The sequence below is a fragment of the Pezoporus flaviventris genome, unplaced genomic scaffold (genome assembly GCF_033815535.1).
Source record: "Pezoporus flaviventris isolate CSIRO_AGI_PZ_B2104156 unplaced genomic scaffold, CSIRO_AGI_Pfla_v1 ptg000005l, whole genome shotgun sequence".
NCBI classification, from domain to species: Eukaryota; Metazoa; Chordata; class Aves; order Psittaciformes; family Psittacidae; genus Pezoporus; species Pezoporus flaviventris.
The window spans coordinates 12,227,008-12,371,186 of NW_026892553.1; the positions used below are offsets into that span (position 1 = coordinate 12,227,008).

At 39.0% G+C, this 144,179-nt stretch overlaps 1 long non-coding RNA gene across 4 annotated transcripts; it reads left to right on the top strand.

Moving 5' to 3' along the window:
- The first annotated feature begins 34,631 nt into the window (after positions 1-34,631).
- Positions 34,632-112,519, top strand: LOC133265214 (uncharacterized). Of its 4 annotated transcripts, none has more exons than XR_009741891.1 (3): positions 34,632-34,807; positions 92,238-92,374; positions 112,081-112,519. It is a non-coding gene; the product is annotated as an uncharacterized LOC133265214 (long non-coding RNA). The 4 variants fall into 4 exon arrangements; XR_009741890.1 differs by lacking the exon at positions 112,081-112,519 and adding an exon at positions 103,461-105,294; XR_009741892.1 differs by lacking the exon at positions 112,081-112,519 and adding an exon at positions 98,209-98,345.
- Positions 112,520-144,179: the final 31,660 nt, after the last annotated feature.

Below are 144,179 nucleotides of genomic sequence, written 5' to 3' on the forward strand. Positions count from 1 at the left end.
GTAAATTTATGCACATACAAATGGCTAGCAAATCTAAGGACTCAGTTTTGCCTGTAACAGCAACAAAACCAATTACATTATTACATTTATCACAATACCAAAGAGAGGAAAAAGTCTATTAGTAGAAATTAGTTTTTCACTGTTTCTCACTACAGCATTCCAGATAGGTGGTGCATTAACATTAATGAGGTAGCTAATCACAGCTTTTCATTGATGGATCTATAATCATTAATCAGTGAAACTTGAGATTATTTCTGTAAATTGAGAGATAATAAGGGAACTGAGTAGTTCTATTTCACTTGAGAGAAGAGCTGTCGGTCCCTTGAATAATGGGCAGGCTATTCATGTTCTGTATATTTGAGAACAAAACATACAGGTATATTAAATATATATGTATCTGTAACTGAATAAGCAGAGTCTGACCCAACTGCAACAAAAGTGCAAAAAGAAACACCCCAGGTTGAATCAAATAAAGTGAGAGGAAGCACAACTTTGCTTCTGGGGCTTCTCTTTTCCTCCAGTGACTGTAACATGGTAAAGTAATTACTAATTGATGGGTTCTGAACCTTAATGTGGATACAAATTATATATGAAAGGATGGTTTACTGTACCTATGATAAAGCCATTCCTTTGAGTTTGCATTTATAAAATGTTTAATAGGATGCTTTTAATACATATGCACAAGGATTAAGATGAAAAAAAACCAACAACATGCTTTTTTTATTGCAACAAATATACAGCTTTCAGTGAAATGATGAAACTCTGGTCTAAATTGAGCCAAGGCAACATTCCCATTGCCTTCAAGTGGTCTGGAGTTTCAACTGCAGTAAGTTATTTATCAGCTAGAAATACTAGGTGAAACTGGTGCCACACCATATTGCGTGTTAGGAATCAGTCTGAAGAGGTGCTGTGTTAGTCTGGGCTTCAATTTTAGCTACTATTTGTATTAAAGATGTGTGAAAATTTCATGAGATCTGTGAAATTACAAGCTGCTTTATTTCAGTTCAGTAAAATAGGGTAGAAGTAAAAGAAGGAATTTAAGACAATTGCAGGAAGCCAAGGTTGCTTGGGATTTTGGTCAGAAAGCACGAGGCACATAATGTCTGATCGTAATTTGACAAACTTGATGGTTTCAGCTGAATTTCCTGTTCTAATCATTCATTAAATTCATTTAAACTCTTAAATATAACTGAGAAAGGACAGCTGTCAGCTGATGCTCAATGAAATTTTGCCTAAAAATTTTCAGGCCGATACATCTCTGTCCAGTGAGTCACATGCTGTTGTTACTATGCCTGCTTGTTAATAACAGTTTTTACTGTTTTGCTTTCTTTTTAGTAATAAAAGTAGTGACAAGATCAGGACTGACATTGTTTTGGAAGCTCATGAAAGCTTGTAGGTATGATACAACCATATGTGAGAGGCAGAAATGGGACATGGTAAGTAAATCACAAACCAGTATCTTCTATTCCTTGTAAGAAAAAGAGGAAATACATTTTAATCTTTAATTTAGGTCAAAGGATTAGTAATAAAGTAGAAGCTTGTAAGGAAGATGAGAAAATTAGTTGCAGCATATTAATCATAAACCTTTTAAAATTAAGATTACAGTTTGCTGTATCTTTGTGGTCTTGCTTCATAAGTTACTGGTCATGGTCATGGATTTCATATATTTTAAAAAGTACAAAGGCAACCATGCAGAGGCTGTAAGCCTTCAGAGCTGTGTTCTGGTGTATTAGCCATGGGAATTCCTCTTGTACAGGAGTTCTATTTCCAATGAACTAATTTCACTTTTTAAAAGTATTAGGTGCTTTTTGTGATTTATGTTTTCAGCTTCACGTATTGCAAAAGCAAAGAGCAGACTGTGATTATCCAGTCTAACCTCCTGTGTAACACAGGTTATGGTATTAATTTCTGTTTGCAGTAGAACATGTCTTCTAGAAAGTGCACGTATAAAGATATTAAATATCCTTTGGTGAACTGCTCCCAAGTTTGTTTATTCTCACTGTGAAAAATGCTTCTGGTCTGATTCTGTCCGGTCTCAGTTTCCAGCCATTAGAACCCATTCTGTCTTTACCTACCAGACTGAGGTGCCTCCTTAATCTCATTATTACCATAAACTTTACTGTAGAACAGAATGATTTTATTTTACTTTGAGTCTATGTGACGAAAAGTTTTTTTCTTAATTGCCTTGGAGAGACATTTGAGAAATAGAATACTGGCAGCTGGGAAGCTGACTGTCAATACATTTACTGACTCAGAAAGGCTGGCAAGCAGTGCTGCAGGTGTTTTCTCAGACCTTAAGCAAGTCAGCTTAATGACCTGCTTTACATATGCTTCTTGAATGGTAAAAAAAAAGCATTTTAAGATGGTCTTCAATTTCTTTTCCATATCTGTCCTTATCTATAGGTACTTGAATGCTCTTCTACCCTAGAACGGTGTTCCAGTGTGGTCTTCTCTTTCAGACTGTGCATAAAGGCTCTCAGAAAAATAATTTTCAATTCTTTTATGACAATTATTTGACAAGTGAGAGTCTGAGTTTCAATGGGAAGCTGCACACTTGATGAGGATGAAGGCAAATGCATTTGCACAGGCATGTTACATGTGAGCCTTGATAACTGTTTCTATCCTGGTTCTTGAGTGTGGGATCCACTGAAACCTTAGTACAAGCTGGAGCTCTTCAGACACTTGGTTGAAGTCTTCAGCAGGAATTTTTAGGCTCAGGTTCCTGCAGTGAAACAGATCACATCCATTCAGGGTAGCCAGGGCTGTGGCTGTTATGCAGGCCATGAATGAAGGTGACTAAAGTAATTGGTGCCTTCTGGGACTGAGACACGGAGTCCTTAGAGTATTTGAGCCATGGAACTTAGCAGTTTCAGTTACAGCTGTCAAAGTCCTAAGCAACATCTTGTGTTTCAGAATCAAGATATGATGGCATTTCCAAAATGAATTTCTCCTCTACCCTAAGATTTCCACTTGATAGGAATCCTCAAATACCAGAATTTTCTCTCAGTTGTTGCTTCTGTGTCCTGAAGAGTTTTGATCACTGTTGCTGCAGTTCTCTGTACCTCCTCTGGTCTTTGGTGCTTTCCAAAATGGGGAAATCAGATTTCATGTAGCAGCAGGCTCACTATGGCATTATAAAATGGCATAATGGTGTTTTCTCTGTCATTCTCTCTTCCTTTCTGATAATTCCTAACACTTTATTTGCCTTTTTAAGTGCTTCTGAGTACCAAGCTGATGTTTTCATGGTACTATCTACTGAACTCTGAGATAGCTTTCCTGAAAGTTAATAGCTAATTTAGACTCAGTCACTGAATATGCATAGTTAAGGTTACTTTTCCATGTGTGATACTTCACGTTTACTTACACTGAATTTTGTCTGTATGTTTATTGCCTAATCATTCTGTATCATGAAATCCCTATGCAAGTCTGCAGTTTGCTTGCCTTTTTACTACCCTGAATAATTTGTCACCAGTAGCAAATGTTGCTGTCCCTGCCACTCCTTTTTCAGATTATTTATGAAAATGCTAAATAGCACAAACCTCAGGGCAGAAGCTTCATTTGAAGTCTTACTATTTATTCCTACCTTAGTTTCCTATCTTTTCAATCTGTTATTAATCCATGAGAAGACATTCCTATGGCATTTTATGAACCTTTGGTTAAGAAATCCTGCCAAAAACCTTTAGAAAATTCATATCCAGCATATAAACTGGCTTGTCCTTGCCCTACAGAGAACAAGTTTCAATGGCATGACTTACCTGTATGAGGACTGTATTGACCCCTTTTTACTAGAACAGTTTTTTTTTCCTGTGTCTGCTGTTTCCTTTGCACATTATTCTGTGGTTTGGTTGGGTGCAGATACACTTGCTGTAATTCTCTAGATCCCTTAAACACTTATTTTAAAAACTGGGCACCCATTGGCTCATGTTTACCATCTTCCACTCACCTGATGCAAATGGCATTTTAAGTGATCAGTATGACATTTTAAGTGATCAGTAGCAGCACAGGAGTTTTATATTTAAGATTCATGATGCTACTCTATGTCCTATAATGTGTTACTATTCCTTTTACCAGATTTTTTTACGCCCCCTTCTCCTAACACATCAGCTGAAGATAAATCCTCTTGTATAACCGAAAAGGTTGTTAGGTCTAAGTGGCTGTGCATATCCTGGCTGCACTAATTTAATACCTTGTCTTCTCAGCTCTATCCTCCTTGAATGTTCCCTTTGTACTTCTGTCGTCACTTAGTCCTGCAGAGAGACTGGTAGCCTACACGTTTGGCTATGCTTTAAGAAGATGCTGTTAGTTTTAGCGCCTTCCTCAAGTTTCTCAGTAAAAGATCACAAGAACTTTATGTTTTCTTTTTTCATTTTTGTATATAGCTTGCTAGATGTTCTTTCCTGCTTTCCTTCTTGGACACATTTGAACTGTTTGAAGCGTGTCTTCTTGCTTCTGATGGCCTCTTATTGAACCATACTGTTTTTTAGAGCGATTAAAGCTTTTTTCATATGTTCTTTTAGCTGATGTTATTATATAATCTTCAACCTTCAAAAATACAAGGTTTTGGCTACTACTTCTTACGTATTTCCCTTTTTTAAGCTAAGCACAGGTACAAAAGATTTTTTGTTTCACTTATGAGATGTTATATCTGACGACACTATGGGACTTTTCCATAATACTGGGCCTTTGAAAGCAGTTTCCTGAATAAGGTCACACCACCAAGAGTCAGATTTTTTTTCTTTCTGTCCCCTAACAAGTTTCTTCAAAAAGCATTTGTTTATGTTATTGAAGAACTTTGTCTCAGTATCAGCTACATTGGCACCTACCCAGTTTATGTGTGTGCGGTTGAAACATTCTATTATTGTTATGGTTTTTGTCCTTTTCGATGCCCTTCGGAGTCATTGTCACATTACTGGAAAATCAGTAATATGCAGTTAGTGCTGTTCTTTTGTTACTGAGGACGGGAATTGCAACTCATAGTGATTCTGTTCCTCTGTGATATATTTTGTTTATTTGAGAAACTTCACTCTGAACTTTCTTTAGTAAACAGCCTGTATTTATTTGTTCTGGTTGCTCATTTTTAGGCTAAGACTTAGGAAGTTGTTACCACTTTTGTTTGATGCTTCCTACTTGCATTTTGTTTATTTTTCTCCTGTGCTTTGTTGGAGGATACTTTCAGCTTTTGTCCGGGGAGAATTGTTATCCTAAAGTGCATGGTCTACTCCTGTCAGCTTTCTGGATTTCTTTCTTTTTTTTGAATTAATTATTTTTGGCTCAGAAACAATCCCGTAGAACCATTTTAAGTCCCAGCACTGAAATAAATTTCCTTGAGAGTTAATGCCATATTCATCTCTGGATGTACTAGACAAACATCTGTCAGGAGTTGTATAGAGGCACTTGAATCCGCTTTGAGGCAAGGAGATGGACTTTGTGACCTCTAAGCATCCCTTCTAGCCCTATCATTTCTTTCAAATTGATATCTGCGTAAACCAGATGCAACTTCTGTAATCTTAACAAAGTTCCAGATCTGTATCTTTTTTTTTTTTTTCCCTGTAGTTTGGATTGGAGCTCCTCAGAGATAAAGGTATTGGATTTTCTATTGAAGTGCTAGAGAGATGTATGCTAAGTTTTTGTTACTATTAGGATTGAAGTAAAGAAAGGTCTTTTCTTCTCCTTAAATTCCTTATAATATTGCTAGCCATTAACTCCAGCAAAATAGGCAGTCAGTATTTGCTTTTAAGAAATACACTGTTTTGTTTTGTTTTGTTTTTTTTATTGGTGATGCCAGTACGTTCCCAGAGCTTTAAAATACCCTGTCTTTGGTTTAGTTATTTCCAATGACGTGATGCAATTAGGCGTAATTCTTTCAAACATATTAGTATGGTCAACTATCTTGAAAAATGCAGAAGCAAAAACTCACACACTAAAAATAGTGCAATGAAGAGCTGAAAACCAGATGTTTTTTTCCTATGTATTTGTTGGTAAAAATAAGCCCCACTGAACAGCATACTTCTAGTTAATGCAGTTGTTAGGTAACTGTGCAGCCTGGGTTAAGTAGAGTACTTACGAACCCTAATGTAATACCTTTCTGCCTAAACATCACTGTTTCTGCCTAAACATTTTCACTGTCTGTGAAAACACTTTGGCTTTCACCCTGTGTTTGACTAAAATAGCACAAGGGGCAGTCATGCCATACTTTATTCTACTTGCATTCAACATGATGCTTGCTAAGAATAGGTGGATATCATATTGTATAAAAAGTAGCATAATGACATGTGACTGTATTTTCAATGAGGGAGGCAGTATGTGACTGTACTGTCGATGAGGCTGCTGCCTCACACTTTGTTATGCAGTCCTGTTTCATGAAATCAAAATCTGGGTTGACTCATCTTATCCACTCAAATATTGTCATAGTGCATCTTCATTGCACAAAACAGTATTTAAGACTTCTAATCACATTACAAACAATCTTGATAATTCCACATGGTGCTGAGAGTGACTTCAGGGAATATTTTCAAAATATCCATTATTTAAAGACATAGACACTATATATATTGATGAAGTACACAAAATCACTGACCAGAAGCTGCAGAAAGAAGTAGATGAAAGCACTGACAGTGTTATTGAATTGTTCGATAGGAAAATTAACACAGTGAATTTGACTTTATGCCTTATTGCAGCCAATTGAAAATTTTCCTTGGTAACGTCAAACTGTTTTCACTACGATGATCTACTTTAGCATTGCTGGTAAAACTTGAAGGTGCAAGTCACAAATATATAGAGATAAGGTTATAGGCTTTTGAATGTGAAATACAGAAAAGATTTAGAGGGTATGTTCGAGATGTTAACCAAAAATGGGGGAGTGGGAGAAAGATGGAAATAATAACAGAAACACACTACTGCATGACAAAGAAAAATGATATAAAATTTAGTGTTTCAAAAATTAATGCATGTGGGAAACATAAACTGAGCTACAGATACACAGAAGGGGACTCTCAAACCTCTATTATTGTTCAGTGAAGAAATCTTGGAGACATTGTGGATATCTCTCTAAAGAATTAATCCATTTCTTAGCAATAAAATCGAATTTGAGGAATTATTAATAAAGGAAATGATAACAAAGCTGAGAACATTGCTTTACCACCATATATTCCCCATTTGGCCACTTGTTGAATGCACAGTTCTGTCCTCTCAGTGAAGATACACCCAGTGTTGGAAGTAGATGGAGAAGGGTTACGTGGGTGGTGAAGAATGCTCAGAAGCTCTGAAAGGTTTCTCCGAGAGTTTATACCAAATGGGCTGGGATTCATCCATCTAGAAAGGGAAATAATTGAGGAAAAATATGATAGGTATCTATAAAATCACAAAGAATGTGAAGGTGTCATTTACTTCTTCCTTCCTGGTCACAGCTGAGGACAGTTATATTTAAGACTAAACTAATGTTTGCTTAGACCTAGTACAGAAGTTCCAGTGTTCCCACCTGGAAAACTAGCATGCAATAACTGAGGATGGCTACAAGATTATTATGTGCTGTTGAGTAAGTCAGAATCCCCAGTGCTTATGGTTGTAAACCAGAAATTGTATGAGGTAGATAGAAAATCTGGTGTCTGGGAATTCTGAACCTCTCACTATCATGGCCATTTGTGTTCATTTTCAGCACACGGATATGAAATGGTTACACTATCTCTGGTCTTCCCATTTCTACCACTAATGTGCCCCATTCCTCTGGTTTTGTCTTGGATTGTAACCAATTTGGAGGAAAAAAAAAAAGGACAAACCTAAAAGAACAAAATATTCTCCTGTGAATATTGCCTGATTTTTGGCTGAAGCCTGAAGATGTCACCACAGTAAAATTATGTTGATTGATGTAAAGCACTGCTGAGAAAGGATTTCTTCCAATGGATTTGCACATAAGTTGAGCTCGCCTCCATCCCCTCCGGTTTGAGTGGGTTGGTGGCAGTGTGATTCTGCCTGGCTAGCTACACGCATGCAGCAATAGGCTGGGTCTTTATTTTAGTTATAACTTTTGATGAAATATGCTGAAATTTGGTTGTTTCAGTCCTTTAGCCTTCTGTTAAATTGGCTGAAATTGTTCAATAGGTTCAAAATGTGATTGAGAGAAAATAGCAAACTGACAGGTGGCCAAGCAACACAACCACATATGCCTCATTTCTTGAAGAACCAGGTTCAAAATACATCATTATAATAGACTTCAAGATGGAAGGCAAAGAGTGACAGGAAAACAGTAGGTTAGAAAGTCAAGAACTGGCTATTTGATATACACCTCTGTCTTTGCATGGTCTTCAGTATCAGCAGGAAGTGCCTCCTGTTTTTACATGCCTTTTGGATCTGCACGCTTTCATGAGCTGGTTGTTTCCATCCCTTTGTTCTGATGTGTCAAATCTGTCTGTCTGCCTCTGACAGACTATATAGCATGTTGGGCTTCATCCTTAGTAACTGCCACTAGGGAGTGGGTGAAATTAGAAGTTACTTGTAGTATACAGCCATAAGTAACTATGGTATATAGTGTTATAGTATATAGCTATTAGTTTTAGTTACAAATAGTGGTTTAAAGGTCTCCTTTTAAAAAGGTAAAAAGTGGGGCGTGAATTGTATATCGTTTAAATTCCCTTTTACAAAGCTGTTTTCTCTTACTGTTCTTGAAAATAAAATTAATTAATAGCATTGGTTATAGCAGTTTAACATTGGTGTTTTGAAGCTTACATTTGCAATCATGCCAACACTTTCTGGAGTCGACTTTTAAAAGCCTCCTTAGTGGAAATTCCTAGACTATTTTAAAAAAGGATTTCCTGATCATTCCCAAGGACTGACTTTGCTGCTGTAAGTGTTTTTTGAAATTAGTTTTCTGTAGCTGAGAATCACTTCTGGGTGTTCTAGAGATAGTCTGTGGGTAAACAGATTAAAATAATTTCACAGGGCTATTTTTCACTTTGAAGATGATTCCTGCCCACTCTGTGAAGTCAGCACATGAACACAGAGTGTCACATATTTTTCACTCTTCTGCTTCCCTTAATTCCCTTGTCCATCTTGATATGACCAAGTGTTTTCTCTTCCTCTGCTTTTCTCTGTTACACAGTGGCTACAGTTGTCACCATATTTTAGTTGAAGGAGAGAAACAGTCTAAATGTTTGTTTTGCTGCACTCGTTTTTTTTTGGTGAGACTGCGTGTTTGTGAAAAGCGGTCTGCTTATATTGGAGGATTGTAACTGTCCTTGCGTGGACAAAGAATATTTATTAAAAATGGAAATTGGGAAGAATTCTTCTGTTAACAGAAGAAAGGATTTTTTTCTGTAAGAAAATATTATTATCTTACACCCATTTAGAGATGTGGAATTAATATCCTTGGATTTTTAGTAACAGCAGGTTAATTAAAACAGTCACCCCTTCCTTTCTTATCTTAGGAAATTGCTTCATCCCATGAGATAAAGTATTAGGAAATGTTAACTACAGCACTTCGGTATGACAGCCTCCTGCACACAGTAGAAATAAGCAAGAGTTTTCTTGGTTCTCTGTCATTCACAGTATTGGTAAATAGATTGAGCAAAAGGAAAACTCTGCATCTGATGTTTTAATTATCCTATACTGTAAAAGTGCATAATATGTAGATCTAGTCCTTGTTTCCTCTAGTACAGGAGCACTCCATAACCAAGGAAGCTAATTACATGATAAGGGAATACATGGTAAGGTGTATACCTCGGTGTTTACTCTCACACATACAGAGTAATGTTGCTATATCACAAGATATTGCTGAAAAAATAAGGAAATGGGTTTCACTGAGTTTCCTGAAGTGACAAAATGTTGTTCTCTGGTGAAGTCTGCTAATGGAGATTGGCAGATGCTTAAAGATGAAAGTAAGGTAGGTCTAATTAAACATCTGTGTATTTAAACACAGTCCTTGAAGTTGACATTTAGTAAAATCATTGAAAAGATGCAATATTTTTATTTACTCTGTTAAATTTTTTAAAGTTGCTTTAGTACAAGATGTTTGGAAGAAATTTAGCTGAAAAGCAGCTTTAGAGCACTGGAAGATGGAATTGCAATCACAGTTCTTACTCAGGCTTGCCTCATAACTTACTGGGTTATGGTCAGTGTTATTCAGGCAGATCCTTCGTCCTCTATTCTTCTTCCAGTGAATCTGTCTGCCTGTTAGCTTCCAGTCCTCCTGCTCACCTCCAAGAGCTGACTGACTGGAGCTTTTACCTGTAATGCTGGAATCTGTTGCCATGTGACTGCTTACATATTATGGTTTAGATACTGTGTTTAGATTTGAATATAGGTGTTGTCTAATATTTTATTTAGCTGATAGATTTTTAGTTTTGTTCCTTTTATGATCTAAGATTTTAAGGATTCTGTTAAAAACAAACTCGCAAACACTTGGCAATACTGATGGATAAAAAATGTCTCTGGCAGTGATAGCCTTCCTCCTTTGGGGAGCTTTACCTTTTAGATGCTCAGATGGGTCAGTTATGTTTGCAGATGCTCCCACTGCACTTTATTTTAATGCATTTTTGAGTATCGTGTCCTGCTATCCTGATCACAATTTCTTTAGCTCTCACTACTTTTCTGTTAAAAGGTCTAAATGAATTCAGTTTGTGGTGTGACTCTAGTTAGGCTGCTAGTGATGCTGCCAACCCTAAATTGAGAGAATAATGAAGAATGTTCAGAAAAGGTTCATTCTTCTTTCAGGGCATTTTTCATGAGACATAATCTTTCACCCATGAATGTATTTCCTTTCTCAGTACTGAATATGCAAAGTTTGGTGTCCAAGTAGATTTTCATTTTGGCTCTCCATGAATTCTCTAAGGCACTAATTTCAAGATGTTGGATAAGACTTTTTCTTATGAATTAGGCAAGTGAACTTGTTACAGTATGAAAGTGTTGTAATAAAACATAAGCTTCTATTTTCAGAGTGGTTTCAGATGGGATTTGCAAGACATTTGCATATATGACATGGCTTTGCCTGTGTATTGCAAGATTATTCATGCATTTGTGATAATTTCTGCCAGATCTTCCTTGGACCTACCAGACAGTATTGCTATTTATAAAGCAACTGTGAAGTAAATCAGATGCTTATCTGATTTTTAATTGAAATACATTAATGTGTATAATACAAGGATAGCAAATCCAGTGTGTACCAGGTCATATATGTTAGTAAAACTCTACTGCAAGTCACCAAGAGAATAATAGTAGTTAAAGAGAATCAAAGGGTGTCTGTATGATTTTTCTTCCTCTTGATGTTTAATGAAAGCAACATTGATATCAAGCTTTATGCTGATGCTATTTAACTTCCAACTTAGCGAGTTCATATTTCTGTATTAATTACATAGTTTGATTCAAGGGGCAACTATTATGTACACTAATAACTTAGGCATCCACTTCACTTAGAGCTGAACATCAAAAAAATCTTGTATTGTAGGATTATACTCACTATCTACAGCCCTCTGATATCGTCAGCTTCTGAAAACAAAGGCTAGTCAGCCAGAACGACTCTTTTATTCCTCCCTGGGGAACTCAACAAAAAAGAGAATTAGGGCTGCTAGCATTTAGCCTGTGAAGCCTTTAATAAAATATTTTGAGTCCCTGAGAAATTTCAATCTGGCAATATGATTCAGATGGGGTTAATTGTCTAGAGGTGGAATTAATGCACTGCTGTGCTGTGTTAGCAACAGATAAGAATGCTACCATCGGGTGTGGAGTAGCTGTGGGTAATGGGGATAGTGCAGCAGGTCAGCAGATGCTGTAAAAGATACTGATTTATCAGTACTCAGAAGGGGAAATTAAACATTCTGTTAACCTCGGGAGGTTAGGAAGTTTTAGGGCACCATGCCTTGTCACACTTTATACACTGGATTGCAGTCAGGCCCAGTAGCAGTGCATTTCAGTTGTCTGTGCTGATTTCAGTGTGTGCCCTGCAATGGGTAAGCCTCAACTGATGACAAAAATGTTAACAAATGTGGATTTGACTGCTGGAGTCCTACAGGTTGGTGGTTCAGCAACCCACACGTGACTCTGAGGATGCTCAGAGAAAAAAATGGTAAAGAACAGAGGGGCATAGTAATAAAATACAGTATTTTGAACTTGTCTTTTAAGATTATTATACAGGTTGAAAGCAGACATACATATTTTTTGATTAGCAATCAATGCACGCTTAGTTAAGTCCCACTGCAATTTTTAGGCTCAGCTTAGAGCTTTTGGTACATGGCCAATAAAGTTTGTCAGAGCAAACAGGAAGTTGAAATATGTTTATGTGTTTGATTTATCTGTGGTTTTATTTTTTTTTAATTTATTTTTCTTCCTTTTCCCCCTTTTTTTTTTTTTGTTACCTCTTTACCAGTAAATAGATGCTTGACATGGTTTTGACAGGAGGCTGATTGTGGCTGAATTTGTTAAAGGTTTGGAGAAGCATTGCAAAAGGAACGACTAGAATTTTGGTGCAAGTGAAATCAGAAATGAACATAAAGAGGTATAAAATTCTGCTTTTGATTAATGATAGCATATCATACAAGCATTTATCTGTGGGCCAGATAAAGTTACCTGTATGTCTCATTGTATTCACGGGTGTTTGCCTTGTCACATTTATTAGGCTAGAGCTATATTCTTCCACTGCTCATTTTTTTTGACCATCAGGCAGAATGCTTGAAACACCTGTGTCATCTTTCTTTCCTTTTGCTTCAGGCTTTTTCATGGGTATTACAGATACCAAGAAAAAGAGCATATTTAGATACGGCACTTTGTATCAACCGGCTTGAGGGGAAACAAGCTGCTGGAGGCAGAAAGCAAGCTGTAGGTGAGAATGCTTTTAAAATAAGAATGAACACTATTGTCCTTTAATAGGTATTATGTAAGAGCTGAGCAGCTTTGCCAGAAAGATCTCTAGAACCACTTGCTAATCTTCTTTCACATCACTCAGAAGTACCAGGTTTTCTTTCCTAAATAGGTGCAATGTGGAAGTATAAATTTGTTCTTTGTAGGAAGAGACTTGGAGAGTTTATGTTAAGCTCAGAGTTCAGCCCCTGTGGTAATGTGGAGAAAACTCTTTGCTTTCTAAGTAAAATATCACCAAAGAGTTGAAATCCAGATTTCTGAGAAAATGAGAACACACTGAAAACACTGTGAAACCAATGGAATGGCACAAATATGACAGGGGAGAGAGTTTATAGATTCTCATCTTCCCAACAAGTTCATTATAATAATACTTTACTCAGTCTTGCTTTACTGGGTGAATACAAAGCACTAATTTGTGTATAATGGAAAGAGATTTTGCCCTCTCTAGTACATGATATCATTCATTTGGAATGACTGCTTGTATGGATCTGCATGTTGCACAACATTGGATTGTTTATTTGTTTTACAATAGCAACATATAAAAGAAAAAAATATTTTCTGGCTGATGTTTGCATAACCAGTTTCTTTCAGCCTCTTCAAAAGTCTCAGGCTCTTCTACCTGGGTATCACGGTTCTAACCAACAAACACGATGTGTGAAATTTGGGTTCCTGAAAAAGTATCCTCAGTTCCCTCCAGAGATTTAGCAACTGCAGAGCAAAGCATGCCCAATTTGCAAAATCTTCTGCTATTTTACAATCATGTATCCTTTGGGACAGCAGCATTTGATGAGGACACAGTTTCAGATTTGACTTTGTATTCCCTTGGTTTTGGTGTTCCTGTCACACTCCTATTGTTAATTGACTGTAGGAAGTAATTTAATTCCCTCCCTCAACCTAGGGCTGTCTGTTTAGTTTCTCAGTATTTAGCAGAAGCCCATTAATCCACGCTATTGACTCAGAAGTCCATCAGTGTAGCAGCAATAAAGACAACTTTCTTTGGTTTGGGTCTCTACAGAATTCTGCTTACCTGTGTAGGACTATTCATGTGGGAATCACAGATGTTGGCTCTTAGGGAGTTGAAACGTGAGTGAAATTTCCAAGTATTAGGGGGATTCCCTTGGTTATAAGTTTGCTGACTTTTCCACACAGCCACTGTGACTGGTCAAATATATTAAGACAAGATTTTGTTCTTATGTATGTGTTACTTTCAGTGTAGGTCTCTGTTAAGGACTGGTTGTAAGTCTGGTCTTCTGTCAATATTTAAGAAAGGTCTTAGACTTCAATCTAACATAGAATTCCCCAGTCAGTAGACCTCAGTAGCTCCCAAGTTTGTAAAGCACTTTCTTAGCAAAAAAAAAATATTCATTGTACAGGAAAAACTCAGCTGCTATTTAAGATGTGTAGAATTAACTTTTAAAGAAAATCTATTGGTGCAAATAAGAAACTTTTCACAAGTTTTTCACTTCATTGACCAGACATTTATTTGATGGGTGAATACAATAAAATGATTGTAGTTTTGGGAAAGCTTGGGATTTTGGATAACATTGCAGAACTTTGCAGCATCACCTAGTAACCCAGCCATGCTGCAGAATATCTGATGTCACTGTTTTCAGCATTGTACTCAGATTGGGCTTGGTTTACAAGGCTAGAAATGAAAATTGCTCAGAAGATCTTTGTTTCGGCAAAGCAGCAATTCTGTCTCTAATAAAAAATAGAGCTTTGCAATTGCAAATTTTCTCTTCAATGAGGTCTTTAAACTTCACACAGGAAAGTTTGTTTTAAAATGATGAAAAAGCAAATGAATCATCATAAAGTGAGTCATATTAGAAGAGTTTTGCAAAGCAGTTGTCACGAACTCATCTGAATCATTTGTACCAGTTTTTGTCAGGAGGCAAAGTTGTCAGTTCTCCCTAAACGAGAAGCAGAAGAGCAGCAGAGTGATTAGAAATCTTTTTAAATCATCAGAATAATCTGCCCTGTGATTTTTCAGATTTCAGACCACTGAATGGTCTGATATGAGCTTCAGCCAAAAGACAGCATTAAATGAAAAGGGCATTTCTAAAGTGGAAGGTTTGAGTTTTAGGTTATTCCTACATCCGAAGATGTGATCTTAATTTACAGTTTCTAATTACTCAGTTACATTATATTTTTCCACCTTGTGTGTTGCACAGTGAATAGAGAACAACTCATTTCTTCTGGCCTCCTTACTTAGAAAGCAGTGATAGGATTCATTTACTGACAATCAATCAAAATGGAGTTGGGTATGTGTTCTTTTTTCTGAAGATTTATGTGACTTTTGTGGGAAAAATCCCATTTTGAAAAGTGATTTAACACTTTCAAACCTTCTTATTGAGAGTTACAGAAGCTTTGCAGAGTGGAGCTATGCATAAATATGTCAAAGGCAAAAGCCTGTATTCCTGATAAAGATGAATTGCTCTTACAAGACCACTGTGATATTTGGAGGTATTACTGTCACTGGAAGGATGCAATATCACTCCAATGGGGAATGGCCAAAGTCTGAATCACTTTAGGTGGCCTTTCCTCTCAAATTCAGCTCTAGGCCATTTCTGGGAAATTTTGGCTCAAATAATTACACAAAGCTGTAGTCAGCTGTAAATAGGATTGTATAAGAGAAACACAGGTTCTGCCAGTGGCACTGCAGCCCACAAAGCACCTTGGTGAAAACTACACAGAGCACACTGCAGAGCTGCTGGCCATGAGCTTCTGCTCTGTGTCTGCACAGCCTCAGTCCTGGAGCCCACCCGCTCACAAGAGGAAACACACTTCTGGAGATCTTTGCCTGGGCACTGTGGTTTGCTGCGCTCTGTGATTCACAGAGAGTGAAACCCAATGAAGTTGCGTGTTGAGTTTGGGATTTCTCCTCTCCTCATTCTTGTGTTAGTGATGATTTTAACTAACAGAAAAAAAACCCCAACCACAAAAAGAGAAATCGAAGGTCATGGTTTTCTCTGGCAAAATACCTAAAATGAATCTATTGAATGTTCCTTTTGGCATGTGCTTTAACCCCATATCTCTTCAAAAGCTTACATCTACACTTGTTTCAGCATAATGACTTTCCACAATATATAGTAAAAAAAGTGTGTCTTTCCTTAATGTGTCAGACGCATGTTAGGATTTAAATTCTTTGATCCTGACAGCTGATGAGTTTTCACCTTCTTTCTCTAAATAATTATTTTTTCCATATGCTTCCACTATTTTTTCTTTTGCTCTAGGAGTAAACCCATCTCATAGATACTTGTAATTATTTCCTTTTGCTGACAGATCCTTCTGTAAATTTCTGTTCTTTTTTTTTAGCCAATAAGATCTGAATCTTATTTTCCTCTCTTCTTCCCATCCCTTCTATGGTTTTTCTTCCCTAGTTTTTCTTTTTCCCCTTTATCCTTGTAGATTGTTGCTGAGTCGTCTTCCCTCCCTGTTCTCACCAGTGCTCTGGAGCAGTAGCTGCACAAAAATTTCTGTTTCAGTGGTGCTATTTCTGGATGCTGCCATCTGCCAGGTTTTACTTCCATTTCAAACAAATTTTCAGTTCGGTTTCATCTTTCATTTGGAGGCACAGCTGCTCATGAATGCTTGGTAATCACTGGTGTGCAGCACACACCTGTAGCCAAATATATAAAGGAAATAGAAAGAAAGCTATATATTCCCAGCTTGTTAGCTATTAAGCAGGTTGGGCAGGAAATGGGGACTTTGTTATCTTTACTTGTGCAGATCTTTATTTTATAAACAATATTTTCTCAAAGGACTAATAAAGAAGAGCAAACACAAAAGAAGGATTACCAAGCTCCTCTTAGAGGGAACCTTTGCTAATAACAAGTTTATCAGGGCAGTGCATGTGCAGAGGGCTTGGCATAGTGTTAATTTGTCGCTACCACCAAATTAACTATGCTCTATTTTGTTTTCTTTCCAATTTTACATCCTTGATTACATATTCATAAAACTGTCCTTCCTTCCAAGCATAAATACAACTGCTTTGAAAATATAATTGCATATGTTTATCAAGCACCTAATTTGTTTTACTTGCCAGATACTAATTACATAGGAAATATAAATGAATTGCAGGTCATATATTCCATTTGAAGCACTAACAGAAAAACTTTCCAGATCACAAAATGGAATTCAAGTATTCAAGTTGGAGCACGGGACACCCAACATGCACTACTGTCTCCGTCAGAACTAGTCAGAGAAAGCAAACATTTGAGCTGATAGCATATTTAAATTTGTCAAAACATACCGAGCAATGCGTTCATTCTATTTAAAGTGAATTGGTTTTGGTAGTCTAGAGAGCTTTCTCTCTTTGGTTTCTACATAATCTGAGTCTATCACTGCTTAAAACTTGTTTATAGTACCACAGGGAAAATCAAATGCAAAACCAGAGTGAGAACAAGCTAGGATTTGGTTTTATCCACCATGTCGTTCATTTTATGTCTCATCCATTTTCTGAAAGAGATATGTAAATTCTGTCTTGCTTCTGAGTTGGATTATTGTACCAACTCAATCCATTCAATGTAATAAAATGAGATTTAATAGACTATGTTAGTTAATTGTTTAGGAAACATGGGGTTTTAATCACTGTGACAACCACAGATCTGGGAGTAGAGAGCAGAATGTCTTTTGCATATGCAACAACTCCTGCAGAAATTTAGCCAGCAAATTCCAAGTTTCACACCAGTTTTAAAATCACTGCTTAGAATTTATATCACACTGAACAAACATTTATTAATTAAGCTTAGTAACACATTTGTGGGGTAGGTCACTAAACATAGATACAATCCTGGATATTTGGAAATTCAGCATTGTGAAAGAAGAGCAGTGACATTTCAAAAGGAAGCTAACGCTAACAGGTCACATTATGAAGAAACACATTATCCAGCAGGAATAGAGTTGTAGTTTTAATTGTATCACACCTCCACAGCAGACATAGGGCTGAATTGATTGCATTATGTGCTTGTAAATGAGTTCTTCTATAGGTTATTTCAAACATAAATTACTAGAATATTTAGACAGGTATTTGGGAGACATGAAACCATGAATCATGAGATTTTCCCTTTAGTTTCCTGTAGCCTGATATTGATGTTCTTACTAGAGAAGTATATTTACTTCTTTCATATGAAAATTTAGGGAGTTAAGATTCCTGCCCCACAGCATATGATTTGGTTTCCAACACTTGGTTATTTTCATAATGGAAATACCAACTTGCAGAAGCACACCCTTCAGAGATGAGAGGCATGGACATACGGGTACCCTGTACGTTATAAATAATGGACGTGTGTTTGAATTGGGAATTTTGTTGAGCCCTGGACTCAGATTAGAACTGGAATGAAAGCATCTCACCTAAAAGTATCTTGAAACACTTCTGTTGATTTCAGTGTGCTTCAGCTTAAATCATGTGATAGTTTTTGGACACAGTTTTCCTTCATTCATATTGCTTGAAGATGTTGAATCTTCTGACTTGCTTATTCTTGTTCTGCTTTCCTTCTCTTTACTTTTCATGATTTTCATTTGTGGGTAGTTGCATTGGTTGCCATTAGAGGAAGAGGCTGTTGGGAAAAATCACAGCTTCTAATGGTGTCTGCAGGTAGTTTACGGTGTTTATTATTAATAAGCAGGAAAGGTGACTGAGCACAGAAAATCTGGAATAAATCTGTTACGTAGAATCCAAGGGTAATGTGGTACCAGTGTGGCAAAAATGGGGAAATCAAATGTTCTCTTCCATGCTGGTGGGTCGCAGTTCATTAATAAAATATATGTTGCTTACATGGGCTTTTAGCATATTTTGCGTGGAAATCCAATAGAACAGTTGGAAGAATTAACATCCAATAAGCTGTTATAAATAAGAATGAGATAAGCTAAAAGGTATTGACTTTCTCCAATCATAGATTATTTAAACACAGAGAGTAGCATTTAAAGAGGTTATGTAAATAGGATCTATTGAATATGTATGAAAGTTTATGTAGTTCCGGTCTCTGACATTCCTTGTTTCCCTCCCTTTCTTCTGCTTGAGTTAAGAAAATACATTTCCAATTGTTAACCTATAAGATTGCAGTGGCTTTAGGGAAGTCATCTGGATTTGGGGTAGGACTACTGCACTTGTTTAGCCATGTAAATGAAAGTACTGCACCACATCTTTTCTTTCCTTTTTTTTCATCTGGTGAAAGAAGAGGGCAAAGGATCATTCTAAGCTTCTTTGAGAAGCCAGTTTATAGACTGTATTTCCCAGTGATTTGTGTTACACAAGATTATTTTAGTAACTATTTTGAGCGGTAGAAATGTCCTTCATGCCATCAACTCAAATTTTGTCAAAACACAGTAACATGCTGAAAGTGCATAATTAGAGCATTTCACTGGCAATGCTGATGGGATGTTCATTTTCATGGCATTTTCAGTAAGGCTCAGAGAGGTGTTGGGTCAAAAGATTTGGTTTTTTCTTTTACTTATAAAGATGCATTTTATATGTGTTTATAAACCTTCAGTGCCATGCATGGGCATCCTTATTTTGCAGTTTCAGAGCAGAAAGCACCTACGTATCTTTCTTTTTTCACATTTTATTCATTTATTGTATATAACCTTTTTTTCCCTTGCATTAGCCAAAGTATGCTTGGATTGACCTTGGTTAATTTGAGTGTTTTGGTTTTCAGCTTGTCTACTGAAAGAAGAAATTAGAGAGAGTTGTCCCCAGAACACGAACTCTGTTAAATTGTAAGGACTTGATCAGGGGAAATTTGCTTAAATAATTCTAGGAGCCAAAGCTGCAGAGTAGGCACAAAACCCCAAAGCAGCTGCTGAGGTAAATTTTTTATCTGCTGAGGTTAAATGTCTGACTTAAGATTTGCTGGGCATCTTGAAACAGAAACACTGGTGCTTCTCAACACCATGATAGAGCGATGATAGACTGCACTCATGTGCAGTCTTTGCTGTAGCTGTAGACAATTTTTGAAATTTCAGAACTTGGAAACAAAAAAATATCCAGAATCTGAGCAGTGCCTCATGGGGCCATAAGGGGGAAGAAGAGAAATCATTTCTGAACGTTACTGGAGTCTGCATTGGCCTTATGATATAATACTCAATTAGGTGAGATGTCTTCATGCAAAGCTGCAAGTAATGTGCAGAAGTTGAAGTCAGTGCAGGGGCAATGTAATTCCTCCAGGCTACTGAGGATGGATCTTGTGCAGCTCTTCAAATGATGTATGGTTTAAAGAACATCTTTTTAAAGTGTTCCATCTAATTTTAAAGGCTTACACTAGGAGAAGTCTATCACCTTCAGTGAAAAAAATGTTCCAGTGCTTCATTAGCATTTGCATTGGTAAATTATTTCTTATTCCAGACTGAATTTGTGTGACTTCGACTCCCATCTGTTGGGTCTTGTTTTATCTTTGTCAACAACTTTGCAAAGCTGCCACCACAGCTATCTCTTTCACCTGAATGTATAGTGATCAAGCTACAGCTGAAGCTTTCCTTGAGAGCTAAATTTATTTAATGCCTTAAGCCCTGCATTGTAAGGCATATTTTCCAGCTAGTGAAGCACATTTGTGACTCTCTTTTAAAGTGCTCATCACTTTTTCACATCTTCCTTGAATCAGACTAGGACCCACAGCCTAATAACTGTTTCACCGATGCTAGGCTTAGAGGTGGTCCTGACTTTGTTCTTCTCCAGTTGTCTTCTTTTTAAACATTTAAGGACGGTATTAGAGCTTTTTTTGCCAGTGCAGACTACTGGGAAATCATCTTGAGGCTGTTAACCTGCAGTGGTCCCTAAGCTTTTCTTTGTACCTCTGTTTTTGATTGAACACCCTGACTTGTCTCCAAATGTATTACATTGCTCTAATTAAGTGCTGTATAAAAACAAATTTTACTCGTGGAAGTTAACTGGCAGTAAATACCAGGTTTATATCATATGTTTGTCTGTAAGGTGTGCAGTCACTGCTGCCGTTTCTGCATTGCCTTTGCCCTTTTAAATGAACAAACTAAGCTGGTAGCCCTACCTCCCTTTAAAATTTCCCTTCTTTCTGGGACATGCTAACAGTAGAGAGGTTCAGAGACATCTTCAGCTCCCCACTCAATATCTGAGCCTGTTAGTTTGGAAACAGCAGTAGCTTTGGCTGGCTCTTTCATGTCTTCAGGAATATTCTTTTTTTCCCCTCTTTAACTCACAGTGTTAATCCATCACGTACAAACCAGAACCATCTGCTCAACATTTCTACATTGACTGGAAAACCAAAAAGTCTGCTCTAAATAATGGATTTTTATCTTATCTAGAATTCTCTTTTCCTCCTGTGTTTTCAAGTCCTGTTGTACTGTATTTAACCTATTGGCCACTCAGAGTTCATTGCTTTAACTTCCAGTATCTCTCACTAATGTTTTAGAATTAGTAACATGCTAATAGCTAGCTTGCTTTCCCTTCACTTTACACGTGGGAAGTTCAGATTGTATTGTTATATTCATTCTTTCACCAGGATGGTACTTGCCATAATATAATTCTTTTAAATACACCATTGGAATCCAAGCTGTTTGACTAGAAGAACTTTTTAGTTATTTTCAGTAATTTTATGACTGTTAGGTACTAAAAGGATGAAATGTAGAAATAATAAATTGAATCTGAATCTGAATTCCCTTAAAAGGTGAATTTTCATTGCTTTTCAATGGGATTTGGTAGCCCTTCTCTCCTTAGCCTCCCTGAAGATCATATTCTAAATCTGGACAAATACTCTGTTACATACAGAGAATTAGCTTGCAAACTGTTCATTTTATCCTTTGATTCCTCTGAAATACCATAGGGACACTTAACATTTTATTCTGGATCTAGTGATATTAGTACCGTTTCAGCAGTAGTTCCCTTTTTACATACAGGGAAGGCATCTGAATCTTCAGTTTTTCCTGCAGCTAGATGAAGTTCTGCACCAGCTTTTCATTTCACCTTCAAATGGTCTCTGTTGAAAAAGCAAACTGGAAAAAATAAACCCAACAAAACTTTGAGTAAAAAGAAGAAATTGAATTCTAAGGTGAATTCCAGGTAGCAGAAGACTGAGTTTGCTGTGACCCTGCGCTTACCCCTACATTTGTATTGTGGTGATGCTTCAGGGTGGCTGTAAAAAGGAGTCCTAATATAAGGAAAAATTCAGCATTAGTCTTTGGGACAACTGTTGCCTGCTCTTGATATTCCCAGCGCTTGCAGTTGCAATTGTCCCTCTGTCACATCTCACCGAGTAAGGACCTTAATGCTGGCCTTAAAGCGTGATCAGACAGCAAGCTTTTTGTAGCTTGATTAAAATACTTTTCTGCTATATCATATCCTTCCCCATCTTCTGTGTTGAAGCTTGTCTTGTTTGGTTAAGCAGACGCATAAATGACACTGGTGCCAGAGCATGTATTATGGATGGTGAAACCATCTCCCCTGTTGACTGATCTTTTCTGTTCAGAAACATTGGCCATACAATTTTAATGTTGATTTAGAGATATAGAAGCTATTTCATGGATGGGAGAAAAATACAAATCAGGAGTTGACAAGTAAAATTTGCAACACTGATGATTAGAAGAGCTGCAGGGAGAAAAAGGTGTCTTAGGGAATAGAAAAGAAGAGGTTTTTTTAGATAAATCAAATAAAAGATGTGGATCTGACTCTCGCCCCATAAGCATGTCCCTCAGGAGTCAGTCAATGTAAGTGATGGGATTACAGATGGAGCAGGCGAGAGATCCTGGCCTACTGCTTCTGTTTCATTTGGCAGGTGTCTCAGGTGTGCTGAGCCTTGGTGTTACAGGGTAGCTTTATGTGAAGCGGGATCTCAAAGCCCAGACACGCTTGTTCTGGACTAACCCGTGGTTTCAGAAGGAGGCAGCTCTCCCCATTTTGTCTTCTGAAATAAATAAGTAAATACAATATTTTCATCTGGGGTTTGATTTCAATCTAGGCAGCTCTAGTCACTGAAGAATTTATGAGACCTTACATTTTAAAATGATTTCTGTTGAATAGCATGATCTTTGATGGTCATTGCAATTTCTTGAAAACTTCTTGGCTAAAAAAACATTGGATGATTGATGCATTTATGAAAACATATCTCAGGCTGCAAAGTGTTCAGATATAAGTGTCATGGACGCAATATAAAAAAAAGAAATCTCATATAATTATTTTATTGGTTCGAGCCAGGGTGAGCACAGGCTAAGAACCTGATCCTGCCACAGACGTGAGTCTTCTGGAAGCAGCCCAGGACTGGGAGATTTTGCCAAGACACTAATGAGTGGGACCTCAAGCCTCCAGGCTCTTTACAAATTTAAAGCAATTGCAATTAAAGCTGGTGCAGGAGTCTGCACAGAAGGATCGTGCTACTGTGTTGTTTGTGTTGCCTGTGTGGCTCTAAGTCACAGAAAGCTGCATTTCTTTACTAGTCCTGATATTGTTCACTGTGCTACTGAAACAGGCTCTGCTGCATCCCCAGACTGCTCCATGTACTCGTTAGCTGTTGTTAGCACTCCACTGGCACTCACTTTGGGCAAAGAATGCACTGTACCTAGGCTCTGTGTCTATGTGCACATCCATGCAGCAAAATCCAGCCCTTGTGCTGGAGATGGAACGACCCAAGACCGGCTTTGAGCTTTGCCTCCACGCAGAATCCTGCTGTTTGGAGCAAGGCTCTGGGCAGCCCGTGTTTTCCAGCAAGTTACAGCTCATTGAGGAGCAAAAAGCCAGGGAAGAGAAAGGTATGACATGAGGAAATGCAGGTGTGACCCCAACAGGGAAGATAGAGGGCTGCTGTTACAGAGCCCTCTGGTGACACTTCCTGCTCCCACCTTCCCAGGAGAGGATCTGATGTGGTCACTGCCCACTATCCCTGCTGGATCTTCAGCACACGTGTTTGACTGTAGGCTGGCACACTTAGAAACAGGGCCTTGATTTCCAGATACCTGATCCGATGCCTAAAGCATAGTCAGTGCTTTTTAAAACAGGACAGTGGGCAGACAGCAAAGCCACGAGAATGTCCAGCAGCAGCATGAACTGTAATTAGATGTGGATAATTCCCTCCTGAGCCGTGATCTTTCCTGAGGGAACTGCCCCTTAACCATTTGCACTAAGGTGATTATTGACACCACAAAAGCGCCCCAGCAGAAACTGAAGGCGGCTTGAAGCCTGAATGCACAAAACTCTTCCGTCTGTTTTATGATGATGGAGTATTAGTACACTAATGTGTTATGTGATTTACCTGCCACTAACATATCGTTGTGTTACTGTACCTACACTTGGTGACAAACCTCAGAACACCAGTCGTACAAATACTCCTTGACTCTCCCAGAGATAACAAGATGAGATCTCAACAGACATACAGCATGGCTTTCCTCAAGAAATGGGCCTGAAAGATTCACCCCCAGTCCTCAGATTGAGGTTTTGGGAAGCTAATTCTGTATGGGAGAGATTAGTCTAAGGGCCTCCTACGAGTACAGTTTATTTTGTTGTGAACCTCCTTTGAATGTCAGGCACCCAAACAGCTTTCATTTTTGTGTGCCTTTGAAATTAACAGTAAGGGATTTTGCTAAGAAAGAAAACTTTGTGGCTTCTGAACTCCAAAAATGGGATTCAGGCACCTTCTATTTTTCTTTCTCTGTGGCAGTTTTTCACCACAAAGTCAACTGAACATTGGCTAAAAGAGATAAAGTAATTATTTCACTTAGAGGTTATTTCTCCTGCAGGTATTGTCCAGCAGCATTCCGGATTTGTTTGCTTAAATCCGTAATAGATTTAGTTTATCTGAGAATGAGGTGGAAAAATCCCATCAAAAAGCCTACAGCTGAGAAATGTATTAGATGTCTGAGAGGAGTGAGAGTAGATGCTGTGCCTAAGAAAAGGTTAATGTGAAAATATTATGGGGGGGGGAGCTAAAGCAAATACCACGGGAACAGGGGAGAAACAGCTATGGAAACAATAAGAAGATAATGGAAAAGTCAATTTTTTCTAGTAATGGCTGCTACAGGACAGCTAGCAGAGGAGGAAGACTGAAAGCATACCTTATTCCATTCTTGCATTGCTAAGCAACACGATCAGAATTCGGCTGTTTTGGCTCAGAATGGAAACAATGAAGATAATCTGCGTGTTGCAGGGGAGGTGGTGGTAGGTGACACAGGTCTCATTAATGTAAAGAAAGCGTTGTACAAGCAGGCCACATTTGACAGATTTTCTGCTCTACAGTTGTATGTGTTGAAATGGAGTTTGGGGAGAAACATAGACATTAGGATCTTGAATTCTTTGTGCCTGGCTCTGCATCCAGGTCCAGGCTAGTACTGCTTTGGTCCCAGCAATGTCTCTCACCATCAGGACAACCAAAGTCCATCTGTCTCCCAGCCAAAAGAGAGGTAATAGATGCATAATTATTCTCCGTTACTCCCTCTGGGTAATAGACCACCGGGGAGGCACAAAGGGAGAAGGACATGGCAAAGGTTATGGCAGAGCAATTAACACATTGCAACTACTGTTTTTCCCTAGGCTATACAGGAATATTTTAAGGTGACCAAGATTTACCAGGGTCATTTTTAAACTTGGATTTTACTGAGGAGAGCTAAAGTTTGGTTGAAGAGTGACAGGGGCCTTGCTGCATGTGGAGAGGGAAGTAGCATCAGTTCTGGCTGCCCTCATCTTGCAGAATGTGATCTGAAGAGAGTGATCATTGGCAATTGCTTTCTCTCTGGGGCAGTGTTGTAGGCTGAGCAAAGAGCACTGTAGGGCAGGGTCACAACAATAGCTTCTTCACTTTCTCAGCTGCTGATTAAGTATAAGAATACTTCTTTTTTGGTCTTTTGTTTATTTGCTTGTTTGTTTTTTTTTTTTCTTTTTACAAGCAAAAAAGTTCTGAGGATTTGGATTTGGATACAGTTCTGCCTTATTTTCTACTTTTTTGATAATACCTGTGAAAAAGAGTATAAAGCATAGCTACAGCAGTTGCCAGGGCATATCCCTTCTGTCCAGTGTAAATGACTATGTGTGCTGCAAGGAAGCAAAGGTACTGCTCAGGGATTAGGTTTAAATGCATCATGTTACTTTTATACTTGACCTTATGTGGAATATTTGTCCCTAATTTTCTGGGTTTCTTAATACAGTGTTTTCTCCCCCATTCTCCTCCATTACCTAGAGTTGATCCCGCATTATAACCCTTTGGAGTACTCAGTCGTTCAACAATCAGTAGTGGCTTTTTGTCAGAGTGAGCAAGAACAGGCTTAGTGTAAAGCTTAGTGTAAATCAACCTCTCCCCCTCAACTTTAAAATCAACCTCTTCGGGCTAGCTTGGCCTTAAAATGCTTTGTTAAATTATGTAAAGATAAGAAAGAAGAGGCTTTTCTGACTTAAGTCATTACATTTTTATTTAAATTTCTGCATCCACTGCAAAAGATCCTGAATTTTTGGTGACTAAACCATAGGAAATCAGAATTTTATGTCATATTGATTGAATAATTGGACATTCCTCCACTTCATGAATATCAATAATTAGAAATGTTCAGTTAGAAATCTGAAGAAAACTGAAATAATGACAGCTTTTCCCACCAACCAGCTCAAATAGAAATATGTAATCCATTTCTGAATCAATGGACACATGAAGCTTTGACAGGACACAGTAGCATCAAATGCCTTACTAACCCTAAACTAAGCTGGTATTTTTCTCTCTGTTGCTTCTAACTTAGTCCTTTGGGGAGGTTTCAACCCTCAAATTAGCTCAAATGGAATAATTTTATTAATTTTTTGTAGCTCTTCTATATGCACAGAGCCTGAATTTGTGGCTGGACACTGATGCAGCATCCACTGGTTGCTCTGCTGAGAGCTGTTAGCATTACCAGTAGCAGCTCACAGGGTAATACATTATGGAAAGGAGGTTTTCCGCCAGGGCAGCATGTACAGTGGTTTTATGGTTAAAAAAAACCCTTGGCTTTGACTTTAGGGGAGCTTTGTTTAATTTCTAGATTTGTCACAGACACATCCAATTGTAGTTATGTCTAATCTCTGTTCCCAGAACAAATGCTTTCCATAAATAATATAATTAGCTAACCTTGTAATAGTATAATACTTTCTGTGACCTTTAAAGTGGCTATGAATTTAAAACCACCTTTTCTTTTCCTTTAGTTTGGTTTTGTAATGAGAGCAGAAAGATGCAGTACCTTTGATAGTCCCTGGGAGTCACAGTTTTAATACTTATTGCAGCTCTAGAAGAATCATCAGTTCGATATCAGGAAGGCAAGTGTTGGCTGGGACCCTTCCTCAGAGAAATTTGGCTGACACAAAATGGCACTTCTGCAAAAAACTACAGTTCCTGCAAAAGTAAGCATTTTTTCCTCCATCAGAAGCTTAAATTTTGCTAAATATTGCAGATTTTTCTGACAAGATTTTCAGTTTTTAATTTTGGGTTAGTTTTGATCTGAAACTGATCTCTTTCTAATTCTACTATTGAATGGCTTCAAAACAAACCACCCGACTATGTTTCCTTAAGAGCAGCTCCAGCTGAAGTAGTATCTGAATGTTGATACATCTGGATAGAACTGATATTCAGTTACCCCACTCTGTGCACAGATATAGTTGAAACCTTTTCTATCCAACTGTTTCTCCACTTAATCGTGTATTTCATGGAGCTGTGCCTATTTCAGTAAACAGTTCTGATGTGAAAATTGTAAATTCTTATTTTTTAACATTATATTACTATGCTTGTTTTTTTTTTAAAAAAACCAACTATTAGATATTTTTGAATTATTGAAAGGTTTTTCTCCCACAATAAATTTTTGGCTTCTCAGTTTGAATAGGAATTCGAGTATCTTCCGTGTTAAATTCTGGTAAAGATCTTAAAAGGCTTTAAGATCTTGACGAATCTAATTAAAGTAAGTTAGACAGCTAATGAGCTTATTGTAGAATGACTGTAACATAGGAAAATATATTGCTTCCTTTTTAAGGAAGGGGAAATGAAATGCAGTATTTCCAGGTTTTTGGTCACTATGACCTGTGAAGCTTTGACTATAGCCAGGACTTAAACCCAGCAAACCTAAATGCACATTTATTTTGTTGCTGGAAACTGTAATCCTTTTGTGAAGGCTTTAGCAGATTGAGGTAGAAGTTCTCTTCTTCTGTGGCCAATGGGCTGTTTGAGCAATGGGTCATAGTGTGAAATCACCATTAATCATGGCTGCTTTGCATGACAGCTGGAAAAATCCATGGTGCTTGTGAAGAGCATTTGGTGACTTTTAGCAACAGTACTGAAAACCCATTTATGTAGCAATAAAACTTCTGGCATGGATAATACAGTAAGTAGTGATGACTCTGCATTCCAAGGGATAAAAGCTAAATACCTGGAGGTTAAATGTCACAAACATTACTTTTCTATCAAGAACACGTCTGCAGCAGCAGCAGCAGCCATTCAGTACAATCCATTGAAGCCCTGGGGCCACCTGAAATGCCAGATGACTCTACTTTATTCTGAATTTAAAAAGTTGCATTGCAGAGTGTTTAAACACAAGTTTTAAATTATCCTATAGGATATTAGTATTTAAAACTGTTATACTTGCATAATTTCTGTGATTTCATGTAAAACGAATTCCTTCTGCTATCTAAGAGTTGAATCCAAAATCTTCAGCTATATAACTTGAGTGAAAGGACCTTGTTTTCAAAACTTGTAAAACATTTAGATCTATAGAAATAAGTGTCACTGAATTCAGTAGGAATGAGAACTTGAGTGTATCATTTATCTTGCAGTATGCAGAAAATGGAGTCTGTTGCCAGTAGCTTAAATTTGCTAGAATCCAGGGTCCATATTCAAGGTGATTGTCCTTATTTATATTTTGTAAGCAACTCTGTTAAATACAAAAAATACTACACTTAGTTCAGTGCCTTTAGGAGTAACTCAATTACAATCAAACCCATATTCTGCTGTAAACAGACATCTATCTCCCCTCACCTTCCTTTAGCAAAAGTCTGAGCAGGTGGATGAGCTCTGTGCTGTGCCCTGAAGGTGAACCAGCTTTGGGATGCGTCTCAGACCACGATGCAAAAGGACTTGAGTTAAGGGCTCTCCACTGTGATTGTTTGTCACCAATCCATATTCCCAGCTAGGGACTTGCTGCAGTCAGTCCTGGAGATAGAACCTGCACAAGTCAAAGTGTGCATTGGGATGTTAATGGTCTGCATTATACCCCCCAAGTAGCAAAGACCAGTGTGGTCTTTGTGATGTTGTATCCCTGAAGTAATGTAGGAGATGATTATTAATTTATCAGTGAAACAAGCAGCAAACCCTCTACCAAAGCAGAGTTTTCAGTGTTGTATATAGTGACCTTTAAAAAAGCTGTCAGTATGACTTTTTTGCAATGCTTCCCAAAATACTGCTGCACATTTTTGGTTATAAAGGCTCTGATTCCTTAGGGGCAGATTTTGTATTAAAAGAAGGAAACTGTAGAAAATTCGTAACACAGTTATTGAATTAGTGTGCAAAACATGCATCATATGAGCAGTCCAGTTTTAGCTATGTCTGTATGCAAGTATGATTATTTATATCACTTCTGATGTGAATTTGAAGGGGTTGGCAGAGCCCAGGGTGGCTCTACATGTGTGGCCATCACAAGGGATCTCAGTCCCAGGACAGACAGGTCTTGGCTGTCACACAGGAGCTGTGTCAGGGCTCGGATGGCTTCTGGCTTCATCCCACTGCACATGCTGTGCTGGGCTTGCTGGATGCTCCCTGCTTCATGGACCCCAAGATTACCTTGTTAAATAAAGACTTAGTTTATTAAGTTACTAAGTTTATTAAGTTATTAAGTTTATTAAATTATCAGTTTGTTAAGTTATTAAGTGCTGCTTGTTAAATAAAGAATTGCTTAGACCTAAAGGGGAAATTTTCTCAGGAGGAAGCCAGAGGTTTCCTTCAGTGCTGGATCTTTCCTAAGAATTTCTGGTGGAGACACTGATTTCCTTTTTCATGTTTAATGGTGTTTGTTTAGGTTTCTGGTGCTAGAAGCTATGACAGAAATTCTTCATACTGTTTGGACCGCAGTAACTCATGGCAGAGGGCCCAATAAGGCATTAAATCACTGCCAGGACTCTCTTGCTTATCTAAAGAGTTGTGTAGTTTCATCTCATTGAAGATGCAATGTCTAGGAAAGATTTTGCTAAATATTGCCAGAACAGGCAGTTTTACCTGTTTAATAGGAAGGGGACTGATGGGAGGGGTTTGGGAGGAGCTGAGCCAAGCTGTTAGGATTACAGTTTCTGGAAAGCTAGAGAAACAGAGAGGGTTCTTCTGTACTGGAGGTTTACCCTGCAGTGTTAGATCATTTCCAGCTTGCTGCCTACCCAGTTACTACTGCTAGTCTGACCTTTTGGGATTCTCTGTAGCAGAGAAGATGACTTTCTCAAGAAAGAAGAAATTAATTTGCAGATATACTTACACCAAGAGCAAAGTGATTTGTACATGATATCAGCTAAAGAGAGAAATCCATGGTCAAACTGGTAGAAAAATTGAGTCATGTGGAGTTATACTTTGAAGTCCCTAAGAGGATGGATCTTTCAAATACAATTTGTAATACCTTACCTTATACCTTAAAGGTCTGTTGGCTTCAAGGGTAGGAGTTCCTGGAGACAGAGCGTGCTGCAGACATATATGTTGCCCTGTATACTACAGACTGCATGTCTCAAAGATTTTGGTAGGAAAAGTGATTCAGATAGGGTAGGATGAGGGATTTGGTTGCATGCACTGAGTAGTATCTACCCACAGATTTGCTTTTGCTGCAGGTGCCTAGGGTGCTCTCTGTCCAGGGACCATAAGATGGATGCTCTTGAGTTTTTGTTTGGGATGAGGAAGCCTGTCAGAGGTACAATGCTCTATAGGCACAATAACCTTTTACTTTTCAGATAAGCAAGTGAGCTATTTCTGGCAGAAAATAAGGGGATCTTGAAAGTCCTGAAGAGATACTATAAAGACATACTATATCCAGTACATTTTTTTTTAGCGGTGGTGGGTTGCTTGTTGGGAGCAGCTTTGGCAAAGGAAATGAAACATATTGCCCTGTATTGTAATTATATCATCTGTTCACTGTGACATTGTAGTCAAAATAGACTACTGTACCTGCTCTTACCTGGGAAAGCAAAAAGAATTGTTTAATTGTCTTTGTGGAGAATAAGATCAGACTTAGCTTCTATAAATCACTGCTCTGGGCTGCCAGTTTCATGTGATATACAACCTGTGATTCCTTATGAGCTTGGCCACATCCGTGAGGTAGAGATACCTGCTGGCTGTGGGGAGAGCTGTGGTTGCTACTGCCTCTTCAGTGCTCACTGCAGGTTTTCCAGTGGGACACACTTCAGAGTGATGTGCAAAATATAGCGAAGGGAGAGAAATGCAAGTCAGAGGAGTAACTGGCATGTCCTGTTCTCTGTCATGGACCAAAGCAGGTAGGGACCAGGCAATGTCCAACTTCTGTGAAGACAAAGGATCTGCCTCTAAACAAGCTTGGTTTGCAAGGTACCACTCAATTCTTATAGAAATATCTGCATTCAAGTGGAACAGCATGGACACTGTGGTGTGTCACAGGTATGACCTGAAGCCTAGCTAGCAGCGATTTAGTGATGAAAGTAACACAGATTAAATAAGCTCTCATTTGTAATATTTCATTTAAATATCTTTAAAAGAAATCAAACATCAATATGGTTTGTTGTTTTGTTTTTAAATGGAATTGGCAAGTCACATCTGTGTTTTTTAGGTGCCATGACTTTGCTATCAGACAGTGGCTTTTGTCATCACAGTAAATGTCTTGTGTAGGGGAGTAAATCTGCAGCAAAACTAAGTGGCATATTTCTGTTTACAGTTGGAGGCCGGTATGGATTTTTATGAACCACCTCAGGAGAAGCAGCTACAGCTTCTCTGGGAGGGTATTTGCTCTGATATTAAGGGAATGGCAAGTTGAGGAGAACAATGAGCTCATATTTGGCTAGGATTTACCGGGCTCTATTACATGCCGCATGATGTATATTAAATAGGCCCAACTTGCTGATATAATTTTGTCCCTCCAGTAATAGAAAGGAGGCCATTTAATGCCTGTATTTATGGTCATTGCTCTATACTCCTACATCATGTGGAAGAAAAGCAGCCCTAATACTACATGTGTATATTAAGGATGTAATTTAAATTCTTCCACTGGTTGTCGTGGAAGAGGCTTTTGGTGAAGCTGCTGTGGCTTCTCTTTGCTGCTTTTCATTCTCACACACGACTAAGGCATTTACAGGTATTCTGGGTTAATTACAGCCAAAGCAGTACTGTTTCCTGGTAGGCTTACAAAGCCTGTGAAGGCTCTGCTGAGAATATCCCTACAAAGCAAGGACTGTTTCTGTACAGCAGAAACTGAAATCCTGCTTCAGCATTTTCTGCCCAGTCCTAACAGTAAAACAAGGCCTTGAGAATATTAAAGCTTTCTGTTGTGAAACATCTGAAGTTGGGCTGTGTGCTTCTCTGGGAGGTGATAGACTCTGAGGCCCTTTAAATGCCACTGCATTGCCATTTTATTTATTATTCATTCAGTGAATATATCAAATAGCTACAGGCATCCATCTGTCATTTTGAGACCTGTCCCATCAATTTGAACACGCAGCTGCACAAAGGGACAGCCTCTCAATGTACTCACCTCTGGCCCCAGCCTCCTCAGCAGCCTGGAAAATAAAAATAAAGGCTGATGTATGGGTTACACACATAAGCAGCAATTTTGGTTCTTTCCTCTGGGTTTTGTGATAATAATAATAACCCTCTCTTTTCTCCAAGGGAGGTAAGAAGAAACTGACAAGTGTTTCCTAGGGCATTCAGTGAAAAGAAGCTTCTGATGAATCCATATATGCTTTATAACCTTTGAACTCACAGTGCTTTGCTGCCTTTACCCCAGGCCCTGTGTCCATGGCACCCAAGGGTGGCTAGCTTGGGCACAAGACCTGGCCTGAAGGCTGGATGCTGGCTCTGGCAGAGTTTCATGTCTGGTGTCAGATGATGAGTTCAGTTTTCGAGCCTGGAGAGCACTGAAGTGGCCAGACTTTTACAGTGTTATTCAAAAGCCACATCTTTTTCTTGTTTTTCAAATTCGTGAAAAACACCTTCACTGGTCTCTGTCCTAGACAATCGTTTAGTTAAACCAGGAGATTTCAATCCATTTGCATTTCTTCCTCACATTGTTGTATCATAGTGATGCTTTTAACTGAGGCTCTTAAGATTTTTTTTTTTTGCATTTGAAATAAGCAGAGTTCAGGAGAGAAGCCTTTAGTATCACATCTGTGCAATCTGTTAAGGATGTATTTTTGCTTAGGGCTGAAGATACAAAGTTAAAGGTACAGTCCTTTCAATCCATCTCTCTCCCTCCCTCCTGTTCATGCGTGGTGCAAGCGCAGATGAGAAGAACTTCACTGAAATCCGCCCACAGTTTAAGTCTTCCTTCAAGTACTAAAATAATTCATGCAGAATTCAGTCTTGTTGAGCTCGTTCTAGGGCACTGGGGAAATGCATGAGCTGCAGACAAAGATACAATTTAATGTGTTTTTTAAGTGCATATTCACAGTTAAAATTGACTTTGTGATTCTCCTTGCCTTTCCAATCTTTGCCTAAAGAAATAGGTTTGCAAATACATACACGCTAACCAATATCTCTGTTTAAATCTGAAAACCTATTTGAGGGAGAATTTTTTCCAGTTGCTTGGTCCTGTTACCCGGAATCACATCTCTTATGGAGTACCCTATTATTTATGACAACAAGCATGATGATGATCAGCATAAAACCATAGAACCAATACAAATGCCTCTTTACCAAATGTATGCTGAATGTATCCTGAGGCATTAAAGAAGTCAAGTGCATCAAGGAGTAGCTACTATGCAGACATCTAGTAAAAGCACAGATTGATTCTGAATGTCCCCCAGCAATGAAGTAGTGCTGTAGATAAAGAAATAGCCACTATTGTGAAAACATCTGCTAATTTTTATGTTCACTGGGGAATTTACACTACAAAAATAAAGTTACTCCCTCATTTGCAGTTACCTGGATTGCTTTTTAATTAGGGCTGGGTGGTGCAAGTTGGATAATAGCAAAATTGTTTCAAATTGACACAGCTGTAAAAACTGTTCAGGTAATTTTATTTATTTTGAGAAGCAATGTGAAATATCTTCCTGATGGCAGCCCACAGAGGGTCTGTATCTCCCCTTCCCCATGCAGCTCTGCTTTTCTTGGTGAACAGCCTATTTCTGCAGTGTTAGAGATCTTTAGTGTGGCTGGGTCAGGTTGCATTGGTAGGAGCGAAGTTCCCAACTGTCCTGTTGTTCTCATCTTCAGAGGATGAGGGGGATTTTGGCAATACATGAATGATACAGGATACAGAAATTTTCCAAAGAAATGGCTCTGCAGTGGTTGGAGCCTTGGCCTCAAGAAACAGGGTGCCCTTGAGGAGTGCTCCCTTATGCTCTTAGCTCCCTTTTCCAAAATTCATCATTCTTCCTTGGGCAGCTCCTCTGTAAGCTCTGCATTGTAGGTTCCTCCTAAACTTCACTGAGAAGCAAAAGGCAAGTTATGTTGCTTCTCTTTGGTATGAAATATAAATGTAGAACAACTCAGTCCTGAGTGCGTCTTCACTGGGGGTTTGTGCACCTTGGGCTCCTTAGCCTGTGTGTACGCCGGGTGCTTATCTGCACTCTGGGGTTCATCATCTGAACCTGGGGCTGGTTCTCTGCATCCTGGGGTTGATGTTCACCTGGAGCTCATTGTACCTGATAGGAGCTGAGTTGGTTCAGCTGCTGAGGAGCTGGCTCTGCCATTTCTGCTTTGTTCTCAGTGCTGAAGGAGTGCAGAGCTCATTGTTTCTTGTGGTAGTTCTGTGGGCTGACTTCACATGAAAGCATCTCCTGCTTTGTCTTGGAGGCTGTGTTGTGTTTTCCAGAGGGCACAAGCGTGGTAAAGCATCTGGAAGGAGCCGGAAAGTTAAGGTTTGTGCTGTTGGATAGTGGGACTTTCAATGAATAACAGTGTTTGCAAAAGATGTGAGGTTTTCAGTGGGGAACTGCTTTTTTGTTTCAAATGGAAGTCAGCTTTCAGCTAATATAGATTTATGCACTTTGGGATACAAAATCCTGCTTTCTGCTCTGTGCTATTTTTCCTCAATGCCACAGGAGGCTTTATTTTTCCCTGACAGCTAGCTAAAGGGCACGTTTATTTGACAACTCCTTCATCAGTGAAAAAGTAGAAAAGACATTAATCTAAGGCTATATGCAGCATAGTAGTACCAAGGAGCAAAACTGAGTACTTGAGAAAACAATAGTAAAATCTTCTTTCAGTGCTGTGGGGTACTGGGAAGTCAAACTTCTGTAAGTTAGTTCTAATGTATGATCTGTGTATGGAGAGAACTGCTTTTCAGGAATAAATGTCGTGTAAGTGGTAGGAGATCAAGGGGTGGGTAGGAGGAGGGTGGAGGAACTCGATGTGAAAGAAGTATGAGAAGTTAGGGCTGTTCTTGAATCACACGAGGTTAGCTCTAACTGCGGGCAGTAGCAGCATTGTAAGCACTGTCCCCAGGATGCAGTCTATTAGGTCAGCCTGGATTTTTAAATGATTTATATTGAAGCATCGTTTAGAGGTCTGGGTCAGGGTATTATGCACACCCGGTTCAAAGGCAGTTCTTGCACTGAAGATCTTCACAGGGAACGAAACTACATTGGTATTTCCTATCTGGTTGGTTATTGGCCTTGAGGGACTTCTTACAGTCTCAGTGGGACAAGGTATGGTAAGATGTGTGCCTTGAAGGGACAGCAGTCCTCAAGCAAGCAAGATGCTACTTGCTGTAGTTAACAGATGAACAGCCCCTGGAAGTCAGTAAGACTGTATGTCTAAGTGTAGGCATGTGGCTTATGATACTACAAGATGGGAAAATAAGCAATGAGAAGCAGGGAGAGCAGAGGATTCTGAACTTCTTGTGTACACTAGCTCAAGGCACAGCCCTGAGTGCCAGGAATGAAATCCTGGCTCCTCTGAGGGTTTTGTAGTTCTGTTACTGACTTCAGTTGAGTCAAGGTTTCCCAAGTCTTTGTTTCCTTTTTATAGCCTTTTATTATGATACTGAGTAACTGAAAAGGTTTGGGCTTCTGCAGATAAATCCTTTTCAGGCACTGTCTTTTTCTTGACAGTTTTAAATGTCAGTCTGTTCTTAGCTAGTGGATTAGTGAGGCTTATTGCAGGCTACGTTAACTTAGTCTGTATATGCAGATCTGCATTTATAAGTAGGATGGAAACATGTGTTAACAGTTTTACATAATGACAGGTAAAACACTCATCAGTGTCAGCTGTCGATGAGAGGAGTCTGAAAGTTTGTCTGCAAATTCTTTCCTGGGCAGGGAGAGCTCTCTTGATTTGCCAGGTGTTTGAGAAAGACCCCTCCATTTGGACAAAGGAAGGAAAATTACTTGGGTAAATTTACCTAAGAATTCCCACTGGCTGTGTTGTTGTGTTGACAAGTCCCACCTAAGATGAGACAAATCTAATTTGATTTCCATTAAAATGTAGTATCTGAGATCTTATTAATTCTTGTCTGCATCCAAGGCTGACGTTACTTACAGGAAAACTGCTTTAGCATTTTAAAAATCCCCACGACACAACCCAATCCCCAGATTTTTAATTACGTGGGATGCTAGAAATGGACCTTGAGAACAAGAAATCTGTGCTACTTGTAGGGGGAAAATGAGGCAAAAGGATAAATCCTTTAGTGACATGTTTCTTAAAAAATGGATTCTTTTGTCAGGTTTATTTTTACACCAGGAAGAAACTGTGCCTTTTACAGATGATGAACTTGTACCCTTCTTTGTAAGGCAGTATTTCTGGTATTCACAAGAAAGTAGACTAAACAGAAAATGTGAGTTAGTAGTTTCTGCAAGTTAAAGTGGAACAATCCTTTTTAATACTTAATTAGATTAAATGGAATCTTTACAATTTGAAATGCTTATTTGCAATATGCATGGGGTGGCAAGTATCTTAATTCATATTTCTAGTTTTGGATTGTGTAGTCATTTTATAAGAAAACTTGGGTACAAATACAGATATATTAATTTTGGAAAATAAAAAGACTATCGGGCAGGTAAACTGGGGCCTCCCTTCTTTGCATGTTATAGGGAAGAGTAAAGTTTCTCATTGTTAGGCGAGTGCAATGAAAAGCTGTGCTGATGGAGGAGACAAGAGAAGAATCCAGATTTCGCTCCTGTGACTTTGAGATAACAGGAGTTACACAGAAATGTTTGTTTAACTTTGAATACATGAAAGAGAAGAAATTTGAGTAATGCAGCCCATGGTTTTTTTGGTTGGTTTGGTTTTGCGTTATTTTCCATAGTCACATTGACAGTGACGTTCTTTCTGCAGACCAGGAATTGAAGGCAAAGTACACGTACTCAGAGGTCTGTTTTGTATGGATAGGAAGCTGAAATCTGCACCACTTCGTGTGTGGCAGTGCAAAGGCCTGAGTCATTTTGGTGTAACACTGAACAGCTTTTTCCAATAAGGCACGTTATTACATTTTAAAGTTACTCCCTCTGCTCCACTTGAGATCCCAGCACTGTTTTTTTCCGCTGCTCTAGGGATTTGTGTTAGAGTTTTAAGGAAACAATCCACACAGTGACTTTAAAGAAGAAATCCAATAATGGTTGTTTTGTTTGTTTAGACCCTGTGCTGCACCTTGCAGTAGCTGTTAACAGAGTGAAGTTATTGAAGCCGGTATCTTGTTTTCTTTATAGCCTCATGTAGAAGTGTGCTACTTGTGGGTGAGTGAGGGAGGGTGGTTTGTTTTTAATAAAAGGCTTGGATTATTTCTGTCACTTTGGCTTCACATTAGGGACGCATCTCTGTGCTAAACACCTGTGGCTTACCCTTACAAGATAGAAAGATGTAATGGAGATAAAAACTGGCATGTTTTAAGTACTTTAGGATCAAGTGTTTCTGTGGCCTCTGTGTTGGTAGCAAGGGAAAGCAGAGCCAGGTGCCCTCACAGAGGCAGTGGGTGACACTGGTTCCCTGCACAGGACTTCTGTGTCTTGTACTTTTCTTGTCAAGGACAGGTAGCAGAGAAGGCCAGCACAGTCTGTGCTCAGGTAGTAAAGCAGGCATACCCAGCCTCTCCTTGAGGGAAGCCCTGTGGCTCTGTTAATGTGGTTGTGTGCCAGATATGTAACTCTGCAGGTCAGAGAGGCAGGGGAAGCAATCTCAGATGCAGCAGTGCTTACCAGGAGTTTGACTGTTCGGATGTGCTCTTTCAAATATGATCATCAGCACAAAACAGTGAACAGGTTTGGAGTTCAGTGGTGCCGCCTTGCTCCTTCTTAAATGAGGCTTCCAATGTGGGTTACTTTTGGAGTCAGCAGCGTGCTGATGAAAGTAGCTGGTTGTGGGTTCAGTTGCTATTGCTTTCACCAATACGAGCAATGACACCCTCCGTTCCTACTGAGATTGAATTGATCTGACCTTATTGTGCTTAGTTTATCTGATTGTATGCAGTTTATGTTGATGTTTCTTTTTATGACAGTTACTTCCCTTTCCAAAGAAACAGCACTACTGTATTGCCAATGTTGCATCCCTGTGTCTGCATGGTTCTAGTGGAGCAGCATGTTAAATGCAGGCGTTTAGAAAACACATTTTTATAGCCTTCTAACCTTTGTATTCACCACCTAACAGTATACAAATGAACCTGGGGTTGTATGATGCAATGTCATGAGATGCACCACAGAACATGTATAGTCTTTGAAGTGAGTAGATGAGCTGGAGAAACAGCAGCTGAATTTAAGCTGCCAAATTAGTTTAGTGGGGGGAGACTGTGAAGCATTTTTCATAGACTGAAATGAATTGCTATAGGTAGCGATGCCCATGACCTTTAGATATTTTTGACAGTAAAGCATGACCTGTTCTCATGAGAAGAAAATTCACATCACAAAAGGACACTACTTACACTATTCAATCCTTTGATGTGTATAAGTCTTTTTATTTGGAAAAGTTGGTATGATTTCATCACAAGGATGCCCTCTGCTTTAATTCAATCTCCCTGACCTAAGTTCAAACCCATCACATATTGTAGCAACTGCAAATAATTCCTTTGTAGAGATTGTCAGAAGTGAAATGAGGTTAAGTCAAAACCCCACAGCTCTGCAGAATACACGACTAGCACATATGAAGGGATGATTGGCAATTGCTGGCCGGAAGTGTCAGATTTAAATTGTCCTTGGAAGAGTTGTCATCCTCAATCAAAGGTTCAGCTCAATGACAAGGAAACTGGAGAAGAGCCTGTAAGAACTGATCTCAACTTGAAAATGCTCAACAAGAGGGTAAAAGTTTGAGCAGATGATTTAAGAAATAGAGGAAATGTAACTTTCTCCCCACACAAATGTTAACATCTAATTCTACAGCTACTTCCACACTGGTTTTATCTTCTGACTTAGCCTTACTACCTCGGATTTTAAAAATACACAGAAGCTAGGCATGTAGGTTCCAAGTAGGATTTTCAAAGCACAGGAGAGGACAAGCTAGCTTGGAGGTATTCATGTAATACCTGTGTAAACTTCACTCATTAAAAGAAAGGGTAAACCGAGGGTCAGGAAATAGTCGAGTGGACTTCATCTCTCTTTCTGTCTGTTTTTTGAATAATAATGAAGAGCATCCAGAGAAAAATCAGAAAATTCTGTACCATACTTTTCCTGCCTACGTGTAGAATAATTAGAAATGATTCTTTGTGCAGTATATCCAGCTACCTTTACTAGCTTCTTTGCAATGTATCTTTCAAAGTTAAATTTAACTTGGCACCTTTCTCAGTGACCATTAAATCAGTTTGTTAAAGAGTCCAAAAACCTTTGATACTGATACCGTATTGCTGCAATTACTGCCCATGGTCCTGCGGCCATACTAAAATAAAAAGGCCTGCATACTTTGCTTTTAGGTTGATCCCTTAGAGGCTCAATCAGTTTCATTTCTGAAACCGGTGCTTGGCAGTGAGCCTGATAAATTCTGCTGGTATCAGGGCTGCACGTACTGGGTTCAAAAGCTAGGTGTAATGTCATGTTTGGTTATTATACCAAATCTTGATGTTTTAGAGTTCTGGTCTAAAAAAAGGAGTCTTCAAAGGGTACAAAAAGATACTCGTGGAGCTGGGCAGAAAACAAGCTCAAAACCAGTAGAACAAGAGCTACGGGGTAAAGATATTTTGGTTAGACTGAGTTACTTTAAGTATGTTCCTTGCAGTAGTAATGGAGGTTGCAGCTAGGAAAATGATCCAAGAAGCAAGGGGACATCAAGATGAGGCAGAGGGAGAGCACAAGACCAAATTAACGCCTACACTTTGCAAATATCTGTTGCTTTTTTCAGCATAAGGAAATGCAGTAAATTGCCCCAGAACTAATTCTTAGTAATTAAAACCTAAGTAAAGTATTTCTGACTGCCCTATAAGTTACTAATGCACAATGCTTAGAGCCTAATGTTGCACCCAGTTTTTAAGCTGAATGATAGAAAAGGCTGCAGATCTGACTCATCAATTCCTCATAAATTTATAGAACTCATGGATCTTTCTGGCTTTGAGATCATCTGCATTAGTTTTTATATGACATTTTCAAGCTTGGCTAAGATGCAGCTGAAGAATTTATATTGGAGAAGAACTGATTTCTCCATTTCCAGTGCCACAGAATTTCATGCTCCAACCTCCCGTTACGTCAGGCTGCCTGGAAGTGTCCTAGATTACTGTTATTATTTTGGTTAGAAAAGCAACACTCCTTTTTACTTCCAATTGCCCTTATAAATTATACTAGGAAATGACTGTCAAATAATAGGAAGCAATGTTTCGTTGGAAATGAAAGGGACGGAACTGTTAAAAATAATCCACTTCTCAGTAATTGTAGTACACTTCTCCAAGCCTTGCAGTAAGGGCACTGAGCCAGACAAGAATGAGAGCTGGGTAAACAGGAGAGAACAATTTTACCACTTTGTTAGTTAAGGTAATGTGTGTGGAAAATGGTAAGCCCATAATAATTTATCCTCAAGGTCTCTCTCTAACAGAGCCCTTCCTTAAAAGAGATTTTAATGATTTTCTGTAATTCCTGAATTCTGGGAAAAACTTAGTCCAGTGAGTAATCATGGAATTTGGTAAACTTCATCTTTTTGAGGGATTGTTCAACAGCACAGCAGTCTTACTTAAACTAGACATACTGAACTAATGCCCAAAGATTTTCTTGAGCGAATCAAGAGCAGCTCTGAGAATGAAGAGCACTGAGCTATCTTTCCTGAGTATTGGCTGGTGTAAATCCTTGCACTTGTGACTGTATATATGGTTTCTGGTTTTTATTGACTTTCTAACAGGAAACTTCTTGGCAGAAACATTTTTATCACTGAAGTGATTTTAAACATATATTGAATGGCTGTCTATAAAAAAATGAACGGCCTTCTTAAAGGTAATCACATGCCTGAGGATATCTGGTTGTAAGGCTTTTATTGTTGTCAGTAGGAAAGACAAAATGCTTTTCTACCATCAAAAAAATTAATCATTTGTTATTCAGCAGGTGTGGGAATAGAATTAATTCATATCCTCATTCATTTCTGCACTCAGATAATTGAAGAAAACATGAATAAGGTAGGCTGTTAGAAAAGGAGGGGGAATTGGAAGCTCTTGCTATAGATTAGCTGTCCTGCATGACCAAAACTGTGAATGTAATGAAGGTGATGTAGATACGACCTAAAGAGCAGGCTAATGTGAAACAAACCATAACCACATGACTGCACGCAACTGATGAGAGAGGCACCCTTGATTTTACCCTGAGTTAATCTGAAAAATGGAATAAAAAAGTATGAAGAATTATTCTATGCATGAGAAAAAGCATCAGTGGAATGATTTCATTATGGGAAAACAGACTTGCGTTTCATGGTATTGCTTTACAGAAATGAAAAGGCATCTCTTTTACAGCTATATATTTGCTTTCTAAACAAACTGGGTCCCATTCAGTCTCAGTTGTCTTGTAATTCTCTGTTGCTGATGCAGGTTGACCTTTTGCTCCTAAATTTAAAATCAAAACGCAACTCGTCTCTGTGGACAGAGATATAGCCCAGAACAGATGATAAGGTACTTGGAAATAATAGCGTAGTTTACATGCAGTTGTACATAAGAGATATAAGGTCAAAGCAGGATCTAAATTCAGTTCTTGGTTTGAGGAAAGGCTTCACTTCTTCATACATCTGACAACAGCACTGGGAGTTGATATTTCGGGTTGCTTCTGGTTTGGTGTTTTGTTTGTTTTGATTGTGTTTTTTTTTCATTCCTCAAAGTAAACAGATTTTGAAACAATATAAATAACTAAAGAGACAGCAAGCAAGTTTTAAGTGGAATGTATTATGTCTGGGTTTCTAAGGGCAGACAACAAGAAACCATGTTCACAAAGTGCTGCAGGAAGCTCTTTCAGTAGGTGTCTAGAGTACATCTAGCCTCCCTAATCTCTTTTGATTCCAAGTAGTGACTCACACTGATGTCAAGGCTAAACAGATACAAAAATGTTTTCAAGCCTGTGGGGGTATGAGAGGGTTTTAGTGGCTCTTACTCATGCTTTTGACAACTCTGACAATTGCTTATACCTCTTTCATTACCTCATTTGTTGGTTCAGGCACAGCACTGAATGAGCGCTGTTGTTGATTAAGGACCACAGCCATAGTCACTCAGCTTTAGGGGCTTGGCTGATTTAATGTTTATGCAGTCTTGAAATGTGAAGTATTGTTTTCCACTCTAAACCTGGAACTCTGAATTCCATGCATCTCTGGATGTATAACTGAAAAGATTGCTGCCCCTGAGCTGATTAGTGCCTTCCCATCTGTTTTCTTTTTCCTGTAAGAAAGCCATGAATATTTTCTGCATCAGACATTTTAGTTTCATTGTTATTAAAGCAGGAGTGAATAAATACTCTCTGCTAACATAAGTCTGATTCTTGGGTTTCTGCTTCGCCTTACAGAAGTTAAACTTCATGTGCCTTACATCCTTTCTACACTAGACAGTATGGACAGAGGAGCATTGGGGATGGCCATAATTATTTCTCTCTGGCTCTGCTACTATGGTACGTTGGAGGAAAGCGTAGGCTTGTGACAGCAATGACACAGCAGGTAGTGAGCCAAGGAATATCACAGACCTGCAACAAACCACTACTGAATGGATGTGGGAGGAACCTTTCATTCTGTGAAAGGCATCTGAACTTTCTTTCTTTGTGGGGTGATTTTTTTCTGTCATCCCCATCTCCCTTAATTCCAGTCACAAATGTAAAAACGCGTGTGTGTACGACTTTTCAGGGAGATTTTTTTGGTAAACAATTGCTGTGGTTTGACTAGATGTATTTAGTGACTTCAAGCTGTAGGAGTTGACTGCTGGACTCTGTGTGACTTATTTGATGCCATTTTCCTCCAGTGCTTAATGCTTATTACAGAGTTGACATATTGACCAGCCCAGCAAGAGAGCTGTGGTTCACCAGTGTCCTCCACTACATGCTTTTCATGTGGGTCATTCAGACTAACTTTGAATGTGGAGGATGTGCATCAAGTGCTTTGGATTAGCATAAAGCTGGTTAGGACAAGCTAAGGAGACTGGTAAGTGAAGATCCAAGCCTTTGGTGATGCTTGTGCTTCCCTCTGCTGTGCTGCTGGCACTGGGCTATAGGAAATACTTCCTAGCTCAAATATATAAAATGGGTTCTGGAGATCAAATGCAAAGAGAAATTACAATGTTGGGATGATTTATCTTTAACTGATAATTGATCTATAAGTTCTCAGCTTCATGAGGAGAAAGCTCAGGAATTTCTCACAGTAGACAGAATTGGGCCTGTGCAAGGGGTTATTAATTGTGGTCTTCTCTGGAAACTATGCCACTTGGTGGAAGTGATTTACCTTTTGGCATGATGTTGAAGGAACCATCTGTTGTACTTAAGATGCCACAACTGGTGGTAGAACAGAAAGGTGCTGGATCAATTATAAAAGCTTTTTAGGTATAGCCTTCATTAACGTTATAATAAATTTTCACTTTTTCTGGTTTTCATTAAGCTATTTAGCTTTTGGCTTAAAATATTTAAATTTGGATTATGCTTCTAAATGTAGGAGGGGAAAAAGTATGAAAGAAGTTATTGCAAAAACAACTCTTACTGTTAGCATTAAGTATTTCAGGTCCCCACTGGGACAGGAGACATGTTTTTAAGCCATTTTATGAGCTCTTAATAGAGCAGAGTCCTTCCTGGGAAGATACACTTCTTTCCAATGATGTCTGTGCTGTAGGTTTTACAGTGGTTTTGGGTGTTTTTTTCCTTTTTTGCTATTTACTTTATTGTCCAGAATTCTGTTTATAAACTAAATCCTTAAACCAGCACTTTTGTAGAAGGAACACATGAAAAATTTCACACTAAATTTGTCTCAGTATGTTTTGTTCAAGATGATTACCAGTTATTTTCTGGATGATCTGCTTAGAGTCAAGGCGTTAGAACCACACCTTTCCAGAAGCACTATTCTGGGTTGTACAACAATGCAGATTTTGATTTGGTGTAACAACAGCGTCTCACTTATGGAGTATGGTAAAGCAATTCTTAACACTTGGTCAGCATTTAAGATCTTCTGAACAAAGTAAAACCTTATACTAATCCTTCTAAACAATCCTGTGAGAATCACCCATGTTTGCATTTTACAGTAATGCAGAATGTGGGTACAATGTGACTCACCACAGGCTAGGCAGCGAGCAAGTGGTAAAGTAGGGATTAAAATTTGAAAGCCCCTGGCTCTCAAGCCTGTGCTCAACCCACTAGATATTACTGACTCTTCTAATCAAACCTCTGAAACTACAGTATCTTACCATCTGTTGTGCAGCTTTCCTTGGGGAACTTCAAGACACTCTGTTTTACATTTCAGGCTCTCTGAAAGCTGAATTAACAAAGAAGAAAAAAGATGCTAGAAGTGAACCAAAAATGCATACAAATAATGTGTTTATTCTTGTGTCGGTTTGGGTGTTGGAATCAGCTCCTTATTGAGTAAAAACAAAAGGTGTCTGCTATAGAGCACTTCAAATGTTCATCTGTTAGGGAAAATGTTATTTTTCATGCTGAAAACAAAAGGGCAAAAAACCAGCTTCATTATTTTCATCTTCCAATTGCCTCTGTCACACTCCTTTTGATTCAGTGACTTGCCAGAATTTACCCATTGGCACAACAGTTATTTTTAGACATGTTGCTAGATTTCAAGTAAAGCTCACTGGTGCATACAAATTATTCATTTAAGCATCGATTTGAAAATAATAGTAATAATAATATATATCTCTAACAGTGCATCAGGAAAGCATTAAATGTAGTCATTCTGGAAGCAGCATTGTAGCAGTAAGCAGCAGTTCATTTGAAGATCATTCACGTTTGAATGACAACAGAAAATGCAAGCCAAAAAGAAAGAAAAGCAGGAATTGAAATGCCTTTTCTGCACTGGCATGCAAAGGTTCCTTCAAAACACCAGCTTGCCCCTAGCAGCAACAACCTTGGAGCTGTGGAAAGCACTTGCTTCAGCTCCACTGCTGTTTTACAGCACTGTCTCAAAGCCAGTCAGCACAGAGAATGCAGACCACGTGCTGGAGTGAGAAGGGCACTTTTTGCCCATGTTAACTCATTATCAAGGTACCGGTGATCTCGCTTCTCCCCTGATGTGGAGCCTATCCTAAAAGCTGCAAATACTTAAAAGGAGGCACCCAGATGTTTTGACATCCCTCACTGTGCAGCATGACATTATATACGTTTGATTAACTCTTCATAGCTTTAGCACTGGCCAATGCTCCTGCCTTTTGCGATGCTCCTACATCAGTGCAGTGGTGAGATCTTCACACTTTGGATGAAGGTCTGCGTCCACCCCGGTCATAAGTGACTGAAGCTATCCTGCACTTCGCTTTCTTCAGCTCTCTCCTTACTCGTATAAACAGCTGTAAGCTGCTTAGCTACCTAAGGCCTGACAAGATGTGATTTTTATTTCTTTTTTAACCCGTCTCATTTATCAGCACTCATGCTCTGAAGACACTGGCTCTCCCTTGCTGCTTTTGAATTGTCCCTTGTGCATGTAATATTTAGTCTGCTTTGGAGCTGCTTCTCTCCTCCCTTAGCCCCCTGTGTGGAGGCTGCTGGCTTGGAGGAGTTGTACTGAGACCCGCGCTGCTGCTCGGTGTGGGAAAGTCTGTGAGAGTGGCTGCAGAGGGAGACCTAAGCTGGTGAGAAGCCCTGTGTCACACGTAGTGCATGATTCCTGGGACACTGTAGAGATCCATGGCAATAAGCAGGTCATGCCCTTCTCTGATGTCTTCTCTTTAGTTGATGTGCTTTACTTAGGCTTACAATACATTTGCCTGGTACTGTAAAATCTCCCAAGTGAGCAGTTTGGGGGACACTGGAAGCTATTTGTCCTTGTAATGTGGCACTGCATGAAGCTAATACACCATATTTTTCACCAGGGCAACACTGAGCAAAGGTGCTTCCCAAGGGCTGTAAATCTGTCTTGGCTAGAAACCATGTGCTCAGCCTATGCAGTATCTAGGACAGGAAGGACCCAGCCTGTGTTTGGAGCAAAAATGGCTTCTGCAGATTACTACCTACACAAGGTACCTACAAGTCTATGTTGCAGGAATTTGTTAGTATTTTCCAACTCCGGTCGAAAACTTGCTCCAAATGTACTTGACACCTAAAAATCACCCAGTCTTTGGGGACTATCAGGTAATGACTGCATCTTGTTTGGACAATGTGCTACATAATAGACAAACTAAAAAAGTTATTGATATTCAATAGAATCCACAAGGCAGGGCAGATGTATTTTTAAAGGGGTTGAACTGTACATATGTGCGTCTGTTTCTGCTGTCAGTAACTGTTTTATTTATGTCACTTATTGAGTGGTCTCTGATAAAATATTTACCGACTCACATTCATCTTTTTGTTTGTTTGGAGTGGTGTTTTTTTGTCAAAAGACTTGAAACAAAACATTTCCTCAGCCATACAAAATAATTTGGATGGCTGCCCTAATGACTCCACTTGGACCTAGTCTCCTAAAGCAAGGTTCTTCCTCACTATCTTGTGTATTTCTCAGGTCCCTCTCTCTTTTAAGGATTAATGATCTGTGAATTCTGTGATAAAAGCTGCAACTTGAACAAGAGAAAAGATAATTAAGAGATGTGCTTGGACAGCTGAAAAGTAAGGGCTTTCTGTGAAGGGGCAGAATGCCAACAGCTTGTGCCTGGCCATCAAAAGACAAGTCCCTGAGTTGTCGTGGTGTTTTTATGGCTACAAACAGGCTGTGTACCCAGACACCCGGCAGTTTAGTACAGAGATGCTCTGATATATTTTAATGTGGTGATCAGTTCTGACTGAGAATTGTAGGTCCCATCTGCCTCTTGTTACTGTTTGCTTTGGGAAGACATTTTGGATATGAAATGCCTTGGTGGCAGATTGCAGCTGACTTTGAGGCATTAGTGTGTACAAAAGAGGTCGTGCACTTTGTTCATTCAATTGCCTTATGTGAACACCCTTTGGGAGGATGTAGGTTTGCTGTAAAAACCAGAATCTTGCATTCTGGGGGGGCAAGGTGAGAGGCAAAAAAGATGAAAAAGCATGTTCTGCACGGGAGAGCATAGCATACACTTCCCTTTGGGGTGTTCTGTGTGTACTCTACCTATAGGAAAAGATGCTGTCTCCTGACTAAAGGAAGGTGCCTTATAAGTGTGGTCCAGGTAAAAGCAAAAGTAAACAAACAAAAAAGGCAAACTGAGCTCCTTGGACTCCTGTGTAGTCCATGTAAATAATTGCTTTTGTTGTCTGAACTTACCTGTATTTGAGGCCTGCCATCTTTCTCTCATGTTGGACTCTCAGTCATTTCTTTAGTGAAATCACAAGCTAAAGGGGTTGACTGAATGTAGTAATTCATGGCATTTCTAGAACAAAATGCAATGAATTTGGCTAGCTAGAAAAGATTTAGCCTCCCACATCAAATTAAATTAATTCAATGTCTTTTCCAAATGGGACTTCAGAAACAAAACTGAAGCCTTAATATAATTTTGTGGGAGTTCAGGTTCCCATTGCTGCATGTGCATGACAGTAATATTCAAGCCCGTTTGAAATGGTGGAAATGTAACACAGAGTTGGAAGAGCTCTGCCATAGTGGGTACCACTGCTGACCCAGTTTTAGCTCACAGGAAAGTACAGGAATGCTGATATAGGAAATACCTCAGTAGGTCACAATACCAGTGAATGTATTTTCACATATTCATATTTGAGACACAGCTTTGCTTTTCCTCAGACAGTTGTGGCTTCACTGTCCTGTTAAAGGACTGTCAGTAATTCTTACTCCCATTTTGTCACATTAGTCCTTCTAGGATAGAAATTTTCTTGGTTTTGTAGAGAGGCAAAGCAAAGGCTTCAGAGTTAAAATTTTACTAAAATTGCATTGCATAATTATGATGGCAGTGCTGTTTCATTTAATGGCTTTGTATTGGAGATATCTCAATCCATGGAAAGTTTTTAAACAGGAAAATACATTGAAAAAATTCTTGGAAAATTTTGTTAGATATGTTATTTGGCAACTATTCTTAGAATACTGAAAGACCTGGAGAGAACCAAATATACATAATGCATCAGATTACTTGCATTTACTGACAAATGCTGCCTAATACAGTTTTTCTAGAAAGAATTCAAATTTAATGTTAAACTACTTTAAAGAAACATCATTAAGGTTGCAAAATTAAGCAATCGAACACAAGGCTGCCAATGCAACCCTGATTCAGGCCCCTTGTGTTTGCATTATGATACAGTTGTTAATTACATGATCATGTACTGCTTTTTCTTTTTTTCCTTGATCCTCATTCAGTGAGCAGAATGAATAGCACACACTTAATGAGCAGCTATTCAGTATGTTTTCCCCATTGTTCGGTGTGTGGTCCCATGCTTTATTTATGGCACACTATTCAAACTCTGCTCTGAAAAGGAGTTCTGAATCTCTGCATGGGCTTTTTAACAGCAGTCACCACTGCAGTGTCCAAGAGCTTCACAAGCGCTAATGATGACTTTATCTTCACAACAAACCTGTGAGATGAAGCAGTGACAGCAGCTCAGGAAAACTGAAACAAAAGAGATAAAGGTCAAAAGTCTTCCACCAGCCTGGGGTGCTTAAGACCTTTAGCATCTGATTCTTTGGTGCCAATATTGCACTCTGTTTAAGAACAGTTTCTGTAAACTGCTTATGTCTCTACCTCTTCCGTTCTCTGAGTCTGATAGCATCTTTCAGTTGCCTTCATTATGAGACTATCCTTTCTCTTCCTATTCTCTTGGGTCTAATTTAGCATTGACATCTCCACTACTCTCTCAGATGAGCTTCAATGCTAGCACATGAGTCGTAGTTGTGTACAGCCATGTATGTCACAGTTATGTGTAGGAAAAGATAAAGTATATTTGCTGAGAATGAGATTATATGGCATTTTAAAGACTAAAACAGAGTGCTTTTTTAAAATGTGTTCCATTTATAGTTCTTCAGGACTCATAGTCTGGCCAGCTCGCATAAACTTTCATGAAGATGATATAGGGAATCTCTCTCCGTGTGGCATACCTCTTCAATTCCAAGTGTTTAGCATCTCTACAGCTTTGAAAAGAGATTTTAGCTGTTGAGAAGTTGATGGTGTGGTATACAGTATTTGGCCTTTTTGGTTATATTGTAATGTTTTCCTTTAGAATGATTGGGTTAGGTGGTGCACCTGATGGAGAAATGACTTCTTTCCTAGGGAGCGGATGAGCAGTGAGTCTGCTCATCAAGAGAATGTTAAGGAGCCTGAAGGGCATAGGAAAGCGACTGGAGAATCTCAGCATCTCTTGAAGAGTGACTGATAATTCCAAGATCTGCCAGCTGGGCTGTTCGGATAAAGGAAAACCTTCCCAGGGACCAGGTGGGACTGGGCAGAGTTTGCTTCCATTCTGTCATTAAACATGAGGCTGACACAGTTCTTTACTGTGCTGATGTGATGGGTGGGAGAGTGGAGTATACATCTCATTTCCATTCTGTTTTCTGTAGTCTTTTTGAGTTTTTCTTCCATCTAATTGAATTATTCCCACTTCTATCCTAATCTGACTTCTGACCGTTTTGGGGGAGCTTATGATGGAGAAAACTATCAAGATAGATCTCAAAGCTCTGACTGAAGGTCACAGAAGAAAATCCACACATGCTTTCTTCACTATGCTGTTAAGAACAGCTGAATTATTTTGGCTAAAGTTTGTATGTAATTCAAATCAGTTTGAGGTCAAGATGTGTTATGAAAATATCGTGTAGTCTGTACATGGGCTAACCTTAGGAGAAAGAAGACAGGCTCTTATAATGGAAAGACATGGAATCTTACTAATGCATAGAACTGCCAACTCTTAGCAATGCAAATGCCAGGTTTCAGCTAGCATAAATAGCAATGGCTGTGTGGACTTCAGAGATGGCATGTTGATAGAGCAGCTGACAGTCTTGCTAACGTATTTCCAAATAATATTTGTTAAACATCTAAGAGAGGAAAAAATAAAAAATAGTTTCAGTGCCATCTGTAAGGTCCCATTCTGGACACTAATGAAGAAATACAGCAGTTTCACAGGATTCTCTCACATGCGTCAAGGATATGAAAATATATGCGATGTTCTGTCACAGTTGCTAACAAAAGAGGGGTATTTATGCACATTCTTTCTCATCAGTGTAAATGCCTAGTTTTGCTCTCCCAAGTTGCTCTTTTACTTTTTCTGTGAGTTATTTGTGGGGGGAGGAAAGGGGGGGTGGTGGTGGTGAATGTTTTTTTAGTATTGAGTGAAGATGGTGATAAGATAGCTCTTCAGGTTGTGCTATTGTAATATACCATCTCATTCCGCATTTATGAGAAAGCCTTGCTCACAGCAGTTCACGCTGTCTGGAATCAAGTGCAAACCCAGATAAGAAGGCTTCATAATTCATGTTTTGGTGAAAAATAAAAGGTTCTTCAGCTCTGTGTTCATAGACTTAGCAGTTAATTTTGGTGTAGGGCTGTATTGATGGCAATTTGGAGAAGGGAGAGAGAGGCAAGAGAGACTGAAACAGGAGGACTTCTATTGAGAGTTTGGTTTGTAGATGAATTAATGGATCCTGAAGGTGTAGGAATAGGTTATCTACAAAAACTCTGATGGTGTCTGAAGGCATAGTGGAGTTCATAATGTTGCATCCTTGAAAGCAGGGACTCCTGCCTTGCCCATCTCCTTCTAGCCTATCTGAAATACTGACTATGATGAATTATCATAGCTGCAGCATTCAGATTTACCCTCTCTGGAAAACAGTCTGATTCCTTGACTATATGAGCAGACAGGCTGTCAAATGTCAGCTATTCTCCCTGTCATACAGGAAGCTGAAATTACCATTGAGATGTGTTTATGGATCATCCAGTGCTTCTTGCCAAATTCTTCCGTTGCAGTGGTTACCAATGAAGCCCAGTGGGTGATGAAGGGAGTTGAACTGGAGCAAGGACAGCCAGGTTCTTCATCGGCTGGGCACTATGTATTTCTTTTTTAACTTGTTTTCTATCCAGCTGAAGCAAGATTTTCTAGTGGTAGCAACCACCACATCAAATAATGGTGATTTAATTGCATTGATATTAGCCAAGATAGTTTTTTTTTTTTTCAAAGAAAAAGGCTGATATACCTGCTAATGTCATAGTTACACTGCTTAGGTCAAAGTGCTCACAAAGCCCTTTAATGGTGATGTGCCTGTTAAAAAATCAGACTGATTTAAGCCTTGCAGCTTTCTTATGCTTGCTTCATTAAATCCACTTGTAGTTAACTAATGCAGCATAAATTCATAGCCAAGTGTTTACCTGACTTTGGCCCACAGGTTTGTGTGTTTGCATTTCGGGTGGACCTGATGGGCCTCCTGTCCCTCTCTAGCTATGTGCTTTGAAAAACCCAGCAAGGAATCCTCTCTTCAAGGCCAGTAGTAGCCAAACAACTTGGACAGGTGTTTCCTTAAACTCTCCTTCTCCATCTGCTGATGTATTGCACACAGTTTAACTTGTACATTGTAGAAGCACCTCTTATAGCAGACAGTGAAAAGCCATTATAATCTGCCAGTTGCGGTGTGCTGTTCCATCCTGCACCCTGATCACGCATCCTAATGGGCAGTGGCATGGTGGGCTGCCTGTCATGCTTTGCACAGGCAAAGCTGCTGCATCCTGCCAAGAATTACAGGGTTCAGTGTATGATACTGGAAGCCTGTTACAAGCCTTGTGTGTGCTGCTCGCAGGAGAGGACAGTGAAGTTTTCTGTAGTAAAATAAATTACTATCAAGGAATGTCATCTTTCAGAAAGTAGTCTGTGTGCTGTGTGTTGTTTGCTCCAGCTACTTTGCCAAGAACTTTTGCATTTACTGAGTACCCATTTGGAGAATAGGAAAAGGAAGGAGTAACAACTCGTTCTGATGCTTGGAGCAGGGCTTTGGGCTGTTTCCTCTCTGTCTATCTGCACATTCAGAAGTGGGGCAATTCACTTGCTGTGGTGCTTGTGCAGTAGAAAATCTAGACAACACTCCTCACAATGACCAGTTCCCTGGCACAGCTGATCTTTCTGTTGGTAGCATCTGGCAGCAGGATGGTCAATCCTAAGTGCCTAATATCTTAGATGTGGGAAATTTGTCATGCTATCTATCCAGAGACTTTAAAGGGAGGCCCTTTTTGCCCAGTCATACTCTTCCCAGGCCTGTCCCATAATTCTCACAGTGAAGCATTTTCCAGCTTGCCTAACTTGTATTTTTTCCTTCAGGAAGGAAAAATGTCCAACTGTCCCTTATTTGCGACTGAAGTCCTTCTGTAGCGTAAGGGATAGTTTTTTTCTCCCTGGGATGGGGGGATTTTGGTATTGTTTTGTTGTTTGGTTCTTTTTTGTTTTTCTAATACTCCTCTAGAAGAGATTCTCATCTAGCCACTACTACTTGTAGTACTGCTTGTACCCAGCTTAGGTTTGGTTAGTGCTGGTGGTCAGGAAATTGGTAAGGAAGAGTCTTCTTTCGTAAAGCAGTCTTCAGAGTTTGGTGGCCAGAAAGGAAATAGTAGGGCCAAACTCTTCCTCTTAAAACATCTCTGCCTGAGCCATGAACAGTAGAATCAAAAGCTTCATTGAATTGAATGGGATTAACAGCAGCACCAGCAAAATTAATGACTGCACCTAGTAGCAGCAGCAGAGAGGGCTAATGTACTGTAGGAATTTGTCTCTAAATGCAATAAAATATCTTTTTAGTAGGTAACAAAAATACTTGACTGAAGAAGGCTTTCTCCCATGGTTCTGCAGCAGGACCTCTCTGCACTCTTCTTTAGCAGTGGAGGTGGCTAGGGAGGTGGTGACAGGACTTGAACAGAGCTGAGATGTAGTGGGACTGAGCAGCCTCCTCAAAACCTTCTCAGCAACTGCTCAATTTTGGCTGTAGCCTCAGCCCTTCTGTTTATATCCTTTAATTTGGGGTTCCCTGGAGTGTAAAAACATGTGAGAGTCACCTTGAAAAGGCAAACAAGGATGCAAAGTGTTTTAAGTGTGTATGTGTGTGATGTTCCAGAACCTTCTTCACAGATAAATTTATTTTTTATTCAGAAGGTGGCTCCAAATGGTCTGTGTCAAAGATGATGTTTTCTGTCAAATCTTTATTGGAGTTTTTAATATTTATGAAAAGAACAGACTTCTGTAGGAACCATACTGGGATAGCTCTTCATAAGTTACTTCAAAAGGCTTATTTTGTTAGCTTTTGAGTTTTTCCTGCTGGGATTATAATGGGTTAAACAATCTTAAAATACTCTGTTTCTTTGTAATGTAATTGAGAACCCTTAATAGGCGATTAGTAAAAGAAGTTGCTGCTGTGTTGTGCTCTGAACACTTGGGCAGCAAGATGAAGGAAAATGAGTTTCTGGCGTCTTGCCTCCTGGGTGGCTGGCACTTGGTTTGGGACAGCTGCCTCTGAGTCTAGAGTGCATCTGACTTTATTTATGTGGGATAAATTTTGTTTACCTGTTAATTTCATAATGGAGGAACAAGATGTAGAAGGAAGCTGATAAATTTGAGAGCTTCACTCAAAGAAGGAAGCTTTTCCTCAAAGAGCAAAATTGAGGGTGGTGGGGCAGAGTGTTGTTCTGGTGATAGGTGAAGGAGCACGGTTGTCCATATGAACCCTGTATGTCACTTCTGAGCTGGGGCCACGGTTTCTGTAGCATCAAGTTCTGGGACCTGGAAGGGAGCATACCTGAGCTCCCTTTCAAGCTGTGCACTTCAATTTCCCTCTTCATGGAAACCAGGGGTGCTACAGATTGGTGGAGGAACTGACCATCTAGCTTTTGCCCTAAAATGGAGGTTAGACAAGATGTATTGTTCTTCCAGACCTTGGCTGACCAGAACCACTTCTGGTCTCCTGAGTTACACATTGCTGTGGACACCTGAAAGGTGTCTTCTCCTCCTAGGGGAGAGAACCATAAAGCTCAAAAGTGGTTAGCATCACTTGGTCTCTCCCTTACTGAAGGGTGTGTTGTCTTAAGGGGGAATTTCTCTTACAATCTGGTCCTTGCTGAACAGATAACACATTTTCTGTGATTTTATTCTGGGTCGCTGCCTAGCAAGTGTAAGGAAGGGTAATGCCAGGTCAGTCAGTGTTCTGCCTTTCTGTCAGTTACAACTTCATTTTACTCATGGTAGTTACTGTGTATCACTTTTTTTTTTTTTTCAGTGAGATATTTAGTAATTATAATTTTTAGTTTTTTCATTGAACATTGGTGTTAAATCTGACAGGAACATTGTAAACAGAACAGGAAAGCCAGGCACTAACTCCATTCAGATGAACATGTACATCCTCAGCACAAATCTGCATCGTACCCTGTCCTAACAGTAGAATTGTCTGTCTGCACCAGTGGATAAAAGGAGCTAATCCCTAGAGCCAAGTATCATAATTCTGAGCAAATCTTTCAAATTCTTGCATTGGGTATCATCTGCTAGCTACTGCTGGGGAAAAAGGTCTTGCTGTGCATAAATGTGCCATCACTTCACCTCTGAAAATAATTAATGCTCACACACAGTGAGGCCAATAAATAAGCTGTATTCAATATAGGATTTGCTCTCAGAACTGCACAGTTCATTGCCGACTGTTGTTTGGCCATATATCTCTCCAGGCCGCATTGCCAGCTGTGTTTGGTTTGCTGTTTTTTTTTTTTTCCCCTACTAGTACAAATGCATTATTACTTTCTCTGGAAACTTGGGAAAGGAAAAATATTTTAAGCAATTTCAGGTAATGGTGTTTCCCCAGGATAATCACACTTTGATGACACTAAAGGAACTTGTCTGCAGTTTCTGCTCTGTTAAATCTCAGAGGGATGATTAGCGTCTGGTAAAAGTTCCCTTGCGAGCTGTTTTTTGTTCTTCATGTACTGTTATCTCTTTACGATAAAGCTCTGAACATCTCCTACCACTGCCACTCCTCAGTATCGGCCTGCTCGGAGAACCAAGGGACAGATACTGTTTTTATGAGGTCACTGTTCCTGGTAAAACACTTCTAGCCTGGTGAAACAAGATCATGGGCTGGTCTGGAAAACTGAAAAAGTGAACACAGAGGCTGATTGCCGGGGGAAAGCGGCAGGGGAGTCCTTGAGGAAAATATGCTGCTACAGAAAGATGAAATGCCACTATACCTGTTCTCATCTGCTCTGCATCATCCATCCAAGCGTGGAGCAAGGCTGGTGACAGCTCAGCTCTTGAGGAGGTTTAGTGCTGCTCCAATTTGGGACAGCAAGACACTCCAGCCAGAGGCTGTTAATATAGTTTGAGCTCTTGCCAAGGTTTGTGCCAAAGGAAGTCCCTGATGCACAGTTAACCTTACATGTTTAAAGTATCTCTAAGAACTTGCTGAATCTTTCTACTGTGAGGATTTACCCACTTAAATGTTTACTTTAGAACATGAGCACTAAGGAAGAGGTTTTGCCTCTGTTCTATTCAGGTGTGAGCTTTACAGAGTACTGTAATCTTTTAATGAGGAGGGGGACAAAATAAGAGAGGGGATAGGCATCCAGTGTCTAGTACTGCATAAGTATGTTAGACAGTCACTAGGGTTTCTTTCATGTCTTGTGTCACATTGTAACTTGACTCTGATGTGACATTGAAAAGCCTTAAGCCTTTTATGAGTTTATTAACAATATTATTATGATTGCTGTCTGTGAAGACCAACAATATTTTGTGTTCAGCTTAAATCTTATTTCTGCAGAATGCTAGTATTATCATGAAGTAATATTTTTTCTTGGGTGGGGAAAATGAGGAAAAATAAGGAACAGTATCATATTTTGAGGTGAATTTTAGAGAAATTTGATAGTCACCACATATAAATTGTATCATAAAAATGTCATATACTTTTATCTCATCTATACCTTTGTATTCAAATGTACTAAATCTAAACTTGCTGTTTAGAGGGTCACTTAATCTGTTTTCATATGGCTTTGCTTTGCCTTTTTAATCAATACATAGAGTTCTGTGAAGGTACAACTAGAATGAACTATGACCAAAGCTCTTCCTTAAATAATCAGTATGACAGAAGGTTGCTCTGTCTGCATACAAAGAAAAATTTTCTTCCTGTGCTTCAGATAGGCTAAAATAAATTCTGTATGTCTTAAGATTGAGAACTGGAATTTGACGGTAGAGCATGGCAGCGTTTTCCAGCCTAAGACTTCAGGAGTGCATTCATGGCTCTGCACAATAATCCTCATGCAAATGATCCTTCTGTAGTTACTGCAAACTGCAGCTCCTCAGGAGTGCTCACAATTTCTGAAAAGTCAACACTTCCTATTTAATTAGAAGAAGGTCACTGAATGATATTATGAAGAAAAATAAGTAATTACTATTATATAAATAATCACAGAAAAATATCTGTCTATAGGCCCTTTGCAGTGTTTGTTCAAAAAAATCATTCCTATCACTCAGAAAACTGGTTTTTACTGTAGGATGTAGAAATAGCAGAAAAGTAGAATAAAGAAATAATCATCTTTTGGGGCCGTGCTTCAACTTTTCATACATTCAAGACTGACAAAATAAAGTATGTTCTCTAACTGTGGAATTATTTTCATAGATGAGGAAAAGTGACTGAAATGTTTCTCATCTTCCAAATGATGTATCTGTACCACAATTCATTACACTATATAGAATAGGAACTTAGCAGTTTCAAGCAAATGCTTATACTGAATTTCTGTTTATTCGCAGTTAGAGGAATGCCTCTGAAAGATAATGTTGGAATTATCACTTGCAACGGTAATATTTTCAAAAGTTTAAAGTAGTTGATTTAGTTACACTTTTATATTTCAAATATTTTGAAATCAGTTTTACTGTTATTTCAGCTGTCTACTGACAAAAAATTATGAAAATCATATCAACGTTTCCAGGATTTGAAGTAGGAGTAGCCACAGAGGGGAAAAAAATTTATTTCTCAGCCAAGTCTATAATTGTTTTCCCACTTAAAAGGAACTAATGTACTGTTGGCAGTATACAAAGATTTTGTCTTACTGCGATGTATCATTTTTGTTCTGTTAGGGAGAGGGAGTCTATTTAATTTGCTGTCTCACTTAAGTGATATGTATGAATAACTGTGGATGCTACTGTGAATGCTGTAGCTGTTTCTGTAGCAACCACCTATTTTTTGTGTCTGTATTTTCATGTTTCTTTCAAGGAATTTTTCTTTTTTTTTTTTTTTTGCAACAGTTTTGTTCTCAGAAGTGTTTCTTGAGTTATTTTTATGTTGTTCATTTGCACGCTGTCATATGCAACAGTCCACCACGAACAATTGAGAAATAGTCGTATGAATTACCAAAAGCACTATGGCAGTTATAGTGGTCTTTAGTGATCCTCATGCTTTCTGTGATGAGTGGAAAATTACTTTTTCTAATTCCTCTTTTTCCTTTTGAAAATGGTAGACTTATCTGATGAAAAGTTACTTTCACAGTCACTGTGACAATCATCATTTGTGCAGTGGTATAACTCAGCCGATTCCAAATATAAGTAAAACTTAAATGGAGCTTTAGATTGTGATTGCTGTTTGCTTTGCATTGTTTGTTTATGTGCACTGGGATGACATTTCCTGATATCTTAGTGCTTGATAAATACATGTCATCATAATTTCTTTTTCCACAGTAGGTATGGTTGAAGATTTCAGCATGGATTTTGGACTGCTGCCGTATACAGTGAAGGCTGTGGGGGTGGTTGTGTGATTTTTGGGTTTTTCTTTTTCTTTTGTTTGTTTTTTTCAAAATGATAAAAGATCCTTGTTGCCCGAGTGCTTGTGGGAGAGAGTGGTTTTGCTTTGTTTCTGGAGCTGTATTTTCATTTTAGCAAGTCTTCTAAAACAGGTTCAGAAGTCCCTTGCTTCAAGTCGCCTTGATGATGGTGAATAATCAAAACATCTGCTTCCCTTCATCCCAGTTCCCTCTTGCTTTCAGATTCTCCATCCTCAAACAACAGGCATGGGGATTTTTACAAGGTAGTTGTGTTGAGATGACCTTGTCTGGCTGCCAGATGCCCACCCAACTGCTTTCTACTCTATGTCCCCAACAGGATGGAGGACAGAATAAGATTAAAAACCTCATAGGTTGAGGTAAAGGCAGGGAGATCGCTTGTTGATTACTGTTGTGAACAAAACAAACTTGACTTAGGTCAAATTAATTTATTGCCATTTAAAACTAGAGTAAATGGTAGAAATAAAGGTAAACCATATAGTGCACCTTCCTTCCCCTGTACAGACTTGCCTTCGTTCCTTTACTTCTGCCTCTTCTGCCTCTGTCAGCCCTGAGCAGTGCAGAGGTGGGCATGGGGGGGTAGTTGTCTCTCTGCTGCTCCTTTCTCCTCCTCGCGTTTCCCTGCTCCAGCATGTGCCCTCCAAGGCTGCAGGGGAAGCTCTCCTTGGGACCTGGGGTGCCTCCTCCCTCCTCCTGCCCAGCCCTTGGTCTTTCTCATGCTTTTCTCCCCACCGACAGCATTTTGCTCTTTCTTAAATAGGCCTTGCCGGAGGTGCCACCAGTACAGTAGTTGATGCTCCTTTTTCTTTAATTACTTTATTTTTTTAATTATTTTTAAACTTTTTTTTTTAACAAATTTTGCCCACTGTTTTCCCCTGTGGGTCTGCCCCAGAGGATGTTCTTGGCTCCAGAGCAGTTGGCTTCTGTTTCCAGTGCCTTGTCCCATGCCAGGTCTTCCTCCACGCTTGTGCCTGCAGGTCAGACTGTCACACAGGCTGCTAGGAAGCTTGTCTTGACTTTTTCCACTTGCAGACTGTGAAGCTAGCAGATTTGCAAAGATTCTTAAGGTACCTCCTTATATGCTAGGGATGACATGAAGTATTTTAACATGCTGAGTGTCTGACATGAAACATCAGTTGTAATGACAAGCATGCAATTCAATGCACACTTTGGGCTCTATGAAGGAAAGAACAGTAGTGGTTTTCTCAAGTGGCTTCAAGTATTTTAGCCTGTTATAATTTTTGAGATGTTATTTGCTCTTAATATTATCTACCTTTCTATAAAACTTTCCTAAAAATTATCTATGCATTTATGAAAATGGAAATATATTCATAAAGTAGACATATGAGGCTTCAGAGCTGACACTTTCAGCTTTCCACACAGGCCAGGTGTATCATTCGTTACACTTCTGGGGAAGCTGAGGCTTGCAGATTAAATGACAAAACAAGTCTGTAGTCAGGTTAGCTGCTATCCTTAATTAGACTTGATCTGCTTAGTACTTTCCTGCTAATAAAGTTAGGAGCTTTTTGGTATTCTCCTGTAATCTAAAAAAGCATCAATATTTTTGGTGACAAATGGGTGTTGATTACTTCATGAAGATTGATTAAAGGCTTTAAATTTGCTGGACTGGAACATTGTGTTAATGTAGCCCTGCTAATAATCATACAACTTACTCAAATCTACTCTAATTTTAGGCCTATGATACCAATGCTTCTGCTTGCTGGTGACAGTTAAATCCTCATTGATATTGGTTAAGCCATTTGGACAATGTGATGCAACAAACATGATGGATGGCTTTAATTTGATATTCTTAGACTGTCTTTGTTGCTCCTGCACCAGTGAAAACTTGCTACAGAATTAAATTAACACTGTATCTCCTTTGTGTTTGTATTCCAATAGCCAGAGGGCCTGTAAGCCTGCATTAAAAAAATAAACAGAAACTTCTTTGTACTGTGATGCTGGGGGAAGGAGTAAATCTGAAACTCTCCATTAGAATGTCAGTGCCAATAGCCTAGGTCTCATTGTTTCCTCTTATAGCTGCATACATTATGTCTTTTGCTAGGAGGCAAAAATATTGTATTTCTGCACATATGTATGTACTTATATTGCTGGAAATAATCTTTTGAGGGAAATGTTTCCTTTTTGTGCAGATGGTTCTAAAATGTCCCATATTATAAGAAAATGGTGAAATAAAAGCATTGGAAAATATAAACACATCATTACATGCTTTTTACCTCATTTTGGCTTTGTTTCTCATAGTAGCAACTTGATCAGTCCCAAACTCTGTACTCTTATACAATGTCTTTGTTGGTCTGAAAGAATGCATTAACTTCTCATTCACATGGCCACTCCTGTGATGAAGGGCTGTATCGCTGTGTAAGCAAACATGGCAGGATGTCTACATCTGTTGGGGCTTTTTGGCTCAGTCCAAGCGACTGTTACCAAGTTCAGTGAGAAGTTCCAGTAATTTGTTTGAAAAAGCCTCCTGCTAAATCCGTTGGTTTGTAGTTACGGCATTCCGGGATTGACAGACGAGTGGTGGTTTCAGAACAGGCTTTCCTAGGAATTTTTCTGACACTATGACTGGGAATGTGTGTGTTTCAGCACAGCCTGGTGTTATGCAGGGGGTGCAAGTGAAAGGCAGTGGATAAGCCTGCTATCCACAGGTAAAACACAGGAAGCCTTTTTCTTCTTTTCCTTTATTTTCCCTGTGTCCTCTTCTGCTTTTTACACTTTACAGCATAGCAGTCTTACTCCATGTGGGTGCGGAGGCTTCCTGAGACAGGAGAGAAGCCATTTCTGGGTTCTTTCTTGTAGTGCTGATTGAACCATCAGTCAGCAAATACATCCAACTGGCATGCGGTCTTGGTGGACTGATAAGTCATCTGGCCCACTTGGTAAATGGCATGTCCTTATGAGAGGTCTCCTGAAAGGTGAAGTGCTTTAACTAGTTGTTGGCAATGTGGTGTTTAATCTGCCAGCATTTATGCATTCCTTTTGAATTTAATTGATCACCTCACATATCCACTTTAGTTAATGTCTGAACCCAGAGATGCATTATATAAAACAAAAAAATATTTTCTTAAGGATCTAATAGGAATATTTTTCACATGAAATGATCTTAATTAACCTCCCAATTTTTGTGAAATTTCAGTCCGCTAGTAATTGCGAAGATGAATATGTTTGCTATGTTACACACAGAAATGAAGAAATCTGTTTGCAAGCTCTGATGTTGAAGCAGTTGATTTCTGTTTATAAGAAAAGATTAGAGTAATGGAAGGGGTGCATATTTGGTGGATAAAGATGCTGTTTTTTGCTTCAGGAGAAAAATCAAACTGAATAAAACCAATTATTACCTGATCCAAAGGCTGCTCACATCAATGGGAGCCTTTCTGATGACTGGAATGGGCTTTGGATCAAGTCCTAGCTCACAAATTATAAGCACTGGTAGCTAGGTCATTTTAGTCAAGAAATACACAGAGCTAAAGGCGGTTCAATTTTCCACTAACATATGCCCTTTTAAGATAGTTTCTCGAATAACATACTCACAGACCTAAGTCCAGACTATTTTACTTTGTAAAGGCCACAAGATCTTTGCAGACCTATTGGCACCTATACCAATTCTGTTTGCTCAGTTTATATGGCTGGACTTCAATCTGTTCAATAGCCTCAATAGATCCATATCAGTAGAGAAGAGAAAATGAGTTTTACACTATTGAGGTGAAGTAGTACTTACAAGATTCAATAGGATTTTTCTAAAGCTTAACCTTTCTTGTGGAAGCAAAAATACATGAGGGTGAAAGTGTGTGCTGTCTGGGCTGCTTTTTTTGTTGCACACTTTGTCCATTATAGCAAACGTATGTCTATAGGTTTAGTTGAAAGTATTTGTGTATCCTATAAGAGTAATTTTTTGTTTAATATTCTAGGTAGGCAAGTTACTAAAATATTTGGCACTTCAGAGCACATGTCATCTCACACTGGTGATGTTTCAGGGGTTAGACTCTCACAGGAGCAGCACAAAATAGTGGGGTTTTTATTTCATTACATATCTGAGCAGTTGTTTTTTCTTGTAGGAAGAAATTGCTGAATATATGTTGTGCATGTTGTACCTGCACTGGAGGAAGTTTAACTCCCCTTGTCCCAGCTCTTCTCTCCGCACGTCAGAGCTAAGCTATCTTAGCACTAGGGTACAGAGAAAGCCTCTAAGTGGCTGTTTGGCACCTATGGAAATTAAATCCCTCTGACTTGGACATCAAGGATTTTGAAAGAAAATTGCACAGAATTGGCACCCAAACACTTTCACTGTTCTTGCTGGTTTTAATCACTATGAAACAAACAATCCTTATTTTTAACTTGAGATTCAAGTGACTTGGTTTTAGGAAGGAAGCCATAAAAGAAATGTATGTTTCATGGAAATATTCACAGCTGTAAATTGAATAAAAGGTTTGGTTTTCTTTTTTTTTTAAAGATGGGATGAGTCCAGATAGATTTAGACACTCAGTGTTGTCTTTTGGTATGTGAATTACAAAGGGAAAAAGAGTCATTTTCTTGTAGTTTTGGGATTTGTAGACATTTAACAGATGTGTTCTGAAGAAGTGTGTCTTCCAGCACTTCCTGTGAAGTCTTAGAATACTGTTAATCTTGGGATCAATTTCTGGCCATTGGGCATGGACTCCTTTCAGTTATTTATGCTACCTATTTTTTAGTTGCCTATTTTAGCTACGTATTTAAATTGGCACCCTCCCCCACCTTAAACCCCATATTTTGGACAGCACAAAGAATACTTACCTCTGCCTTACAGCCTGAGTGTAAAAGATCATACCTGTGCCCTGAGTTCATCACCTCTATGGTTCTGGGTAGTCACTCAGCCTGTGCCCCTGGCTTTTTGGAGATTTTTGGTGTTTTTAGCCCTCATTGCTGTTATCAATAGCACATCTCAGCAACTACCAATATATCAGCACAGCTTATATTAATATTCCTTCCCCTGCCCCTTTTTTGATTACTGAAAGTCATGGCTTTATTCCCTGTGATGTTTTAAACAAATAATGGCTTATATTCCTCTACAGAATCATAGGAGTTATTATCATGGAATACTAGGAATGGTGTGAACCTAGACTTGAGTTCCTTGGCCAGTGTAGATTTGGTTGTATTGAATATTGAAATAAGCACAAGATGGAGGTGCTGAACAAACTCCTAAAACAACAAATTTTCTTTCATTTGTGTTGGCGATTGCTGATAGGATTTGGAGAAAATATTGTAATATCCTGTTTAAATTATATTAGTGCAGGCATTTCCTGTCATCAGTTGAAATCTGCAGCACCTCAGCCTTCGCGAAAAGGTGAATCAAGTTCTTAAAAATGGTTTTTAACACTTGGTTCTCTCAAACAAGGTGTTAGTCTCTTGGGTCAGCAAGGAGCTAAATTTAAACTTGAACAGTATATCATCTCTCCCATCAGTCTTTCCATTAAATACTCACACCGCACTTACCTGTCTGTACGATGATAGCAAGCACAATTAATAGGTAGAATAGTGCCTTTATGTTATGTGTGAATGTCCCAAGTTCTGGGTGCTCTGGCACTGAACCAGCAGAGCATTTGAGCATCTGCTTAACTTCAGGGAAAGTGAGCTTGGTTTTTCTTTTAATGAAATCGGCATCAGTGGTGCAAATTCAGAGCTGGTTTGAATTATCCTGGTAAAGCAGCAGGGAGGGGATTTTTTTGAGAAGTTTAAAGGCTAAACTCAGTGAGCAAGGTTCCTCTATCTTTAATGCACATGGAGAGCCTTTATTTGTTAATGCCAGAGCTCTCACTACTTTGCGTGGCTGAACCTATTGTGAGGATCAGAAAAGAGAAAGCTGGAATGTCCTCTATTCTGTGGTTTAAAATAAGCGATTGGGACTGGGAACCCTGGCTGGATTAATACACTATTGCATGTGTTAGTTATATATGCATTAAAAATGTTTTATGAGCTTAGAATAATGCGCTAATTCCTGGTATCCAATATGATTCGCCCAACTTAATCTGTTTTGCTTCTATTCCTTTCCCCCTATCTATTTTCAGATTGACTTTGTCCGTTGGTTTTGTTTTTTTTATAACTATTTTTAGAGATGAATGTCCTTTGTGGTGTATTTTTAATCAAGCTGAGTTGCTGTATTATGTTAAAGCCTTATTAACAACTGACATGAACTTAGAATAGTTCATTGTACTGGGCAGTGGAGTGCTGTAACTTATGACTTCTTAAAATAACTTTGGCTTTTTGAATTCTCATTTTCCACGTTTGAGAAAGATTGGAATAAAAAAAATTAGGACCTTTAAATCCCTTCCGCTATAACATTATAAATCCTTTGCTTATCTGAATTGCATAATTAGTATGGAGTGACAAAAGAAAGGGAGGGAAAAATTTCTAGTACTTTTCATAGCCCCCTTTCACTCCCACCTGGGAGTCAGCTGCACTTACAGGTTGAATGTTTTGGGAATCTGGACGGTTACCTAATGGATACAAGGTGCCCTATAGCAGATGTATTGCTGAAATCTGTACCTTAGAAATGCACAAGATACCTTAGTGGATTGTCCCTACTAGCTGCTGGGAAGGAGACATGATAAAGATGACCTTTATGGGGAAACCAAGCACTTCCCATAAGCTGCTGGCTGATCTTGGTCTGTGCAGGGGCAGACTGGAGACAGGATTCTCACTACTGCCTTATATCACTCCTGAATACTTCACTTTTTCTAGCACAAATGTCAGTAAGAAAAAAAAACTAGTGCCTGTTTTAGGACTGTATCTAAGGGTTTATGGCTATGAGAAATCATCAAAGGTAACTGTCACTTTACTTTCGTTATGGCACTTTCCTAATGCATTGTACTGTTTGGCTGTTAAAATGTAAAAATGATGGTGAATGCATGCTTCTCCTATGAACTTATGACCATTTACAAAAATATTTGCATGGACTGGCCATGGGGTCTCTACAGGCTCTGGCACTGCGTCTGTCACTTTAGACTCACATCTGTTGTAGCCTTCCTGCTACTGGGAAAAAAAGGGAGGCAGCAGTATGTGATAGACCTCACTGCGGTCAGTAATGTTGCCTCTAGCTAAGACGAGGGTGAGAAGTGCCTCCTTAGAGGTGCAGGTAGCAAATAATAGTGAAATAAAGGTGCCAGTGCTCAATGAAACACCAAAGCAGCAAACCACATTCAAAGCTAGCCATAATTAGCTAATGACAGTCACGTTGGCTAATTGTACTTGAGCAGCGAAACAAGATTCTCGAAACAGCCTCCTTAGAGTCCCTCACAAACCACAGAGGGAACTTGAGAGAAGATTTTGTTCTTGCAGTCATGAATTCAGGGAGCTGATTTCCCTGACCAAAGAGAGTTGTGGTGAAGCTGTCTAAGTGGAGTGAATCTCCTGTGGGTTGTGGTGCTAAGCTGAAATAAGGGCCTTGGAGATCTTTCTCTCAGTGCTGGATGAGGACTTTCCAGCCTGGCTGTCTCATGTGCAGTGCTATGGTGTGTGGTCTGGTTATGAAAATATTTCTTAAGAGAAGAAATTATTCAGAGATTATGAAAATATTTCTTAAGAAGGGGATCAGGTGAAAAACATTCTTTATCCTTTTTTTCCTTCCTGTGTCTGTACCAGAGAGGCTGGTTTTATCTTGCTGTCTAGTTGTGCTATTAGCTTCATCTAATCCCTTTCTGTTATCAAGCTGCCCTTCTACCTGCACAGATTGTCCCCTTGATGAGTTTTCCACTCAAGAAGAAGGTCACGTGTATGAAGGAAAATTGGGGACTGCGAGAAGGACTTGAAGTCTGTCTCCTCATCAGTCCCAGAGTGATGAGGAGGAGGAATGTTCACTGGACCTTGGCAGCAAACTTCACCATTACTTTCGCTAAGACAAAATATAAAGATTTTATAATCTTATAAAAGTTTATCTCCCAGACTGCATGCTTACTTGTGGTGTGGTGAGATAAGTGCTGTGTGTGAGGAGGGTGTGCAGAACTTGTATTTGGAACCTGGAGAACTGTGCTTTGATACGAGGTTGGACAGTGTTTATTTGTATAAGTGGTTTGTTTGGATTTTTTATTGCCTTGTAGTTTGAATGAAGAAGTAATAGGTTGCGGCCCAGAGGCTAAATATTGGAAATAAGCTGGTGAATTAAGAGTGTAAAGTGTAAGGAAAGCGTTTCGGCTGAACTACTTAAATATGATTTGAGGTTCTTGCAAAAAAATGTCCAATATTTGGATTTAGTGATTGAAAAAAAACCTTAAACTGAGCTGGCTACAGTTGTTTTTCATCCTCATTTTAACACTTTAATCTTTCACTTTAATTTAAACATAGAATAAGTTGCATTTTGTTTTCTTGGTATAGTCTCAGCTTTGGACTTACTTCTGGTTAGATACATTACAAGTTTCAGCGATGTTTGAGGGCAAGTACAGTATCCCATTTGGAGCTGGAAGCTGTTCCATATGTACTTATTACTTTGCCTCCAGGGATCTCAACAAGTTGCTCAGTCTGGTCCCTGGTGTGCTTGATGACCATGCTCTGGGGCAGTAGCTGGTTGCCAAACTGCTACTGCAAGTGCATTGTTAAGGTTTGGTCAAAGGTGTTCCAGGACACTCCAAAATCCAGCAGTTGTTGTCAGCTGTTTCTACCCTAGTTGTGTGGTAGAAGTGTGACTGCTTCAATGATCCTGGAATTTCCCTTCATTTTCTATAATGCACCATTCTGTGAAAGTGTCCAGAGTAATTGATCAGGCAGAGACTCCTCAGATTGCTGCAGTATTGGCTACAGGAGTTGGTGAGGTTGTATGCCTGACTTTCCTCTCTAAGCATTGCTTAGAAAATGGTTGCTTAACAAGCTTCGGGGAAGTGATGCCTGGTACAGGCTGTGTGTATACATATTTATTTGTAAAACTGTATTCACCATTTTTTTTTTTGGCATCTGAGGTGTGACTCTTCTCATCTTTTGTCTCTGTGGGTTCTCTGAATTTAAGTACCACCGTGACAGTAAGCATTAATCCCGGCTACTCTTATTGGACTTTGCCTTCATGCTTTTGGTGAGGGGAGTTGTTTGCAGGGCAGTGGCTTGGTTAAGGTCCTGACGTTCCTTGTATTGGTGCATGGATAGCTCTAGTGATTAAGCCTATTCACTCAGATTGATTCAGATAAGCATGTGGTTTTCTCCAGTTCAGTTTAGAATTAGTGTGGAGATTAAGCCAGTCAATTCCAGCCACATGGCTAGGCACACTGGTTGGCTTTAGCAGCTTTGCTGGCTTATTTGGTCAATTCTCAGTGCCATGAATGAACAACAGTTGGAGCCTGGTTCTGAATTGTCTTTCTAATAAAATGTGCTATTTCAAGACACTTGGTTGAAAACTATGCAAAGAGCTTTCTTTGCATATTTCTTTGCAGAAATATTCCTTCCCAATGACTTTTCCAAAGACTGTCATCACTTTGAAGATCTGGAATAAAACAGCTGACCTGTGTGCTCTCAGTTCCACTGTGGAAATGTTTGCAAAAAGACTGAGTTGTAGTAACTCAGTGCAACAACTGGCAAAGCCAAGTCCAGGAATGGCCACTGTAGGGTTTTTATCTGGCTTCTGCTATGTACTGCTGCGTGTAAATTATTCACCAGCTTACACTTATGAATAAAATACATGCCTCAGGAAATCCAGCTGGTGTGTGCCCTTCTTATGCTGTCTCCTGTGTAGTGTCCCATCCCCTGGTTAAATCTATATTCATGTTTTTTGAACTTCCAGGCTAAGATGAGTTTTGTGATTTAGTTGTATGATTTCAGGGAATATCTGCTACACCTGAGCCTATTCAAAGAGAAATACAGCAGAGCTTATTCAGCTTCTCAGTAATAACTGTGTGTTTTCTAAGTCGGGATTTTCTGTACTTGCTTGCTGTGTGTTAGAGAGTACACTTCACATAAGCTGCCCGTGCTCTTTCACTGTAATGGGAGGTTGCAGTAGCAGATATGAACCTTTTGGGTTTTAATGCTTTGTGAACTTCCTCCCATCCTCAGTGCACAGTGTACTTTGGAGGCTTTTTTGTGATCTATTGAAGTACTATCAGTTCTCTTACAATGTTGTATGAAACATGGTGCTCAGTTAACACAAACACTGTTACTCCCCAAAAAACATACTCCCCACAAAGTTAGGTTGAATAAAAGTACACCTCCATATCTCCCTGCTTTCACAGTCAAAAAGACTTGCAGTATAGTTAGGGGCTTGAGAAGCTATCCTTGCCTTTCATATGTTCTTGACTTGAAATGCCTTTGGTCTGCCACTGGACCCTTACTGATTAGAGGTTTTTTTTGTTTCTTGTTTGTTGTAAAGGATTAGAATTTGATCACAAAACTGTTTTTTTCCACATTTAAAGGATATAGTTGTTACAGAAGAGGAAAAAATACTGTTAACCTCTTCATGAAACATGTAATCCTGTTTCTTTTCTTCCTCCCCAACAAGAAATATAGCCGATTTTATTAACTAAACACTCAGCAGACTTTACAAATATCATTATCAGTAGCCTCTGAACAGATGCTGGTTCAGTTATTGTGTCTGCTGCTGCATTCTTTTGGCTCTGCAGGAGTCACATATGAAGGATTGCAATAATCTGCAAACAAATGTAGCTTTTTGTTGTCCTTCTCAGTCTTGGTGAAAGATCTTGGGTAATCCAAGTTGCTGGGGTGGGTCATGTAAGTGTATTGTAGTACTAATAATTACAATAAAGATACTAATTACCTAATCAAAGGGTAATTCTGCCAGACATGCTCAAATTCAAGATAACATTAGAGGATTTGTTGTGTAATGTAATACTTGCAGCATATTGAGACAAGGAAGTACAAAATGAGATGTAATCAATATTTCTACACAGCCTTTCATCTCAAAGATTGCAAAGTGTAGGGCAAAACCTAGAGTGCTGGGGGGAACTAATGACCTGACAAGAGACTTCTTAAGGGTATCTTTCCTAAAGCCATTGTCAGGAAGTGGAAGTCCTTTTAGCAGTTATGTCCATGTAACTGCCCTTCTGGACTAGCTGAAGTATGCTAGGGAGCAGAGCCAGCAGCAGTCTATGGATGTTCACGATAATCCTCCTTTCTGTCCCGGCTGTGTTAGGCTTTGCTAACCATCTAAACTCTGCTCAGGCTGGCCAATGAAGGACTACAGCTGCCAGGTTCATTGCAGAGCTTAAATTTGTCATAAGTGATGCTGTGGCATGGAGAAAATCAAAAGTGGGGAAGAAAGTCCAAAGTAAATGTCAAAGAAACTTTTCCTCATCTTTTGCGCAGTTTGAGGTTGGTTTTATGCTTTTCATGTGCTTTTTATAATAAACATAGTAAGGACTTTTATAAATAATGGACTAATGATGGAGAAGAAGCCTTTTATTATTAAGGAGTCCAATGTCATTGCAATGTACCCTTCACATGTTGTCTAACAGTAGCAAATAGTGCTGGCTTCCCTTGTGGAAAAGGGAAACCTGACTGATCAGTAATATTTTGTTTTTCTTAAAATGGTTTCCTCTTCTTAGTATCCATAGAGAGAGCTTTCTGAATCAAATATTACTGACAGCAAAAACATCTAGTGTATAGACAGATGGCAGGACGATAATTGTTTAGAGGGACAGATGGTGGTTTCTTGTACCCACTTTCTAGTTTCTGTGTTTTTAAAGCTCAGCAGTTGTATTGTGCAGCATTCGTGGTGCCATAAAATACCAACCACTTTAAATAACTCTGAACCAGGCTTTCGAATGATTTGTTTAAAATAAGCCAGTCCTATTTAAAACATGATCTGCTGAGGTTGCCTAGATATTTGACAAAGCAGATTGTAATTTAAAGAAATAGTGCCTAACTTGCAGCTTATATTCTCAGCAAATGCAGAGCCCTTCTGCCTCTTTTCTGTTGGAAATAACAAGGCTAAAATTATGGAAGAGAAATACTCCTCTTATTAAAAAAAAATTTTCAAAAAAAGAATCTAACAGTACTAAGGAGAGGGACCATGGGAATAAAAATACTGTATGAGTTGGAGTGAGCTGCCACTGATGTTGTTTGTAAAGACATGCCTGGAATTCCAAGTTAGTTTCTCCCACAGACTATGGTAAATGTGATTAGATCCACAACGTCAAGAATCTTCCACATAAATGGCTTATAATGAAAAAATGAATATTTAGTTGCCCTGTGAGTGTGAGGATTGCATGGAACACCTTTATCCTTCTCTACAAAATCTAAGAGATCTTTTCAGGAATAATTTTGTGAAACACATGAGGATGCTTCAGGCTGAGTCCCTGCATGGTTTAATAAACCTTTTGCTTGTTGACATCTTCTGGTGCACTTCTTCCCTTTCCCATATCCCCCTTGTTTTTGGTTTGTTTGTTTTTTTTTTTTGCATCTCATAAATAGTAACCTAAGCAGAAGGAAAGAAGATGTATTTGATCAACAGGATTGCTTTCCAAAGTTGGGTTGATGGGGGCAACTTTCAGTATGAGTGATGAAGCTCTCATCTCACAGCGGGTCAAGGGTCTACATCATCAGGTTATGCTTTCTGGCAGGCTTCTCTTAGCCTCTGCTTTATATAGTACATTGAAATATGTGGAGGCTTTCATTTGGAGGTGAACTACATGGGTTCTTGTCTTTGCTCTGATACCATTTGTGTAAATATCATTTGTTCTATATGAAAGTTCCACTGAAATAGGTACACATAACTGGAAGACTACCAAGTTATTCATACAGTAATTTTCAAGCCAGAGGTAAGGTGGCTGCATTCCCAGTCATGGTCATGTGGCTTCAGTGGTGGTGCACTGCTTGGGTGTGGAAAAAACAATTAAGCACCTGTACTTTCAGTACGTAACCTGCAGGATGCTATGCTACAAGAAACTGTTCAGTCCAAGGTAGAGTTTTGTCAAATGTGAGCAGCTGAAATTTCAATTTCGGTGTTTTTTGAAAAACCTTTATATGTATTCTTTGTTAGCCACCTATTAAATAATTTTATGGAGGATGTATGAAGAAACCCACAAATTTTAAACTAACATTTAGAGAAATTCATGAAACCTGAACTTGCAGCTAGTGAACACAGACCTTTCAAGGTCTGAGACTAATGGCTATCCAGTCTAAGAAATGAAAATAAGCTATGCAACACTAGGTGAACCAGAAAGCTCAACTTATTTTTCATCTATTTATTTTAAATCTTGCATAATCACAATGAACTGCTTGTGAGCAATCTGGAATCTCAGAATTATTTGAAAAATATTTTTTACAAATAATTCCAAATAAGGAGCCTGTGTGAAAAATGCCAAGTGTTCTCGGACAATTTGTAAACAGGAAGAGGCTTTATTCATTAAGCAAATGATTCACTACATGTTAGCTCAGATTTTCTTCTGAGCTTGGAGCCTGTTGGAGCTAAAAATCAGTTTTGTTGTCTTTTATTAAACTTCTTTTGTTTTCCACACTGTAATCATGTTGTTTGAGTTGTTAGTGTCAAAATAAATGGCAATAAGAGTGTTAAGAGATTTATTTTAAAGTTGAGACTCTTCAGGCGCATCACTGCATGAACACACCTGCAGTGCCGTGCAACTGTTAAGAGGCTGACTTGCGTGGAATTTTCCCTTTGAAAATTGTACTAGTCTGATCAATGTGAATCTTGCACACCAGGTGTTTGTATATGATCAAACTAGCTGAAGGGGGTTTTTAGGGACATTCTTGAACTTAGTATCTAATAACTTTTGTATCAATTTTTGTGGAGTTCGGACCTCCCCTTTCCCTGGCTTCAGTGAGCAGATAGTGGTGCCAGTACTGAGCACAATCTCCAAGTGCCGCTTTGCAGTCAGTGGGCATACAGTGAGCCTCTATCTGTTGTATGCATTGATGGAACTGGCAAGTTCAACCTGAGAGTGCCCGGGCTGTCACGTAGCTGAGGCTCTCCAGTGGTCTTGTCCTTCATTTCCACTGTTCCAGTTAGCTTAATGCTTTCCCTTAACTGCTTCTGAACTCTTTCATGATAGCAGATATATAGCCAGTGTCATCTGACAGATTTTTAGGCATCTCTGTTGTAAACATGTAAGTATTCATTTAATGCTTGAATTGCTTTACCATCCTCTGTGGCTGTATTTCTCATTCCTTTCTGAAATGATCTTTCTTCATCCTTGGCTGAGTCCCCTTCTATGCTTTGAGAAAAAGCTGCTTGATATCTAACACTGCCAGCTATACGTCTTGCAAACTTATATCAGATTCTTTCCCGATTCATGTCTTTTTTGTGAATTCTTTCTTCTTGATCTTTCTTGTCTTGACTAACTTTTTTTGCATTGCATGTTTATTTGAAACTTGATTGGAACTTGCATAAAAGTATAAAAAGGTTTCTTGAAAAGCTACAAAGGGCTGCATAGGTTGGTTGTTCCCCTGGCCTAGGGAGGAGATTGAGCTGAAAATGCCTCAGCCACCTCTAGTGTCTGAGAGGAAGGCTTCTTCCTCCTCTATCTCCTCTAAATGGCAACATCACCACCACCACCAAACCAAAAATGACTTCTTTGGCATTTATTTTCTTGTAGCAAAGTAGCAGAGCCATGCAGCTTGCTGGGATTGACTGGGGAAGGTGACAGGCTTAATGATGAGGAGCCTTGGGTGTGCTGGGGTTGGTCAGTCCTGTATCCTGTCTATGTCTGTCTAACCCACCACAGCTTGATCCTGGTGCTGAAGGCGGGATCTGGGCTAGGGGGACACTTGCTGATGACAGCATGTTTGATGTGATCTTTTCAGTGGCCTTGCTGTAATCCACCCAGAAGTAGAATTATTGTTTGTAAGCAAAACGGGCAGTATCTCATAGCAGGAGAGTTGTTGTAATGACCCCAAATCTTTATGAAGAGAAGTAATGAGACAAAAGAAGGTGGTGATAATGTTTGAAATCTTCTATGAATCAGAAAGCCTGGTCCTTTGAACTCAGTGATGAAACCCTACCCTTTACAGAGGCTGAAACTGAAAACCAGACATGATTATCTCCTTGTTCATAGGAATGGTACTATTTATCAGGCCAATCAAAAACCTATAGTGTAAATATAAAAGTATTTAAAAAATAAAAAATAACTGCTCTTACGCTCCAAACCTCCCAATTCACATCGCTCTGCCTAAACCAGCTGCTTATAAGAAGGTGATGATTTCTGAGGCATGCTTCGAGTATGAGAGTTGAGTGCCTGTTAGACTTTCAGAAAATTCCTGCTGCTTCACGAGCCTTTGCTTTCCCTCCCCCTCCTTCCCTAACATTAATCTATACAACTTTAACTTCAGAACAAATGTTTGCATTGATTGTGCCAGCTTTTGAATTGCCAATAGATGAACCTCTAGCTGCTTAAGAATTTGTTAAAGGAAACAACAAATGAATCACATGTTCCTCTAGGGTTTTTTGAAAGTAAACAAGACTCCCCCCGTCTCCTGGTGTGAAATAGGATGCTTCCTTCTTAAAGATAGGCTTTCTGCTTGAGGCTGGAGAATAGGCATAACTTCTCTAATGGCAGAATATAATTATTTAGAATTCTAAAAAGGTAGGTTTCTGGGCTTGGAGAAATTATACTTTTAGTGACTTGGAGAAAGGTTGTCCTTTATGCCAGTACTTTGCGTTTCTTTGGATTGACTTGAGTTTGAAGGTCGGATCAGGTCAACTACAGCAAACGAATTGGCATCTAGTAAACTGTTGTGTCCTCAGTGTGTTCAGTGTTGTGCTGTCCTCTTTGTGCTGCTGAAATGTGATGTCATGAATGATTACTCATTCTAGCAGGGCACCTCAAAAACTTAAACCAAGTGTGTAATGTAGAATTGGATCACTTAAAGAGATTTTCTAGGCCTTGTGTAAACTGAAACTTTTCTGTGTGCCAGGTTGTGGTTTTGTTGTTGTTTTTTGGTGTTTCTTTTTCCCTAGCACTACATTAGTCACATTGCTTAGTAGTAGAATATTTATTAACAGACCATTATCATTAATTATCTGTCTTTCACATGTGTCATAAAATCTAGTGGCTTTGCTGATGCATGTTACAATTAAACAAATGATGTTCAGGTAAATGGAAACTATCCCACTTCTGTTCCTAATGGGAGATATGCATTGAGGCTTATACTGAAAGCCACAGCAGTAAATGATTGTCAGCTGTTTCGCTACCATTCAATCGCTTCAATACAATTGTGCTGTTTCCAGTTCAAGTGAAGATGTACTCTATTAGCTGTAAGGCAACCTTTCTTTACATAATTATTTTTATGAAAATAAAAATGCTTCAGCATTGATGTCAACATGTTCTAGGGAACTAATGACGCATTCAATGTAAATGCAGTTCTGCACCTGCATTTTTCCTCATTCACACGTGTTTAATAATGAAAACAAAATGAAGTATTAATAACAAAGTGTAATGTCTTCTTTGCCCAGGAGAGCTCAAGTTTGTAAGCCAAGGCATGTCTTTTGGTGAAGACCTCTTTGAAGGCAGAGATCCTGTTGCAAAGCAATAAATTACTCAAAGACCTTATTTTTTAAATCTTGTGCTTGGTTAACCATCTGACATTTTTAAAGCTTTTACACAACAGCTTTTTGTGGGGTCATGACATTTAAGCTCCTTTTGCTTTGCTGCTTCTTAGCTATTGTGTAATTATGTTCAACACAGGTCCTGGTCATATGACCGTGTAAGAAAGCAAGTTAGTTGAACTAAACTGATACAGGCTTGAGAGCAGATACTTGGGCTTATGTCAGCTATTAAACCAATGAGATAGGCCAGGGATGAAATGCTTAATAGCCTTGGCACAGGAGAGTTCTACCAGCAAGCATTTAAAGTTTTTCTGCTAAACAGAAGCCAAAAAAGACTTATCATAAACTGAACACTGCATTAACTTAAAACCTAAATTTCATTGTGGGTAAAAGTGAAAGTTTATAGCAGAAATTCACAAGATGACAACAACAAAAAATACATCAATGGGAGAGAAAGGAAACACTTATATGAGTTTTGAACTGCACATATAATGGCTAACTCTCCTGAGATGGTAATATAGAGGAAGTGGATGGAACAACAATAGTCACTTAAAAGAGCATATTCTGTGCTAAACACCATGCTGAAGGCTGTGAAAGAAATCCTGAAGGATGGAGAATGCATCGGTGCTGGGAACTTCCAGCCTGGTGAGTGTGGACCTGAGGAGGAGCTCCAGGGCTTATCCCCACATCCTGCCGCTTCCTGAGGAGGTGGCACAGTGGGTAGGCCAAGCCAGCTTAAAGCAAGAAAGATTAGAGTAAGACTACAAAGCAAAGGAAAAGAGAGCAGATGCTGTATGGAGAATCAGGGAAAGGATTTCTGGATCAGTTATGTGCTGCTGGGTGCCTTATTTAGTGGATAGGCACAGCAGGGTCTCGCACAGCTGGAGGTATCTGATAAACCATTATTTCAGCACAATTTCCCCTGCAAATAGTCATGATTGAATGGGGAAGGGTCCATTCATTCTCCTTCCTCTGTAACAGATTCAATGAGCCATGATTTTTGAGTTATTCTTTCTTTACAGATGGATGAAATTGCAGGAGGCTGAGATAAATGGTATAGTATGAGCAGATGCAACTTTGGTCTCATTAGTTCTCACCTTTCTAAATGTTTTCCTTTGATCTGCAGCAACAGCAATGTGACATAAATATATCAGAGTTAGTTTAGCTGCTAGTGAAAGGTATCATTTCAGTATTGTTTTGCTGCACTCACTTCTTTGAGTCAGAAGGCGTTGGTTATTAACATTGTATGTCTCTAATGTCCCAAGGAGACCTTTCGCTGTGCTTTTTGTAACTGGATTTGCCTATCTCACATTGGCCTTTTTAGTCATCAGCGCGTTTGTAGTAAGCGTGGGTAAACCCCTTCCCAAATCTTCGTTCGTGAAGTCAAGCCATGATGATGATGATGTCTCTAATGTTAACCCTCTTCTTCTGTTACGTGGTCAGGTATGTGCTGCTCGTACTATTAAATAATGAGACATCTGGGCTCATTTTTTCATTCTTGTAGGTATTTTCTGTTCTTTATGAAGATTTAAAGGCATTCTGCTCTTTGCAAGAAGAGAAGAAAGACTTTGAGAGACTCAGTGCTTTGAAATCATTAAGAGGCAGCCCTTGGGGCTGAGATCTCAGGCTTTCCTGAATGAGACTGAAACTGTGTGTATGTTTCTTCTGGTGGGTACTTTTTTAGATAACCCTGATAGTAGTGCAATGTGTGGGAGGTAATCATACGTACAGTGAATTTCAACTGTGAGCTGTATGAGGAGCTGCTGTGGTGGGACCTGCAGCCCCTGCTACCGAGGTGTGAAGTGTGAAGAGTCTGAAGCTTGGGAATTTCTCCTAAAAAGTTTATCCTCTTCTCACCGGACCAGAGTTTCACAAGGACCATCAGCATCTCTGCTGCCTCTGCCCAGCCTGAAAAGCTGGGCTGGTTGTTATGTCTCATCAGTGCTTGCTCAGGCTCATCTGGCTTTGGATGTTATTTAGTAGCTCTTTTATTCCAACTAACTTTTCCTGGCTAGGCATGGAAAGTGGCAGTGAGTCACTGAAGAAGTTTGGGTTTTTTTCTGTATAATTTTCTCTTTCCAGTGATTAATCAGTTCTCTGCTTCTCATTTTATGTTGGAATGTAACCCCAAGTGTCTCCTCTCTTGTTTAAGAGAAGGCAAACTCATCAGATAAACAATACACAGTTCTGCTTGCTTGAGTGTATAACCATTAAGAGAAATATGACTAGGCTCTGGGAGACTCTGGGCAGAAGAAAGTTAATCACTATTTCCTCATGCTTTGTGTATCTGCCTCTTTTGGTACTCATTAAAAAAGGACATCAGTCCTCCACTAAGTGCCACACCAGATGCTACTTAGTCTTGAATGAGAACTGAAGGAACAATCATGAACGGAAAATTCACATCCTTTAAGTATGCGATGAAAAGCATTTGCAGTCTTGTAGGGAAATGCTGTTTTAGAATTCTTATTAGTGAAGTTTCACAGGGGTGCAGAATATGATGGTGAGCTCCAAACATGAGTATGTTTGTTTTCCAGAAGGTAAGGAATTAATATCTTAGGGTAGAATAATTTAATTCAAATTGGTGCTAAATGATGAGTCACTCCCTATTTTCTCTTTGCTTGAGAAGGTTAAGATCCTTGCAGTATTGTTAAATCATTTTGACCCAAGTGCTGTATGAGTTTCAAGGAGATACACCACTTCTAATCGTCACCTTCTAAAACACTGTTATTTTCTGATGTTATGTTTCCTTTCTTTCACTTCTAACCATAACCAATTTCTGACTGTTTGTTTGGATATATTCTAAGTTTAGGGAAAAATCATACTCATGAAATCTTGTATATCTAAAGATAATGTCCATATATAAATATTAACTTAAGTACATCTGCAGTGAATTTCCTTCTGCAGAAGCCTGTTTCTCACTTTTGATTATGAAGATAGCCTAAGGTGACTAGATTATACACAGACAACAAATTTCCATGTACTTAGATTAGGTGAATCCTGTTCAAAGACACTGAAGTTTGTCTGGGCTGTAGCCTGATGGTAGAGTTTCCATGGAATAATCCAATGCTTTGGTAATTTGATATGCAGAATTCCCCTAATATCAAATAGAAAAATAAATTAAGACTTTGGCTGTTTATCATATATTTTACTGAAAGCTCTATAGATCTATTTCAGTGAGCAGAAATGCATCTTTTTGCCTGATGGAGCTCCTGTTCACTGTCAGGACCGAGTGTTGCTCAGGATGGTGATACTTTTGTGGTTATTTGGTCTGTGCATTCATTGTGCACCTTTCCTAAACCCTGCAAAAAGAAGCTCTGCAATGGCTGCATAGCCCAAGATCCCTTTCTAAAGCAAGGAAAGCTTTCTTAGCTGGTGCATTATTCTTTGTTTGCTTCATGCATTTTGGTAATTCTGCAAGTATAAACTCAAGAAAAATCAGAGACCTATTTGTACTCTTCTTGGTCAGAAATTTTGCTGTGGAGAAGTGTTCTAGCATCTAAATGACGAGTTATAGCTTTATTACAAGTATCTAACATTTTTTCCAGCATTAAAAAGTCCCCGTGAAATTTATAGACACAGATAATATTGGATTTCTCAAGCTAAATTAAGTGCTAGAAAAACTTGTTTGTATCTAATGGATCAATGTGGTTTGGAGCAACATCCTCCTTTTCTGAGCCACTGGGATAGAAGTATGGGTTTGTAGGTCTGAAGAAACCTGCAACACACAGTGGAAGAACACTGACCATAATGCATTTCTACCCGTCGGTATATATTTACCAGCATGCTATATAGTACATTTAAATCCAGAAGCTCTTTCTCCTTCCCCAGTAAGCCTGGGAAATAAATTCAGTTTAAGCAAACAAACATTTCCCTGCTGAGAAGTGTGTGCAGTGGCTGTCAGAAAGGACATTTTAATTTATTGGTTACTGAGAAGTTGGCTGGCCCTAGCACACCAACACTGTTCTCTACTGCAGTTGCTCACAATACAAAGTATACTCAAATCATCTTCAGTGCTGCTGGTAGCATTTTTATAGTTCTGGCTTCCGAGAGCAGTCAGTGCTGAGTAGTCACTGTTTTGCCTCCTTTACTTTGATGGAAGTGGAAAATTTCCCAGTCTATATGCCTGTCCCTCTGACTTGTAATTCTGAAGATGAGACTGATGAAGAGCGAAGCTACTGCAGAACTACATTTAGTTATGGAATGTGGCATACTCCTCATTATTTTTTGTAAAATAGGCAATGCTGATGAGATAGCGAACTTTGCCTCTGGATAACAGAAGACCACACAACTGTGTGCTAGGTGATGGAGGCATGCTGGGACCTGACTGCAGAGCACACTCAGAACTGGCTGAGGGGATGCTGGATGTGGGCCATGCTACCCTGCACAGAGGAGAGTCAACAGCACTCTTGAAGATCTGCTTTACCATCCTCTTCCCTCTCATCTTTATCTGCTTCACTCTGTTTCTCAGTAAATCTCTTGAGTTTTGGTTATGATTCTTTTGCCAAAAAGTAGAAAATTTGCTGCAGTATTGGTATACATTGTGGTGCACTAGATGAAACTATTGGTTTCATGGATATTTTACTTGATCTCTCTTTAGAGCTGTAGGTTATGTTCCCTTCATGATATTAAAAGCTTAAGAGGAATGCTAACACTGTGTTAGTGTTGGAAAACCTCTGGAGAGACATGATCCAATTAGTTCAGATTCTGTCTTAACTGTTGCTTTATAAGATAGCACTAAAAATGCTGTCCTTTGTAGATGAAGGAGACTGAAGTGTAGGAGGAGAGGAGGTCCACATAGATGTGCCTGTCTTTCCCTCTGCTGTCTGCCCCTCTCTGCAGGATTATTGCTGATGTTATTGCTGGGTTTGGTCTGAAGACATTAGTGGCCTTCTACTTGGCTTTTTGATGTTATGTTGTGACTTAGTCTCCCTCCACCTCTGGAGATTCAGAAGCTTCCAGGCTTTACTTCTCTGGATTGTCAAGCCTTGCTCTGTCTATATGAGCCATGCATGTTTTGGCCTCCAACTTTGTGTTCTGTTGCTATAGCACTGACATCTTGTGCATCTGAAGCATGGACCTGTGCTTTTGCCCATGTGCAAGTGTTGGGACAGGAGTCCCAGTGGCACAGAACCTCTTGTGCTCTCCCTTTTCCTGAGCGTGGGAGCCCTTCCTAGGGCTTCTGTAGGCTACACAGTGGGAGTCTCCTCTGCCTGGGAGCAGAAGATGCCCAGAGATAAACTGTACACGAATGTCCTCTCATTTGCGATGCAAATTGCAGTCTAGGTCTTCCTGCATCGTGGCATTTCTTTCTTGTGCACCTGGAGCAAGTGGGGAAGGTGTTGGCCTACAGATCTCCCACAGAAGGAAAAGAAAGCTTTCCGGGGAAAGCCGTGGGTCCACCAGCACTGGTGCATGTTTTTGAATTGGTGTGTTTTCAGTGAAATGAATGGCATGACTTCACTTCCTCTATTTCTTCTGTTCCTACTTTATGCTGTGTTTTCCTGATGAAGCTCGGTAATACTCTTTCTATTAATGTATTTCCCTAAGCCTGTGTTTGGTATTTCCACTCCTGAGATCAGCAGTTATAAGAGTTTGTATCCATGCTAGCTGGAATGCTCTTTAGTGCCATGGGTTTGTTCTTTTTCTTCTCTTCGCCCTCCGTCCCCACTCCCCTACTGCTGCATGATTCTGTTCACCTTTATGCCAGGTAATTATTACTGAGCTCTTCAAACTTCTCTCTTTGCACTAATATTTCAAGGACATGGAGACAGCTGTCTCCTCCCATTCTGTCCTCCTTTATTTCTTGATATCATAATATGATGTTCCATGGTCTGATGACCAAAGGGGGTCTAAGTAAGCCTGCCAATTCCGCAACTCTCCTAACATTTTCTGGGAACATACAGACTCACTGTCTTTAAGGGAGAAAATCTGATGTTGTCCTATCACTAGTTATCTCTTCCTCATAGTTTTGCATTCCACTTGGATATGCTACCACATAGATGCCTTGTTTTCCTATGTTCTCTGTGATACATCCTTAAGGTTTTGAAAAGACTTGTACATTCACTGACCTGTTTTTTATTACTATGTTTCTGTATACATTTACCCTCTCTACTCATGTTCTGTCTTGCTCAATGATCTTTTTCCTCTCTGCTACATGACCAGACTATTTTGTGCTGTCTCATAGTTCAGACCTGAGATCTTATGAGACTTTTCCTATCTCCTTATCTCCCTGCCCCTTTTTATTTTCCCTGCAGACTCTTACAGATTCACTTTGGTTAATTGCACTTGTGTTTGGCAAGAGCTGCTGGCACAAGCTTTAATGCTGCTTCTTGAAGAGTCACAGCATCTTGAAGAATCTTGCATCTTTCAGTTCTTTGGCTGCTTTGAGCTTTTAACTAATTTATCACCCTCATCTTGGAAGCATAGAGCTTGTCATGAAGAACAAAAATCCATTATTTGTTGAGACATGCATCTGTACACATCCTGTGGAGCAGTATTATGAAAAGCTTTGTTTAGTCTTTGCTAATGCTAAGCTGTTTTTTGAATGGAGGCTGATATTTGACTATCCAAGTCCTTATGCTTACCTGTTGTGTGAGTGGGCTCAGCATCTCTGCCTCAGTGTACATTTCTGACTCACAGTAATAGTTGCTTCTTTTTACAGAATTGCATAAACAGGTGTTTTCCATCACAGCACGTTTTGACAGCTTTCTTGTTTCAGTTTCTGAGGTTTTGGTTGTTTATTTTAAATAAAGAAATGCAAAGAGTTTCTTTCCAGGGTGAAAACCTGGGAGGTGAGGTCAGTCCTTCCAGGATTTAGCTCCTGTATACAAACTCAGTTATGGAAGGAGAGGTATTGCCATCTATTCCTGCGAAAAGCAGTGTTAAAATGTAGAGACTTTGCTTGTGCCTGGAATGCTTTTTTAGGCAAGTATTTAAAAACAAACAAAATCAACACTTGATGTTTGTTTCCAACATAAGCAGTATCTTCTTTCTGGACTGCAGTGAGGACTAACCCTGCTCCCAGAGGTGTCAGAAATGCTGCAAATTAAATGTCTTGGAGAACAACCTGCTGTAATGAGAAGATAATCAATGTTGCATAATATTGTATGCTGTATATAATTTTGGTCAAATTCCCTTTAAAAAGTATGCTAGTAATTGCTTTCCCACTTTTTCTTGCAGAATACCATCAAGTTGTAAGTTTTTGTGAAATATTGTTGTACCACTAGAAATGTTTTCCTTTCCTATGCAATGTCACCAAGAAGCTCAGAAGTTTCCTTCTTAGCAATAGCAAAAGTAGAATGAATATAGTCAGGTCTTCTGAACTATCTATAAGATTCTGGCTTGAAATTCAAAAAGCTTTGTGAGACAGCTCAAGGACAGAGTCCTTAGTGGAGTCATTTAGTGTGCTTTGTTATGCTGTAGTGCCTAAACTTTGTGTGTGTGTGCTATAGATTATCCTGCATTTACAACTTAGGGTTCCTGGGGGCAGTAGGAAAATGCAAATAATTTCACCATGGTGAATATGAGGTTGATTAGTCTAAACCTGTGCACTGAATTGGAGGTTTTGTAACAGGTTTAAATGCAGGTAAATCTGCACCCTAGTACAACTTGACTCTTTCCCACTTCCCTGGCAGGATAGCATGTGCTTAGTTTTCTCAGAGTTGTTGGCCATATGTGTATGAGTAAAGTATCCAGAATACAAAAGTATTTAGAAAAGCTTATTTAATCAACTGTGCTCAGCAAAAGTTTTATGTGGTTCCTTGAAAGGAGAATTGAAGCACACCTAGTTCAAATTTTGAAAATGGGCTGCTGGATAATAGGGAGCCTTTAGCTGGCACATGCCCAAGCTGAGCACAGTTTGAGTTACTGCACAGCCAGCCTTAATGTCTAAAGTTTGTCAGACATTAAGGAATACTTTAGAAATTAATCTCTCATGCCTGTCACTTAATACTGCTATCTTGCTAGACCTTCCTTTACAAACAAGAGGTTTATCTTGGTTATAATAATATAGTTAAGTGGATGAGTTTATTAATTAGCATTTTAAAACTTTTAAATTAAATGTAATAGTGAAGGGCCTCCCAAGGTCTAACTATGCTGGAGATTGTTGTGTTTTCATACATCATTCTAAGCAGATAAGAGGATGTAAAAAGATTAGCATAACTAGTGACTTTATTTCACTGCTTTACCGTCGTATGATTTGAGTCATCATCTTTATCTGCGTTAACAGGTAGACTTAATCCTGAATTTCACCCTTTAGCTCTAAGTTCTTGTGATTTGGGAAGGCAGTGCTCTATTGCCCAAATCTTTAGTCTTTGTCAGACTGAATGTACATTCCAAAACATACATTACATTTCAGAGCACTCCATCTGTGTCTGAGGTGCTGCAAGGAGCCTTCTGCTCTTTCTCTCTTTTGTTTCACTTCTGGTCACTCTTTCCCTGGCCTCTGTTTGCTGCTGGACAATTTCTGACTGATGGGGAGTGGGTGGTAACACTCTGCTGGCTTCTTTCCTAATCCATTAAAACAAGTTAATAGCCCAAAGGACCATCTGGACTAAACCTCTTGAGCTACCCAACCTCTAGGCTACTGCTGTGTCCTACTTTTGCATGGCCATGCAAGAACATGGGGCATCAAAGCACCTGCTGTTAAGGCTTGGCCTTAGGGCTGCCCTCAATCTAACTGATTCTACCTGTATAGGTCCCATTTGGATATTTTCTGACTTGGATTGGCCCTAGCTTCAGTTTCCACACAGAGAAGTGACATCAGTAGAGCTGGGATCGTTACTCCACGCGTAGTTAACAACCGGACAGAACTTATGTGAGGCCTCGAGGGAAGAATGTGAAGTCTGATGAGCTCCTGGTGTGATGGGCCTGTGCTGTGTCCTCCCTCTTCAACTCTCTCATTTGCTGCTTTGATTTAAATTTGATCAACAACTGTCCTGCAGGCACTTTTAACCTTCAGTTGAATTGAAAAATCAGAAAAAAAGGAGGGTTTCTTGGGTTATCTGCTGGCATAGTCCAATATGCGAGGAGAAAAATTTAAACCCACTCTTCCTGCTTCATTTGAGAAGTCACATTTTTTGTTAAATATGGCAACTGTTCCTAGGACTAATAGTTATTCATATCTGGTTATTTGGGATGTTATGTTTACATATGCCAAAAAAAGGTGCTGTTCATATCTGGAAATGGCAGTGAAAAAGAACAGTACATGACATTGCTGATAATGGCTTTAATGAGGAAATGGTGTCAATTAGTGCCTGGCAATCACAACACTAGAAGTTGTAGAGCTGGCACAGCAAGGATTCAGACCAGCAGTGGAGGCAAAGGTATGTTAGTATTAGGCAGCACAAGTTGGCATGCAGGCTACTGAATGAACACAAACTCAGGTGTAGCCCAGTGCCATTAAAGATACCAGCTCAGGTCTATCTCCAGATTCACATCTGCACTCTGTTATTTTAAGGTGTGTGTGTGTGTGGGCTACAGCTTTACAAATCATGCCTGTCCTTTGCCAGCTTAGCGTTTGTAAGCTTTTTGCTGTCCTAACAGTAAAGAGAAAGAAAAAGACATGATAGTTATGAAGAAGAGACCTTATGTTGGTGTGAATGAGGCTGCAGGTTGTGGAGCGATGGGGAGCAGAACTCCCATGTCCCCTGGCTTGAATTGGCTCTCACTGCAGTCACCCCTTGCATCACAGCTTTCCCTGGTGTTGCAAACTGTGGTTGGGCTGTTGTGGGAAGATAAAGGTGGTGGTTGTATGGATCTCAGAAATGAATGTTCCCGTAAACAGCTACCCACTTCTCCCTGAAGTACATTGCCTACGCAGTAAGAGCAGCTTGCATCAAGAAAAGGGCAAGTATGCAGGTTTTTCCTTCAATAAGACAATGTAAAAAAAAAAACATTCATAATGCTTGCTGGGAGGTGGTTTTAATATGTTCTCTTCTTGGTGGACTTTCATTTTGCTACTATTTTATGACGGTGGAAAAAATACATTTGTGCCTGACCCATCAGTGCAGTAGCACAGTAGGAAAATGATTTAAAGTTCTAATATATGTTGGAAATCTAGCTGTGCAGTCTGTGTTGTAAGGAAGAAATCCAGACAATTATTCATAGAAGCTGATCTAAACTTAAACCCACCACTATTGATATTTTAAACATGTTTCAGGAATAAAGCAGTTAGTGAAATTCACGTGCCCTGTGCCTTCAGGCATCTTGATTCTAACATCCCCTGCGAACAGTCCTTTTTCTGTGGCTCTCTCTGTTTGAGGTTTGCATTCCCACAGGGGGTGGATCTATGCAGCACACCATAAGAAATAATTTCATGCACCACTGCATGTGGTGCATCTTGTAACTAATTTAACATCCTGTTTTGCTGCAGTACTTCTGGTAGCAGGCAGAGCTTAAAGTCCACCTCACGTGCTGGCCACCTTCCTCCTTTTTTGTTCTCTTTTTGGTTTTGTTGTTACTACTTAGCATTTAACTGTTCATATTAGCAGTGCTGCTAATTAATGAGCTCTAGTCTAAACAAGTCATTATTATCTTTTTCCAGGTGGTTAATGGGGGCTCCTATTAGTATCACCAAGGACTAGCCAGGAATAAGTGTTTGTTTACACACAGGAAGTTGTCCTCTAGGGTGCTCTAAAAGGAGTCAAAGTGACGCATTTCCAGCCTCTAACCAAAGCCTATTTTACACAGGTTAGTCTTCAAACAATGCAAACTATTTTAAAGGGTCTGTATCCTTGTAATCTTAAAAATTTCTGGTGCACACTTGTTTTCTGTGTGTTCCGTGGGTTAACTAAAAATATCACCAGAAGCTATGTATCTGTCTAACTTTAATCTGAATTGGTACTCCTATGTTAATTGAGTTGTTGCTGGCAATGCTTGCTGGGCCAAAAGTTTTGGATTTTTTCCCCTTATCTCAAATATTTCTATCCTGGCTCTTCTTGAGGTCTCACTTCGGGATTTTGGGAAGTCTCTGCTGCTGGAGTCCACTGACTTCTATTTAAATGTGTGCTACTAATCACTTTGGGACTGATTAAAATGAATGTTCAAGTGAGACTTTAGCAGTAAATGCTTAACTCTGAAACTGAGTGGCTGAAAAACCTTCAGCTAATACTAACCTTGGAGGCACTTACGGAGCTCTGAGTGTGGCCCTAAGCACCCTCTGCCTCTGGCATGGAGCACGGATCATTCACCCATGTGCTGTAGCTGAAAGCTTGTTTTCAAAGAGCAGGTTTTCTAAGGGGAGGATTTGTGAGCTGGACTTTGCATTAAAAGACAATGGGTTCTCCTGCTTTTGGAAAAATCATGACCTGAACTTTTACATGAATGATTAAATGTGATTCTCAGAAGCCTGGTGTGGTGGTTACCATAGGAAATTAGACCAGTTAGCGAGCATTAGAAGGTCATCTTGGAGTGCCCTTCTGTAGACTGATGAAGGTGACTGGGATGTGGGATGCTGCACAGGTGTCTCTGCAGCAAGCACAGCTCACCGTGGCTCAGTGGTGGGCAGGCTAGGGGTCTAGCTGTGCCCCTCTGGGTTGTCAAGCGTGTCCTGGACCCATGGATGCTGGCCAGGCCAGCTTAAAACAAGTCTTTCCTACAGACCAGAATTTACCCTATGCTGGTATGATCTGAGATGCTGTATAATGCCACAGAGTGGTAGAAGCTTGGGGAGGGAGGGTTGTTTTGCTTAAAACCATTTAAAATGCAACTGGTTTACTTCGTTTGGACTGAGGTCAATAATATGAGCATGAGTCAGTAAAACCAGCTGGAAAACAGGGTGAGAAGAAAATATGTATTTAACTGTTAATCTGTGTGGCCAGCTCTCATGTTAAGTTAGTTTGTTCCTTTCATAAAACTTCACTTTATTCATGGGAGAAAACATGAAATATCACTGGAAAAGAGCTAGAGATTCACAACCAATTAGTGGATTTAAATAATTAGTCTAGCAATGGGGTCATAACACTTCCCAGAAAGGAAACAATATCTAATATCAAGAAAAAAAAATCAATAAATTCTACACGATTCATGTATGACTCAGCTGTGGTGTTAGTTTAGGTTTTAGCATATGAAAAAATACAAGGATGTAACTTAAGGAGTGACCAAAGTGTTATTGTCACTTCATCTCTAAGCATACTGAGAAACATTTCTTTACTGAAGGGAGCAGAGTGGACACTTCACTAATTTTCTCCATCACTAGAGGGCTCAGATCACTTTCAGAACGTTTTATGTCTGAGCCAACTTTGGTGTTTAAATAGTCCTTTGTTTTAGTGTAAAGCATGCATGTTTATGTACAGAGAGGGGCATGTTTCAGTTCATCACATGCTGAAAGATTACTGCACTTCTGACTTGCCTTTCTCTTCGTACTAGGAAGTTCTATGCAAGCAACTAAAAACATAGCTGTGTTCTGCCCGTTTCTTAGTTTTTTTTAATTTTCTATTGTTTGTTTATCTCTGATTTTGAGGGTGGCCTTGAGATGTATCTTTTAAAATACACTTTAAAGCTAGCAGATGTGCAAGCACATCAGAGTGTTTCAGTCTCTGTGGCAGTACCAAGTTTGTACAGATGAAGCATTTGTTTACCAAGGGGGTTTTCAAAAACTGGAACAGGCTTCCTGGAGAGGTGGTCAGTGTCCCAAGCCCATCAGCATTTAAGAGGCATTTGGTCAATACCCTTAATACCATCCTTTAACTTTCGGTCAGCCCTGAAAGTCCTGCACTCAGAATGACAGTGCTCTCCCAGCACTGTGTGCCAGGGGCATACGAGAGGTTAAAGGGAGCTGCCAGCAGACCAAGGGGGAGAGTGAGATAAAAGCGGACTGAGTCTAGCTCAATTTCCATAAAGGCAGCTAAAAATGCCTTATGCTTGAAATGGAAACAGGAGTGAGCTCTCAGCAAAAGTGTCACAGAGAGGGTTCAAGTCCTTTCACTGAAGAGGTCCTTTCTCTTGGAGTCCAAGTGTTGGGAAAAGAAGGAAGGGATGTTTGACACAAATTCTTAGGCAGCTTCTTCAAATGAATTCTTAGATTGTCGCTATGATACTAAGGAAGTAATGGATGCAGCTCAGCTCAGGGGAGCACGGGAGTCTGGGTGACAGTTCCAGAATTTATTCAGGCTTTGTTACAATATGATGTTCAGAATCTTTGTGCAAGCTTTCCTTGTGGGAGTTTCTATTGAATGTGTAGGCTTACATAGCTCTTAACTCTTTAGCAAAACAAATTCCTACAGCAGCCTAAAATCTTGATGGTAGCATCGCTTTCAAACCTCTCATGTTCTTAGGCATTGAAACTAGAAGAAATGGAATGAATCAGTGATTGTTATAAATATCTTTAGTGCGTCATATAATCTGAATAACAATTACATGTGTCATAAATAATACCAAGATATTTTGTTGTCTTGTCGAACTAAATCAGTAGTTTGGTTTTTAAGTTGTCTCACATACGTTCCTGGCTTATTTAATATCTGGAGTATTGTTGAATCTGAGCCAAAGGCCAAAGTTCTTTCTATTTTTCATAACAGTTACATTGGCAAGAAAACATTGAGTTTTGAGTAGATTTTGAAGGAAAATGTAGACATCCTGTTATTTAGGAAGGCATACTTGCTTGCTTTGTAAGGTGAGAAGTGGGTCAAAAGCTTGGTTTGACTTTGAAGCTCATTGAGGTAGGAAGAGTATTGCAGACTCAAAGCTCTATTCAGTCTCTGGATAAATTTTGTGTTCTTTGCAGCCCATAGTTCCGAGCTGCACTTTGTTGAACATAAGTTTGAGACCCCTGCCTCAGCGAAGATCAGTCCTTCTTTCCTTCTCCTTCACTGAGCAGCCATCTGGAAAGGTGTCATCAACTTTTGAAAATGGGACCTTGATCTCAGCCTTTGTTACCCTGTTGGGAAAGTATTCATTGGATTTGATGACCAAAATGCAAGCAATGTTCTCTTATGTCAGTGATGAAGTTAATCTGAATTTGTCGTTCATTCCCAATGAGGAATATTTCCAAGTTTGGAGTGACTGCCATTTGTGCCATTAGCAAATGAAAAGAAAAATCAGTGATTTATTTATCATTTCCCTTGCTTTGTTGAGCATTTAAGTAGCTAAAGTTCCCAGGTAAAATGGCAAAGGAGTACCAGCCCTCAGATCAGAGCTTGGAGGTGCATGTTTTGCAGTACTGTACTCAAGTTGCATTCTGTCTGGAGAAATTAGGCTGACCATTTTATTTCATTGTACAAAAGAAGCAGGTGGGTGTTATTTTTGTTCTACACACTGAACTCTGGAAAGCCCTATTAAGAAAAACTTTTCTAGTGACAGCTGGTCAGTACCTTGCTGTGAAGGAATTTAGAGTTGCAGCCTGCTTTTTGGGGAATATTACCCTACACTTCCAGATTTTGTAGCTGTTCTTGGTGCTTCTTAGGACATTTAGTGGTGCAGTTTCACTAATCTATTTGCTCTGATAAGCTCAGTAAGTGGATTACAAGGTTTTTCTGTCACTGTAGATCTTGATAGCTTCACAAAATGTTTTTCATCTTGTTTTTTGATAGAGGAGAGCTGAACAGAAGTACAGTTATCTGTATTTTCACCAAAGTAAAATGAAGAGAACTTTCTCTACTTTATAAAGTCACGGAAGTTGTGTCTTATATTATTTTTCCATCATTTCATAGTTGTTCAGTAGGGATGAGATGTCAGTGATTTTGTGGCTTCATCCCCTGGAACTGATGACTTCTATTCTATGTGAGGATGAGACACTCGTAGGAGGCTTCATAGCCTGAACAGTTTTTAACTCTGTTACGATGCCTTTATGCTCTTTCAGTTAAAACTACCAGAAGACTTTTTTTTTTTCTATCTGGCAATCCTAAAATTTGTCTTGTTTTCTGCAAAAACGAAGATGATTGCTTTTTATTGAAGTTGTGTTTTTTATTAAAGTGACAGTAAATTACGGAAGACTTTCAATGATTTTCTGTTATGATGCACAGCAAATGGTACATTGAGAGACACTCATTTTATTCATTTTGTCTACTGTTAAGAGTAGATTTGAGATGTTAACTAGTTGGGAATAGTCCTTCCTTGCACCCTCCTACTAGTTGTTATTCATAGCAGGAAGCAGCACTCAAAGTCTTTCTTGAAAATTTGTTATAATTCAGGTGTTGATTCACGCTACTGCCTATTCCATCAGCAAGTTTCTGTTGCTATTTTTTAACTGCTTGTGAAGTTAATAGTATACCATCTCTATGTGGTTGAGAGCCTTGTTTTGTATTTCTGAATATAATTACCCTCTGCTGATTTGAAGAAATTATGCCAAAGTGTTCAGACAAGAGAGTCAAAGTTGGCCAGAGACTTCTGAATGCATATAAATTTCTTTTGTTGAACCAAAGAGCGGAGGAGTGGATATCTGACTCAGCTCCCCTCTCTCTCTGCTGACAAACTGAGCTTGCAGCTGGGAAAATGGTATGGGAGGAAAAATGAAGGCCAAAGTCATTATGTATATGGAGGCATGCCAGAATCTGTGAGGAAAATCCACCCAAGATAATGTTAAAGAATTACCAAAAAAAAAATTGAGAGAAGGATTGAGAAAAGATGACATTTCAAGAGTCTCAGCATGGTCACGTATGATGGAGTTATTGGACAGGGCAGTGGGAATAGGGTGATGTTTCTGAGACTTGAGAAAGATGAAGTCATTTGTCTTGGTTAGAACAAATTCATAGAAATGCCAAGTGAGGGATAGAAATAGTAACCAAAAAGTGTATTAGAGAAGAGTTGAAGTGGAAGACCAAAGTATAGTTGAAGGTCAGGCGCTTTAAAATGGGAATGACTGAATCATGCTTGTGTTCTAAGAGATTAGAAACGGCCAAAAACTTCTGAAAGGAACTGCAAGGAGAGAATAAAGAAGGGACAGAAAACAGCAGTTGCAGTGGGTTTAGTAAACACCATGAGCAGTCTCAGCAGACTCTCGGGAGTCTGCACCTTTCTTAACAGGGCTAGTGAGGAGCAAGTGAGAGAGAGAGAAGGGGCAGGCTAACTGGTAACGTAACACGTGTAGTTCCTTATAAGGCAGAGATAAAAGATTCTGTGTGAGGAAATGGCATCACACTCAACCTACCTGCATTGCTGGCACTTATGCATCTATCTTACACTCTTCTACCACACTCCCCAAACTTTCTCCCAAGCTGCACTGCTTTGTAACACTTCCTTTGTTCCTGTATTATGTTGTTTTAAAGTGACTTTTACTGATGTAATGAATTATCCCTACATTTTTTTTCCTTCTCCCTGTTTGATGAACAAACACAGCTCTCGTTCTATTGTTATTTGATCAGGAAGAGAGTGGAGGTGAGATGTCTTGTGCTGGTGACATTTTTGTACTCAGTAGACTTCGTCCTTTATAATGATGCATCAGAATGTCATGCCCCAGTCTGCTCTCATGAGGCATACGCAAATGAGTGTCAGGAAGTCATGAACGAAGAAGAATGAAAATAATGCTGCTTTTTTTTTTCTTTCCCCTCCATATATTTGATGTTGTTCTTGCATGAAAAGTAAGGATAATGTTTTGGGTTTGAGTAAGACAGACTTTCTCATACAGCAGTTGTCTGCTACAGGAGTTGCTGCCTCCTTTCTAGGCTGCCATTTCTTCTGCCTCTAGTGTTCATTGCTATACTCCCATTTCAGCCTCTTCCTGGTTTTGACAGCAGGTAGTTGCAATGGGTTCCTGCTTTTCTTTCTCCCTTCTATTACTTCCACACACCTTCCCGCCAACCATTTTCTACTAGAATGAATGAGCAGGGGTTTTGGTCCACTTTGAGTTTGCTCACAAATTCAGTCCATGATCTTGTTGGCATTCGGATGTTACTCCCACTCAGATGGGAAGTATTTAGTAGCTTTGTGAACTCTCCTGCTTAACTGCAGTACAGTCTAATTAAGCTACTTGCCTTGACTGAGGGAGCAGTAACTACAGACTGGAAGGCACAACATCACGAATAACAGCATGAATAGGCTCTTAGTCTCTTCTCCCACACTAGAGATGACAAAGTTTCTATGAATGTAGCATTTTGCTAGAAACCTTTGACTTTTGGGTTGGCGCATCTTTTTTTCATAAAGGAACAGGAATTTATGTATATAAAAAATAAGATGTCAGTATGTGGGTTCAGAAACTGCTTAGAAGGGCTGTAGTTTGCACCTGCCTGATGCTCTTAATTCTCTCAGAGGCTGGGTTCTCTGTGGTATTTGATTCTCTGCCATGCACCACAAGGTACTCAGAGGATGTGAGATGGAGTTCTATCAAGAAGTGTCTATCAGGAGGAAGTGGGAGCATCAGACACTGAGAGACATTTTGAACTATCCAATTTTTCCTCTGATGTTGATATACTTTAAATCCTTTGCTTATAGTTCCTGCTCTAAGCATCACGTAATAATGCTATATTGAACACAGACTTCTGTCTGGGTAGAATTGGAGTATTTTTGGTGTTCATTGGCAATCTCACAGAGTCATGGCAGCGTAGTTTGATCTCCTCCCAAATACAAGTGCAAAGATGTTCCCTGTTCTTTTCTGACACAAGAAGAGTGAGTTTGTCTGGTGAACCACTTATACCACTTTCTGGAGCATTTTTATTTCCTTAAAAATCTAACATCCAAATTCTATTAATTTATTTAGGTTGTGAGGTCCAGTGAAGCTTGGAGCTGTGTGTGTGGGTGTTTCCCTGAAGGAATTGCCAGTGAAATATATACAGCTGAGCTGACTGCAGCACTTCTTACTAGAGCATACTGTCAAGAGGATGAATGAATAGCATGGTAAGGATCTTTAGTTTCTGTTTTCAGTCCTCTGTTCGTGGTCAATCTAGAATTGAAAGTGTCAGCCACAGAGTAAACCTTGTTAATCCATGGTTTCACAACTGCAGTACATTCTGATTAGTATTGCTGTGGAGCAGGGTTTCAAAGCAAATCACAGGGCGCTTCTGTTATCTTAAAATGAAAACCTTAGGAGCCTCAGACTTGAGCTGCTTACTGGAGCTGTACCATGTAAACCTGAGTGTGTCCTGTGTGCTTGAGAAGGTGTTAATCTGCATGACAAAAGATTATCTGTGTCCAAGTTTGAATAAATATCTCTTATTTGCAAGTTTTTTCCAAGTTGCGAAATCCTCAGGACAAACCATGCTTGATCCCATTTGTACTCAAAAATCCTATTCAGGCTAGTAGAGGCAGCAAAAGTGTCTTTCAAATGGTCATACATTGGTACCAAGTTTCAGCATAGTTCAATTTAGCTAAACTGAATGTCCATTGTGATGCAGAACTGTGTGTGCTCCTATTTTATTTCAACTGAATAATGAATAAATGCTGTTACTGATTACATTAATATGTAATTATTACCGTGAGAGTCTAATCCCCTGAAACCATTGGTCACTTGATGTATGTTCATTAGCTACAAATTCTTTTCATTTTCCATTCCATGTATTTTATCATTTAATTGCTTTACTCTATTCAACATCATCCTTTTTTGATCTTCTTTTAATCAATATTTGGAATAAGAATTAGCCCTTAAACAAACAGTGCCCCAAATCTATCTTGCTTCCTTATATGTAGTGATGACCTTGTTGTGGACAGGAATAAAAATCAATTAGCTATTGCTTCAGAGTTATAGTAAGAGTTCTCTTAACTATATTTGAAAATTGCAGTTAAAAAATCTCAACAATTTTTGATATTGTAAATCTACAGATTATATTTTTGAAGGACCCCAGATTCTAGAAATTTCCAGTCTTCTGAGACCCTAGTGGAAACCTTTCCTTAACCATAAAATACAATAAAGCCCATATTTCTCTCTCTGAAAGAGATATAGGCTCTAATAATATCTACAGCCTTTGAAGGGAATCAAGTTTGTAAGCATTCTAAGCACTTTTCAAAGTGGGAGTTGGTGACTAAGACAGTGATATGACTCCCAAAATCACATGGCAAAGAAAAGTATCCTCCCTGGAGCTGTTTGAACTGGCCTGTAGCACTGCAGCAGGAATAAGGAAGACCAGGACTGGGGAGCTGTCTGTGAAAGACATGGGAATCCAGGGGGGCTCTGCAACACCCGACCCCCCCCCCCCCCCCATGTGTGTTTGCTTTCTTTCCAGAGGAGACTTGGGCCTGAGGGTGGGGAGTTATGAGGGTATTTGGAGGTGGCCAGCAAATGCCCCTGGGGACTGGTTTTGCAGGTTGCAAATTGTGATAACCCTCTTCACTGTTAAGGCAACAGATACTGCTTGGTGCCCACTTCAGAGAGGCAATCCTGTTCCTCCTAGTAGAGTGACATTTTCTTCACTGCAGTGATCTGCCTTTGTAAGCCCTTAATATTTACATGTTTTGTCATAAAATTAATGAGCATCCGCCCCCTTAAAAATCTCATTAAAGTTTGTCTTTGGCAGGTTGCCTCCCAAAGTCTTGACAGCACTTTGGGTGCTGATGATCTGATCAGAGTGTCTTCTCATTCCCTCCTCCTTCCCCATCTGTTTGTATCCACCTCTTGTGTTACCAAAATAAACTGGGGTAGGAACTGGTTCTTCTGTTTTTCTTTGGTGCAATGCTCTGTGGTGCACAACTTCTCTGCGGTATGAGTTGGCCTCTGCCTGTCGCTGCTGCATCATTTCCCCTGTCTAAACAAGTTACTTGAACAGTAAGCTGAGTGCTGCAGCATACCATAACGTAAATAACTGTTGTGCTTTCCTGTGTATAACTTGCATCTCACACCAGTCATTTATGATAATGACTCTGGCAACTTGCTTAAAACCAGAGGTCAAAGCAGAGGGACTGTTGAGTTGGTGAACAAAGATACGGAAGATCAGAGGCTGAGGAACTTGTAGGGGGATAATGAGGTCTGGTCTCTCCCCTCTGTAATCAGCACTGCTGCCAAATCGTGAAGGAAGGAGTGATGGGAAGCTTGTGCACTATAAATATGAAAATATAGCTGTATTTTAAGAAATTTTAACATACTTCATAAAATGCTGCTCTTTGTCTACTAATTTACTGTGCTCTGAGATGATACAAGCAACAAAGGAAGAAAACTGGAGGCTCAAACAGCCTACAGTAGCAAATTCTTTTGTGCCTTTGAACGTGTTAACATTAGAATTCATTAAACAGTGCTCTGGGGGTTGCAGCCATCATTTAAAAACGCCTCCTTTAAACAAATAAGGAATAGTATAGCCAAATGCAAGTAAGATAAAAATATAAATCAGTGGTTCTTTAGTAGCCGTTTATTAAGGACTTGTCTGTAGGCAATTTTACAACAGAGTGCATAGTCATGCCTCTTTGATGGGCTTTCAGAAACTGGGGAGATAGTTGTTGTTTAGGAATATCAAAGAACTTTTGTAGTCATTACATAGCTCTGGTGAACAATCATTAATCATCTTAAAAATAATTGGGGACAGATAATGTAATAAACTGCCCCTGGATGTATTTCTGTATTATCAGCCAGTAGTTATAAGTGAAAGGCAGAAATGGTGCTTCTAGCTAGTTTTGTTTAAAACAGCAGGAATGAAGAAAGAATTATCAGGATGTGAAATGCATTAAATCATGACAAGAGAATTCCTTTCATCTTGAGTATGGCTGCTGACTGTCAATAACTGAGATTAATGCTACAGGAAACAAAGAAGAAATGTTAAATATAATGACATTTAAAGAAGAGCAATAACAAGTTTATTAAAGGAAAGTGGTTTGAACTCTGCGAGGCTGGCAAATGCAGTTTCAGAGGCATTTTAAGATACTATTGCCTCATCTAAATCATCATAGGAGTAAATGAAAATATATCCCGTAAATTAAATCTGGTCTCTCTTCATTATCTCCTCTAAGGCATATGCATGCTCCTAATTTTCAAAAGGAACTCAAATGACTGTGAGCCTGAAAGTCTGTATCCCCCCAGATTGCCACTTCAACAACTTTCCTATCTGATGAGAACACTGAAACAGCGCCTGCTTTAGTAGTGCATGTTCCATTAAGAATGAGATTGAGCTGGGGGGGGGGGAGGGTAGCTTTCTTTTTTGTCCCATAGCTTTCTCCCTTTCCCAAATGTAATTGCAGCTCCTGGCAATACTGATGCTCACAGGGAAGTACAGAGCCAGGCTGGCAAGAGCATCTGTGCCTGCAGCCAGGGAGAGTGTGTAACAGTTCAGTTTAGCCACTGTTTCAGTTAGTGCTGTGATGTTAACCTGGGTGTTTCTCACCTCCAGTGAACTAATTTCTTCCAAATTCTGGAGAAATCCTCTTTAGGACTTCTAAGCCTCATTGCCTTGGGAAACGTAGCCAGAAACATCTCACGGTCCAGTGACCTTGGCAGAGACAAAAAGACTCTAGTATTAATGGGCAATCTAGAAGGAATTTCCCCTCACAGAACTTGGTTGGTAGAAATGTTGATTACAGGCTAAGGATGAGGATCTCTATAGTTCAGGGTGCTCCAATATTTATAATACAACCTACTTTATAAATTTACATTATGGAGCCTTAAGGATGGAAGGGCCCATCTGTGTAGAGAAGGTGGCTGTACCCTGGTCTAAAACTGCAGTATGGTTGTAAACTGGATGCCTCTAATGATCTTATGGGGCTCAGTGCCATTTACCACTTGCCTACTCCTACCACCACCTTCTTGCTTCAATATTGCATTTACTCCATTAATTTCTTCTCCATTAATGTTATCATTTCCTGTCACTCAGCTGAAGTCCAATGTATTCTCTACCAGTTCAGCTGTGCATGTCAGTCTCTCTTTGATGTGCCCTGCTTCTTTTAATGAATTAATTCCAAGGCTAGATAATCCTTAAATCTGAAAAATTTAGATTGTGGTTTCTCTAGGGCGGGCAACATGCATACTGTTTTGTTTAGCGCACATCCTTCTTTAGTGATGATAAATCTCAGCAACTCTAATGGAAACTATAATTGGCGTCAACAAAAGATTCTGTGAAGAAGTTATTTCAGCTGAATACAGCATGGGAGAAGAGTTTAAATGTCTGTTCTTTGGAGGCTCTATGACCTGCTCTATGGGACCAGAGGTTTCGCCATATTTAAGGATTTGGTAGGACTGGATGCCCTTGCTTCAAGGCGCCTTTGTTAATTAAGAAACTAGAATCGCTTTGTGTCATGCGGTAGCCTAAGTCTAATGACACAGCTTATAGCATGTGTACCTGCTTGTTGATCTTATCTACGTAACCATGATTTGAAAGAGGGAATGAACAGCACTGGAGAATACTAATGGCTTTTTGTGGAGGCAGACACTCTGTGGCCTTGCTTTTTGAATGGCTCATGAATGAGGCTCAAACTAGAATTAGGTCCAGTTATGTGACTTGAGCAACTACATCCTTTATTTTATGAAACTGATACTCAGTAAGCTTATATAACCTTCATTCTTTGTAGAAAAAAAACATGAGTGACATAGGAGGCACCATGGCATTGGCAAGATATCTGTAGCACATGGTAGATGAACTGAATTTTTCTTGTTCTGATCCATAAGAAAGCATGGGTGATACTGTGCAGTCAGATTGGTGCTTTGCTTTTTCCTGCATGGTAGAGCCACTAACCAGACACTGAAGTCAGTGTAGTATTGGGGATTTTTTGGTTTTGGGCTTGGATCCTTATTTTCTCATGTGCCAGAATTTGATGTTTCACATCACATAGATGGGTCTTAGTATTTGAGAGATTACTTCATTGATCCAGCATTTATGGATGTGAACATAAAGTTCACTGGCTTCTACTAATCAGCATTCTGGGTGTATCTAGACTTCTGACTTTGTTCGCAAGTAATAGAGTATGGTTCTAATACTGTTTGTACTACTGTGTTCAGATTGAGTGAAATGAAGATTCTTACCAATTCAAGCATGACATTATGTGGATTTAGAGGAAGAAATGATTCACTGAGCAGATTATCAAAAACTGAAAGGAGAAAGTAGTTGTTCAGATTACTTGATCCTGTTATGTTTGTCACTAAAAATAAGAGAAAGCTCCTAAGCAAATGGAAGCAAGGTTCTGGATGACATAGCCTAAATAAACTTCTGTCTGAAGTGATGTTCTGTTGAGAATGAAGCCATCTGTAATGAGTGAAAATACAGCAAACAGGAGAATACTCTTAATAGGGATCTGAGATTCTTTTGTTTGCGAGATGGTATTGTCTAAGATGGGTAAAAAGCAGTGGTTGAATTGGGCTTACACTCTCAGTAGGCACATTCTCCACAACTACAGTGAACCTAGGGATGTTGGGGTAAATTGAGCTGGGCTCTAGTCTGTGGAAGTGGGATTTCACCTCCTGTGTGCATTGAGGTATGGAGGCTGAAGCTGCAGAGGTCTTTTCCAGCCAGATACAACACACATGTGCATGTTGTGCTCATCTTCATATTGTTCTATTTTGGGCAAGTAATTCCAATGTGCAGGCGGCAAGGGATGAGTGTGGAGATGAAGATAAACTGAATAAAACTCAGAATATGTAGTTGGGCATTCCGCTACTACACCAAATTTAGGCTTGTATAATATGACACTGGATAAAGCGTTGAAAGTTATTGATGGAGAAGATCCTCAACTGTGGCTTTATTTTGAGAGGTCATGTGCTTCTCTGTGCTTCATATTACAGCCATAAATTAAGCTTTGCACTAATATTTCACCTGCTCTTTCAGGTGAAGGGAGTATTCTCTTAGCAATGATGGTGAAAGAATACAGAACTGCTCCTCCCTGTTGGCTGAGATGCCACAGGAATGTTTTACCTGGCTGTGCTTCACTCCACAGCAAACTGGCTGCATCAAAAAGAGTTTCCCCATCCTGAGTCTTAATGATTTTGTTTTCCTTGTCCATTGACTTCTCAACTTCAGGTGTGGAAATTTTTTTTTGTTTGTTGTGGTTTTGGTGTTTTATTGATTTGATTATTTTTTTTTTTTAAATTTTTTCTTTGTTAGTTTTTGGTGTCTGTTTGGTTTTGTTGTGGTTTGGTTTTGTGTTTTGGGGGGTTTGTTTGGGGTTTTTTTGTTTGTTCTCCTAAAGCAAAATAATAATGTTTAAAACCTGGGCTATTGTAGGGTTTAAAATATGAGAAAATAGCATAGAATTAAAAATATTCAAAATCCAATTAAAAGACAGTGTTGTGTTCAAATTGGGTACTTCTCTTTTGTTCTGAAAGAGATTTTGGGGATCTCTATCTGTGGAGTTCTCAGCACTTGAAATATTACTTTTCAGTAATCTGTGTTGGGAGATTAGTAGGTGAATGCATAGTTTTCCATTTTCATAAGAGGCAGGAGTTTCTAATAGTGGCCTCAGACTCCTCTGGGGCTCTCAGCTTAAATTAACTTCTGTTGGTTTGGTGGTCGGGGTTTTTTTTTATCTTTTCTTCTAAGTGGTTGAGAATACCATAAGGGTAGCTAGCAGGAATTTTTTCTCTTATCTATTGAATTTCACAAGGATTAATGAAGATGAAATGGGAGCTTTTGTTGTAGGAACTGAGTGAATCTTATGGCCTTTGTAGCAAACTATTTGTTGATGTAGTAGAAATTGTGTTTCACTAGCAGGGTAATTCATCAGCATCAGACACCAGTAGTACTGTATGTGCTGAAATAAATTCTGTGTGAGGTTCAGAGCACACTAGAAATCTTATGCTTTAAAATATCTTTCTGGGTATGACAGAGAAGAATTAAGTGATTACTGTAAACTGAAGTAAACAGACATGCTAAGACATGTCAAGCTTTATCAATAAAAACTATTTAACAAAAAATCCTATGTATTTGGCCATTTTAATTCATGTTGGCAATAAATACTTCCATTTTCTGAAAGACTGCTTGGGGAAAATTTTGTCATATTGAACTTCTCGGACTATATGGTCATAGATGAAAAATGTCAGAACTTCTATTAACTGGAAGCAGTTTATATGCTGGTAAATGATGTATGAGTACAATGGGCCGTGATGGTCAGAACACAGCCCAGCATAGGTTTTGCGTGGCTGGCGCTGAGAGGTTAGCAGTCTCGTGCTCCTCTTCTTCCTCTGTTTTTGGAAAGCCTTTGGGGGGTACATCCATGAAGCCACAGTCAGAACTGGATGCAGCCAGGTGAGTGTCACTGGACAGGCCACAAAAGGGTATGAAATATGGACTGAGACATAAATGGCAGGGGAGCAGTGAGGAGTGGGAGTGTGAATATATCCAGTAGCGAAGAGAACTACCGACAGCTTTATGTCCTAACAATATTTGTGTATGTGAAAGTTCTCATTAAGCTTGGCTTGACTGTGGATGAGAAAGGGCTCATAGATGAGCTTGAGCTTTGTCCCACAGGTTTGTGATGATTTAAAAAAAATAAACAAAGAGGACAGTTTCTGAAATATTCTTCCCAAGAGTTTGCTGTATATGCATGTTATGTATGTTGAGGAAAATTTAACTGTTATTGAAGAAAAGAAATACTAATTGTGTACTAAATTGAGCCTGCATATACACATTTCTCCTATATTATAATTGGTCAAGCTGAGCCGTTCACAGAAAGAACTGCTTAAAGCTGAATGCCTAGGGCATAAAAATTACCCACAGTTGGAAGCTAATAATATCATGTAAGGCAAAGTAATATTTGTGCTAAAAGAAAGTATTAATTAAACTCTTCACAAGATATTGTTAGATTACTCATATTTAGAGTCTTGCTAAAGGTTCAGTGAGACACATCAGTTTTCCATTAACCACACAGTCATTTCTGGCTTGAGTTTCTGCAGACAGCTATTTTGCAATGTGCGCACTTTGGAACTTATCAAGAACCTGATGTTAGTCACACTCGGTAATATTAGAGAATGTTATTAGTTCTGTTATTTCCAGAGCAAAAGCATGCCCAGTCTTATCCTGAGAAATTTGCTTTGAAAATGACACACCTCTTTTTCTTCAAGCATACTAGGTATATAAGCTTAAAGAACCATTTGTTTTAAGCCTGAGGTGCACATATATGTGGTGCAGTTGACATGCTGGAGGGAAGGGATTCCATCCAGAGGGACCTTGACAGACTTGAGAGCTGGGCTAATGCCAACTTCATCAAGTTCAGTAAGGTCAAATATAAGGGTCCTGTGTGTTGATCAGGGCAATCCTAAGCACAACGGCAGGTTTGAGAGCAGCCCTGAAGAGAAGGGCTTGGAAGTGTTGGCAAGAAGCTCAGCAAGACCTGTAGCAAATATCAAGAATGTTTCCAAACAGCTGGTTGGGGTACACAAAGTGCTGAAGCCATATGATGCTGATATGTTCACTGGCTTTGTCAATTAAAAGTAACTGTGTGCCACATCATCAAGTTCTGTCACTTGATTAGAAGGAAGACATGAGCTGGGACATCTAAAGAAATGTAACTGGGAGCATTGTGGCCTGGTGGTGGTCTGTGAGCCATTTGGAAATCACTGCATGAAGCCTGGGCTGGGCTGGGCTGGCTATTACCAGACTTCTGAGGTAACCTGTGAAACAGTACATGTAATTAGGATGATTTAATTTCCAGAAAGAAATTGTGTGTGCATAGGTAAGAGTATCGCACATTATAACATTTATTACTCTATTTAGAGAGGAACACCCAACTTACCCAGATGCCCATAAGCATTGTGCTGCTCAGGCAGCATTAACCTGGGGGAGAGATGGCTGCAGCCGTGTGGTATTCCTGGTGATAAAAATGTGCTGATGACTGTAAATGATTGTTCTGACTTACATCTAAGATTTGTCTTCCATGCTTTCTTTTTTTCCTATGGGAGAAAAAATTAACCCCATTCTGTCCCTAAGAGAGGGTCCCTAAGTTTGTATTCAGAAAGTATCTACTGAATTACAGCTGCTTACAAAATTCAACCTTTTAATAGTACCCTCCACTAAACTGAGTCTTGATATTTTTCCTTTGTGGTCATACCTGTGGCGTGCAATATACTGAAGGAGCACTTGGAAACTGCAGGGTCTGCTTCCAGCTGCAGCCCAGTTGTTGCTAGCTTTCAGTGCCACTGCTTTCTCAGCAGAGATGGCTTGCAGCTAGAAAGTACCTGCATTCTCAGAAGCTGAAATGGAGAAGGCCAAAATGAACTGAAGAGATGGAGGGGCTTGTTTATAGTGTGCCACAGTTTATTACGTATTTATTGTCCCAATCTTTAAAGACGGGCTAATGGAGAAGGGGAACTAATCCTGTGGGTGTTGAATCTCTTCTGATAATGAGAAACATAAGCATAAAATTGCAGTAAAGCAGGACAGCCTTGGAAGAATTTTCCTAGGAGTAAGCTTTTTTCCACCCTACTGTGCAAAACAGCTAGAAAATTTCCATTACAGCCATGCTCTTCACCCAAGTTAATAGCTTTGTATCAGGGCCTGACTTGCCTTAGTAGCCTTCCTCAGAAGACAGATAAAATTTTGTATGCTTTGAACTTCAGCTTTGACTTATGTTTCATAATTCTTGCTGTTCATTTTGTCAGTAAAGAGAGAAAGATGGAACTGTCTCATAGAAAAAATTGAATAAGTAAACACACTACTGAAAGTGGCCCAGGGAAGTTAAACTGATGATAATATATTTGGTTTTAGATATTTATGACTTTTGCTTGCCAACAGATGGATCCCCTTCCACATACTGCAGTTTTAGAACATACCCCAATGATGTGATGGTAATGTTCTTCATATCTTAGTTATTCTTAATATCAAATTTATGAGTGTTGTTCCAGATCCCAGTGTTTCTTCCTCTATGGTTCATTGTGAGGATTCCTGAAATCCCTTTATCTTGAGCCAATAATCTCTCTCAAACACATTGTTTCTGTGTGCTATTAGAAGATTGAACAGCATTAGTATCCAGGAAGATGTTCTTAGGGGTTAGGCTTTCTGATGTTTCTCTTTCCAAAAAGTGACCTCATTCACCAGTTGGGCAATTCATAGGCAAAAGGAGTGGCTGTAACCCCAGAGTGGAAAGGAAAATAGGAAAAGAAACAGTTGACACTTCTAGTTTGTAAAAATGTACATAATCGAGCCACATGCTTGTTACTCTCTTCCCAGCTTTGTTCCCTTTAAATATTTTTGGTTTATAAGAGAACTGGATTATGTTGTGTTTGCCAGAGGAGTAATTGCAACTGCAAAGAATGGAAACAGAGAGAAAGCTTTGAGCAGAGGTTGTGGAACAGCCGGGCCACTGCAGAGGCAGAGTCTCTTGGTTTGTTTTTACTTACTCTGCTGCTTTCTTCCTACAAAACAACTGGCAGTAAATTCAAGAGCTAAGGAAGTTTCTAGTCCCTCGCAAAAAAAATCCTACCATTCTGAGAAGGGATTGTAATGTGATCTGAATCCGTTGTAGGTTGAATGATAAATCTCATCCTTTATTACCTTATGGTGGCACCAGCCACAAATTTAAGCTACATTTGTAGACTGAATTAGGGTTCTGAAGTGGCACTGAGAGCCGATTTGTTTTTCTCCTTGTGAACCAGTATCAGTAAAATCATAAACCAGATTGCTTGAAAGATGCTTGTGTGTATTGAGAGTTTGTCATTGATCTTCAGAATGTATCATACATCTCTCTTTCACAATTTCTTCCAAACTTTGGGTTTGTTTTTTTAAAAAAAAATTAACTTATTTTCATTGAGCTATGCTCTTCCTAAACTTGATCTAGCTGCAGTTTGAAGTAAGAGCCTCGCTCTCTTTTTTCCCTTGGGCATTAAACCTCAATAAGTGTTAGACTATAATATTGGCAACCAGTATACAGAGGAACTTGCATTATCATCAACTGTCATTCTGATCTGACAATACTGTATTATATTCTCAATAGATCCTTTTGTGAGCAAACAGTGAGTGGCATAAATGGCTATGCTGGTCTGACATGGGGAATTTGACTTGTCAGTTAAAGAAGAATAAGGTAAAAATTGTATACATGGCCAAAATATTTAGCCTAAAACTACTTGTGCTTCTCCTGCCTGCAAAAGGAAAAAGAAAGTTAAGAGGAAACAGAGGCATATATTTAACAGATGGAAGAGGCTGCCTGATTGTACTACCTCTGTCAGCACTGTCATCTTCTGATAAATGAAGTGCCCTGCATTTGCTGCACAGCTGTGGATACTGGAGGAGAAACTGGAAATGCATGTTGTTCAGTAGAAAAGCAAAGATTATTTGTGTGAGCTCGTCACTTATCGAGTGACTCCAATATGTGTGGTGGCAGGGCTGCTGGGTAAAGGATTGGGGTTACATTCTTCTGGAGTAGACCTTCTTACAGTCTCTGACCTTCCTCGGCTCGTTGCCAGGAAAGCAGTTCATTTCAGCAGAATAGAGCCTCATGAAAGATACATTCCCAGTCACAAAAGCCTTATTTAATATAGCAGAAATATAACAAATTTACTTGCAGGGCTCAGTTCCTTTAGAGTGACTTAGAAATGGTCTGGATTACATGACAATTTAGTGTACTTAGGAAAAAAAAGTGTCTTTCAATCAACTTTAAATATGGAAAAAATTCTTTTTAGTATGAAATTATCACTACTAGCATGACTGTAATTTTGTGCAGTAAAAAATCTCCATAGATACAGTAATTTACCTGTTATATCACTTTATTGTATCTTTCTTATACCTGACCTTTGTGAGCTGATATTAGTTACATGGTACTTCAGCCTTTCTTACTGTCCCAGAATGTATTTTCCTATCCAGATCTTTTGAGGTCTGTATATCTATTGTAGTATAATGGCATATGGAATAAGACCTCTCTTTTCCATTGGAAGCTTGTATCAGTCTTGTGACCTTACATGAAGTAGAATGTAGATAATAGATGCAAACTCAGCTATAGCATCAGTCAATTAAAATGCTTGCCTTGTTGTAAGGTGTACAGGTGCTTCAGAGACATGCTTTAATTACAGGAGAGTTGTTTCGGAATGGTCTTATATGTGATAGAATAGTGCTTGGAGGTGCAGCACAGATCAGAGCTTTTCTGGTGTAGCTGCAGTGCAGACTCAGTAAAAATTTAAAAAGCCAAGAGAAACGTGAGTGATAAAAAGGAACTGGGGAAAACTCTTTTTCAAGTGGGGAAGCTGTGGCATGTTGGCCAAGGCATTGATTGCATCTGAGCTGGATTCTTAATTTGGCACTTTCACAATAACAGAATAGTTTCTCTTGAGGGAGAGGTACTTTTTGAAGAATAGACTTTAAAACATTGCTTTTTTTTTTTTTTCTGTTCTTTATCAGAAGATGATTTTTAAGCTGTCTCTGTATTTTATCATAACTGGCCAGTCTGGAATTAAAAACACAACTCGGTGATAGAAATTGCTTCTTTTTTTTAACTCTGTAGTACATCCTGTCCAGAAATGTTCTTGGGGATGGCAATGCTTATACGTGGATCGTTAACTAAACATTTGAGGTTCTCTGACCTAACCCACTTTCATAGGATTAAATTAAATAGAAATCACAAAATAACTAACTTTACAGATCTTTTCACCTCAGTCATTTGGTACTTGTATTGGTGGAATTAGACATTACAGTAGACAAGGTGATTTCTTCAGGTAAGGAAAAACTTTGTCATGTCAGGAAAATAACTGCTTTTGAAAGTGAAGGAAGCCAGGAAGACTACAGTGAAGGTGAATCACTTTAAGCATAGGTTGTGTAATGCACTCAGAATTGAAGATCTGGCCTGTGCAAATAAAAAGAACTTGGATAACATCCATGAGACCTCTGCTGCCTGAAAAGCCTAGGTCAGAAATGAAGTACAGTGGTGACAGGATTTTCAGTTCATTAGACTTTGGCTGTTTGATTGAAGACTACAGTTATGGTTGCATGCATCTCTGGGCATTTCTTATTGTCTGCTTAGCAGAGACAAAGTAGAGGAGAAAATTAATCTGTTTCTGTTTTCTCCCTCATCTACTTTACCTTTACCAGAGGATGGGAAGGCAGGCCTGACTGCCTCCCATCTCTGACCACAACAAACAAAAGGTCCCATGCAGATTTTGTACTCGAGCCAACATGTGCAAATTCTGGGGTTAGAAATACCACTAGGGCTTAGCAATATACACTCGGTGAATCCCATTTCCAACACAGAATCTCACCATTCCAATAAGAAGTGTCCCTTTTCACAGGACATAGAACCACAAGCTAGCTTACTGCTAGCTTACTACTAGCTAAGGCACCAGCAAGGTGTCTGAGAATTCAGGACTTGGGGGAATTAGTATACAGTGTTATTGACATCAGAGGTGTAAGTGCCAGTGTTAGCATGGAATTAAAGCCAGGCAGCAGGCAACATACCCCCAGCAGGTTCGAAAGACCCTTTTGCACCACAGCATCTTCTGTAGCATTGCTCATTGTTATTGTCATCTGTGCCTTCAGGGCTCTCAGCCTTATCCTCAGCTTTTGAAATACCTGTTTCTGAAGACGAGCTGTGAGCTAATGAATGATTTTTTTTTTTTTTTTTCCACAACAGCTTAAAAATCTTGGAGAAAGTAAAGTGGTGCAGTGTTTGCCTGTGGAGCTGCAATGCTGATAGGCTGCAGCACACCTGCAGCTGTACAGTACCCGCACAGCAGCTTCCTTTACTCACCCTCCTGGCCTTTGCTAGTAAGACAGACTCATTTTACTTCCTGTACCCCAACTTTAAGTAAGCTTGCTGTCTGTATTTAAATAGATTGAGGAATGGAAGCATTCCAGTTGTGTTAGCTTTGTTTTGGTTTTTTCCTTGTTTTTCTTTTTTCCTTGCTTTTCTTTTTAAAGGCTATTTTTTCTTACATATTTCAATGAGAACCTGTGACTGTTTCCTCAGCTGACTTAACTCATCATCACTCCACTGGCTTTTGTGGAGCTATACCAGCAGAAGGTAGCTAAGTGCATGGCTGGGTCACCCACTGTACAGGGAAGGGAAAAAGGAAGGTGATTTGTAGGCTGTGTGAATGGTCTGTGATCACACTTACCTAATTTTTGTATTAAAAAATGGTATTATGACAAAATCTTGATTCAAAATGAGGGAACTGTAATAACCTGGGAAAGCAAAAGCCTTCTGCCACTGCCTACATATGCATTAACGCAAATGCCAACTGCCTCATGGAGAACTGAAGTGGCACTCATGCTTACTTTTGCTGTTGCCAAAGGGGCAGGTTTCTGGGACTAGCCATCAGGTGGGAATTAAAGGGTTTAGGGTTTTTGGTTATCCTGATGTCCTGATGACAGCTTACTTTTTTTTTTTTGGTCTTAACTCCTGGAGTTACTCACTGCAGAAGGTATTTTCCTGGGAATCATGTAACTAAGTAAATGTTTAACTCCACTCTTACAAATACTGCTTAATAAGATGGAGCGTTAATTCCAGATGTCTGGATGTGTGCAGAAAAATCTAAAAGCTTCAAAAAGTAGGAGCAGAGTTGCTTCTTTTCCTTTCATACTTGTTTTGCAAAGCTGTGCCTCAAGATTGTCACTGTCTTGAGCTATTCTGATAAAATCCTTTAACAAACCAGCAGCTATTGGAAGTAGAACTAGTTGGAGGGGAAATTGGAGATTACCACAGTTAAAAAGGCATAGCTGAAAAGTGAAAGCTTAGGCATACACTCATCAATCTTGCTGTGATGTCTTAATGTGTTGGTCCAACTCATATTTCCCGAAATTCCTGTTCTACCTCTTTGCCAGAAGTTCCCAAACTACTTTTTAATGAGCAGGAGGAAAAAAGCAGGTGCCTGCTTCTTGCTCCCAAGGAAACTTCGAGTGCGTTGGATTAGACCCATCACATGGGGCTTAGCAGCTGAGCACCAGCTTTGCCCTTGGTGGTGCGTTGGTGCATCCCTCCTGCAGTGTGCTGTGGGCTGGGAAGGGCTGGTGGGGAGCTGGCACATAGCAGAGGGAAGCTGGCAGTGCTTTGGGACACCACTGTGTGTCACAGCCTGCTTTTAAGCATTTCCTTTAAAAAAATGCGGCAGTAAAGAAATATGGTGCACTTGGTATTGCTGCCTTCCCTTTTAATGGGAGTAGCTTTTGGTATCATTTGCCATATGGAAAGTGTTTAGTCTGTTCTTAACCATAATTATTCTTTTATACAGTCTTGGCCCTTTAAGCTCCTTCTGATGTTCTTGCCAGGTAATGTAAAGTACTTTTATGGGAAGTTTTGTTTATAAAATTAATATTCTTGCAGAGAGTGCGTTTTTAAGGCCAAGAAATAAAGTTTTCAGGATGGTTGCACTTTCTTATAATATTACATGCGCTGCATTACCTTGAACAATTCATAGGCACTGTATAGTGATTTCTTATTTTAAAATATGACCATTGCAAGTAATTTCTTTGCTTTTCTATACAGAAAAATACGTACTTCTATGATGCTGAGAGACTGAGTACCGAAATTTGTGATTTCCTTTGTGCTTAGTTTTGAAACACCAGTTAGTAGCTGCTATCTCTCTTATTTTTGCTCAATTTTTAAATAAATCTGAGAGACAGTAAAATTAGACTTCATTTTCTTAGAGAAGAAGCAATGGTCCATGCATTTGCATTGAGTTTGGAGGAGGTTTACACTATTTTGTCAGCTGGTGAATTGGAATCAATACTTCAGTAGTCAGCTGTCACTTTAGAAATCAAATTTGCTTGTGATGTACTGAAACAATGTTACAGTTTTCTTTATTAATAGTCCTTTATAGTAGTTTAGGAACTTTCACTTCAGGGTCTCAAACCATTTTAATGAAGTCGAAGGAAAAATTCTACCTCCTTTTCTTGCAGATGGAAAAATCATAAAATAGCGATCAACTGCCAGGGTAGAGAACCTATATGCATTTTTAACATGCACAGGGACCATTTCTGGCCCTGCAGCCGTGCTATGTAGTTGCCTGTGTCCATGTTACTAACCTCTTACACCCATCAGACCAGGGATCTGCACTCCAGACTGTTTCTTGTGAGTTAGCTTGAGGCAGGTACCATTCTTAAGCATTGCTTGGCTGGGCAATAGGGACAGAAGGGGAGAGCTGTGAGATTTTGAGGTGTATAACGCAACATTTGCATGGCTGAAAATGGTATTATTGCTGCCTTTGTTTTCTTTGTTTTGCTGATGTGCTGTTGTCAATGGGAGAGACCAAGCAACTTGAGCCCAATGGGCAGCAGCTGTTGTATGGGAGCTCATTCCTAATGCGGTGTCCCGAAGAGTTCCCAGGGAAATGCTGTGGGAAAGAGCTGGTTAATGGAGCTGTGCTGGCTTTTCCTCCTGAGGGTCTGGCCCAGGAGCTATAATTGCAAGAGAATTTTCCTTTGCAGCTGAGCTGAACAACACAGTAGAGATAAATGGGAACCATAATTCTGGGCCATTCCACATGGGCCATCTCAGAGCCCACAACAAACCAAGATTTCTATTAGGAGGCATGATTTGTGACATTTCATAATGATATTTTCATCTGTTTTGAAAATAGTCAAAAATAGAATTTTGCTGTGGGAACACACTAATTTTATAGTCTCTTTTTTTTCTTTAGGCTGGAAAGAACAGGAGCTTTTTAGATCACAATATATCAAAGTGAGTGGTGATAACAAAATATTTGTTAGGATAAAACTGTTGTATTTGATTGGATATTAATAATCTTTTCTGTGTGCTGTGGATATGGTTTCCAAGTAATTTTTTCACCAGGAAATATGTAGCTGGTGTTGAAAATTAAGTGACATTTTAGATGATAATATATTCTCTTTGAAGTAATAAAGATGGATGAGTCTTTTCATTATGACCACTGGGATCTGAATGAGAAATATTTTGAGGATTGACAAACAGCAGCAGTTAGGCCTGCAGCCAGTGATAACTTGCAATCCCTATTTTCACTGAAGTTTTCATTACCTGTGGCATGGATTGATCCTGATCTTAGACAACATTTACTAAAAAACTGCTCATGTTGCAAGTAACAGCAGAACAGCACTGACTGTACCGGGAATAACTTGCGCTCATGTTCAGTTGCTTGGACATACTCGGTGTTTGTAATTTTCTGTGAATAAGTCTCTCATGCTCATACGGGACGGTGACACTTGCTCAGTGAGCAAGTAAGGTAAGGCATAGAAGCCGGCAATGTTTTGCTTCGGAGACTAGATAGCCTTTTTCGAACCTTTGCCCTGCAGCTGACAGAATCCCTTTGCTTGCTTGGGATGCTCAGGTTTAAACAGTACCTGTTTTGTTAGGTAGCTATCCTGCTTCTAGGAACAAAAAACTATGTGCAGCCTTGAGGTTGGCATCTCTCTTTCACAAAGATTTAGCAAGTTGAGTTCCAGCATTGCCTGATCATTTCTTAAAATGCACCACCCTCTATAGGGCTTTGTGAAACACTAGTAGAATTGTGCATAACCCAGCACCTTGCACTGCTAATGTGTGCTGTGGTAGGGCCCACTGCTGCTGTCTTCCCCAAAACTGTTGAATTGTAGGGTGTAATTGTAGCCCAGTCTGCATTACACTAGGCATGTGTCTCTTCCCTTTTTTTCCTTTTTTCTTTCTTTGACACTGGTTTAGCCATTAAAATCAACTCTTGCCATGTTTCCACGTGTCTGCCCAGACCTTTTGGGTTGGTCTGTCCTTTCCAGAGCCTTTCTATAAAAGTCCTCTTTTAAAGGAAATACAAGCTTTTTTCCCTTACTCTCCTTGCTTTCTTTCTCCCCCCATTGCCTCCTTTCATAGCTTATATCTCTTTATTTTCATTAATTTAAAGCATTACACAAATGTCTATGCAACGTATTTGTGTATCATTATTTTTATAGATTTGCATTAATTTGTGAAGCTTCATTCTTCCCCATACATTTACTTGATTGTGGTCCAGTTTTCCTTTCAAGTGAATTTATTTGGAAGCAGTTTCACTGGCACAATTATCCTACTGTTTCCTTACATGCCTTACACATGTGATGAACAGACAGTTTCCCTATGGTTCCTTAAGACAGAGAGCTCAAAAATTCCATCATAATGAGCTCTGTGATGTGATAAACAAGAAAATGTTAATAAAAAACTTGGAAGAGGAAATCCAAATATATTTCTTCCTCTTCGTTAAGGTAACGCTGGTTAATCTTTTTTGGCAGGATGTTGATAATCGATGCTGGCTGCTGTGCTTCTTACAGAGTATTTAATGTATTTACGGTGGGACCATCCTGGGCAGAAAGGGCAAGAACAAGTTATCCCCATTCCCAAAGCACTGCCCTAAGCAATCAGAGTTGTGTATTGAAGGAACTTTAGTTCTGAAGAACAGGGCTTTTTGTTCCTTGTGTTGAGTACTATGGCATGTGATCCAAAGTGTCATTGAACTCCAAAAACCTAACAGGTTTGGAGTAGTGGAAGATTTTTGCTGTAGTTGCTCATGCTTTACAGTTTGAGATTGCTGCTGATTCAGCATTAACCATTTCCTCAGAGTTTAAGACTCTTTTCATTATTCTTCTTCCATTTGGTTTTCTTTAAAATTGTATATATTAAAAAAAAAGAAGCAGCAGCAATTTCATTGGTCCCAAGATATAAATGTAAATTTCTTGCCACTATTGTTCATAGTTCTTCATAAATTATACACTGGAGCCCTTTGCGAATGGGTAGAATAGCTCTTATTAAACATGCAACAAATGCAGAAGGCTCAGTGTGGAAATGAAAAGTCATTTGCATTACTTTGAGGAGTTACTGAGCTCCAGCAGCCTTGTTTCATAGGTAAAAAGAAGGCCCAGAGAGGCTGCTAAACTGCAAAGCAGCATCTCAAATTCTTACTCAAGAAGTAACGTAAGGTCTGAGGAAATCCTTCATGATCATAATATCCCCTTGCCCCGCATTTTTATTGATCTGCTGTACAAACACTTTTAAAACAAAGTAGATTTCCAAAATACAGAAGGTCAATGCAGCAGAAAATTGACTTCAAGTCAATGTTAAGTTGGACTGAGGAAAACTCTGAATTTCAATTCAGAGGGAGAAAGAACCATTAGCTGGCAGATTTTGTTGCTTGACATTTTGAAGCTTGCAACACTGAAATGAGTTTGCATTTTCCTGTCCCTGTTTTGGGGGTTTCCTCTCTCTTCCCTGGACAAGTGGGTCAATACAGATTGCATGCTTCATTTCTGTTACTCCCCCCTCCTCATCAGAGAGCTCTTCATAACTTTCATTTTGTAAATTATGCTGGCTTGGTGCACTTGTTTGACCTTTTCAATATTCTGTAATTTGGCTGCAATTCCTGTTCCTTCCTGTTTTACATTCTCACTAGCCTCTGGAAAAGGTATGGAATGCCCATTTGCTCAAAGTATAAAATACTGCAAGGGTCAAAGCAGCATAGTATAAAACTGTATTTCACTGAATGTGTTAATAGTTTGAAGGGAAGCTGGGGGAATATGAAGTGTTCTACTTGTAACCCTCCAGATCAGGTATTATCATGCAGATTTCCTGTTTTTTCTTCAAAGCACATCACCTTATTGCATAAAATTTCTTAGCTTAGCTATGGTATTGCAATATGTTGCATTCCAGAGGCCTTCATTAGAAGATTCTTCAGTGGTTTGGGGTACTTTGAATTCCTCTTGACATGGATGTTCTTGCAGACCATTGTAGTTTTTGATGTATTAAATTGAAAACCAATGTGGTTTGAATTTGGTTTTGTTTTAGTTTTGATTTTCTTTAAACTGTTCTATTTCTAGACATACGTGACTTAGTCTGAGGTATTAAAATGGTGCCAGTAACAACAGCATCATCATAACAAACTCAGAGCCCTGTGACATGAGACAGGGTGTTGGTTTGGTTTTGGTTTGGTTTCTTTTCCCATTTTGCTCTTCTGGAGCACTCAAAAATATTTGTGGACCATTTCTGGTTCCTAAGTGTATGTCCTTGAGCCGCCTTTCGTTAGTTATGATGAAGATAAGGTCTTAATATGTCACATTTGTTTTATTGTTATGTGTGATGCCTCACTCATTTTCTGTTGGAAAGTTGTAAATAGTGTTTAAAGTCATTTTATTTGAAATCAGAAGAACACACAGCCCTTTTCACCCCTGTCTTTTGTAACTGTAATATTGAACAGTTATGTTGTTTATGTGAAGTTTCTTCAAAACTTCAAAGATCATTAAAATGAAGCTCTCCTCACTTAAGAAAAAAAAATAAAAACAAAAATGTCATGTAATCTTTTTTCAACAGACCTGTACACTATTTGTGCTGCATAACATATAAGGAGGGTACATACGATGTATATTCTTCATACTGCCTCCTCCACAGAGCTGAAGTTTTGCGTGTGCTTGCTGAGGTGGTTGTGTTGGAGATGAAGGAATGTGATGCTGCCTGGAGTGGAAACATTCAAGTTGGCTTGATGCCATTCTACCTATCAATAGAGATAACAGTTTTGAATGAAAACAGACAGAGAAATGCTAAGGTGGAAATTCTATAGTATGTAAATAATACTTGATCAATAGTTGCATCTCAAGCATGAAGCGATTCTGATTTAGGAACAGTGGGTGGTGTCTGAATGTGGTCTTTATATTGGTTCTCAAAGAACCTGTATTCCTAGTGCTACTCTGGTCTAATAAGAATAGATGAAATGTTTGCCATTTAGAGTGGAGGAGAAAAAAAAGCAGGAAACACTTTAATGTTCACGAAATGGCCTCTAACCCATCCTTGATGCATATGGTGTTTTTATTTAACGTGTGAGAACTTAAATGCTGTAGCAGCAAGCACTGCAGAAATTCTAAATGTGAGCAGCTCATCTGCACTTACCATGAGCTTCCAAATAGATTATGTGCATGTTTACTGCTATTTTGTAGCAGTGTTAGTCTGTCAGAGCATTTTTGTCCTAAAGCTTAATTTATGTGATAGTTGCATTTCCTTCTGCATTTCAAGAATTAATATAACTGCCTCTGGGCACATGGAATGAGTTTGTGGTGGACAATTGCACTCAATTAAAATGTTGTTTATTAAAAGGCATGTATTGCGCCAGGGATAGAAGTAACTCTTGCAATTAACTTCTATAAGCTGTGATTGCACAAAATTATACATTATGACCTTCTCCACAAGTGATACTACTTTCTGTGGGAATACAGGCAAAAAGCAGCTTAGAAAGATTCTTGGGCTGTGTTGTCCAGGTGTTGTCCTGGATCATTTAAGGACAGTTTGGATTCGTGTCAGTTTTGCTGTATAGTGAGTCTGTGCGAGCACTCAGTTGATCAGAAATATTCCACAGTTTTTAATCAACTTGAAGGGACTACAGATCATGTTTACTACTTCAACAGTGCTGAACACAGTCAGTATTTGTATGAACCTTTACGTTCAACTGCTTATGGAAGACAGCTCAGCTATACCAGTCCTATGTGGGAAAAGGGGCACATCCCATCCCTGGCTTGCTCCAGGCTGCTTACCTGTCCAGGGACAGAGACAGGACTTGAGGTCAGAGCCTCTGAATCACCACCCTTCACCTTACTTTTCCTGTCAATATGGGAGAACTATTTTTGTTACAGAATTAAAATAGAACTCCTCTCTTCACTGGAAGGCAAATGAGAGAATGCTTCTGAGCTGGTAGAGCAGGGATTTATGGCTGGGTCTTTCTCATCCCTCACGTCCACCCTAACCTTTTGACTGTTTGGGCTGTAGAATATTTGAGCCTCCTTCATTTTGATTTTTTTTTTTTGAGTAGAAATCCTTACCTGAACTGGAAAAACCTCCCCAGTACTATCACTGAATATGTGTGGTTTTTGCAGGGTAGGGGGAAGTCTTGAAAAGCAATTGGGTTTCCAGCAAATCACTGTTTTCTGCCAAAAGAAAATGCTTGTTTGAAAATGGAGACCAACATCCTGTGCTGCTTTGAACATACTAGTGTTTGTAAGTCTACACCTGAGTTGAGAGCTTAATTTTTTGCTTCCAGAGTTTAAATCGTCAAAACTCTGTTTGAAGGGAGTGTTCAGTTCTCTCTGTGGAGAAAAAATAAATAGTGTGTTCCAGGAAAGCTTTCAAATTAAGCTGATGTTCTGCAGTCTTCTAGAGAACAGTACTGTTTCACCCCCAGAAAGCATCCACAGTTCCCTTTTGATAATATGTAGTTGAATCTGACTGGGGTTCTCTCTGACCACACTTGCATCCTTACTATGTGTGCTCTCCATGAACTTTCTGGCAATGTTTTTGCTTGCACAACTCATTTCAGAATGTGGATTTTAAGCATTTCTGAATTTTAAGCAGTATGGTACATTTTATCGTATTTTGGGTACTATTTGTAATATTTTGCTAATTCATGGCAAGCTAAGGCATTGTCTCTCTCTTTGTCCGGGCAAGGAGATTTTAATTTGTAATCTACATGAAACACGAAATGTTCAGAAAGTAATCACCAGCTTCATCAAGGGAGCAGTTATAATTTCTTCCTTTTTTAGGTGATATAACATAATAATAAAAAAAATCCAATATTATAGCTATTGCCTTGTTAGGGTGCAGAGTGTCTTTGTCTTTACAGGAACATTACTCAAAATCCAAGAGTAAAAATCTCATTTGGATGTTTACCCTGTGATGTCTTCTTGTAACTGGGGGTGGTGAGTGGGGAAGCGCACACATAACACAACTACATGTAGAAGAAAATGGGAATAAAAAAGGAAAATTAGATTTTTATCCTCCAAGAAAATAAGAAACTCAGCTGGAAAAACTTTGTGAGGAGCAAAGACATTTCTCATACCTCCAAGTATTTCAAGATAGTGTAAATACCCACAGTTCAGTTAAAGACAGGTTTTCTAGCAGATAAAACATCAAAAGTACTGCAAATCATGCTTGTGAGTTGCAGGTGGTGGGTTTAGGGATAAAGCTTCCTTATCCTTTCATTATTCTGAACTTACAGTAATCCTCTCTTTGCAGTTCTCCAAATGTGTAATTGATCAGAAGAAATAGTAAGTACCAGGTGCTGTGCTTACAGAGTTTAGCCTCATCACAAGAACAGATCAAAACAGCATTTGAGCGTTGAGCAGTAGTATTTAGTTAGACTAGTTAGATGTTCCTGGTGACCCTTCAATACTGATCGTTGACTCCTGCGTTTCACTGCAGAGCTTAAAAACCTTTTGCTATTGCAACTTCCTTTGGAAGGAAAAATAAATTCAAAAGCTTGAGGAATTTTAAGCAATGTTTAATTTTCCTCCCAGTCTCCTTCCTTCCTTCCTTCCTATCTCTCTGCTTGAGGTACCACTCCTGGATAAAATAGGCTGTATTTAAAATTTCCTCAGGATATGCTTTACTCAAGTGAGTAAATAGTGGGTATGAAAATCTGGTTCAACTAATGGTTTGTATCCCAGGGCTCCCAGTGATGGGTTGGTTTCAGGCTACTGTGGAGTGCTACATTAAACTTACCAGTTACATGGGGATTACACAGTTTTTATTGAGAACATAAATTGCAGATGCTGCAGTTACATGGGCTGTGTTTTCATTCTTGGTGGTGATGAAAGAAGATAGCTTATACTCACGCATCCTAAGGACACCATGTAATGTTAACATCTATATTCATCTGGCTGGCCAAAAGAAGGTCAGCCGTGTTAAGTGAACTCTTAGAAGGCATATTTCAGAGAAGAAGGCAGTTTTTGAGGAGGTTTTTTAAAGCTGCATCAGCAACCCATTCAGCCTTAAACAGCTCAGGCCTATGATACAGTTGAGATGTGACTAATCTTGCATGTTATAAATCAGACCTTGAAAATCAAAAGATTGCTTTGTTTCTTGAGCATGTTTGTATTTTTCTCTGCAGTGATATGGGCTATGAGGTTTTACTTTTTGGTAAAAGATAAAACTCCTCTCATGGCATGTGTAAATAAAATCCAATCTATTGTACCTCTGATCAAAAGAATTGAACTTTGCATCCTTAATAGGTTAGCTGGGAGCACTGGCCTGAGGCAGTTGTTCTTGTACGTATTTGTAACATCAGTGAGCCTTGTCAGACCTGTAGTAGAAATATTCTATCTGGGCTGTTAAAGTAAGCATGTAGATGTTATCACAGCATCCCGGTCAAGCTAACTTACGGAATGTATATTTCTTCTACATTTCTGCATAGCAACTGTCAGATTTGACAGTTTATATTCTTTTTGAATGCAGTTAACTTCCCATGCTGTAAAGGCTTATCAGTTATGCTACCTCCTGAACCCATGCTCTGCTCTCTGAGAAGACCTTTGGGTAAATTTCTGACAATTTAACAACATTCTGGTTTGAACTGCTTATCCTAATTCAAAGCCTACAGGTTGCTGAATGATGGGGCACTACCATTTTCTTCATAAGCACAACTACTTGACATAAAAGGGAAATAAAAGTGAAGAGGATGCCAAATGACTTCCATGCAGTTGTGGTGGGTACACTACACAAATTAACATTGTACCATGCATCAGCAAACTATGCTTCTAAAATAAAAATATACTTCAAAAATAATAATAATAATCACAGGGATCTGATAGAAGTGGGTGAGGGTGAGAAAAAATTGTCTTGAAAAATTTTTAAGAATTTTAAACTTCTCTCTGTCAGGATGAATATGAGACTTTAAGAACAAAATAAAACAACCACTCACAGAAGAACATGTTCTTCTGGACAATGCCTGTGAATTGGTGATTAAGGGCTTGCCAGGAAAATGGCTAATGCATTTTTAGCTCTGCTTTAAATCAGAAACAGAAGAGATTTGAAGATCTGTCTCTCCAAACTGCCTGCAATACCAGGTTAGCTTGAATAGTGAAAATTGCGTCCTTTACCTGGAAACACTTTTCCAAAGAGATTTTGTTACAGCTAATACATTTGGACAAAAAAAAAAAAAAAAGCTTTTAAAAATCATTTGTCAAGAACTCTCAATCATATTGAAATTTAGTAGTGGTTTTGTCAGAAACTTTTAACTATGAGATATGATAACATAGAAATCCCCTTTTGAAGGGTGGTCAAGGAATAAATGTTATTTCAGTTTTAACAGAAAATTTAAAAAAATATCTATGCTATCTTATTTATTATAATTTATCTGGTGTTGAGAGCTCCATCTTTGTAACAAAAGACCAAGCTAGACAAGAGGTGACAGTGGTAAAAAACACTTAGTTCCTGAGACCAGTAATTTGCATGAGCTGATTCTACCAAACTAGTGAAGAATGTCACTGTTAAAGATTTATGTTCTCTGATCTTCTCATCAGTAATTCTTAAGTCCTGAATGCCTGATGATAAAAGTGAAATTTGAGTGGAGATCTGAAGAAAAATGAGTTTAACTACAAAAGCTAGGTATTGCAGCTTGTAGTGCTTGCATATTTATATCTTTTAACATTCTTGTAATGAATCTTATTCAGACCACGTTCCATGAACACCACTTACAGGGTGTATTGGTATTTAGTACAGGGTAGCTCTAAAAAGTCTGTGAACGTAGCATGCAGATAATACTGAACCTCCAGACATTTCTGCATGTTCCAGTGCAGTATCATCCTTAAATGTTGCTCCTTATAGTGCTTTCACAAGCATGACAAAGTTTGGAGGACTGGAGTACAATAGAGAAGGTAAGAGTGGTAGGATTATGAAGCAAAGATTCAGGAATGGTTTCCCTTTAGGATCCATAGTCAAGACTCAATTTGGGATATACTTACAATTTCTCATGCTGTTCTCAAAGGCTGCATCCGTGTGCTGTAGAATTGATAAAATGCACTAGAATTGATAAAAAGGGGTTTAAATTCCATATTAAGAGTGACCAAGGCTCTTGTAGGCTTGCTTTGAAATTGGATGGGCAGATCAGACAGAAGAACTTGATGACAGGCTAGTAAGAATTATGTGAGGGGGCCCAAGAAACCTCCAGCCTTTCCCTTTTCCCTCTGTTGCCAATGGAGGGCATTTGCTCAGGATTTCTATTGTGTCATTTGACCTATGCACACACAAAATATATGCTTGGTCTTTAGAAATAAACTATATATTTTGGTTAATCTCTTCTCTTAGCCTTCAGTATGTCTGCAGCAAATCTATTGATTTGGGTGAATTAGAGCTCTATTAAAGAAAACCAATCAAACATGGAGTTTAAAATGGATATCCACCTGCTTAAAGTTAAGCTTTTACTTATGCTTTGCTTATATGGGGGTTGCTTCATTTGTGTATGCGTGTGAAACTAAACTGCTTGAGAAACTGTTTTGTGAAAAGATGCATCTTCTTTGTGGGGAAAAGAGACTTAATTTTTTTTCCCCAGCAGTGTCACAGACATCTGTGTAATTAGGGATCCACCTACCGAAAGTGTCATCCAGGTTCTATTTTTGCTTTATTTCTATTCTCATTAATGCAGTTTTGAAAAGCTTACTTCCACAGATTTCCATTAATTTTCTTTAGTAGGTTAATGATAAAATGTGTTTTACTTCCTACAAGTAAAATTCCTTTATGTGTGCGGCAGTATCTCCTACCAGCTGGAATTTCATTAAATCCTTATTCTGTGTATTTTATAAGATTTGGGATTTACCTGATGCAATCCACTATTAGAAAACTAAATTTGAACATAAAACTGATGGGGAAACTTAACCTTTCAAACAGAAAAGAGTTGGGAAGCATGGAAGAAATGGATTCTTTGAGTACGAGTAAAGACCTTTACTAGATATCTGCAAATTTTTGAGTTGAGAGAAATCCAGCTCGAAGTGATCTCCTCTTACTATCGACTTTTTTGTAAATCAGGGTGGCAAGTTTTTCTGATTAATGACTGGGTGCTTCTCACCTCTACAGTGAGGATCACACATGTATTTGTAAAATTTAGATAAAATATACTCTTTAGTTAGATAATGTGCTAAAGCCACTGGCAATGATGACCCAAATATAAAGGTATCTTCAGTGTATAGATGGGAGAAGGGAAAAAAGCCAGGCGAGTAAACCTCTTATTTTTCAAGGTATTATCTTAAACTTCCAAATTGTATTCCTCTTATATGGAAAAGTCTTTTGTTATACAGAACCACCCCTGGCACCAGGCTCTGGCCTTGCGGGAGCCTAAGGCCGTCTCAGAGGTGAAGGGTTTTGGTAATGGTACTCCTTTTGTTTTTGTTGTAGTCTTTTAATTTCCTCGTGTCTCTTTGGAGCCGCAATAGCACGGCAATAACAACAGCCCTTGTCTGTTGTGCTAGCAACTACAGCCTCAGCACACTCACCTTGCTTCAGGCCCCGTGGGAATGATCCCTTTTGGTTCCCTTGGAAACACAGTTACTACGGGCTGACATGTGCTACCTAAAATTGTGTACGGGTTAAAAGAGGAGGGAAATAATCCCTCACCAATATAATTTTAAATAAAAGCAATGAAAAGGCCATTCAGGCTTGCTGCCCAATTACTTCTCGTAACCATTTGGCTGCAGTGCCATGTCAGCTCCAATCCAAGTTTTTCTCTCAGCCTCAGAGTAGAGCTGAAACAAATAGGCACTGAGTGATAATACATGAAGCAAGTGTGTAATCGCTACAGGGTACAGGGTAAATACACTGTGACCTCAGGTTTGTAATGATATAGAGGTGAACAGTCAGCAAGAAAAAATAAAATAGTACAAATTTCCTTTAAGATGTTGACAGTTATCAGGAATTTTCTTCTGACAAAAAACTGCAGCTCTTGGGCTTGGGTTTGGGGTGTTTTTTGGTGATGTTCTTTTACGAAAGTTGCTGCAGAGCTGATGTTTTATAGCATTAGCTCTAACATCTGTGAAAATGGGGGGGGCGCAGAGTTACTGAAGCAGCTTTTTAGTGCTGTTCTGGGTATAGCTAAGTACAGTTTCCAAATTACAGTATTTTATAAGTTTAATGACTAAAACAATAGTAAAATTTCAGGAATCAGCCTAAGACCAGAGTAGATAAAGGGGCAATCAAAAATGTGAGTGTTTAGTGAATCTGACTGATAATAAAAGGAAAGTAAAAATCCTTTCCCCTATATGAGACACACAGCTGGCTGTTTCAACAGGCACAGCTCTCCAAGCAGCGGCTCTGTATGTTGATCAGGGTCCATGCTACAGACAAAAGAACTTCTAAAGAGACTGGCTGCAGCGTTTTATGGCTGTGCCAGGCTGTAGCACCCTTTTTGGTTTTAGAAAGATAATTCCATTGGGTTTCACTCTAAAGACAAAAGATGTATGCATAATCTGTAAAAACAAAGGCACAATACCTTAGATGACTTGTAATGCAGCACAGTGCATGTTCTAGTTTGGAAATGATGCATTACCAGATATAAGTATTCAGCAGCAGAAGATATCAATAATATTGCTTTTAAGAGGTAGTAAAATTTTTGTTAAATGTGTAAATATGTCATACATCTACTCAGATTTTCTGGAAAGGAATTTGCTGCGTTCCTGAAAATAGACTTCCAAGGAGAAAGGGCTGATTCGCATACATTCTGTTAAAGTTGTAATCTAAAATAAAATGTGTAGTGTTTGAAGGGATAACCTTTAATTACTGGAGTGATATGTATTTATTGATTCTGTCTTACAGAATTGAAAGGATTTATCTGCATTCCACTGAATTACTTATGAGATAAATTTTACAGGATCTGTTCCTTGAATGTTAGTTTTAGAAGACAGCTAAAACATAGGGCTTAGGTTCTATAAAAAATTTAAAAATAATTCCAAAAATTTTACTAACTTTTGGCATACCATCCCCAAAAGAGGGAAATGCACAGACAGGGTATAGCTTTATGAAGAAATGTTTTTCTTAGCAGCTTTCAACAACAGTCTAACATTAAAAATAGAACTGTGTACGGGTGGTATTTGGAAGGCATTACTGATGATCTAGACATAAGTGTTTCAACAATCTTTAATAAAATAGGCTGTTTGAAAAATCCTGTTCTCTTTTTTCCCCATTGGAGAAAAAGGAAAATGTCCACAGTCATTTGAAGTCATTAAACTTGCTGAATATTTTCATGACAGATGGATTCTGTGTAAAAATGTACTGTGTACTGTTATAATGGGTCCTGGTATATAAATGAGCTCTTTTCTTTCCTTTCTGACTTTAAACAGCCTGAGCTATGCAGTCTGTGGAGTAAGTCTTTCTCAGATACTCTGACATACCCAGAAACAGATAAATACCTAAATTTAGTTCTGCAGGTGTCATTGTCAGGAAGAACACTTCTAAAACAAAAGAAGTCTTAAGCACTTGCCTCTACTCACAGTGCATACGAATCACTTCTTCTGTTTGACTTTTTTCCCGAATTGCTGTCTAGTGAGGAAGCAGGGGATAGCAGTAATGAGGTTAAAAGAACCAAGACTTGCTTTGTGGAAGAAATATAAATAGATTCCAAATGTGAATGGCACAGATGCAAAAGTCACTCTGTGGTCAGTGTCTGTTACATCGTTAAGAAAACGAATCTGTAGTAGTCTAGGGCTTTGTTTTCCATCTTCAGTCATTGACCTTTTCTTTACCAACCAGAGTGGCTGAGTGAGATTTCCTGAGACTTTCAGAAACTTATTTTAGAAATAAAATCTCCAATCAAGTTACGAGGCTTAAGAGGAAAACGACACATTCATCACATTCCTCCTTTGTCTCTGCATCCTGGCACAGGCTTTTATGTTTGGTGGTGTCACATAAGCAGAACAGAGCAAAGCATTATGTTCATGTTCAGTCACGTTGTTGTGTTTATGAGATCCAATATCTACAAAAACTTAAAAACAGTAGAAAATAGAAGGAAAACCCGTGGAAAAATTAGCATTTGGCATCATAAGTTGATTCTTTTATACTTTTTTTTTGGTAACTGCCAGTATCATGCCTATATGTGCATTTTATCTTCAAGAATAATATATAGTCAGCCAGGCTTTTATCTGTGGAATGTGTAAAGCCAGCTGACTTCAATGCTTGTCAGATATGTAATGTAACATACAATATGGCTGTGTTTAGATATCGAACCTTTAAACACCGGAAAATAATCTGAAAATGAAGGACTTTGGGGAAATGTTTCGTGTGATGCAAAACAGGAAGGGGAAATTTTGGGCAAGATTATTTTTGTCAAGCTTTTATTCTTAATAAAAACAAGTTGCTTTTTTCCATACCTCTGAGAAATGGGGAGGGGGAGCTTGAAGGGATTTCAGTGAATTGTGGGATAGTTGTTTTCTCTAGTCCGACCTCCTGCTAAAAGCAGGGTCAGCCATAAGAACAGTGGGTTAACCAGGGCTTTATCCAGCTGGGCCTTGCAAGATGCCAAGGATGCCAAGGATAGAGGTGGTACAGCCATAGAGCTTCCCTGGGCACTGTTCCACTGCTTGACTGTCTTTACAGGGAAAAAGTCTTTCCATAAATCCTTTATGACCACTCACTGTTACCTACAGACCATTCATTGTTTCCATAAGTGATATACACACTGCAAACCTTGAATAGCAATACTTGAGTTAATAACTGTGTGCAATAGTAGGAGTATTTATAATTGACCAAAGAGTAATTAAAAATTGTCTTTAAATATTGAAAGAACAGTAGCGTTGCAGAACCTGGTCTCTGTCATTTGGGAAATTCTCGTCATAATTGGGAGTGTCTTCTTGTAGTGATGTGATGATTGCAGTAAGTTTTCACCATGTTAGGGTGCAAGACTAAACTAAAACCCCAAAGAGCTGTTTTTCGAAAAGAAAACGCTAGTCAACAAGTATAAATAGTTTGGCTGACTATGCTTTTAAAAATAATTCATCCTTTAGGGTGGGCTGGTGGCAGGTGAAACCTATACAATGGTCCCTTCAGCTTTTTTTTGTGAAATCACATAGAAGCAGGCAAGATTCAATAAACAAACATTTCAAACTACCAGGGCTTTGCTCTATTCAGAAACATTCAAGGCCAAATTCAGAGTTAGACTCTGCTTGTTCTGTGTTGGCTTGAATTGAACTAGATCTGTGGATGCTTTATTTTGCTAAAGTCAGCTCATAAGACAGGAAGGGATTCCTAAATTATTGCTTCAGGTTTCAGATGAAGAGGGACTGTACCACAAAGCTTTCAGGTATCACTTGTGATGTGACTTATTTTATTGTTTTATTATTTATTATTCTTGGAAAAGTGGATTCAAGGCAACAGGTTTTTAGTCTTTCATGCAACAGGATGACGTTCTCTGATGCAACTTAAGCTTCCTTGATAGCTCCAGTGAACTAAAAAGCCCTATACATAAAATGCTCAAAATCTGAATGAAACGACTCTCTTGATCAGCAACAGTGACCAAGTACGGGGAATTTTTAGGAAAAAGCCACCCTTTCTCTTTCCTAATCCCCTCCAATTAATTTCATAGCTCAAACTAAGTTTTCTCTGTATCTGGGAACTGCTGCACACTTCCACAGTCTTCTGTGCACCTAGATCAAAAGGGATATATTACATATAGGACAGGGGATTGCCAGTGTCTGCTAGCACTGGAATTGAATTGTTTTATGTTAGATCTAATTGAATCTCCAACTGTTAGTTTTGATTTAGGTTTCTTTGACCAAAAATCCTTGAAGTATTGCAAATAAGAAATGTATGATCTACTGTGATTTTTTTTTTTTTTTCTCTTATAATATTCTTCACAGGAAATCTCTTATCCTCTTGTTCAGAGATGTGGTGCTATGTGTGCTTGTGCTGTAATGAGTTTGGGAAACAGAAGGGGCATGTGTGATGGGAAGAGGCTGCACATGCATTTCAGAATGAAAATGAATGCCTTCAGTTCCAGTTTTTCCTCATGAGTGGTGTTAGCAATTTAGGTATCTATTTATGGGTTGAGATCACCTTAGTCTAAGCTTTTAGCTTGTTCTGATGCATTTCTCAACAACTTCAGAGGAAACAGGTATGCTGGCTTAGCACTTGCTGATAAAATTCATATTATCCTGTTGTATCTGGTCAAGAATTCTCAGCACTTCTCTCTCCTACAAAGGAAATGTGTTGTGTGTGCATTTCAGTAAGCTCTTAGCTTGTTTAAATCTAAGGATATTTCATTAGCAGTTGAGAAGAGATTCAGCATTACTTTTGAACATCTTGAGTACTTTCCAAGGATAACTGAAAAAGGTTGTGCTCATAGCTATGCCTCTTTGAGGAAAGACAGCTGGTTTTCCTACAAATTGGGCTTTAAAAGGGTGTGTAAGTGCTTAAGGGTGTGCAAGTGCTGCTTAAGTCCTTTCTAACCTCCTGCTATTGTTTCCCCTCTGACATACCATAAATGAAGTCAGTACTGGGAAATGTGAGGCCCTTTTTGCAGTGGTACTGTCCTTTTAGGTTGGAATGGAGGGAAGACTGAAGGAAGAGTGGACTCTGCTCTCTGCAGAGTCTGAGCAATGCTGGTAGAGCTTCATAGACAGTCATTCTGAAGCAGGTTATCATGTAGTCTAAGTGACTACTAGCAAAGAGCGGTCTCATTTAATCAAGATCTTAAAAGCCACAAGGTCAGTTAATTTCTGTGTTTGATTACAAAAGCTTAAATGTGTCTGTAAACTTTTCAGAAGTAGGCGATTGTCTGCAGTTCATAATGGCATATATAAAAAATGTTTTACTGAGACATTTAAAGGCTTTGCCCAAAAATAAAACCCAATGACTATTTACCATAATGAGGGTATTTGTTATCTGAAAATATTGCCAGTCATTTTTCTGCCAGTCCTGAAATGCTTGTTGCAAGCAATGAAATCCTCATCTTGTGTTTTGTCAGCCTGCAGTATTTTGCAATGCAGCATGCTGTGGGTGATCATATAATTTGAAGTGTAAATTGTAAAAGAAAAATGCATTAACTTACCTGGGTTCCTGCTGTTGTTGAAATAGGCAATAGAGCTCTGCATGTCACAGTTGATTTGCATAATAGAGGAATAGAAAATATCTAGATTTTATTTTATTCTGCTCACATTAACTTTAGTGACACAGCTTTGATTAATTTTGGTGAAAAGAGGCTGGATTCTTCATGGTCCATGATTTCTTAGCTCTCTACTTTTGAATAACTGTTTAGAATCAGAAATAGCTTATATGCCAGGAAAAATTAAATGCTTCCTCTTGAGATGGTTGCCTCCCACCCAAGACTCTTGCAGTTTACAGTTTCCCAGGTTGGAATTTCTCCATCAAGAGAAAATATCCTCAGTAGCCCAAAGCATGACACACACTGGTTTTTACACAGAAAAGGAAGCTACTCCCTGCAGCAGAGCAGGATGTGGGTAGATGGTGATGTTTTCTTGGGAGCCATTGCTGAAAGCTTTAAACCTGTGAGACAAGGTGGAGAACTGTAAACACATCACTGATGCCCACCTTGTTGCTTGAGGAGAAATAGAACACTTAAACATGAGTAGTTTTAGCTCAGATGCCAGATATTTTCAAGACTTGAACCCTAATTTGTATGCTCCCTTTGCCATCAGTGTGATTCAATGTAGCTTGTAAAGATCCTTGACAGTGGTGTTAAATCACTGACTCTGGATGAAACCTCTGTTAGTTCTAGTGCTGGTCATCATGTAGAATCCTCTCTGGAGACTGAAGAGGCTCCCAGGTTGGATGTCTGTAGACACTGCTTGGAATTGTAGTGTAGAAATTTGAATTTGAGGTGTAGAAAGGGCTTGCTATTTCTTACCTTCAGTAAAGCTGTCTGTGTTACCAAAGAATTGTTAAACAGAGTGGTTGAAGCTAAGAGTAAATGCTAGTGTACCTTTAATATTAATAATTCACTGTATCATTCATAATTTAAAACGTAGTGAAAATTATTTTGTTTTATCATGTATCACAGACCAGTTGAAAACTAAGAAAGCCAGATTGTTCTCCATGGGCATGTACATTGGTCTTCAGCTCAGTATATTCAGTCTTTTAATTTAACTGCTTCATTTAGTTGCAGTACTGAAATTGGATGCGACATATTATTATATTTTTTGTAGTTGTATTTTGAAGTCAACAAAAGGCAGTCTAGCTAATTTTTCTACTGGAAGCAATACTCAGGAGCCATTCCCTATCCCTGTTTATGATATTAATGATTTTATAAATCTATGCTATATTTTTGTTTTGCAGGATGATTCAGTATGAAAGTTATAACATTTTTGATAATCATCTCTTTCCTTCTCTGCTCCATTAAATTTAAAGTGTTGGAAGTGTTTGGAGCACTCAAGATCTGGTCACACTGTAGATTCATAAAACTGCATCATGGTTCTGTTTTGCTTTTTGCTTCTGTCTTCCTTTTTTAAGATAGTTTTCCAAACTGAGCTGATGTTTTCATAAAATGATCTTGTCTAATACTAAAGACTTGTTCCTAAGTGATGGTAATTTTGTATGGAAAATTAGGTTTGAGCTCACTGTTGTCCCATCCCCTGCCCTACCCCATGCATCACTTTATATGAATCTAAAAGTTACCTATGAAGACTATCACACAAGCAAACATACTTGTCTGCAATCAACATATTTTCTTTATAGCTGTTTATGTGTCCAATGATATTTAATTGATGTTCATATCAGAGAAATGCCCTCTCTCATTTTCACAGTCTCACCTTGCCCCCTTTATTCCACAATTATTTATTTGAGGAAAATCACAAAGAGTCTGGTTAATTGCATTTTGGGTTTACTACACAAAGATTTTCTTTTGTTTATTTAAGAATGTAGGATTCATCAGTTTACTCACAACAGTAATTTAGCTATAAACCCTGCTTTCAATGGGGTAAAATTGTCTGTGAGTTGCATAGGCTTCCTATAGGATGTAACATTGCTTGGGAGGAGGAGGGAGAGAAATCTGCTGCTTTTCTCAGTCTTGTTTGTTTACTGTTCTCCACAGAGCTCTGTGTCACATCTTTCAAATGCGAATCAGGTTTTTGAACTCTCCCTTCCTCTAAGTGTTTGGGTACTCAGATGTAGGTCAGGTACGACAAATAAACAAGATGCTGAATATCTGCACTGCATCTGCAGCTCCCAATCACTTCCTTCTTTCTGCATGGCCTGCTTGAAATCACTGTTTTTCTAGATGTGGCTTACCCAGCCTCTGAAAAATAAGTGAAATATGAATCTCTTAAGACTTTCTCTTTTGAGAAAGCACCATTTTTAAAATGGCCATAAAATTACCAAAGAATCTCTTTCATCTAACGTACCATGACTAATGAACTGCAGTTGATTTTCCTTATATCATTGCTATTTTTGCCTTCACAATATAGAAACTCAATCACTGAGATTATAGGTAACAAGACAGGCTGACACTTAAACTGTTGAAATGTATGTTTTTATTATAACTTCTATGAGTGCTTTTAGAAATTGTCACTTTTGGTTTTATGACTCTCTAAGGTTTTAAAATTATATAGAAATGAAAATAAGAGTACATTCATATGTGGACCTCTCTGGGCTTTCAATTTGCAACTTCTACACTATCAATATTCTTTTAAGAATTGAGGCAGGAAACCAAAACCGAAGTCCTATGTTTAGAAATCGGTTTAAGAACATATACTGTCTTTTGTATTGGTCAGTTTTCAGTGGTCAGTACCATTTCCTTCAGAGACTAGTAATGATACATTAAATCTCACAAGCAACCTTCACTGCTAGTGGTAGGAGAACCTAATGCTTGTATGAGAATTCAGCTCATATCCTTCACAGTTGCTGCCAACACAAGTGTGGAATGAACCATGAGAAATCAACTCAAATCTGACATGCCCTAAAATTTAAAGGCTCTTTGTTATCACTTAACTCCCTTCTTTGATCTCTTTAATGACACATTTCTTCTGTGCAGGAATATAGGAATCCTGCATTATTTGGTAATTTAGGAAGGGAATTCCTTGCAGTTGCCTGAAAACTGGTAATGAGAACTGGATTTTCAGTCAGTGTTGTTGGTTCTGTTGGTCATGAGGGAAGATGCATTTGATGGCAGCTAAGGCCTTCATCTTCGGTCTGAAATTTAAGGCATATTTATCTCTAAAAGGCCTAACAAATCTTTTGTTCCACAAAGGATGTCAATTCTTCAGTACCTGATTTAGAGCAGGTACCTTATGGAGGTGCGGTAGTACATAGTAGCCAAATGAAAGAAATTAAGTTTCTATTAGAAGTTTTTGGTTTACAAAGGCAGAGTGACATTTTCAAATGTTAAACAAGACGCCAGCTTTTACTTCTGTGTTTCAAGGTCTTCAATATGCATAGATGGCCATTCTCATTAAAAATTTTCAAACCATTGAGCATTAGTGTCTGAAATTAATAAAGCTCAGCATTCATGGGTGGCTTCAACATTATATGCTAAGTTTTAATTTAAAAATGCCCTTTGGAAATTAAATGAAGTTCTTACGTAACATTATTTACTTATTTTGTATCGAATATATTTCCTTTTCATTTAGTGATAGCAAAGTAGGCATCTCCTTTGAGTACTTGTAAGAGAGAGACTCCAATAGCTATGATAATTTTTTATTAAGATTAATGATTCTTAAGCCAGAAAATTATTTTTGGCTTTTTTTATTTTAGTGATAAAAAAAAAGGCATTTCTATCTTGAAGGTCAGTCAACAGCTCTGTGCACAGCGTGCGTGCACACACGCTGCAGCTCAAGACTTTTGTGAAAACCCTTTGAGCAGTCACTGGATAAAAAACTTGACATTTTCCTAAACCTTCCAACATCTTTTGGAACGGTTTGAAAGGCCACCTAAGTGCTGTGCCCCGATTTACCCAAAAAGAGAAGGGGATTATCCAAACTGCTGCACAAGTAAGATTTTCTTTCCTCCTTAATGCAAGCATAAAGTGGGAATCTTTGAAAGGCCTACGTGTGCTCCTGTCGTGGAAAAGGACAGTGATCCTATCTGTATATACCCTGAACAGCACTGTTTACACCCTTATTTTTTATTTCCAGATATAAGAGATACCATCTCCTACTTTGTGGAGGCACCGTTTGCTCTTTAAAGCCTCATCTGTTTTGGCTGGAGAAATCCCAGGAGACCTTTGCAGGGGAAAATTGCCAGTTTCTCTGTCAAGCAAAAGTGCATGCTGACACAACGTTTAGTTCCTGCTTTAAAATGTCCTCTCCAATATTGGCAATCTTTGTAGTGATTTATTGTAAGGCTGATGTTCCATGTTTTGTTGGAGAATAAGAAATTGTGGTGGTAAGGTGATTCTCAGTTTGCTTCTGGTTTCCTTCACTTTTTTGTTAGCTTTTGTCGTTAGCTATAGCACTTATCTTTGGTCAGTGGCCATCCACCAGACACTGTTCTCCAGACCAGACTATGTTTATATGTTGTCCTTGATCAGGGTGTGGTTTTGGTGCTCTCCTGTGGTTAAGTTGCTTCTTGGAGAGCCCAGAAACAAATCTGTGCCTCGAGTCCCAGTACTTTTGCTGTTCTTCACCCACAAGCATGCGGGGCATAGAAGTGAGAAGATGGGAGAGAGAAGCTGCTAACGCCCCAAAACATTTGCCGCTTGCTCGTTCTAACTGTATGAATCTCACTGACATTGTCAGGCTGTGTTAAGGAATGCTGCTATACATCTCAGCGATCTACTCTTTTGTCCAGTACTTTGGTGGATTGGAAAAACTGCCAGAGAATTTGAACAGTAACAAATGGTAGCTGCAATTTCACAGCTAGCAAATGGGATGTCTACTAGTTCCCAGCCTGCTATAGGCTCTTAGAGTAAATTACTAGCTGTGGGGTTTTTTCCCTTTCATTTTCTTGGTTACGTAGATCTACATTGTCATCAAGAATGCCACTTCATGTAGGTATATGCTGGCTGGCTCTGTGTTGTGGAGTGGAGTTAGTGACAATAGAAATAGGTAAAGGATGGTCTGAAGATTTTCCTGAAGCTCAAGAGGAATTTCTACCTCTTGCTGTAATCCTTGCTGCTATTGGTAATTGAGTTTCCTAGTTTAAAGCTAGGATGGGAATCCACAAACAGCACTTGTAGTTCTGGTTGTGCACACATACCAAAGTCACCCAAGAGGCTGCAACCATTTCCTGCTGTGTTACATTGCTGCTGACCTTACTTTTTGTTGCCGAAATGGAGAGGTGTCGTGGATTGTAAAATGCATCTCAAAAATCCATCTGCAAACAGACACTGAAATAACAGAGTGACCTGTTCAACTGGTAGAATTACTCTCTGTGAGCAGGTTACAGGGGTGCTCTGAGGTAGTCACTGGGAGAAATATAAGGGGTTAGTAAAAAGCTGTGTATTTCTTGAAACAAGTGCTTACATACAGCCTCTTGCCTTTAGCTGCAGTTGAGAAAAATGCTTACACTGAATTCTTCCTGCTTGGAAAAAAGTGTCTTCATAGTTTGGGATGTCCTTCACCCCCAGATTGAGCATTCAGAACAGAATGCAGAGTCCAGCTTTTTTGAGGTTTTTTTTTTTAGTTCTGGAGCTGTCAAAAGGGATAAGGTGGTTGGTCAGAGTTGTTGTTAGCTGGTAGGTTTACATCTATTTGCCTATTCTGGTTTTTTTTAGGGTTATTATTTTTATTGTTGTATCAAGGCACTTAGATGCTGAGATGATCTTCCATGGTATGTAAATGAAAATAAGTAAAATATGTTTGGCTGTGTTATTTGGAGATTCATAAATTGACATTAACTGGAAAGTATAGGAAAACTTGTTTTGTTACTTAGTGTTATTTTATTGCTTTTGGCAATGACAGGAGTTGTGTATCTGCCATAAATGTCCTTGGAGAAATGATAAATTATTATTATTGTTGTTGTGCAGCAGGAGTATTGAAGCTTTCTTTTTCTAGTATTTAAGCATTCAAAAGCCTCCCACACTTAGCCAACTGTGCTGCTTAGGTAAATTAAAGACTGACTAACATATACACATCAAACTTTGAAGGAAGATAAAAGAAAATTTGCCAGCAATCTTGCCTTGACATGGTTTACCTGACAGAGAAAAGTCCTTTCTAAGTTGCATCCCACACAGAGGCTTACTTTTCTTGTTAGAATTCTGTCCCTGTTGGATTCAGTAGTTGTGCACCAGGATTTCAGCTTTAGGTAGGTGGTTTGTACTGGTTTGTCATGGATTTTGGTTTTAACACTGGATGTAATTTTGCAGGGTTTTACTTCCCATAAAAGCAACTCTTTCTTCTGGGCTGACTGTTGAACAGATAACTGGTGGGACAGAGGGCTGCTGATCTGAAAAATGAGTGAGCCACAGCCCACAGCAGTCCAGTGCACTCAAATACAGAAGAGGCTTGGACTGGATTTCCCCTAGCTCAGTAATAATTACTTTTCTAAATGTTTCATTTCCAATAGAAGAGATTGTCTGCTAAAATGTCTGCTAGCTTTGCGCCTAGTAGCCACTAGAATATGTGAGGCAGAGCAAACTGGAACCAGAGATACTCTAGAGCAGGGGAGCAGTTTATTCCTGCCCTCTTTGTGGCCAAGCATTTGGGAAGGCTTTTGCAACGAATGTTTTACTTGAATAAAACTGCTCCAGCAATATGTTTTAGTTTTAGTTGAGTGATATTTTTCTAATAGTAGTATTGTTTAATCCTCACTAACCTCTAGCCTTACTCATTGCTGAGATGTTAAACAGTGTGTGGCGTTGCATGTTGCTCATAAACCTACTTTCTCTTGAAGTGCAGGGCTCTTCAGACTGCTTTGTGCCACTGATAGGGGTAGGCAAGCTTATTTTGTCAAAATTTTGAAGCCACTCTAATCACTGAGAGTTTGAAGGACCTCTCAAAGTCATTAGGGCTGGGTGCTAAGAGCAAAAATGCTGTTTCAGTGTCTCTTAGGACAGTTGTATTTGAGCCTTTGATGAAGATCACTATGAGAGCTGGAGAATTTCACAGGATTCTCTGGGAACATTTGCTTTTCTTTTGATTCCTGGAGGTTAGCATGAAAATGCTGAATTAGCATTCTTCCATACACTTCTGCTGTGTATGCTGGGCGCAGATTTAAAATACAGCTGCTCCAGCCTCAGAACTTTTGCTTTATGAAAAGTTTTGTATCTTTGGTTTGGGAGTGAACATCAAAACAATCAACAAATTATTTTGAAACTGCTGAGGACAATTTTGGAATAAATGAAGATTTAATTAAAATATTCAATTGCAATAAAGATTGTATCAGTAAGAAAATAAATAGAAAGATGGGTGCAAAGTAACAGCAGCAAATTGAAGGAATAAAATTAAAAATAATAAAAAATGATTTCTTTGCAGCCATTAAGTTTTCAAATGAGACTTCAGAATTTTTTTGGTTGAAAAAATATATTTTTGAATTAATATGAACTTACAGCTGCTTCAGATTTGTCGGTAGTGTATTTTGTATCATGAAAGCTGGACCAATGGAAAGTTATCACAGTAGCATCTATTGCTAGTTTTAAGACACCCTCTAGAAGCAGCCCAAACTTAACTGACAGCAAAAATTACCAAGTTTCCTGACTCCATATTTTCCTGCAGACTTCTTATTTATTAATATTTATACAGGTCCTGTCTGAACAGAAATGATTTCTGTAATCTCACAGGTATTGTTAGAAAAGTAAGCACACACATGAATACTCCTCAGAACAGGGTCTTTGCTGTGAAGGGAAATGAATTCAGCCTCTGTTGTCTTCATTTCTTGCACACGTATATCATATTGATACATGTGATCTCACATAAATTTAGAGTTCTGAGATACTCCTCCATGAGGACTAAATTCTTTTGGTTATTTATGCATTAAAAGTTATCTTCACAGTTTATAGCTTATTTTTTAGCTTAAGTTTTTACTTCAGGCTAATTGTTTTATTTTATGGAAGCTTGAGAGGTGGTCGCACAATCTATGGCTCAGTGTACCTGGTGTGTGTGAACAGCAGCACCTGCTGTTGTGAAGACTGTTTGTAATTTCATGTTGCCATTTGTGGAAAAAAAAATGCTCATTATTCACATCGGTGTTTCTACTTGACTCACAGCAAGTCCCAGTCAAATGGAAAAAGCACTTGATAAATACTTGTGCTGGTAGTATTTCTGCTTTCAGTTTTTGCAAATAGTTAATTGAGTGCCAGCTGAAATGGTGAATTTTATGAAAAACTCTTGCTTGAAAACAACTCTGCTGGGAGTTTGATGGCAAAGGACTCTTTTTTAAAATCTTTGGTCATTTTAAGACATTGTGACAGCAACCAGGAAACAATTCAGTTAAAGGAGAATAATCCAGTACCCATCTGAAATGTGCTGGCTGAAAACAGTCAAGGAATTTATAGCAAATAATCTGAGCTGAAAGAAACGAGAATCAGCTGAGTGACTTGGGTCCTCCAAATTTACCATAAAATAATGTTATGATAACAATTTCCACCAGCTGTATTTATTTAAAGGCATGAAAAAGATTGTGTTTGGTTTCACCATGTCTGTCTTGCCTTGTATCCTGCTTCTAGCAGTAGCCAAAATTAATGAGTAGGAAAAAAATATTCAACAGAGCAAACTCTCATAGTTTAACCCCAATTGGAGCTAAGTACAGTGCAGCTGCTTGCTCATCTCCCCTGCCCCTTGTGGGATGAGGAAAAGAATCAGAAAAAGTAAAACCTGTGGGTTGGGATAAAAACAATTTAATAATTAAAATAAAGTAAAATATTATAATAATAATTATTATAATAATAATAATAAAGGAAATTAAGAGAGAAATAGAACACAAAAACCACAAATAATGCTCCATGCAGTTACCACCTGCTGACTAATGCCCAGCCAGTCCCTGAGCAGTGATCAGTAGCTCCCAACCATTTCTACACTGAGCATGATGTTCTGTGGGATGGAATATCCCTTTGGCTGGTTTCAGTCAGGTGTCCTGGCTGTGCTCACTCCCAGCTTCTTGTGCCCCTCCTCACTGACAGAGTATGGGATGCTGAAAAGTCCTTGATTAGGGTAAGCGCTACTTGGCAACAACTAAGGACACTCCCTGATGTTTTCTCAACATCCAACACTTTTCAGTGGAAGAGCTTTCTAAGCAAGAGGTGGTGATGTGGCCTTAGAAGACTGCTCTTCTGTGAGTTTATCCCTTATTCCTTTAAGTCCGGGTACTTTTCAGCATCTTTACCTCCTGCAGGAAGGTCTTGCAGAATCAAAACATGAGAATTTTGTGTTTGTTTTTTCCTGCTGTTTTTTGTTCAAAGTTCCTTAACTCTGTTTTTGAATGGACAGCCAATATCTCCTCTACACCACTAGTGATCTTATGCCTCTTCCTCAGTTCTATCATTTGTCTCTTCCGCTTGAGAGGTTCAGCAGCTGTTCCTAACTTTGCCCATCTCTGCCATGCTTTCCTGAACTGCTTCCAGATCTTCTGTATAATTTCTGAAATGGTATTGGGGGAGTGAGAGAAGACAGAATTACACACAATTTTACATAATTATGTAATATAATTTTTCATTTTAAGCTCCAGTCCTGATTTCTAAGTGGGCATGTTTAACTCGGCAGCCCTCATGAACTTTTGGCTGTTTTCCTGCATTTTTTCACTCACCATTTAAATTCCTGGTTGCCTTAACAAGGCTCTTCAGGCAGCCCTCATTTTCACTGCAAACTTCAAGATGAGCAAATAAGATGTTTTCGTCTTACTTTTTCATTTTTGAAGCAGAGTCAAAGACCCTGTATACCACAGTGGAGCACATCTAGAAGACTGAGTTAGAGGATAACAACAACCCTAACCCTGCATTCCATGCTTTTAGTGGTTTATCAAATGCATTTAACACTTAGGGTGGATGTACTCACAGCTTGTTTCTCATGTGTCTGAAAAAGTTTTCCTGAATGCATTTGTTTTTATGAGAGCACCTATAAATATATTTCCCTAAGTGCATCCTAAACACGAACATCCACGGAATAACCATTTTTTCCCCACTCTTGTGTATGTTTATTTATATTGGCTGGGCTTTGAGGAGATTCCTGCAGCTCTGTTACTGTCCTCCTTTAGCTTCTTTCTGCTCTGAATTAAGAAAGTAGCAAACTACAGTGTTGTTCCCAGATAAGTGGGACTCTAAAACCCACCGCTTTAAAGTCACATACTTAAGCTCATTCTTTAAAGAAAAATCAAAATGCTAGTGTTTCATTAATGACATCCTCCTACTTTGCCTGGGTAGGCTGGTCTTTTATAGCACTAGATTAGCACACAGCCATTTATGCTTCTGAGACTGAACTCGCTTCACATCTCTCAGAAGCAGTCATTTGTCAATGATTTGGATTTAATTTCTGAGTATTTGCATATTGGCTTTTCTGACTCAAGTGAAAGTAGGAAGCACTGGTTGTCATACCTAAAAGCCACATCTCAGGGAAAATCTCCCACTGGAATTCTTGAACAAAGGATTTGTAGAAAAGACAGCTATGCCCTGGGGTGAGTGATTACTCATCTACTTCTACCCTTCCTTCCCCCAGTTTATAAATCAACATTATGGATTATTATTTTAGACTAGAATCTTCTATACTTTCCATCTAATTTAACTCTGTTCATGGCTTTTCCACAGCAGACTGTTAGGCTTTGTTTCCATTGTCTAATTAGAATTATTGAAGACCACAGGTTTTTCTGTGTCCATGTGAAAATCTGACTCTGAACATGATGGGACAGGTACACACAGGTACAATGACTGCATACAAACTTCACATGGAGTCATGTGCAGACAGGGTCTTGGATAGAGTTTAAACTAGACAAATATTTTACCTCATTCAACACTAGCTTTGTAACACTAGTATGTTGCTGAAAATTTGGGGTATGATTCAGTAAGGTTGACTGAGGGAACACTGAAATAAGAATTTCAAGACCTAAAGAGGCAAAAAGGAAATAGAATGCCATTGATGATATTTCTCTCTTTATGCACTTCGTTGGCTAAGGTCTCATTTTGGATAAAGCAGGCCCTTTCTTTCAGGAAGCATTTTCTGTCTTGTGGGGTGAGAGGTAGGAATTGCTGTTACAGCCCAGATAAAATCTGCCATTTAACATGCTCTGTGAAGAGAACAAATCTTAGCCCTACTTTTATTCAATGATTAAAACTCTAAAAGGCAGCTTTGTCCTTGAATTGATGTAGATGGCAGAAGTCAGCTCAGTTGCCCAGAGTGTTGGTTTGGGGAAGGGGGGGGGAGGTTGGGTGAAAGACAAGCAATATCTAAAGTCTTTCTATATGAATTGCTGTGATCTTTATTAAAGTCTCAACTTTGGAAAGGGAAGTCAGTAAGGGATACTCACATTTCAAAATAGTTCTGCTTCAGCCGTGTCCCAGGTTGGTGAGAGAGCACTCAGTGCCTTGCCACTTGGCCCCCATTGCCTCCTAAAGTTCTAACATGTAGGTTGAATAGTTCTTACACACATCGCCCCTGAATTTAGGATACTCCTTAGCAGGATCTCACTTGCAGTGGGTGTATGGGCTCTGATTAGTTCTGCTTCTATTATGGCTTGAATGAATTGAGCTTGAAGGTCAGCCTTGCCTTCATTTCCAGAAGTGATCTAGCTAGGCATGTTGTGCATGTTGCCTCTATTACTTACTTTGCATGGTATCCTTATGACTTTCCCCACAAAATTTCAACATCTAACCAGCTGTCCAGGCTCCTTGTGTACTCAAGGGTAATTCATTGTATCTGTCTTGGGTGGCTGTCTCCATTGAATGAGGTGACCAGATTTGTGTTGTCATTGACCAAACTGATGGCAGCAAAGGGATAAACGCACTTCTGCTGAACTAAGGAATATAGCTTGAGTGAGTGCTGGTTGGAACCTAACAACTAAAGGTCAAAGTCTGTGGGTTTGTGGGAGTTCTTTTATTATTTTTATTTTTTCCTTTACTAATACAAATGTCACAACCAAGAAGAGTTAGGAATGTGACTCCTGTCTGTACTCACAAGGCTGAGGTGCTGGTCAGTTTGCTTTGCAGGTACCTGTGCAATAAGAAAGAGTCTGTTATGCTTAGACAGTCAAAAATCACAGTCCTACAAATATAAGTTTATAAATGGTCTGATTTATAAATGATAATAATACACCCATCTTCATGGATGGGCTTTAATGTTCACTTTAAATATCTAGAATGGAGCCTCTCCTGAAATGGAGCATTTGCTCTACAGTTATGATTTGGGAATGCTTTCACTTCCTCTATTCAAAGTATTCTCTTGACTTGACGCACAGGCTGATGGGTGCTGACCCACAAGGGGAAATTAGGCAAAAGATGCCTAATGAGCCAATTGCTTTGTTTTAGGTAATTAAAGTTCTGTGAAATATTGTATAAGGTTATATTCAAGGATATTTCTTTTTTTCTGTGTGGTTCTGACAAGCATTGCCCCTGTGAGGAGGTATTTGTATTGGTCTCCTCCATTTATTCTGTTATGTTTTGGCATTCCTTGAGCAATAGTTTACAGCATACATATTTATTTTACTTTTTCTCACTGGAGCTGACATAAATATTGACTTAATCCAGCAATTTGTAATATTTTAAGGCACAGAAATCCACTGAATCAATCACTTGGTATGCATATAGCAGCCTGTAAAAGTAAAATGTAAACTTCTAGAAGCAGATTCACACCAATTTTAAGACTGAGGGGAGTCATTTTTTTTCTTCTCTCTAAATAATCTCACTACATTTGGAACAGTTCTACTTGAAAATAAAAATCAAAGAAACGATCATCTTAAAATCCCACACGAATACCCTATGTATGAACTCAGTTTAGTTTGATCTAACATGATTCTGTAATGGTATTCCAATCAATGCAGCATTCTGAATTGGGATAGAATTGTGTAACTTTCACACACATCAATAGATGCCTTAGTGGTTGCATTGCAGTGTCTTGTTGATTTTTGGTGTGAAGATGGTTAGTCCTATGGTTAGTGCTGTCTACGTCCTTCCATTTAAAAACAAACAAACAAACTAAAAACTCACACAAGGAAAGAAAACAGAAACCCAACACACCAAAAACCTTAGCATCTCTGCTGCCGTTATTGAATCCTACTGCTGGAGTGACTGCAGTTCTCATGGTGAGCTCAAGCTATGGGGTTTTGAGTATAGCATGGAATAGAAAAGTTCAGCTGTCCCTTGGGCCCAGCCCAGTGTTACAACAGTTGAATAATCTCTGTCTTGTCCTTCGATATTTCCATCAGGCATCAATTAGGTGATTTGGTACTAAAACATAAATGTTCATAAAGTACTTTACATAGTGGTGTATGTCATGATTTATCAAATCCATAGTTAAGCTATGTTTTGTGTGAAGCCATAAAACATAATTAAAAAACTAATTTGCTTTATGGTCATTCGCTCATATTCAGTAATGAATGGAAATGCAGTAGTGTACTTTATTAGGCTTTGGCCTGAAAACTTGTGCTGCTATGTTCCTCTTCTGTTATTTATTCAATCCACTATTTTTTCTTGGTCCATTTGTGCATTGGCAATACATCTATTGGAAATGTTTTTCCTGTCACAAAGCACAGAAATGCCTGCAGAAGATAATGTCTGACATCTACCATCTCCTGGTGAACTTCTCACAGTCTCAGCTGAATTATGCTCTCTGCAGTAGAATGTAACCTCACACCCACAGCCATTCAAAAATAAATCAAAAGGAGCCCCTGAAGACAAAATCTTGTTTGTTTTTTTTTTGTGATAGACATGCTTATGTCTTGCATATCATTTTTTTGGGTGAACATGGGTTCTACACCTGTCTTCATGTTCCGTGGCAGAGATGTGTGCTCCAGTAGAATTAACACTGGAGCCATTGGACTCCATTAGTGACTACTAATCTGCTTTGCTCTTTTCCCATGGAGGCTTATCTATTCAACAGTAACGAAAACTTTAAAGAGACAAGAGAACCACTTTTTGTGGTTTTGAAGGGTTTTGTCTGTACAAAACCCAGTGGTTGCTTTCTTCTACCAACTTAAATTTTTGCATGCTATAGTGATTTTAACTACCACCATTTTAAATATAACAGGTTTGCAGATGAAGTATTTTTTAGCATTTACCTAGGTCACTGGACCTAGTTAAATGTTATACCTTGGCAATTAAATTGACAGAGCTACAACTTGTTCCACAATACAGAAACAACTGAAGGGGCACTTGGACAGTGATTTTGCTGGTGGAACTGATTTAATTGTTGGAATCAGTTTGTTACATTGATTTGTGAAGAAGGTCCAAGTTGGGCTGGTGACTCTACAGTTAATGCAGTGTTATGGCAGTGATGTTACGGTGCGGAATCTAACAAGGTTTTTCCTGTGCTGCTTGTGTGAGTAAGGTTTTAATGTTAAAAAAAAAAAAGCTGCTTGTGTTTATTGGTTGTGTTTTTAGGTTTGCACAGTGGCAGAACTGATCTGTGTAAATAGCAGGAGGTTTTGTTCTCTGTAGAGGTGTGTGTCAGTACAACACTGGAAGGAAAGGTGTCCCTAAGAATAGACTAAGGATGCTGAAAGACAAGATTGTTGCACCTCTTTTTCCAGGGTTGATTCAAATATGAATACAGAGTGTGCTATGGATAGTCTGTTCAGAGTCCATGCCATTGTTCTGCGAGAAGCGGCCCTTCACAGGTCCCAGGTGCTGCTTTCTGCACAGGCATGAGGCAAGAAAGGTGTCAGATGGAGCAGCAGGGCTGGATAAAGCAGTGACAAGAAACACAAGACTGAACAATTGTCTGGGAAAATGACTCCAGAGCTCTTTGTGAACCAAGAAGAGTCAAAAGTTTGCGTGTGATAGAATCAGGAGAACAGGGCTTAGACCCAAAACCTCTTCCATAAAAATAAAAGAATGGAATATTTCTTTGCATATTTTAGCAATTTATGAAAATAAGTCATCCCAGTACAAAGGTGATAACTATCTAAAAGTAACTGGTGTGTTAAAATATCTCCTTTAAATAAAAATGAATTGCTAAGTAAAACATTTGGCTTTTTAGTGCAGTATGTTTCTTTTGCTTGTCCTGACCTTTGGCTTCTTTGTACTAAAAGATGGTAATTTATGCAGCCTTTCAGAGCATTTATTAAAGCAAAATAACTAGTTTGCTTCTGAATATCAAAGTTTTCTTGCACTTTCAGCATCTAGGTAACTTAGTGACATTACAGCCCTGAGAGAGAATTATGCCTGTGGGAAGACAATTGATAAAACAAAGGGTATTTAAAGGAACAAACTGCATCCTCAAGGAAAAAAAAACCAACAAAACCACAAAATATTTGAAAAAAGGCCAGTGCATAAATTTAGGCAGTGCTCACGCTACCCACTCAATTACTTTGCTGCATAATCCCTATCATACGGTACTAAAAACTTTCCTCATCAGTTCATGTATAACATCGGTTTGTTTTAGGAATCACCTGCATTTCTTTTCATAAGAATATTTGAACTTTTTGTCTAAGAGCAGATAGTTTATTGGTCATGATAGAGAAAAATAAAAATTGCCAAGTTTTTCTTTTGAAGCTGCATTATTAATTCATCTAAGTTTTTAGCTGTTTGGCTTGTTGTAGAAGCTTTCTGGTTTAGGAAATGGAGTCTAAGTTTTTAATATAATTCAGAATTTCATGAAGAATGCTTTATTGGATACCTAGGAAGGAGCTGAATTTTTCAGCTTTTGGTGCTTTTGGAAGAAACCAAAATTACTGTATCATGAATAGAGTCAGACTTCGCTATATCTTGCCTGTTTTCCTGCTAAAATCTCCAATACCTTTTAGGAAGACTTGTAGCAAGTAATAAAGATATTTTGGTCTTTGTGCCTTTCCAGATCAATCTCCATACCTGGGTGGGATGCTAATTTTGTAAAATAAACTCTTGTCCATGAAGAATGATACTGAAAACTACTACTTTGCTTCAGAGCAGTGAAGAGACATCAAATTATCACTTTGGAAATACCTAACCTAAAGACGATCCCAGTTAACTCATTACTAGAAGTAAAAGCTTTAAACAGAATGTGACATTTTCTGTTATTGTTCTTGTATCTGAAGGCACAACTGACTGTATTCCAAATCGTTTTCAAAAATACTTCTACAGTTATGAACCAAGTTTCTAAGAAAGGTTGCTCATAAATATTTAACTTGCATTCTAGGGAAATAATAGCTAAGTGGCGGCAACAATATCTTCATGGTACATACTTGGTATGCAATAGCTGATAAACCCACACATTTCTCTGTAATTGGTATCCAGCAGAGAATAATTGGATTAAAGAATAATTTAGTCAGGTATTAGAAAGGGATGTTGGGGAACTTTCACCCCAAACCCATTGCTCCCCCACTGATTCTGGTCTCAGTCAGCAGCCAGTCATGAGCAGTCTTGTTTAGGCCTTTGTATTGCAATGGTTTGGATGTAGCTTCAGAAGTAAGCTCCAGCAAATATGTTTCATACCAAAGAATGCTCGTAAGGTAAGACAGTCACTCCAGAAGAGAGCGAGCTCCCTTCCCTGCTAGGGGGTTGATTTGTTTTATCCTATGTGTTGTTTATAAATGTTTTTAATCATGTCTGATTTGGGTGGTTTATTTGTGTTTTGTTATAACTAGCACAAATAAAGAGTCCTTTAATGAATCTGGGTAGCAGGGCATTCCTTACATGAGAAACTGAGGCATTAACCAGCCCCTATCAGTCCTCCTGCAAATCTCTGTTTACCATAGAAGGATAAGGTGATGAGTTCTTTGGCAATAAGTTTATACAAAATTCTGTCAACTCAAATTTTTGTTCTCACATTAACATTTAGCTCCCCTGAGGTGTAAGTAGTTATCCAAAAGAATGCTACGTAAGAGGTCCTTAGCTGAGTGGTTTTACAGCAGACCTGTAGATAAGCTGTGGGAAGAGAGAATGCAGATATCCAGTTCCCTGAAATCCTACTCCAGGTAATGATTTCCTGTACTTCAGTTGCATTTCTGGAGTGCTGAGAGAAAAGGATGTTAGTTATATCCTCTCCCTGTGAGGCTCTGCATATGACTCAGCAGAGAAAGAGTGAGCTGCGGAGCAGTTTTGTGCAGCATAACTAGTATCTGCGGGTGTTTAAATTTATAGTCCTGATTTAAGGTTTCTTCGTGGGAGTTTTAAGGCCTGAAGTGTGCTAATAATAGGATAAAGTATGTACTAATGTAGTTCATCTTTTGTCAATGTCTCTTTTTCTAGTTTCCCCATCTTTCAGTATTAATAAAATATTACAGATACTGACCAAATATCTTTTGATTTCTGGCTCTTTTTGAATAATGTTAAGGCATCTGGGAAAGAATTAGATGCTTAAAAAGCCTTCTTCCCAAAAGAAGCAGTTGTATTGCTGAGTCGAGTATGCACATATGCACTTCTGGACTTTAAAAAAGTCTGGGGCTTTTTTTTTCGGGTGAGAAATTGAAACTTTTGTTTGGGTCAAATAGGAAAGTGAGCAAGTCTTCCACATTATCACAGAACCATAGAATGATTTGGGTTGGAAGGGACTTTAAAGATCATCTAGTTCCAACACGTTCCACTAGACCAGGTTGCTCAAAGCCCCATCCAACCTGGTGTTGAACACTTGAAGGGATGGGCACATGCAGCTTGAAGAAGAGCTATTTATTTTGCAAGGAAACAAGTTTGAACACCATTTTCAGTATGGAGCTTGCCGTGTTCTTGTAATTCATCCTTTTGGCATAGAACAGGCCTAGCTGTAATTTATTGGCTGTCTATCCCCTTTTGAAAAGTGTTTCTAAGGATGGTACCTTACATAGGTTCACTGAGCCTGATGACAACCTTTTAGAAACCAGTAACAGCCCAGCCTCTGTTCTGCCCTGGCTTACACATGGTACTCAATAGGGTAGCATTTAGGGGCATCATCTGTGGCTTCTGGCAGCCTCTCTCTCTCTCTCTCTCTCTGCACATAATGAAAACGTTAAGGTTTGCTAATGGGCCAGTAGTGAAACAAGCTGGAGAAAAGCCTTGTGGCTTAGTGTAAGGCACAGAACTTTTAATAAGCCTGCAGTAAAACTAGAGGCAGCACAGTAGTACTGTCCACAGTGTATCCTGAAAGCGTGGCTGGTCTTTTGTTACGCGGAGGACACAGGGGTGCATCACTAGCATATTTGCCCTGCAGTCCCCTACTCGATGCAGGGCTGGCTGGCTAATAGTTGCTTTCTGTGGGTCCTTGAGCCCCCAGGAAGGTGACAGGGGAAGTCAGCTCTGCTCCAGGCTTGCTGCACCAGGGGAAGATGATCCCAAATCCTCCCACAGCTGCAGGAGGCAGGATACTTGTTCGCCCTGGGAAAAACTGGTTCTGTTTGGAGCTGTGGTGCACCCAGAAATAAGTACTTAATTTTTCACGTTTTATTTCTCTGAGCATAGCTGTGAATCCCTTCTCTTGATGCAGCATATCTGTGGGGAGAGTTTTATTTCAGTGAAGTAGTAAATAATAGAAGGTAACTGCTGAGGGTCCACTCTTCTAGCAGTGAAGAGTCTGTTCATGTTTAAAACAAGGACTATACTTGTACTTGCATGTAGAGTAACTGTGGAGTTAGAGATGGAGTAAAACTGAAGTAGAAATGCTAATAAATAAGGCTCTTAGCAGAAAGAGGGCATCCACATAAAAGAATCCAAATACATTATTAAGGATTCTGTTGTTGCCGAACTACTGAATATTGTCCTCAAAGCCCCCAAAAATCTTTGCTTTGTGTTGGTGCATATGCAGGTCTGTTCTGCTGGTTGATATTGGTTTCAATGGGGTTTTTTAGCTTACTGTATTTTGAACTAGGTATTGGGAGCCCCCACTTAAAGCAGTTTGCAGGTATCACTCAAGATCATGTGATAAAAAGTTTCATTGAATCCAATACAAATTTTCCTGCCTATTTGAAGAACAGGATTTAATAATGTGGCAGCATGTATTCAATTATTTAGACTCAAAGCACCTAATTACTAATGTGAAGTCTTTAGAAATCTTTATTAGAAATGTCAGCAATCATTCTGAATGTATAAGTATCTTGACTATTTAAACTTCTCTCATCTAAGACTATGCTGTATTGTTTTTCTGACTGCTACAGTTCAGTGAGTCCTGTGAGCGCTATCCCATAGTGCTCTAATTGCATGGCTTCTGCAGATACTGTATCATTCCATCAGTATTAATGCAGCAGAAAGCAAGTACCCTTGTGTCTCTACAAA